Source organism: Erpetoichthys calabaricus, chromosome 2, assembly GCF_900747795.2.
Source record: "Erpetoichthys calabaricus chromosome 2, fErpCal1.3, whole genome shotgun sequence".
Taxonomy (NCBI): Eukaryota; Metazoa; Chordata; class Cladistia; order Polypteriformes; family Polypteridae; genus Erpetoichthys; species Erpetoichthys calabaricus.
Genome location: NC_041395.2, coordinates 242534350 through 242678528, shown reverse-complemented (window position 1 = coordinate 242678528; position 144179 = coordinate 242534350). Strand labels below are relative to the sequence as shown.

The following is a 144179-nucleotide window of genomic DNA, read 5'->3' as shown; positions in this document are numbered from 1 at the left end:
ACACCAGTGAAACAAATATTAACGAGAAAACAAGTATAAATCAGGAAAGAACATCTCAACTGCAAACACAATTAACCAGAATATCAAAATGTCAAGTAAAACCACCAGAACGACTCATTGAGACATGTTGAGGATTAAAGGAACATTTTCAATTAAGAAATGCTGAATTCCTTTAACAGTTGTGCTTTTTATACATAGTTTGAATGTTGGATGTATGCCTGAAATGTTCTGGATAGTTCAGTTGTTTGAAGTGATCAAGAATTAAACGTGTGCATTTACGGAGTGATTTCTCAGGCTTAAAAGCTCGCTTTTTATTAAAAAGGTAAATGCTAACTGTTTTCATTCTGAAGGGCACAAACCACGTTAGATTTCAGCCGTTAAACGCGCAAAAATGTCGGTACACCAGATAAATAAGCGCAACATATTATCAGTTGTATTGTATGCTTACAATACATATAGAAATGTGTTAATCGTTAACTAATAGTATCGGATGGTGTTTTTCGACTCGCGCCTTGATTTAAACGATTGCATGTCTTGGTGGGTTTGCATAGCTTATTGTCAATATCTTTACACCTCTTTTTAAGACTTATTGACTGAAACGGGCTTTCATGAAAAAACTTAGGGCTTTGCTACAAGATACACCCTCCACAAGTTAAGGAAGTAAAAATAACAGGTATATATTTCTGTTTTATTTAAACCTTTTAAGTTCGTATGCATAGCCCCATTTGGCTGTTTAAGTTTTTTTTTTTCTCTTCAGTAATATTTAATCTCCTTAAAGAAAAACAACATATGCATTTTACTTTTTTTGTATCTCTTTAGTAATATTTTAGTGTAAAAGGATAACGAGTATTTAAACCTTTTATGTTACTTTATAAGGTTATTTTACACAATGTTGTAAAATTAATAAGAAAGCTACATATTTTGGCAGCTGCTGCTTTAATTTTCAATGAAATGAAAAAAGCTCTCCAAGAGAAAACCTCAATGAAGAAGAAACAGTTTGCACTATCTAAAAAGGAGAAACCCTCATTTATAAAAGTTTGCTGCAGATGACTTAACTGAAAATAAATGAATAGTTCCTATGTGTATAATACATATTTATCTATTTGACTTATGCCTTTATTCCAGCAACTTTCAACATCTGAGCTACAATTTGTTACATTACTTTTGTTTTTTGCAGCACAGGCAGGTGAAGTGACTTCCTCAGGGTCACACAGTGGTGACAGTACCAGGATTTGAACTGACAAGCTCCGGGTTTGCTTAAATATTACTGAAGAATGAAAAAAAACGAAAACGGGCAAATGGGGCTATGCATACAAATGTCCATCCATCCATTATCCAACCTGCTATATCCTAAATACATGAGCCAATCCCTGCCAACACAGGGCATAAGGCAGGAAACAAACCCCGGGCAAGGTGCCAGCCCACCGCAGGGCGCACACACCCACACACACCCACACACCACAGACAATTTAGAATCGCCAATGCACCTTACCTGCATGTGTTTGGACTGTGGGAGGAAACCAAAGATATGTGTATATGTAGATATGTATATATATGTATATATGTATATGTATATATATATGTTTACATAACCTCTTTAACATACTACTTCTCTGCTGCGAAGCGCGGGTATTTTGCTAGTGTATAATAAACGTGTGTTGGGTGACTTCAACGTGTCCGCCTGTCTGTGTCCAGGCCGACTTCCACAATATATATATATATATATATATATATATATATATATCTATCTATATATATATATATATATATATATATATATATATATATATATATATATATATATATATATATAAAGAATTAACCTTTATTTGTCTGTAGTTGTATACTGTGCATATGGGTATACAGTATATATTGAGTAATGCATTGTTTTATGTGTTAAATAGTATAAGCAAAGCTTAGAAATAATTGCCAATAGAAGGACATGACAGTTACATCAAGAAAGAGATGCATTATGGTATAATATTCATTTTCAGAGTTCTCAAGAGAGTTTCTGCTTTTGTCCATCTGCAAATTCAGTGTGTACTCATTTGTATGGAAGGTTAGGGCAGACTTCATATCATGTACACAGCCTTACACCTAATTTTGTTTATTATTTAATGCTTTGTGAGAAATGCTTTCATTAGAGCTCCTGTGTGGCCTTTGGTGCTCTCCACATGAGTGTTGCATGTGTTTTGTTTGGCCTAATGGACAGTGTATCAAGCTATTGATTCTATCATGTTTATTCCACAACTAGGGAAAAAAAGAACTCTGTCATAAATTGCCTAACAGCTGTCACAGCTCAGTTCATGTATCATACTGGCCCTGTTGCTTGAGGTAGTGCATCGATAAAGGTAGGACATTGGGCCATGGTGGTGCACCATGATCGATTCGTCCTTTACCACAAGTGAGAGCTGATTTCACTTCCTAGTGGTGCAGCACCCGACACCCCTGCTGGCTATCTGAGATCACTGATTAACTCCACTGCTGCACTGACTCCTTTTTCACCAACTGCAGCTGTGATCTTGTCACATGACACCAGGAAAAGAGAAGAGTTTGTGCACCATTGCCAGGAGTTGGAAGTGATTGATGGATTGGCTGTTCACTTGGGGAGAGAGACAGAGAGAGAGCAATAAATAAGTAAAGAAGTAAGGTTAAAGGGCTGCGTTGATAATAATCTGACTGGGCAGAGCATTATTCAAATGAGCAACTTCAGTGCCGGATGCGGGGAGGAGCCTATTCAAAAAAATGAACCCACCACAGTCAAACTGTTACCATTTAGGTGTGGCATGGCAAGCTGTCTTTCTAAGGCTAGCAAGCTAACTAAAAGTGCAATAAAATGAGTAAGAATCGTATTAGGTCACTGCATACTAGAACCATATTTACCTACATTGGTGTCAGAAGCAGGACAAATAGAAGACATATGTTTGACTTGGCAAAGTGCAGAGCACCCTGGAGATATAAAATGGACTTATTGGGCTCTTCAAAGGAGTTGCTGGAGAATTCTGAGGCTAAGATCAGGACCTGGAACATCAGTTACAGCATCAGTAGTGGGAGAAAGACAGGTAAGACACCTCCCCGCCTGAAACTCAACAGAAATTTGCCTTTCTGGTTAAAGTGGCCAGCTTTCATGAGCGATTTACAGTGTGCAGCACACCTGGCATCTTGTCATGATCTATGGGACAAGGAAATAACAGTGGCATACTCAAACATGGCATTGGAGGAAGAAATGGCAAGTACATTACTGAAAATCCATCTAGAAGACCAGGGAAACCCCACCGTGCTGGTAACAGCACTTGAGGGGAGGTTCGGGCAGAATAAGGAATAAGGTTGCAGAGCACAGCCAGAGTACACTCTCCAATAGATACAGAAAGAGTATAAAAAAAAAAACTGGGGGGTATTGGCAGCAGACATCTTATTGCTTACTCACCAGGGATTCAATGAGTTCCAAAAAGATCTGTAAAGCTCTACTAGATATTGGGTCCATGATCACTATAGTTGGAGCAAGGTTGAAGTATGGGGATGAAGTATGGAGCACTGAAGGTCTGGGAGGCATAACGAGAAGCCTGAAGGTTGCAACAGAGGAGTACATTAGTATGTGGGGGAAGAGATGTCTATACAACAGCATTGGGCACCTCCAGGTGAAGCAGGAACTCTTGCTGTGTCTCATGCAGGATCCATGTATCTTGGGAGTGTATTACTTAGTACCACATGGAATAGCCATGAATTCTGAAAAGGAAATACTGTACCTGCATGTAAAAGAGTACCTGCTGTTGGGATCAAGCCATTGCCACAGCCTTCACATTAAGAGCCTCCAGATTCCTATAATGTCCATACCACTAACAAAGACTCCTATCAGGGTAAGGTTATCATCAATAGTAGGAAGATCAGAGGACAGGTCCCTATCAGCAACCACAAGAGCTGTCCACTGCTCTATAGGACTCCTTCCCTCAATGGTCTCCCCAATTTCACTCCCGTGAAACAGGAGCTGCTACAGATTTGTGACTGTGAAGCCAGGATCGGTATGACTTTGTGGCCAAGGATTATTTTATGAAGTGGCCTTGTAACAGCTAACCCCTTTCTCAGACTGGCAACTACACAACCAAGATCTGTGGCCTGGCTAAACTGAGGAATCTAAAGACAACACCAAGCTGTACCTCTTATAAGCAGTTCTTTCCCCCAAGCGACGATTAAACAGCCAATGCAAATCAGAGTGCAAAATTAAGTGCAGATATATTGAAAAGTGATAACTAATATATTATATATATATATATATATATATATATATATATATATATATATATATATATATATATATATATATATATATATATATATACAATTCCCCCCACCAGCCCAAAGACACAAGTGAAAGACACTATATATATCTTATTTATAACAAGCACATGAATATAAAGTAATCAAAACAGTACAAAGCTCTCCCTTGTCCATAAACAATAGATGACTAAACACAGATCAAAAATAAACTGCAATGAATGGGTGAAATAGAATGAGTCCAAAGTTATTAATGTCCTGAATTAAATGAAAAACTGTTCGATATGCTAGGTTTGCTCCTTCCCGAAATAATTCAAAACGATCTCACCGCAGTTGTTGAAATAAATCCAAACCCCGGGGTTTCTCAGCACAGGCTGATGTACTGATGATCTGGACAATGAAAAAAGCAGATGGTAAGGTTGTGCAATGAAAAGTAAATGATGATTTGGTGAAATGGATGCGAAATGGCTCCTCGCTCCTCTCTCCTCTCAATCTCCTTTTCTCCTCTCTCTCCTCACGGGCTCCTCTCTTGATACTTCCCTCTTCTCGTTTAAATAAAAATATCCCGGATGCAATTGTTGTGGTGACAGGAAATGCCAGTATAGGGGTCGCTGCCTCCCTGCATCATCCTTCCCCGTTTGTTTCCCGGGGACAACATTTACATAAACACACAATGGACTAAACGGGACGATGTAAAAAAGATGCAACTCAGCACAAAACACACATTAAATATCTATAATTATGTAGCCTCGCTACAGCCTAAGGCATATATGGCCTAGGCTCAGCACATAACCACCTAAGCTAAGAGGCTTACCAAAACAGATTCTGACATTCTGCAGCACTATAAGACCTGTAGAGTGTCCAAGTTCAGAACTTTAAATTGGAAGTAATAAAGCAGATACTGTATATCAGCTCTTTTAAATGCTCAAGACTCACACTATGCTGCTATATCATCAGAGTGATAGCCTTAAAAAGTAATTTAACAGGACTTTGGTCACCTAGCTGTCTATCTCAGCAGCAAAGCAACAAAAGGACTGGAACCAGTATCTCCCTTCTGTGCTTATTGTTGTTCTTTCCAGGAGTCCACTGACTTCATACCTGCCATGGCTGCACACTTCTGTAAACTTTTTGGGACACCCACATAGATCGACATCAGCATTACTCCAGGGACTTGTATGTGCAGGACTTGGAGCAAAGACTGCAGATTGCCCACAGGCTAGCTCAGACTTTGAGAAAGATGCTAGTAATCTGCCACTACAACCTAGTGACTTGGTGTGGCTGTGCAGTCTACAATGAAAAAGACAACTGTGCCTTAAATTGCCTGTCATGGCCCATTTACCATACTGACGTGGTTATCTGACATAGCGTATCAAGTAAAGGTAGGTTGTCAGGCCACTATGTACATTGTGATTGGTCAACCCCTTACTATCACAATGAATAGTCATCTTCAATCCCCTAGCAGTGCAGTGTCCAACACACTTGCTGCCCATCTTTGGCTTAGCGCTCAACACCCCTGCTGCATTGCTGCCACTTTCACCAACTGCAGCTGAGTCCTTATCAACGGTCATGCAACCACAGCAACAATGAAGATGGCCCAGCGGTTTTAAAGCATTTGAATACCATTGTAGGGAGTTAGAAGTGGTTACTACAGTTGCCACCCACTTGCAAGAGGAACAATGTAACAGTGCTGACTCTAGCAGAGAAATAAGAAGAGCAGTAGCAGTGTCAGGGACTAAAATAATAAAAGTCAGAGCTGCCAGACCATTATTCAAATGAGCAGCTTCAGGACTAGCCACAGGGGGAACCTATAAAAAGGCGAATTCACAACAGCCACACTATTATCACCCTAATAAACTGAGTAAGAGTACATTGAGTAGAACCGCATTTTGTTGCCACACATACATTTATATAAGTGTATGAATTTCTATTGAAAAACAAATTTTAATATAAAGTCATTATTAAAATACCTCACCAAACAAGTAGTTTTAATTTAGAACTTTAGTAAAATATGAGTTAGTAAATGTTGAATTGCAATCATTACATCAACTTAATTGCTATGTGTGCCTCTTTAAAAGTAAATTTGTGGAATCTCTTTCTTTGCTAATGAGTTTAAGCTAATTAGTTTTGTTGTGACAAGTAGCATGGGTATAAATAGCCCTATTTGGTAGAAAACCATTATTTCTGGTTGTAATAGTCTATGATATGACAAGAACATTTCAATTTAGCAAAGAGAAATGACAGTCCTTCATTACTTTTAGAAAAAGAAATTAAGGTCAGTCAATTAAAAATAAATCAAGAACTTCTAAAGTTTCTTGAAGTGCAGCAACATAAACCATCAAGTGCTGAGATGAAACAAGCTCTCATGAATACCGCCGCAAGAAAGGCTGAACAGCAGTCATGAGCATCAGAAATCACCAGTTACTAGCACCTCAAATTACATCCAAGTAAATGTTTCCAGCATTAGACACACCTCAACATCAACTGAGTGAATCTGGTCTTCGTGGTAAAACTGCTGTAAACATTCCACTGTCCTGTATCCTTGAAAACCACAGCTACTTCACCAGGGATAGACAACATTGCTCCCATCGCTGAGGTTCTGGCAGTGCAAAGAACTGACCACACTGGACGGCAGAATTCTATCAGATTCAAGAGACGGACCCAGAGCCTGCTGCAGTTCAAGAGTGAATGGCAACACAGGGAAATGTACTGTAGGTCTTCACTGTGGACCCGTAGCGTGCCACTTCAGGACAAAAGCATACAATACTTTTCAAGGTTAGACAGTCTCGACCTTCTGGATGGACTACTACAACAGAGATGGGAGAACCTGCTTACGGGAGAGTCATTCCTGCAACTGCTGGTCCTTAAGTTATTTGAGGCAGGAACCCCAGTGGACTCTTTTGGATGTGTACATTCCCAGTCTCTTCCCAATTACAGTTGCCATAAATTTCTATGTCCTTGATTCCATTTTGAAGTGGCCAGAGGAATACACAAAATAAAATCATAGAGGTATAAATAGACCTATTTGGAAGAAGACAAGACTGGAAGGAGTAAAATCAGAATAAGAACCTTGCTTGGGCAAAGAAACATGGATAGTGCACATTAGACCAGTGGAAATTTGTCCTTTGATCTGATGAGTCCAAATGTTAGATTTTAGTTTCCAACCACCTGACCATTTGAGATTCATAAAAGAGGATTTCTGCATGTTGAGTTCCCACTATGAAGCACTGGGATAGAGATGTGATTTTGTGATTGCTTTGTGACACTGTTGCCAGTTTAATTTGGAATTGAAGGCACGCTTAGCCAGCATAGCTACCACAACATTGTGTAGTGACATGTAGTTTGAGCTTACTTGGGCCATCATTTGTTTTTTAATTGGGCAATGACCCAAAACAGATTTCTAAACTGTGTAAAAGATATTTGGCAAAGAGGGAGAGTGATAGAGTGGTGCAAAACATGACCTGGTCTCCAACAATTGTATGAGCATCCAATTTTTTTAATTAAATGGTACTATGTAAACATAGAGAAAATAAAGCACACATCATTAACATCATTTACCTTCATCCATCCATTTTCCTAGCCTATTTATCTAGATCAGGGCCATAGGGAAACTGGAGTCTATCCCAGCAAGCTTTAATTCCTGAACAGGGCACCAGTCTATTTTAGGTGAACAAGTACCCCTCACCCCCCCAACACAAACACAAGCACACACTATACCAGTTTAACAACATCAGTCCAACCAAACTACATGTATTAGGAATGTGGGAGGAGACCAGACCACCCAGAGGAAAAAATCTCACTTAGACTCTGGGAGAACATGCAAATTCCAAACAGGGAGTACCTGGGACAATGGACCGTGGTCTCCTTGTTACGAGGCTGCAGCGCTACCACTGTGCCACCTTATATTTTTCATATGAAAGTCACTAAAGGCAGTTGTCCATTTATTTCATTAGCAGGCCATTGCACATAGTCACAATTCTTCAATGTCATGAATTTCTCTGCCTTTGTCTGACATTCTGATATTACTTTTTAAAATATATATCCCTTCATACATACTACTTTCTCCACCTCAAAATATACTGTAGTAATACTTACTGAATTATTTATGTGAATACATACAAAATAGGAGAAGAAGCAAAATGAATATTTCATTACAATGACTGGATTTAATCTAATTTAACATTTTACTACACTTACATAGCAACATATTTATTTACCATTATTACATTTTTAGTCCATTTTTTGCTACTTTCTCCATAAAACTAAATAAAGCATATTTTAAACCAAGTGCTATATTTTAACAGCTGTAACAGAAGCTGCTGAATACTAGTGAAAATGAGCAATGGGACTAAAAGAATCCCTTAAAATAGGTACATGAACATTTTTATTACTGTAATCTATCTTGCAGAAAACTCAGATGTTTACTCGGCAGTGCGAGACCAGACTTAGATTTTACAAGGAGGATTTCCTAACGTGATCTGCTCTTATGAAGTAATGCAGTCAAACGTATTTGCATTATGTTAAAACATTTGTCTGCCTATTTTCTTTAGAATGATTTCAGTTCTTTAATATTTTAGAATGTCAAAATTAACGTTATTTTTGCTTTTCAGAATGGGTGCATTGAAACAAGATGACAGAAATATAAAATTTAGTCTCAAAAAACTTGACATCCTTTGAGCTTCTAAAGTTAAATACTAAATCCTAATCAGGTAAGGGATGCAGTTTTATTAACATACAGATCACCTGGACCATATTGTTTCTTTCTTAAGTAAAATATTGGAAAAGGTGGTCTTTCTGTACTTAAATGAATACTATCTAATGTAGCTTTAAATTGGTTTCAGTCTTATATAGCAGGGACACATTTCTTTTAAACTTGATAATGGTGCATTAGAAACATATACTGTAACATTAAATATGGTGTCCCACAAGCATCAGGTCTAGGTCTGTTACTCTCCTCGCTTTACATGCTCCCTTTAGGCCAGATCATCTCAAAACACAATATAAATTATTACAGTTACACAGCTTTATATATTCATAACCCCGGATGACCCAAAAGCACTAGACTGTCTGTCAGATTGCCTAAAACCCATTATACTGTGACTAAGTTGCAATTTCCTTAATAAAATTAAATTAAAGAAATTCTTAAATTAAATGAAATCTGCTTAAATTAAATAAGGAGAAAACTGATCTTTTGGTTGTTGACTACAATAAAAAAAAATGTAGAAATGTCAAAACATTTGAAAAACTAGAAACAGAAAATTTGAGGTAAGATATTAAAGGAACACTTTTTAATCAGAGTATAGCATCAAGTCAATGAAATCTCTAAGATATTGATCTGGTCAGTTAAGTAGCAGAGGGGGTTGTTAATCAGTTTCAGCTGTTTTGGTGTTAATGAAATTAACAACAGGTGCACTGGAGGGGCAACAATGAGACGACCCCCAAAACAGGAATGGTTAAACAGGTGGAGGCCACTGACATTTTTCCCTCCTCGTATTTTCTGACTATTTTTTCACTAGTTTAGCATTTGGCTATGGTCAGTGTCACTACTGGTAGCATGAGGTGATACCTGGACCCTTCAGAGGTTACACAGGTAGTTCAACTTCTCCAGGATGGCACATCAATACGTGCCATTGCCAGAAGGTTTGCTGTGTCTCCCAACACAATCTCAAGGGCATGGAGGAGGTTCCAGGAGACAGGCAATTACTCTAGGAGAGCTGGACAGGACCGTAGAAGGTCCTTAACCCATGAGAAGGTCCGGTATCTGCTCCTTTGGGCAAGGAGGAACAGGATGAGCACTGCCAGAGCCCTCCGCTGTGTGAATGTCTCTGACCAAACAATCAGAAACAGACTTCATGACGGTGGATCGATTGGCATTTGTCATAAAATATGAGAATTGGCAGGTCCACCACTGGTGCCCTGTGCTTTTCACAGATGAAAGTAGGTTCTCCTGAGCACATGTGACAAACGTGAAAGAGTCTGGAGAAGCCGTGGAGAACATTATGCTGCCTGTAACATCGTTCAGCATGACCGGTTTGGTGGTGGGTCAGTGATGGTCTGCGGAGGCATATCCATGGAGGGACACACAGATCTCTACAGGCTAGACAACAGCACCTTGACTGCCATTAGTTATCGGGATGAAATCCTTGGACCCATTGTCAGATCCTATGCTGGTGCAGTGGGTCCTGGGTTTCTCATGATGCACGACAATGCCTGGCCTCATGTGGCGAAAGTATGCAGGCAGTTCCTGGAGGATGAAAGAACTGATACCATTGAGTGGCTCCCACGCTTGCCTAACCTAAATCCAATAGAACACCTTTGGGACATTATGTTTCAGTCCATCCGACGCAACCACGTTGAACCTCAGACTGTCCAGGAACTCAGTGATGCCCTGGTCCAGATCTGGGAGGAGATCCCCTAGGACACCATCCGTCATGTCATTAGGAGTATGCACTGACATTATCAGGCATACATACAAGCACATGGGGGCCATACAAACTGATTTTGAGTATGATTTTGGGCAAAATGGACTAGCCTGCCACATCATTTTTTCACTTTGATTTTCGGGGTGTCTTTGAATTCAGCCCTCTGTAGGTTGATAATTTTCATTTCCATCAAATGATGTGGCATCCTTTCGTTCCTAACACATTACTCAGTCCATATCAATATAGATATCCAGCATGATATTTTTTTCCCATTGAGATCTGATGTGTTTTCAAAGTGTTTCTTTAATTGTTTTGAGCAGTATACTTTTAAACCTACTCCACTACACTTTATCCATCTCCTCAAAATTTGCCCCATTTATTTCCTTTGGAATTTTGCCTCATCAGCTCAACATTTCATGGTCTTGGTTTTTATATATACACTGTGCCAAAATACCATGACACTTATTATATTATCAGAAGACCCTAGTAATTTGATTACCTGTACCACTACCCACTGAATTTTATACCGATTATTACAGAATATTTAGTCCATATTGGCATTTTTAATATACTTAGTTAAAAAAATTGCTGTTTAAATATACAAATTCTTGTGCTCTGCTATTTGTAGAGCTTTCCTAGGTACTATTTGGATGAATAATGCCCCCCATTACTATAACATCTGCATGTTTGATATTACTGAAAAGTTACTTATTTACACTGTTTACCTGTGTTAGATGGTGTGTAACACACTCCCAATGTCTGGCCTCTGTCCTTACTGTTTTGCAGTCTCATCATTATGTCCTCCTTAAGATGTTTCTCACTGCCTATTTAGAATAACCTTGTATTTATTCCTGTCCCAGGTAAAAGGCTCCCCCCACCTTTTTGATTTTGTCTGTCTAAATAAAGTTTTATTTGTAGTACTGTATATGCATTTCCTTTGGCTGAATGAACCTGGTTTCTGTTCCCACTATAATTTCAGATTTAAATGCTGCTACACAATTCTAATGAACTTGTTTTATTTTTAATACTTATAATGTTAAGGAAAACCATTTTTTATACTTTCTTTATTTTTTGGCGTGTTGCCTGTTGGCTAGTAATGTAAAAATTAATTTTCTAATTCCCTTACATGAACCTTTAAACCTGGCCTGCCCCCATTCGATAGTTTAAGCAGTCCTTGTGTTGAATACACCTTCTCAATACATCAGTGACCCTCCAGTTCAAACATAACCTTTTCTAGTGATACAATCTCATAAAGCTAACAACAAGATTTGAGGCATGACCTCATAATTCTTACTCAGTCTAGCGTGTGTCAGAACTTCAGAAAAGACCACCTTGTCAGTTCTGCTCATCAGCTTAGCATGTAGTTCTTTAAAGTTGTTTTGCAAAACAGACAGCCTACTCTTGTGAATGTCTTTTGTAATAACATGGGCAATGACAGAAGGATTAACCCAAGCTCCGTGCAAATAAATAAATACCAAAATTGAGATATATAATATTTTGAACAAACATTTTTACATCTGCTTTTTGCTCTCAGCTATAAAAGGAAGTTATTGCAACCACTTTCTTTACAGGAGCTGCATTCTGAATTATTATCTGAACATTTACTCTGTCTGATCTAATTATATACTTTATTTAGCTGATGTGTTTATTACAAAGTATGAATTCTACTTCATAAAATGTTACTTGTTTAATAACAATGAATGCATATCTGCTTAATTTTAATTCTGATTTTAAACTGAATACACATCTAAAGGTTAAACAGTCAAGGAAATAATATGATGAATAGAAAAAACAATATTGGATATCTATGACCATAGCTTAAAACTTTATGAATTAAGAAAAATTGAAATATAAGTTATGTATTAGGTTGACAATGCAATCTGAGAAACAGTCACTGTTGAACAAGTTAATCAAAATGTTAATTAAATCCAAAAACAATTCATTACATGTTTGAAGAAAATCAGAAAGTGCAGCGATCCCACAAGATAGCATTTAATCATCACTCCAAATGAACCTACTAGTAATTGAACAGATGTAAATCATTCTTTATTGAGTTGATGGATGTTTATGTAAAGCAGAAATAATTAAAAGCATTTATAAGGCCACTCAAAAATAATATGTAATGATTAAGACACTAAAGCAATTTTAATCCTAGTTGAAAAACACCATCCTGTTGCATAATTCAGTTCAGTTTAATTTATTTCATGACTGAAACTATTGGGAATAGATATTATTAGGATCAATCAATTGCTTCTCATTCTAGCACAATTTCATGTATTCATTTGAAACTTTCGAAGACACTTGAAAACCTATCTATCCATTTCTGAGTCTGCTTAATTCACTTCAAACTTCTTCTGCACTGGAACCTATCTCAGTGACATGGAACACAAGGCAGGAACTAATCCAGGATGGCTCACCAATAGATGTTTTATGAGTAAAGGTAATCAAAAACAAAAGCTTGACCCATACTGGCTAATATTTCAATAACAAAAACTGTGTTGAATTGAAAGGTATAGCTAGAGTGTTGTGTGAGGACACCGACTTGAAATGCTGCCATGATTACAATTAAAATCAATAGTCATCTTTAGCTACTTCTATGTTTACAGCAACTATATATTGTTAATGCCTTATAATTATAATAATAGTTAATAATATACGTTAAAGATGCATACAGCACCACCCCGCTGCCTGTGCTTGCCTGCTTCAGCCTCACTACAAACCAAGAGTGAGGGAGCTACCTACAACCACACGCTCATTCAGGAAGTGGTCCCCTGAGGCAGAGCAGGCTCTGAGAGAATGCTTTGGAACTACGGACTGGGATATCCTGCAGGGATCACATAGTGAGAACATTGAGGAGGATGTTGACTGCACTACTGACTACATCAACTTCTGTATGGACATTGTAGTTCCAGTAAGAACAGTACGCTGCTATGCTAAAAACAAGCCATTACAAGTGACATCAAGGGCCTTTTGAACAAGAAGAAAAGGGCTTTTAAAGGCGGTGATCAGCATGAGCTCAAGCGCGTGCAGAAGGAACTCCGAGTCCAGCTCAGGGTGGCGAAGGAGCAGTACAGGAGAAAGCTGAAGCAGAAGTTGCAGAATAACAGCATGAAGGAAGTGTGGGATGGGATGAAGATCATTACTGGCTGCAGCTCAAAGCGGGGTGCCACCATTGAGAGAGACGTGAAGAGAGCAAACCAAATGAACAACTTCTTTAACAGGTTTGACCACCCTAACCCACTCTCACTCTCACCTCAGAGTACTGCACCCTCCACCCATCCTTCTGCTGATACCAGCGTAGGAGAGACATCCCCACCCACAATTACAGCAGCGCAAGTGATCAGAGAGCTGAGGAAACTTCGTGCCAGCAAAGCAGTGGGTCCAGTGTGCACTGGAGCTGGGGAGTCCTCTACAGCGCATCTTCAACCTGAGCCTGGAACAGGGGAGAGTCCCGAGGCTTTGGAAAATATCTTGTATCACCCCAGTCCCAAAGGTATCACATCCTAGTGAGCTGAATGACTTCCGGCCTGTCGCTCTGACGTCACATGTGATGAAGACCACGGAGAGGCTGCTGCTTCACCACCTGAGGCCACAGGTCCGCCATGCCCTCAACCCTCTGCAGTTCGCATACCAGGAGAAGGTGGGAGTGGAGGATGCCATCATCTACATGCTACACCGATCCCTCTCCCACTTGGACAGAGGCAGTGGTGCTGTAAGAATTATGTTTCTGGACTTCTCTAGCGCCTTCAACACCATTCAACCTCTGCTCCTTAGGGACAAGCTGACAGAGATAGGAGTAGATTCATACCTGGTGGCATGGATCGTGGACTATCTTACAGACAGACCTCAGTATGTGCGTCTCGGGAATTGCAGATCTGACATTACGGTCAGCAACACAGGAGCGCTGCAGTGGACTGTACTTTCTCCGGTCCTGTTCAGCCTATATACATCGGACTTCCAATACAACTTGGAGTCCTGCCACAGGACGTGCAAACGTTCGCTGACAACACTGCTATCGTGGGCTGCATCAGGAGTGGGCAGGAGGAGGAGTATAGAAACCTTATCAAGGACGACTCAAACCACTTACACCTGAACACCAGCAAAACCAAGGTACTGGTGGTGGATTTTAGGAGACCCAGGCCCCTCCTGGACCCTGTGATTATCAGAGGAGACTGTGTGGAGAGGGTACAGACCTATAAATACCTGGGAGTGCAGCTGGATGATAAATTGGACTGGACTGCCAATACTGATTCTCTGTGCAAGAGAGGACAGAGCCGGCTGTACTTCCTTAGAAGACTGGTGTCCTTCAACATCTGCAATAAGATGCTGCAGATGTTCTATCAGATGGTTGTGCCGAGTGCCCTCTTCTATGCGGAGGTGTGCGGGGGAGGCAGCATTAAGAAGAAGGACACCTCACGCCTGGACAAACTGGTGAGGAAGGCAGGCTCTATTGTAGGTGTGGAGCTGGACAGTTTGACATCTGCAGCAGAGCAACGGGCGCTCAGCAAGCTCCTATCAATTATGGAGAATCCACTGCATCCACTAAACAGTATCATGTCCAGTCAGAGGATCAGCTTCAGCGACAGACTGCTGTCGCTGTCCTGCTCCACTGACAGACTGAGGAGATCGTTCCTCCCCCAAACTCTTCAATTCCTCCCGGGGTGGGGTAAACATTAACATTATTCAAAGTTATTGTCTGTTTTTACCTGCATTTTTATTACTCTTTAATTTAATATTGTTTTTGCATCAGTATGCTGCTTCTGGAGTATGTGAATTTCCCCTTGGGATTAATAAAGTATCTATCTATCTATCTATCTATCTATCTATCTATCTATCTATCTATCTATCTATCTATCTATCTATCTATCTATCTATCTATCTATCTATCTATCTATCTATCTATCTATCTATCTATCTGTTGGACTTGCTGAGGATGTTGCTTTGTATTCATAATAGAATTTAATTACTAACCAATTTTAACATTTCATAAAACTAGACCTGCTTAAATCTAAGTAACTCCTTTGTACACTATGTAAAATGTAAAGATAATCAGTTTTTACAGTTTTTAGGGAAAATACACTGTAAATAAAGACTAGTTTTTAGCCACTGTTATAACTGGATCCAAAGATATGATAAGTTTGAAAGGTTCTATCACGTGCACTTGTACCAGTTCACTTTAGCTGACTGACTAAAATGACAAAGCAAGATCTAAATTTATTTACATAGCATATTCAAATCATTTCAACTTATACCAATTGGCACACAAGTAAATGGTACACTAATGTCATACCTATGCCTTTAATGTTATCTAAAGGTCTCAAAATAGGTAACATGTTAGAACTATTTGACACACAAACACATATTTCTTTGATAAGGAGCTTCTTATTTTATAAATTCTTGAAAAATAAAGTATATTCATTTGTAATTATCTGATTATTCCCATGGTTACTGTTTAGGATATGATAGGTACAGAATTTTTTGGTTTCAATGGAAAGAAGCAACTGGAACACAAAAATTCATATAGAAATAATTCAGCTAACACAGGAATTACATTTTGTTTTTCTTTTACTGCTACAACAGTCTATTGAGTTTTATTAGCAAAACAGATACTGTACATTTTTTGTCTCTATATTATTAATTTTATTCAAGATGTATTTATTAATGGTTTTACTTATAATATGTTTGAAAAGATCTTTAGAATTTTGCTTTCAATTTGATTATATATTTTTTGTTGTAAGACTAATATCTGTAAACAACTATTATGCCCTACATTTTGCAGGAAACACTGGCATATTAACCACAATATTATCCATGTAAGAGTCATGGTAAGAACTTGACATATTGACATATGTAGAGTACACAACATGTAATATATGGTGGAGGCTCAGTATAATGTAGTGATTAAGGCCGAACCATTTTACTTGCTAACTATACTGGGTTTTTTCTCAGGGTTCTTTCCACAAGAGTTTAGGTAATGGGAGCATAGAAACAGAACAGAAGTAAGGAATACATCAGGTAAGAGGATTTCTGTTTCTATTAATTAAAATAAACATGTATTTTAATACATTTTGTTACTTGTGGCACTGGAAAGTTGTGACATATTACATGTTGGTTGGACATAAAAGTAAGAATTTCACTTAACTCTGTACTATTACTACTACGAAGGACATTAAAAAAATTCTGCACTTTTTTTAAATTCTCAAATTTTCGACATAGTCACCTTCCTTTGCAATTTTCCCAGTGTTGTACCAAGTTTTTAATGCCATCAGTAAAAATGTTTTTGGTTGAGCACATATCCACTGATGCACCACTGCTTTCCCATCATCGTGGTCATGTCTGTAGCTGGATGTCCATAGCTCTCTGCATCCATCACACTAGTATGGCCATTTTTGAACATTTCAATCCACTCATAGACGACTCTACAAGAGAGAACTTTATCCTCATACTGAGCACACATGTAGAGATGAATTTGTGCTCTCGGCACACCTTATACCCACAATAAGCATATGACAGAACGCTGTTTCTCTTTGGTGCAATTTATAAATTTCGCATCCATCTTCACCACAAGGTGACAACTCTTATACTAAACTGCAAGGGCAGCCAGCTTGCAATACAGAACTAGTCACATGACACTCACAGACAAGACCAATTACTATTCCTCCCATCTTCACCAATTTTCAATGAAAATATAAAAGAGCAGAAACTTTTTGAACATTCCTCGTAAAATGTATAGAAGAATCCAAAGGGGATAACTGCTATTTACACCCATTAGACATGTTCACTCTAGATTCTTTGATTTGGTGATACTGTATAAGCTTTTATCATATTTGCAAATTGGTAATACCTGTCATGTGATGATGATAATGATGATTCAACTTTATTGTCATTGTACAGGTACAAAGAAATGTAGTTATCACATACCCCTTGGGGTCAGAGCACAGGGTCAGCTATTGTACAGCACCCTTGGAGTAATTGCAGGTTAAGGACCTTACTCAAGGGCCCATCAGAGAAGAATCCCTTTTGGAAATAATGGTATTCGAACTGGCAACCTTCCAGATACCAGCGCAGATCCTTAGCCTCAAATATAAGATGATGACTCTGAAATGCTCATGAATTATGGACAACAGCCAGACTTGGTCTAAGAGAACTCTGTACTTGAAATGTTGCAAATCTCTTGGATTTCATCCATTTTTACACCTACCTTTTCCTAAAAATCCAAATAAACAAAAGAAGAGCATTCAAAATAGGGCTCTAAACAATAGGAGACGGCAACATTTCTCTTGGTTAGATATTCTATTTAAATGTAGAAGGATATTAACTTTGAAAGAACAAGCGCCCTTTATAGAATGTTTTGCCACATTTACTATAAATGCCTACATGCACACAAGACTTACTTTAAACATTTTATTACTTTAGTTAGTTAAATAGTACCAGAAAAACAAGACTCATCCAAGTGCTACAAGTCAAGAGCTGAGTGATCCTCACCATGTCAACATATTTTCTCCTTTTAATAATCGCACACCCTTAAATAAAACAAGTTTATATTATCTACAACATTACCATAGCTATTTCTATTGTATGCATTACCATATATTTTGTGCAGATATTTTCAACTGTTCAGATTGCATTTATTTTAGAAATCTAAATAAAATATGCAGCAGAAAACAAGTGCAACTTATAGCATGTACATCACGCTACTTATATCACAGGACTATTTTCTATCATAGATTCCAGTTCCGTGGGATCACTGGAGCACAAGCCCTCTCAAAATTTAAAACCATAAAAATGCCACGCAGCCTACATATACTTATCATGTTTATGACTTTTTAAAATGCTGTGTTGCTTTCTGGCTGAAAAAGTCATCCAATTCAGCTCAAGGGAAGGGCAGCACCTTAATGCATTGAGAATTGCTTTAGAGTTGCATTGAATCGTGTGGTGTCTTGTGATTGCCACACTGCAGATTGTGATGCAGACGTAGTTAGGCTGTGATGTTTAGTTAATGAGGACTTATTGAAACAAATGTAATGTACATTAGTATGGCATAAAGGATGATAATGTTGATAAGTCTGTCATGATATCATATTGCATTTTCATCAGCATAACTCAGATAGACTAAAAAAGATACTGCAGAACGTACAGATTCAGGCAAAAAATAATCTTTTTTACTGCAACAAGGCTTGAAAATCAGGAAAACGGACGTCACTGCAAAGAACAGAAGCAGTCCTCCACTTCAGTTGCACTCTTTCAGCTATATAAGTGACACGCTTGTGGAAGCTGCTTGCAAAACAATGAGAAAGAATGGTGAAGTCCAGTTGGGTACAATTTAATTTACTTATATAGTATACTTTATTAAATCATCAGATAATCTCAAGCAAAAACTATATGTAAATGCATGAGTTTGGGATATCTGAAAACACAACTATCTGAAGATGCCATAAATGTATTTTAAGATATACTGTAAATATATTTCAAGATGTAATGAAATGATACACTGTTGATTTTGAGGTATCCCAAGTACACTTCAGGAAGGCATTTTGAGATAAATGAAATGCAATTCAAGATACCTCTTCAAGATAATGACTTCCTACTCATTTGAGATATCTCAAATGCATTTCAAGATATCTTAAAATACACAGGAAGTCCCATTAAAAGAATTTGAAGTTTTAAATGAAGTGATTTCATTTATTTTAAAATGTATTGAAGATATCTTAGAATGTAAAGGAACATATTTTGAGATATCTGGGAACATGTTTCAGATATCTTAAAAGGTGAGCTGTATTTTATAATATCTGAAATGAACTCTGAGACATCTGTAAATGTTAATTCAGGTGGCCATAATGTTTAGAAGGTTCTCAATGCCATGAAAGTTAATCCTCGGTACACTTGATTAGTTATTTTGAATGTCATTATATTCTGAGGTTAGACTTAATAGCAAAGTTCTGGGGGAAAAAGCATACAGTGGGAAAGTAGCTTAAGATGGCAAACATAAAAATATGCACGTGCAGGAATTTTCCTGCAACATTGAACTCCTTCTTGTGGATAAAATGGATATTGTAGTGTAAATTAGAAGCAGACAAAAGAGGCAGTTAAATATACTACACAGAAACTTTACTGGAATTTATTAAGTTAACGATTCTGTACATAAATACATTTTTATCAGAGAAAAATATATGAAAGCACCGAATTCAGATTTTTCTTCCATCCATCAATCCGTAGTCTAAAATAGCTTTTATCTAATTTAGAGGTTGCAGGGAACTGGAGCCCACCCTGGCAGCATCAAGCCCAGGACCAGAAACAACCTAGTCACTAGTTAATCTGTGATGTATGGACAACATTTTACTATACTGCTGTTTCTAAACACTACGCAAACTTTGTGACTACCATTATGTAACAATCCATATTTCAAGGTCTGTCAATAAAAACAATTCCTTGGTTTTACCCAAACTTTAGCACCTTTCTGTAGTGAATACCATCTCAAGGCATTTAACATGCACAGATCATTTGTATGATTGAACACATTTGTTTTTTCACACAGGTAGGTTGCCCAGAATCACAAGGTGGGTCAGAGATAGAAACCATCTGCTTATCATTAAATTACATTAATTTGATCATAATTATTACCTTTGTATATACAGTATAAGAGGTATATTGATGTAAAATAAAGAGCATCGATTAAAAGTTAGATGCTGCATTCAGACAGGCATTTAGGCTTGCATTGCAGAACCTTCAAATTCTAACCAGTTTAAATGAGGCTAAAGTAGGAGAGCTTAGTGAGTTATACAAGAAGAGAAAGTGTGTTAATACCAATCAACAAAAGGACATGTATGTTACTTTACGTTAATGTTAATTTTGCTATGTGTCATTAAATAAAATAATAAATTCTCGCCAAAAAACTATGAAATGAGAAATCTCAACAGACCAGAGAAATGAAGACTTCCTGTCCCATTCTCACTAAAGAAGAGCAGTAATTACAGACTTAAGTATCATCATGTCACTGCTTTCTATGGGCTTCTCCTTTAATTGTTCTTATTGGACAGTGTAAATAAACCAAGTCTAAAACAGGGCCAGAGTTGTTTTTATTATATTTGACATTCTTTTATTACTTTACCTATTAAGAGGACGTTCCATTTTCATTTTCAATGACTGTTAGTTTGCAGAGGACAAAATTCCTAGGGAGTGAGAGACCCCTGGTGGATGCAATCCAATTTGTTCTCTTGCATGTTATAACTGCTTTTCCCACTTTTAATTATTCTCAAACCATCTCTGATGTACTAATATTAGTAATATTGTATTATATTTTACTGTTTGTAAAAAGGTTTTACTGTAATTACAAAGTCTCCCTGAAATTGTTTCTTTAAATTTATGAGATGTTGTAATTATTAATTTAATATTATTTAATATACAGAACTCAAATCTGGAAGTGGATACTCTCCTGTATCTTGTTGTTCTGTTTTCATAATTAGCGGATATATCTTAGGAAAGTTAAAAAAAATGAAAAACAATCCTCACTCAAAAAGAAGAGAACACATTTGTGTATTTTAGCAGATCAAAAAAATAAAGCATTGTCTCAGGGTTAATCTTGAAAATGAATATATTTTTCTTTCTCATTCAATTTTACCATAAAGTATTCACATTCCACATGAGTAACTGGTTTTTCACGTCCATTGAACACAGTAAACTGTACTTGGGAATAACAGAGAATTCCACGATTCCACTAAAGCCTACACTCAGCAAAAGCTTAGTTCCAACTTCAAAAGAGAAGAAAACTGTGTTAAATGCACAACACAACTGAGGTTCATTAAAAGTAATTCTTAAACAGCTAACCCTGCTGTGAAATCGCCAAAATGTTCAGGAACTTCAACAAACTCCTCAAAATGCATTGAAGTCAATGGGGAAAGAGGAACTGAACTAGTTCTGAGAGGCTAATATTTGGTGTAATATTTTGTGTTACCCAGGGCTGAGGACGTGGACCCATCTGTGCTTGCTGTCCCACTGACTTTCGTAAGAAGACACTGGTGATACCATATCTTAGCCATGTTGCTGTCAATATGAGTCCTATTAATCTTTGTCTCAAGTAAATACCTCCAGATAGACAATGTTTTTAGTGAAAACTTCGAAGCCTTGCCCTCCTGTTGCTGAGGTGTTTCACTTGCACATTGCTGACCCGCAGCGTTTGCTTCCTTTTGATGTTGTGTCTCTTCATCTGTGACATTACCACAACATTGTTGTTGTGACACGTCTTTTGTGGTGAGTTGTATGTAAGAGCCGAAAAAATGTAAAAGTGCATGAATAGCCACATAGTGGCTGTGGTTGCATGTGAGCAGAGCGGATGGTTCCATACACACACGTCTTTTGTTTATATATGTCTAATATATTGTTGTGCTCACAGAGTTCAATTAGACTCACACATTCTATTCTTTGAAGCCGCAGCACTGGGTGCAGTTGGAATGTCTGTTTTGATTTTGATCTCTATGTAGGTGCTTTGCACTTTTTTCTTCCATGAAAAAGATAGAAACACCTTGTAAACAGCAATAAATATTTTATTATTATAATTATTATTAGGGTCATATATGTTTTAATTCTCCTGAAGGGGAGACTCCTTTAGGCTTGTTTTGGATTGTAGCTCTAGCACATTGCTAATTATGTAGCAAATTATCCAATTCAGTGTTGTGTTATCCAGTGGCAGTACTCATAATATTCTCATTACATCAGCTAATGTAACCTTCAACTGAAAAATACATAAAAGTTTTTTTTTTCTTTTCTTTTTTAAAGGCATCCAAGGTGAAAGGCAGGAATGCTGATCAGGGAGTGACATCACGCATGCCCGAAGCAGTTTAGCAATGATCTTACAGTGCACATGCATGAACTCCTGTGATTGGCTGCTACAGCTCTATGGTGTAATGCTGGCCATGCAAAGCATTATTGGATGCTGGCGGAAAAAAAACTGGCACAAGGTGAATTTACAGGAAAATATTTGTTGAACAATGTAACTGGTAAATAAGCATATGTTTAAAACCCTCATAAAGAATATGTATTGAAAAAAATATATAAAAATAATAAAAATAACAAAAATGTTTAAAAGAGCAAAAAGAGTTCACTTAGTGGCAATCCAGAACTGAGAAATCCCAGTACACAATCCAAAAGAATAATCCAAGAACTGTGTGAAAATAATTTAAAACAAAACAAAAAAAAAATCCTGTAAATTCAAGAAGAAAACAATTCTAACACAGAACTCATTCACAACTTCAATGCACCCCTCGTGAACTTCTTCAGGTCTGAGCTAAACATCAGGGCTCAGGAGTGGTCATGGGGGTAACGCCTACAAAACACAAGATATATGAGAGAATAATAATTTACACACAGAAAACCAAAGGTTATAAATTCAATAATTAAAGAAAACATGATCAAAGAAAAAACAATTTTACATAAAGAAAAGTCAAGCCAATATTTTGAACAGAATTAATAACATAAAAAGACATCTGAAAAAAACAAAAAAAAACCAAACAATTAATCAAATTAAATCTAATTTTACTTGTCATGTACAATTAAACACAGTAGAATATGTAGTGAAATACTTAGTTGCTGAACTCAAAGACTATATAAGAAAACAGTAAATATTCAGCTCTATAAATATCATTATGTATGAGATTATTATAAAATAATATTTAATAAAATATTTGATAAATATTTAGTAAAGTAAAAAAACTCAATACAAGAGAATTAACTTCACAGTAGCTCTAGACACTTTTCCCTCATTCAGGATTCAGGTGGACTGTTAAAAAGTGTCTCTTCAGTCTCTCTGAACTGGTCTTCAGGCAGCAGTGGTATTTACCTGACCTCAGCACAGAGAAGAGGCCATTGTTGGGATAGCTGGTATTACTGATAATTTTCTTTGCCCTGGTCCAACATCTCTTAGTGTAGATGTCCTGGAATCTAGAGAGAGCACACCCAGCGATGTGCTCAGCTGACCGTAACTTTATCTGCAGGGCCCTGTGGTCCTGCTTCATTCTGTTTCCAAACCAGGCAGTACTACTTCTCATCAAGATACTTTCGATGGTGGACCTATAGAAATTCTTTAATATCTGGGAGGTCACCCTGAGTCTTCTGAGGTGGTAAAGATATTGTTGTGCTGTCTTTAACAAGGTGCTTGGACCAGGTCAGGTCCTCTGTGATATGGACACTGAGGTATGTGAAACTGTCTACCTTCACACCCCGAGTCCAGTTAATACTGTGGGAGAGTGTAGGTCTTTTGCTGTGTCCTCCCAAAGTTGGCAATAAGCTCCTTTGTTTTGCTGTTTGACAGACTCTCCATTTCATCCAGGTACGCCTGCTTATTGTTACAAAGTATACAAAGTATAGGGGAAGTACTGTAATCGTCCAAACATTAGATTTTGATGAATCTCAGTGTTGTAGACCTCCTTGAGTCTGATTTACTTTCTTGTAGGGAAAGTATTGTAATCGTCCAAAAATTTGATTTTGATGAATCTTGACGTTTTAGACCTCCCCGAGTCCGAAAATACAATTTTTGGAATTATGTCTTTCTGTCTGCCTCTGTGTGTGTATGTAACTATGATAACTTGAGTACACTTTCACTTAGATCAATCAAATTTTGCAACAAGTATTAGGTACAAAACACAGATTTCTATCAACTTTTGAGCTATTTCCGCTAACTGGAAGTGGTACTTTTTTTACTCATGCAGCTGCAGAGTACAATTTATTCAACTTTACTTTTATAATTGTTCAATATATTATTAATTTGATTAGTTGTTGGTGGTTCTTTAATGTACATAATATAAAAATATAATCATTGTCTTGCGGTTTACTCCTCAAATATCCATCCCCATATCTGAGTATACGACAAAGTCTAGGGGAGACCACTCCTGATTTTCTTCTTTATTCAGGAGCTCTTCTCCTTCTCCACGTTGGTCTCACCTTCTGGATGCTGGCAGTACTGCAGTTTTCTCAGAGGTTTCACACAAAACAGTCCTTTTTTGCTAGCATACAATTTATGCTTGCTGGATAGTTGATTAGTTGACTCCCATCTCTAGCAAGATGAATGTGTGATTTTTAAAAGGTCTCTCTTGATTGTGCACATTGTTTTACTTTAGCAAGGTTTAGCCTCTTCAACTTTCTCATTTAACTCTAATACAGAGTTTTCCACTCTTCCACCCCAGCACCAGATTGCCCTTCAGAATAAAAGGGATCACTCTAGCTTTCATTGTGGCTATATCCTAATCGAAAGGGGTCCTGTTATATGGAGCAGAGTTACGGTCAGGCAGACAACAGGAAGAGCAAATAAAGAAAGCAGATCTAGTGCTGGCAATGGGTTATAAAGGAAGGAGTTAAGGTCTTGCCATTGGTCTTTAGGGTGCACGTAATCTCAACCTCTTGGTAGTCAGCTGGTCTATCAAGGTTGCCAACGTTTGAGTTATTGCTCTTTGTTCACTGACCAGATGTTGAAATGGTGCACTGTGGAGAAAACATTACGATCGATCAGTCTAATCAAATAAGCTCTAAAAACTGCATTGTGAAGAGTTCCTTTCGGGGGGAAAAACTGACACTCAAGCTGAAGTTAAGAATGTCTTCTTAAGCGAAGAACTTGTGTGCAATAACAAAGCAAAATGAGGGATACCAGTCTGCCTCGCAATGCTAACCATACAAGCTCATGTTTGGTAGACAACCCTGACTGCCTATAGAGATCACTTTTGGATTACATCCCTAAGGGAGTGTAAGGGAAAAGAAAAAAAAGGGTTCCTGAAACCGCCAGTCTGTTACGCTAGGACATCATAATTTCATTTGAACCACATTATATAATTTCTGGAACTTTGGATGTTATTTAATGGCAGAGATATTGCTAGAATTAACTTTTTATTTCAAAGCCCATTGGTGGGATTGAAATATTTACCAGCTACTATATTTAAATGAACCTAAGTGATAAAAGGAGCTGTTCTTTTAAGACTAATCAGACTTACTATGGAGAGCCTTGCTGCTCACATAGTGAGCCTTCATCAGTGGGTGTAAATAAAGGATGTCTCAGCATTTCATTTACACTGATAACTCTTCTGGTCAGCTTCAGAAGGTCTCGGATCAGAAGCAAAAGGCTTCTTACCTGAACAGTTTAAAGTACCTCAAATACATTTATACACACTGCAAATCAGAAAAAACTAACTGGCATCTTGTTAGAAGAGAATGTAATTCAGGGAGTGAGAGGGAGGAAAGTTGCGGGGAGCCCTGTGCTGACATGAACGCTTCCACAGAGAGAGAGTATGAGGGCAAACATTGTAGACAAAGAAAGACAAGTAGAGTAGCAACACTTGCTGCTTTTGTTAACCATAAGCAGTGACATTATATTAATCACCAGAATGCAGAGGAGAAGCGCTACAGCTACAATCTACTTATGTTAACTTTAAGTTGCATGGCTACGCTGGTTGACTGATTTGAGCACCATCCAGGCTGCAGTCATGTGATCTTAAATCACAGGCTTTTGTTTATCCCACCTGTTACTATCCTGAAGCTGTTACCCATAATCCCTGTTGTGGGGGATCCAGTAAATTTAGTCTTGATGCAAACCTTAAATTACTTGATAACCAAAAATAAGGTGTATAATTAGACCAAGGGATAAAAGCAGACCCTCCACCAGGGGCATCTGTAATAGAAATTTACTTAAAATTAAAACAAAAAATATATCACCAGTTCAGAAAGAAGCATGTCAGTTTTAAATGCTGCTTATTGAACATTTGCTCTCTTGGCAGTAAAGCTGTTTTGGTAAATGATATTATATTAAGTACAAAATCTGATCTGTGTCTTCTCACTGAAACCTGGTTTAGTAAATGTGACACTGTTCCCTTAGCTGAGGCGTCACCAGATGGATACTCGTTCCTTCATAAGTCTAGAGATTCTGGTCGAGGAGGAGGCCTTGGAATAAATCATTGTAACAAAATGCAAATCACGTCTAAAAATTTAGGCGACTTTACATCCTTTGAGGTGTTCATTTTAAATATTAAAACAGATTCCAACACAATTATAGTGCTAGACTACAGATCACCAGGGCCATATTCATTGTTCATGACTGAATTTAGCAACCTTTTATCTGATTTGGCTATAAATTATGATCACTTAGTACTAATGGGAGATTATAATGTACACATTGATGTGGAAACTGACACTTTTAGCAGATGTTTTACTTATTTGTTAAATTCAGTAGGATTTTGTCAGATTGTCAAAGGTCCATAGGTCAATAATCATAACTACATTTTAGATTTAATTATAACTTACAAAGTTGAAATTCAAAATGTAAATATTACTCCATTAAATGAAGTTATTTCCAATCACTACTTAATTACATTTGATTTAGTCCTGCCCTTGCCAATGCACTCACAGATTAAAACAAAGACAGTGCGACATCTAGATTGCAAATTCTGCTTCAAAATTTATAGATACTTTAAGTCGAATGTAAATGTTGAAAACAATTTAGATCAGCTAACATAACATTATAATGTGACCTTGAGAGATGCGCTGGACACAGTGGCTCCCCTTAAAACAAAAGTGATTAAAGCACATAGAAACTCTCCCTGGTTTAATGAAAACACTCGAGCGCTTAAAACAGAGTGTCAAAAACTGGAGCACAGATGGAGAACAACAAAGCTACATGTCTTTCAAATTGCATGGACAGATAGTGTTAATAAATATAAAAAAGCCCTCTTTAAAGCTTGCTCAGAATACTATTCTACATTAATAGATAGCAATAATAAAAATCCTCGGGTACTATTTAGAACTGTGGCTAAATTAACAAATGAAAATTCAGATCAACAGTGCAAAATACCAACAGATATTAGCAGTACAGACTTTATGAACTTCTTCAATGAGAAAATTAAAAATTTAAGATCCCAGAGTACAAACTGCATGCTATCTTAGCAGACCCTGTCTCACATTGCATTCAGCACTTTAGTAATTTTAATCCTGTAACTGAGCAGAAAGTCTTAACTTTAATTTCTAAAATGAAACCCACTACTTGTTCTCTAGATCCAGTGCCAACAAAACTAGTAAAAAGTGCAATGGATATTCTTGCAGTGCCTATTCTAAACATTATCAATAGTTCATTATTGCATGGAACAATACCTGATGCACTAAAAGTGTCAGTCATTAAACCATTACTTAAAAAGTCAGACCTAGACCCACACATAATAAATAAATACTAGAAAAAGTAGTCGCCAATCAGCTTCAGTCACACCTTACGCATTACAATTTATTTGAGAAATTCCAGTCTGGTTTCCGCACTGGGCGTAGTACAGAAACGGCATTAACGTGGGTTGTAAACGAAATTCTGATATCCTCTGATGAAGGAAACTCCACTGTAATTATGTTGTTAGACTTAAGTGCAGCTTTTGACACCACTGACCATTTCTATTTTACTGCACAGGCTAGAAAATGATGTTGGGCTTACAGGCCCTGTGCTCACTTAATTTAATTCTTATTTATCAAATCGATTCCAATATGTACAGAAATGTGCTGACAGTACTCCATCATTATACACAGAAGTGAGATATGGTGTCCTGCAGGGATCAGTGCTGGGAACTTTACTGTTTTCACTTTACATGCTTCCACTGGGATCTATCATTAGGAAACATAAATGTTAATTTTCACTCGTATGCAGATGACACCCAGTTATACCTTTCATTTAGATCAAATGAAGTTTCTCCGATGTTGTCTTTAATTAGTTGTGTTAGTGAATTAAAGGAGTGGATGGATGAGAACTACTTGTCTTTAAACACAGATAAAACAGAGATGTTAATTGTTGGAGGGAATGACGCCGATCACAACAATATTTTGTCATCATTTAACTCAGTTGCAATCACTATTAATTTTACTGAATCAGCCCGCAATCTAGGAGTTATCTTTGACTCTAGCATGTCATTTAAAGGGCATATTACAAAGTTGTCCAAATCACGTTTCTTCCATCTTAAAAATGTTGGGAAATTAATGTGCTTTCTAAATAAACAGGATTCTGAGAAATGAATTCATGCATTTATTTCTAGTAGGATTGACTACTGCAATGTGGTGTTCACTGGATGTTCAAACTGTTCTTTATACAGCCTCCAGTTAATCTAAAATGCTGCTGCAAGAATTATTACAAGAACAAGAAAATACAAACACATAACTCCAGTTCTTAAATTCTTACACTGGCTCCTGGTTAAGTTTTGGGCAGATTTCAAAATCCTCCTTTTAACATATAAAGCATTAAATGGCCAAGGTCTGGCTTACTTATCTGAACTTATCATGACTTACAAACCAGAGCGCACATTAAGATCTCAAGATGCCGGTCTGCTTATGATACCAAAGATTAATAAAATAACAGTGGGAGGTCGAGCTTTTAGTACCAGGGCCCCTAAACTGTGGAATGGTCTGCCTGCTACTATAAGAGATGCCTCTTCAGTCTCAGCTTTTAAATCCTGGCTAGAGCTGCTGATTAGATAGATAGAGAGATAAATAACTGAACAGACTGCATCTCTGTTGTTAGTCATTAGCACTAAAACATAAGTAACATGATAGTTATAATTTGTTACTAACCCTCACCATTTCTGTTTCTCTTCTCGGTACTCAAATGTGGCACTTAGTGCCACGGCCCACCTGCCAAGTTGTTTTGCCTGCCTAAGGTAGTCATCCCTGATGGAGAATTGCAGGAATCATGTGGTAGAGGGGTCCTTTCATCGGATTGGCTGGCCCAGCGCCGTTTCAGCTGTGGAACGGCCAAATGGGGGAGGCAGCTTTATGGCTGAGGTCTCCAGGACTCTAAACAATTCCAAATCATATTACGTGATATCATCTTTGGGCTATACAAAAATAAATTGTATTATGTTGTATGCACCAATGCATTATTTTTTAATGGTGCCGAGGTGCCATACAAGTGTTAACAAGTCACTTTATAAGGGAAAAAGTTTGTCAACTTTGTTTGACTGCTTAGTGGCACGCAATGCTTTATGGGGGTCCCCAATCCCCTAAACCCCCCCGATTGTTGATCATGTGTGTAAATTTCATGGGGGACACATTTACAAGATTTATAAAGGTAAATTGTGCAGAACTGTGCACATGCCAGATTTTATAAATTATTATTATTATTATTTTTTTTTTTTGCATACACATTTTTAGGTTTTTTTGACATACACATATTTTCATACTTACATCCAAGCAAAGTTTTATAAAGGAGACCTCTAGTGTGGAATTTTCCACTTGTGACGCCATGTCGTTCTCAAAAAGTTTTGGATTCGGAAGCATTGTGTGGATTAGGCATACTCAACCTGTATATATTATTTTTTCCTTTTAAGGAATTGAAACTAGAGAAATACAAGTCAGTTGAGCCTTTTCTTTTCGTTCCTTACTTTCTGTAATAGGGACTTCTGAATGAATTTTCTGAATGAAATTTAGGTCTGAATAATAAGAGGCAGTAAAAACTGCACTTCACAGCTGAAAAATGCAGAGTAATTGGTTATAACAAGTGTAGTGCAAAGAATTGTAATAGAAGTACATCCTAAAATTCAAAGGTAGGCTATGGTTATGGTTATGCTACCTTTTCAAAATGGATTAAGATTTGAGTTGGATTAGAATTAGTCAATTAGGTTATATTACTTATTACATTGAGATTTTATGAAGAGACACATTAATATATTGTCCCTTTATTTTTTTGCTCTGCTTCTGCTGTTAAATCTGATGTAACTGCCTTTTCTATTTTATTAATTTGCCATATTATAGTGCCTTGACTGGAGGTTGTCTAGTTATAAAACCTAGTCCCATCTTCTAGAGTACTTCCATATTTTACATGCTCAAAGACAGTGATTCTTAAAATTACTTTCATTCTGAAGGAAATAGAAGAAATGCCAAATATATTTGCAGTTACACGAAACCCAGAAAAACTGCTCTTTTTAAAAGGAATAAGCTCAGACCTTTAGACAAAATACAGTATTAGAGAAAGGGAACCTCCATGAACACACTACAGATTTTAAATCATTAATATCTTTATTCAATGAACAAGGTTATCCAGCATGTCTCTCACTCATGTGGAAAAGCAATTGCCCCCATTGTTTCAGTAACATAGTAATATTCACAACTACAGTAAATACAGTCTGTAATTTGAAATCTGGCTTTCATACCGCTATTGAGAAATTTCAGCCCACTTTTATGGAGCTTCTTTAATTCCGACACACAACATTCTGCCAGGTTTCCAAGTGTGAACTGCTTGTTTCTGGTCTATCCACAAAGTCTTGTTTGTTGTCAGGACATTGACTTGGCCACTGCAAAACTTGAATTTTACTTCAACATATGGTGAGGCTTATATTGCACAGAATTGACTGCAATCAGGTCTGGCTGTGTTCAGTCAGCCGAGTTTAATTATCAATTAACTTTGGTCAGCTATTTGAGTGAGTAAGTATCGAAGCAATTAAATTTTCACATGGGAAATACAGGTGTTGAATAACTTAATTACTTAAATATATTAAGTGTCAATTTTGAGGTCGTGTTTACTCTGATTCACTTTATCTAATATTACATTTTGTATAAAGACTTGAAAGCCAGTCATTGTAACAAATGTACAAAATTAGAGGCAATCAGGGAGGGGGCAAATACTTTATCACATCAGTGTGGTAAAAACACTAAGACATTAATAAACAGAAATGGAAAGTTTTTGATTCTATGCATTTTAATGAGAAAACTGCTAAAAATAAACATTATTGCAAGGGGGGGGGCATTTACTTTGTGTCACTTTTCTTATTATTTCTGCTTCTTAGTTGACCTTGTACTTTCAGCATTATGATGTAAACTGCCACAGATATGTGTTTAATATGCTATAGCTGGCTCTATCTATAATAAGCATCACTAATGGATGCTTATCAGAAATAACAGTACAGTGTTCTAAAATTATGAATATAGTAATGATATACAAATATGTAACAATGAGCTATATTAGGCTTAACAATAAACTCTCATTCCTTTAGAAGTCTTTTTTTTAAATAATATTTAATTTATAGATAAGCTACCAAGCCCAGTCTGCAGGAGAACATGCCTATTTGTGATATGAGGTCTCCACCTGGTGGCTAAAGCAAATATAAACAATTCCTGCAAAAAACAGTTGCTTTAGTTTAAAATACAAATAACCATTTCACCTGTGTGTGTGTGTGTGTGTGCGTGCGTTTTGATATGCAGAAGTGTGTGTGTGTTTGTGCATACAATGAAATTAATAATCAACTTGGTATTAATTATGCTAGCAAACAGAAGTTGCTTACTAAAACTATGGATTTTAGTTAAGGCAGGACACTTTACAGAAAAAAAAACTAATTTACAGTTTAATAATACAAAATACAAAGCCTGATGCATTTTTTTAAAAATAGACTTACTTTATTATTAACTGGGCTTTGTCAATGTAGAGTTTGGACACCTTCCCCATGTTCATGACAGGTTTCTCCTGGTACTCCTTTATCTTCCCATCTCCCACGTGAACATGAGTCCGCAAGGGTGCCGAGTAGTGAACATGTTTGTTTTTTGCCTTGTACATAATTGTTTTGTCCTGTTTTGGAGGAAGTGGGTGGAGAAAATGAATGGATGGACCTTATTATTATTGAAAGGGTCAATTTCAAAATATGTTTGAACTATATTTGCTAATACAGAAAAATCCAAGCTGCCAAACACTGCTCTTTGTAGTCCTATATTTGGCTGCCAGTGGCTCAGGTGTGCTCATCACACCATAAAGAGGCCTTTCTTAATGGCTAATTGCGCAGCAATGCTCCGGGCACAGTGCCATTCACTTCTTCATAACCTAAGCAGTAAACACATTTTAGGCTCCAGTACTGTGCATGATATTCAAGTAATTTTATTTATAGGTAATATTAGAATCACCTTTAAAACACAATGTCACATGGATTTTATTGATTAACCTTCAACATTAATTCATTTTAACAGAAAATTTTAACTTATCCTTCATATTTACTTGAAGTGGAAATTAGTAAAATACTATGTTTAAGCAATTCATCTGAAGTTGCTTACAGCATCATTAATCTGAAAAATATGACAACCACTGAAATGTTTTACAATTTTATTTGTTTATTTTAATAGCAATAGACCAAAACATAGAGGATTTAAGATCATAATGCAACTAAGTATACATGCTGTTCTTTATTAGCAGGTATCCTGAGAAGACGCACTGATACATTATATAACCATGTAACATATACTTTGTTCCCAATCTCTAAAATGCTGATTCTTGATATTTAATTTTCTCCTTTCAAAACAGATAGAAGATCACCACTTTCTTTTAACTCCTAGAAAAACAAGAAAATTAAAATTAAAAATGATCAAGAGTAAGACATAAATACAGTAATTTTCATACATGCAAAAAAAATCTTACCTGAAGAATACAAAATGATTTATTTGCACATTCTAACTGTGCATTGTTAAATTACATATTTTCTAAGTCATATAAGTTTAATGCTTTAGGTTAACAACTGTGCCTTTTTATGCTACACTGAAAACATCTCTTCTAGGGCTGCTCCATGATATACACAAGAACTATCTGTACATCACCACTTTGCTAGTCAAAGGCCAACTCAGGATCTTCTCTTGTCTAGGCTGGACTAATCCAGCTTTAATCAGGAAGGCTCCCTGTAAATGCTGTGTAATCTTTTGAGCTCATCCAGGACTCTTCCACCAGCTTCACACATTCTCTTACATACTCGGTTACTGCATTTAGTACTAAAATTACACAGATTCTTAGACGCACTGTTGATTTGGGGAGGTGACTTTGTGAAAAAAATTCTGAAAGCGTGCACTTTTAGCAAATATCTTGGAATCTGTAAAAGCTACATTGTACATCATTTTTGAAAATCTCCATTCATCCATGTTCTAAACATGTTATCCTTTTCATGGGTGTGGGAAGATTTTACCTGTAAATTTTTTTTGTATAAAACCATTCAGATTACTTATTGCAACAAGCCACTCTGACTGGAAAGTCGCTAGAACTGCTAATCAACTGGAACACCAGGAGCAGTCAATGTTGTATGTATTTAAGTTGACTACATTCTTCTTGAACCAGTAAGACATGGCGTATTTCTCTATTTTCTAATTGTCTGCTACAATTTTTAAAATAACTTTTTAAGACAACATATATTTTACTTACATTACCACTTTTTTCACATACAATATAGCTGAGCACTGCACAGCCATTTAGATCAAGCAGGCTATTATCATTAATGCACTGTACAGAAAGATGTTATGGATATCAAGCCCACCTTGACAACAAAAAGGTTTCTTATGTTATTCTGCTAACCTATTTCACTTATCAGTAGTAAAAGAATTCACAACAAGGTGTGAACATATATGACGAAGACTGTACACATATTGACAATGAACCATACATCTGATCTTCCTACTGTATCTGCCAACTATGAAAGTTCTAGTTACACTGAGTGTGAGGCACCACTTATTCCAAATTAGAGACATTAAAAATGTCAAAAAATGTGTGTTAAAAAGAAATACCATACAGTGGTTCTCTGCTTTACTCTTTTACCTGACTTTCCATTACTATGATCCTGCACTTAACCCATGTCCTAGCACACAGCTAGCTATCTAAATGGCTCACTAATGCACAATAAATGTATCTTTCTCATCTCTCCTTATGTAGTCTTAGTCTCAACAAAGCCACCAGCCTTAAGTGTTCTTTTTTTTGTTTTAAATGCAAGTTTCTTCTCTAGACCCATTGAAAAGTATGTTGTATTCTGCCAAGCTGTTTAATGCACTATTCCTCATCATTACAACTGCTTCAGCCTATTGACCTTTAAACACCTCATGAAGATGCAACTCTTCTCTAAAACTGTTCAAGCTTTCTAAGACAAGCTTTGCTGGACCCCTAATATATCTTTTCTGCTCTCCCCTCAACTTCTTTTCTTTTTTACAGGTTTCTGACCTGCCACTTAGGTTTGATATGAACTGGTAAAGAACATTTCTCACACTTTATATGCATACTGAAAATACTAAAGGTTGTGGATATCATTTGACAGTTAATATAGAAGTGCTGTGCAATGTAGCCACTTTCAGTAAATGTGTATACCCAATAAAAAATATAACGTTGGGAATTTGCTTAGCTATTTTTTTCAGTGCTTAAGTTCTGTAGTGAAGAAGCAGAAAAAAATCAGTATGTAGTTTTTATTGATTTCTAAACAAATTATTATCTCAGTGTAGGTTAGGTACACTTTACTAAAATATTAAAGCTTGTTCATAAATGACAATTTATGTACTTTTATCAGGTAGAATTGCCTGGTGCACAGCTTTATATACATGTCACATAAAGCATTCTGTTTCTAGCACAAGAAGGGAACCCAAACAGCTTACTGATCTGCACAAGCAAACAAATGCTTTGGTGATTTCAGCAGGTTTCAACCCTCTGACCTTGGCTCCAACTATACTAATGGCAGAGTGCTGTGCTGGCTACCCAAAGGCCATTGTGAATGTGTTGTACTGCATCAACTTCTATCCATTGCAGTTACGGTGTATTTTTAATTGGCCTATACTTTTTCAATTTCCCTAGTACATTTGCTTATATATACCGCACATAACAGAAAGCTGGAATAATAATGAAAAAAATAAAATAAAATTAATTACCTTTACTATGTCAAGTCCTCCAATCAATTCACCTTTTACGTAAAGTTGTGGGTATGTTGGCCAGTTGGAGTAAGTCTTTAAACCTTGTCTAACCTGGTAAAAAGAAAGTTAAGTTAAATTTTATTATTGCTATATGCAAAGTGCTAACAATAAAGTGTAACAACAGCTAGAATTGAAACCAATTACCTCTTCATCTTCCAGTATATCAAATGTGTCAAAATTAACCCTGTAAAACAGAGAAATGAAGCAATGAAACATAATTAGTAAATTTTACTATTACAAACTCATTTTAATTGAAACAATAACTTTTTTGATGTATTACATAAAGCTCACATAATCAAAGGGAGCAGAAATGATGTTCTGGATAAATAGATTTTAAATGTGAGGTAAAAGTGGAAATAATGTATTTATTATAAAAAAAAAACAAAAAAAAAAACAGCACCTACTATGATGTGAATAATACTAAAATAGTACTTTCTTGGGCAGCAGATCATTTTATCTTTCATAAAACTGAGGTATGAAGAACTGAAATTTTAAGATGGCTTAAGTAACAGTACAATGAACTACATTACTCCAACAATTTCACAGCACACAGTGCAGTATGGTCTTGGAAGTTACACAACATGCACAGAAAATTGCATTTCAATATATGCTTCATTTGATAATAAATCATTTTGAGAATTCAAGTCAATGTGTCAGCTCTTTAAATTATTAAATGTTTTGAATTCAGAGAAACCATGTGAGGAGTTAAGCATACAGCTTAGAATGTAAAACTTAAATACTTATACTCTCAAATGTAAAATATTTCTTCCATTCATACTCAGAACTAACTAGCTATAATTATATTACTCCATTTAAAAATTGACTTAAAAAAAAAGAAAAAAATGGCTGATCATTCTGCTCTTGTACAGGCATAGCACCAGGTAAAAAGACAAACTGTTTCCATTACTTGGTTTGAAGCTGTAGCACCATGTACAAATATTTACACATTAATAAACTGGCACACAGTGCAATTTAATGCTTTACTATGCAATGGTCAATTAAACATCTCCTCTCCACATTAGTACTAAATAATTGTCACAGTTCATTATACTGATAAGGAATATACACTGAAAAGCAGATGCTTGCAGTGCTGCCTGTTTAAATGAATTTGCCTTTCATTACAATACTTTCCTCAAGAACGGGGACACCACTGCTCAAGGACTGAGTCTGGTAGCAGCATGTAACAGTGTGTTGCTATTGAAATACGTCCTGAGCTTGCTATATAATTAATATTGTTACATTGAATGTTTTTAAATAACATTAAACCAGAACTGTCAGATTATGTTTACATTAACTTTTTAAATCTTGCATTACTACCATTTAAAATTTTACTATATACTTTAGTTTTTACATTCATATGCAACATTTGTTTTTTTGAAACAGTAGAACCCCAATGTAACAATCCCATGTTTAACATTTTCACACATTTTTGAATACTGAGTGGTGGTTTTAAAAAAGGAAAACATTTAAAAAAAAGGAGGAATGTTTGTGTTGTATTTAAATTATATAAATATTTGTATATCAGTAATTTATTGCAGTGACTGTATTAAAAAGTGACAATTTTCAAAAGTGTGCTGTACCTTTATTGTAACAAATAAAAATAAACATTATCAAACACATTTTTCATTTTTCAACTAATCCAGCATTTAAAAATTATATACAGTTAGGTCCATAAATATTTGGACAGAGACAGCTTTTTTCTAATTTTGGTTCTGTACATTACCACAATGAATTTTAAATGAAACAATTCAGTTGCAGTTGAAGTACAGACTTTCAGCTTTAATTCAGTGGGGTGAACAAAACGATTGCATAAAAATGTGAGGCAACTAAAGCATTTTTTGAACACAATCGCTTCATTTCAAAATATTTTTATTTTACTAATTTTCATTGTAATCATTCCATACAAACAGATCAATTTATAACCCAACAAATTTGAAAACAAATCAAACCCCACCCCTGAGAAGGAGAGCTTAGCTAAAGGAAAATTTCTTTAAGCTTTTTAATAAGGCAACATTAGACAAAAGGAGGGGAGAAGTAAATATCTATATAAATAAGAGATGGAGAAAGGAGTTAAATGCAATAATAGTTATTTCTCTTATTCTGAAATAATATTGATTAAATCCTGCCATGTTTTGAAAAAATTTTGTACAGATCCTCTAATTGAAAATTTGATTTTTTCCAATTTCAAATAATATAAAACATCGGTTTCCCACTGACTTATAAGAGGAGAATTAGGATTCTTCCAATTTAACAAAATAAGTCTGCGTGCCAAGAGTGTAGTGAATGCAATCACCGTTTGCTTGTCCTTCTCCAATTCCAGTCCATCTGGAAGGACACCAAACACTGCTGTTAGTGGGTTAGGAGGGATTGTGATACTAAGGCTGTCTGAGAGGCACTTAAAAATTTTTGTCCAAAATGATGTTAGTTTGGTGCAGGCCCAGAACATGTGACCCAGTGAGGCAGGAGCTTGGTTGCAGCGCTCGCAGGTTGGATCCTGGCCTGGAAACATTTTGGACAGTTTTAAGCGAGACAGATGAGCTCGATATATAATTTTTAGTTGAATAATTCTATGCTTTGCGCATATAGAACTCGAGTGAATTCTCTGCTTTGCTACCTTCCACTCCTTTTCTGATATATTGATTAAGAGATCTTCTTCCCAATGTCCTCTTGGATCTTTGAAAGGTAGGGACTCTAATAAGATTTTATATATTGCGGAAATAGTGTTTGTTTCCTCGGAATTGAGCAGTATTTTTTCCAGCATTGTGGAGGGTGCAAGGTGGGGGAAATCGGGCAATTTCTGTTTAACAAAATTTCTAATTTGAAGATAGTAAAAGAAATGTGTAGCTGGGAGGTTAAATTTTGAACGTAATTGTTCAAAAGATGTAAATATGTTGTCTATATAAAGATCTCTGAGCATTTTAATCCCAAAACTTTTCCAGGTATTAAAAACTGGATATACTTGAGAAGGTTGAAAGAGGTGGTTCCCTTGCAGAGGTGCCACTGATAAAAGATTTTCCATCTTAAAATGCTTCCTAATTTGGTTCCATATTCTGAGTGAGTAAAGCACAATTGGGTTATTAGTATATTTGCGATAACTTTCATTTATTGGAGAGCAGAGCAGGGAATATAAAGAAGTACTACAGGATTTTACTTCTATTGCAGACCAAGCCTGTGTATGTGCATTTATTTGTGTCCAGGTTTTTATGGCTTGTATGTTTGCTGCCCAGTAATAAAACTGAAAATTAGGTAAAGCCATGCCACCTTCTGCCTGAGGTCTTTGTAGGGTCGCTCTTCGGATACGTGGGTGTTTTGAGTTCCAAATGAATGAGGTTATTATTGAATCTAACTGTTTAAAAAACGATTTATTGATATATATTGAAATGTTTTGAAATAAAAAGAGAAGTTTAGGAAGGATATTCATCTTAACAGTGTTAATTCTTCCGGCTAGAGTGAGATGAAGGGTTGACCATCTATGCAAGTCTTGCTTAATTTTTTCCATACAGACGCCAAAATTTTGTTGATAAAGAGCTTTATGTTTACTTGTGATATTTACCCCTAGGTATTTAAACTGATCTCCTATGGTAAAAGGTAGGGTGTCTAATTTAATATTATATGCTTGTGAGTTCACTGGAAAGAGTATACTTTTATTCAGATTAATTCTAAGACCAGATATCTTTTGAAATTCTGTTAGTGCTGTTAAAACAGCAGGGACAGTGTTTTCTGGGTCCGATATATATAAGACCATATCATCTGCATATAGAGAAATTTTCTGTTCCAGTCCTTCTCTGACAATCCCCTTTATCTGATAAGAATTTCGGCAGTGAACCGCCAGTGGTTCAATAGCGATTGCAAACAACAGTGGCGACAAGGGACATCCTTGTCTGGTACCACGTTCTAGTTTAAAGTAGTCTGAGCAAATGTTATTAATACAAACTGAAGCTTCTGGACTGGTATACAGTAGTTTGATCCAAGCACAAATATTCGGGCCAAACCCAAATTTCTCCAATGCAGTGAAAAGGTAATTCCATTCGATCATGTCAAATGCCTTTTCTGCGTCTAATGATAGTAATATCTCTGGGGTGTTTGATTTTGCTGGTGAATATATAACATTAAACAAGCGTCGGAGATTTGAAGATAGATGTCGGCCTTTAATAAATCCAGTTTGATCTTGTGATATTACCGAGGGCAGCACTTTCTCCATCCTTCTAGCTAGGATTTTTGAGAGTATCTTAACATCATTATTCAGGAGTGAAATTGGTCTATATGATGCACATTGTAACAAGTCCTTATTTTGTTTAGGAAAGACGGTGATTAATGCTTGTCGAAATGTTTGAGGTAGTATTTGGTGGTCTTTAGCTTCTGTAAATGTTACCAATAAGAGTGGAGCTAGCTGAGTGGAGAATTTCTTATAAAACTCTACGGGGTAACCATCAGGGCCTGATGATTTCCCGCTTTGTAGTGACTTTATAGCGTCTAGTAATTCTGTTAGCGTTAGAGGTTTATCCAGTTCCTCAGCACTTAAAGCATCTATTTGTGGTATTTGTGAATTATCCAGAAATGCATTAGATTGCGTGTTGTCTTCTTTGGGCTCAGTGGAATATAAAGACTTATAGTAATCTCTAAATGTGTGCATTATTTTATTATGGTCGATGATTTCTTCTCCATTCTTGTTGGTGATTACTGGTATTGCATTGTGAACTTCTTGTTTATGAATTTGTTGAGCTAAAAGCTTATTAGCTTTTTCTCCGTGTTCATAGTAATGCTGTCTAGACTTATAAATACAATCGCTTCATTTCAGGGGCTCAAAAGTAATTGGACAATTGACTCAAAGGCTATTTCATGGGCAGGTGTGGGCAAGTCCGGTGTTATGTCATTATCAATTAAGCAGATAAAAGGCCTGGAGTTGATTTGAGGTGTGGTGCTTGAATGTGGAAGATTTTGCTATGAACAGACAATATGCGGTCAAAGGAGCTCTCCATGCAGATGAAAGAAGCCATCCTTAAGCTGCAAAAACAAAAAAAACCCATCCGAGAAATTGCTACAATATTATGAGTGGCAAAATCTACAGTTTGGTTCCTGAGAAAGAAAACAAGCACTGGTGAACTCAGCAACGCAAAGAGACCTGGACGTCCACGGAAGACAACAGTGGTGAATGATCGCAGAATCATTTCCATGGTGAAGAGACACCCCTTCACGACAGCCAACCAAGTGAACAACATTCTCCAGGGGGTAGGCGTATCGATATACAAGTCTACCATAAAGAGAAGACTGCATGAAAGTAAATACAGAGGGGGCACTGCAAGGTGCAAGCCACTCATAAGCCTCAAGAATTGAAAGGCTAGATTGGACTTTGCTAAAGAACATCTAAAAAAGACAGCACAGTTCTGGAAAAACATTCTTTGGACAGATGAAACGTAGATCAACCTCTACCAGAATGATGGCAAGAAAAAAGTATGGAGAAGGCGTGGAACAGCTCATTATCCAAAGCATACCACATCATCTGTAAAACACGGTGGAGGCAGTGTGATGGCTTGGGCGTGCATGGCTGCCAGTGGCACTGGGACACTAGTGTTTATTGATGTTGTGACACAGGACAGAAGCAGCCGAATGAATTCTGAGGTGTTCAGAGACATACTGTCTGCTCAAATCCAGCTAAATGCAGTCAAATTGATTGGGCGGCGTTTCATGATACAGATGGACAATGACCCAAAACATACAGCCAAATCAACCCAGGAATTTATTAAAGCAAAGAAGTGGAAAATTCTTGAATGGCCAAGTCAGTCACCTGATCTTAACCCAATTGAGCATGCATTTCACTTGTTGAAGACTAAACTTCAGACAGAAAGGCCCACAAACAAACAGCAACTGAAAGCCGCTGCAGTAAAGGCCTGGCAGAGCATTAAAAAAGGAGGAAACCCAGCATCTGGTGATGTCCATGAGTTCAAGACTTCAGGCTGTCATTGTCAGCAAAGGGTTTTCAACCAAGTATTAGAAATGAACATTTTATTTCCAGTTATTTAATTTGTCCAATTACTTTTGAGCCCCTGAAATGAAGGGATTGTGTTCAAAAAATACTTTAGTTGCCTCACATTTTTATGCAATTGCTTTGTTCACTCCACTGAATTAAAGCTGAAAGTCTGCACTTCAACTGCATCTGAGTTGTTTCATTTAAAATTCATTGTGGTAATGTACAGAACCAAAATTAGAAAAAAGTTGTCTCTGTCCAAATATTTATGGACCTAACTGTATATTCACTTCTAAAGTGATTATGTAAAGTATGTAAAAAAACTACAGGATATGAAGTTGACAAAAGAAGGTGCATTTTTCGTTGTACTGTTATTTGAAATTAATGATTCCGATTATCATATCAAAGGTAATAATCAATTACAATTTCTTACATAATCGTGCACCACTACTAAAACATTCAATTCACTGCATGCACCGCATACAGTAAATGTGCAGCCTGTAAACCTCAAAGCTGTATGTAATCTGTACGTAATAAGTTAAAGAAAACCATGGTTCAGGTATATTGCTTTTGGTCTAAACTGTCCAAAAGTTTGTAATGGTACAAGATTACAGATTGAAGTGTTACATTCTGATAGTAGCTACCAGTTTTACAGGATGTGCTACATAGTTAAATTATCTTTATACTCAAAATTCCCATTATTCACACTTATTATCTATTTCAGTTCAACAAAATACAGTTTGATGTAAAAACTGTGTTTTTTAGTGATCATCAACAAAAGCCAAGATCAGACTCTAAGAAAAACAGGAATTAATCTATGTCAGGAATGTTTTACTCATGGCAAATCTTATCCAGCACATTCCAGGTGCTCCACTGAACCAATAATATTAACCCCTGGCTAAAGGAAAAAATCGAAACAATTGTATACAGAAAAGTTCCCAATTAGTCTTTTGATACATTCAACTAACCAATGCCACTATAACCAAGGTCCATTGTCTTTGGAAATTTCCTGGATGAGGCTAAGTAACACAACTAGTACAAGTATAGACAGACAGTGAGAAAGTACTTTATCCAAATACTCTAAAATTGCCTTCCATTCTTTTTATTCCTTCAACCTCCAGCTATCCAACTGTTCTCATGTATGATACTTACAAGTTAACTAACATAATTCTGCTGGTTCAGTTTTGTCAGTAATTAGAAAGAATTACTTCTTTTACTTTTTAAAAGTTACTACTTTTAGGATTATTAAAAATGATTATCCTTTTAGGACTAAACAGGCTAAATACTTTTATTACACATTCAGAGTTTGTTTCTTTGAGTTCTAAAATGTTCTCTTCACAGTTTTTAACATTACTATGCAGTTTTATTTAGGAAGGTAGTCAGAACTATATACGGTATTCCAGATGCAGTCTCACTAATGGTTTACAGTCTATCAATTCTGGATTTTAATTAACAGTTTTTGGCCACATACTGCCTATACACTTATTCAGTACATTCTCCCTTTGGGCTTGAATGACTTTTCCTGCTGATGTACCAGTATTGTTTCTTTCTTGTATTTCTGCTGTTCATTTCATCTGCATATAGCATTTGTTGACATAAAAGTTCTTTTTTTAGTGTATGTTTTGACCATCTTCTCAGTTTTTGGGTCATATGCAACTTTCACAGTTTACCTACTGATAAGAATGTATATCATTAACATTTATTAAAAAAAAGGTAACAGTTCTATAACAAATGCCTGAGGAACCCCACTGATTATCTGAACTCTTGGGAAACATTCTCTTCTTATGTGTACTCCTCATGTTTTGCCCAATTAACTACCTTAAGCTCCAGTTTTATATGATACTACCAGTACCGGCAGCTTCTGGAATATTCTCTGGTGTGGAATCAATTCAGAGACTTTTAAGTCTAAAGTATGCCATTACACTTTGGTAATGTATACAACAGCCATGTACCCAAATGCATTGAACTGTTGGCTTCTTAGGATCTTCTGCTACTAATACATAGGCTGTTATTTAGAATAAAGCTGACATACAAGTAGCCTTAATTTGTTCTGGACTACAGACTGCATAACTTGACATGGGGCTGAGGTAAGGCTGACTGACCAGTAATTTCTGGAATTCATTTTGTAATCCTATCTCCAAACTGGACATATAAATCAATTATTTACTATTTGTAAATAACCAAATTCAATACATGTCACAACTGCAGAAATTTCATTATATCCTGAAGTTTAATTAGTATCAATACACCTATGCAGTGAAGCACATTTGACTATTTTAAAACCTTTAAATATAACATTTATTTCTAAGTACCTAGACATTTAGTATGTTTGCTATTTACTAATAATTTTCATTTTTATGGATTTGTTATGTTTGTAATCATTGTATTTAGGTTGTTTGTTAACCACATTTGTTTTCTCTGTTCATGCAAAATATCTATTTTGCACATGAATTAACACGTCCCAGAATTTGCATAATCTATTATGTACAGTACTGCATATTTTTGCTATATTTTTAATATATGGAATTTCAATTTGAAAAAACTAGGCTTGAATGTTTGGTTGGTCCATGTCAAATTCAATGACCAAATCTATGAATGCCTTAGCTTAACCAATATTAGTTTGGTCATCTTTCCTTTAACAATATTTTCAACCTAGATATATATATTTTTTTGATGCACATAGCATTACTCTAACTACTGTGTAGTGCGTCATATCTTTCCTGATAAATCCAGAGCCTCTGACATGATATTCCTCTTCATCATTTTAATTTACCAGTTGACTGCTGTGGAGGATTGCCGGCTTCCCAGTCCGGCCCTCACCCCCAGGCCGCTAGGAGGAGCCCTCCGGACAGCATATTCGTGCCCCGAGTTCCAGCAGGGCCTCATGGACTTTGTAGTGTTGTGACACAGCCCTGCTGGATACCTTGGGGGTCGCCAGGAGTCGCTGTAGGGGGGCTAGTGGGCTCTTGCGTGCCCTATAACCCGGGAGTGCGTCACAGTCACGTGACTGGAGGAAGTGACGTGCTCCCGGGATGAAGAAGAGGACTGTTTGCCCTGACCCGGAAGGAAAACGGACTTGTGGGTTTGGCTTGGAACCACTTCCGGGTCAGGAGCTATAAAAGGACTATGGGAAGCCCAGAATACTGAGCTGAGCTGGGAGGTAGGGTGGCGACGTGTCTGGGTGAGGAGGATTGTTTATTGAGAGAGTTTATTGATTATATGAGTAGTGTGGTGTGTGTAGTGCTTTGTGCACAGTGTAATTATAAAATAAAGAATAGTTATACTTTTACCTCGTGTTCAGAGTGGTACCTGAGGGTTCAAGAGGTGGACAAAAGCCTTAACTGCTACACTGCATTATTAACAAGTTCATACTCCAAGATAATAGTGGTGATAATAGTACTGAAATTATACTTCTAATGGTCAACATTTTAAGGATCAGACATGTTAATATATTGTTTTATTTTTATTTAGATTTTCATTTTGTAGTTTGTCTCCCCTTTTTTTCAACCTCGATGGCAGCCTAGAATAAATATTTGCATATTTCTTTAAAAGATCCTCATCAATAGTATATTTGTTGCATTTTTGTGGATGCACTCTGTATGTTGCATCAGTGAAGGAAATGTTTGTGTTGCAAAGATTTCAAGTGACTGAGAACACTAAAACATTCTTGTTTACATTTTGCCTTTGGCTATACTTTGTGACTACATATTAGTCTCTGAAGCTGCAGCTTCTTTCCTAGTGCTAGAAGGATCTCAGAAAAAGAAAACATCTAATTTGATTTTGGCCTTGATATTATTTCCAAGTTCTACAACACAGAGATGTTCACCTGCCCTTGGCAGTGGCTGATGTACTCTTTGCAAGATGTGTGAAAGTTGAGCTTGATCAGATGTACTGTTTGCAGATAATGAGTTTGAAAACCACACTATCCAGATTTTTTTTTCAGGTTTTCGAGGCACTATTTTAAAATAAGTAGACACAGGTAATGCTATTCTGTTTTTTATGATTTGTGTAGAATAGTAAAAGCTCTGTAAATACATTCTTAGATCAATTCTAACTACAAAAAAATACTAAGCAATACTTGGATCCTAGAACTAATACAATAAAAAACTGCCATGTTTTCACAACTGACCTTTAACTAACTCATACACAGCTTATAATGAACTAAAACAAAATTAAATAAAACAGGTAAAACTAGCACAATAATTGTTTCACCAATGCTTACCTAACTCTTCACTGTTTCTTGCAGTTGCCCTTGAATGCAACATAGATCAGAAATGTACTAATAATCAGAAGTGATCTGAATATGAAATTGAGTATTTTATGATGTGGCTATGTTCAGTGTAAATGTACAGTGTTGTGCTATTGTGAGGAGAAGTTGCAATAAAATGCCAAGTAGTATTTACATGCCATAATCCAAAACAAAAGGTTACTCCTAAAGTAAAGTCAAGCAACACTTTAAGGGGCTAAGGGTGGTCAGATAAGATGTCTATGTATTTATTCATAACTGCTGGCATATTGTTTTTATTTATATATATAAAAAAATGTTTCCAATGTTTTATGTCATAGTATTATGTAGCATGTTTCATCATTTTTTTCTCTATATAAAAACACAAAGTAACACTGTTAACTTAAGTACATTTACAGATGCATTTACAGTATCATGATATCAGTGTTACTGTTGTCAGCTGATATAAAAAGGTAGTTGTACTAATTAGTGCTGGGAAATTAGTAATTATATACTTATGGTAAAAGGACAGAATAAACTGCTTAAGGAAGATAAAACCACAACAACTGTGGAAATTATTCCACTCCCTGCTTTTCTGAAAAAGCAGACAAAAATTTCAAGTCAACCCAAAAATAATTACATCCATATCCATTTTTGCTTTGAAAAGCCATGGGGCATCTGTTCTGTACAATCAAGCAAAAATTATTAAGCAGTGGCAAGCACTGCCACATCCAACTTCTTGAGGTGCAATATATATATATATATATATATATATATATTTTATATTTTATTGATTTTATTGTAATTATTCCACATAAATAGATCTATTTTTAGAAAAAATAGGATTGAAAACAAATCAACCCCCAAGTGGTGCAAAATTAAGTAGGCTAGATCAAGATTAGGAATACAAGAGTTGATATTTGTGTGTGTGTGTGTCTTTATATATTCTACAAATGCATGCATCCAGTGATCAATTTTATCACTGTTACAAATTATACCATGGAATAAAATGCCTTGTAAAGATGAATTCAATTAAAAAAACTGACTGATTTGTGATATGATCAAATCTCTGAAGGCAGTTCAAACATTAAATAAATCAAAGTACCACTATGCCACTCATTGTGCATTCCAAACATATACAATCTAACACTATAAACGCTAGTAGTTACTTACTTTAACATTTAAATATCTGCACTGGAATTACAGTACTTTTCATGACCAAGCACCAGAAAATTTGAATTTAGCAAAGTTACAATTTTTGTTTTTCTATGTTATTTTCTAGCAACTGCAGTGATAAAATAAAAATACTTTTCATAATGTCAGACATGTTTCCTATATCAATTTAATTTATGTAATAGCAAGCATCAGCCAGATTTTTGCTATAAATATGTTCATAAACAGGCCCCCCTTGAACCTTCCAAACCACCTGAAGAAATGTAACAAATCTTTTCTCTACTTTATTAAGATTATCTAGATCAAAAACTCAGATATGTTAAGACACAAAAAAACTGAGGCCAGCTATGAAAAAAAATAGTTACCATGTAGCAGAAGATAAAACCATAGCGTATAATTTCCAAAATCGGTGTTCATGCCTCCCACCTGAAAGCTTAGTTTCATCATTGCTGATATTTGAATTGTCTGTTTATAACTGAAAAAGTTGGTCACTGTGTCATTTTTTTAATGTGCACACAATCAAGGTGTTCCAGTAAATGCAGGACTGAATCATTTACATGTCCTAAAAGCTTTGCCAAACAATCAATTATAATGAAGACAAAATGACACATCCTGGCATGCTGGTACTCCTTTTCATGTTAAATGTAGTAATACTGCAAAAAGTCTACAGCAAAGATCATACAAGTTTTTCACTGATTGACAATTAAACAAATATGAATCTTCTCATTTGTACTTCTGTGTTAGTAGCTTCTTTCAGAAGACCAAGTGAGCTAATCTATTATTTATTTATTTTTTTTACTTTTTACATGAAAAGGGTGCATTTAAATTTTAAATATCTCAAAGCTTGTTCAAGAAGTGGGGGTGATTTCTGTTGAGCAAGCTGGACATCATAAACATGGTGTAACACATGTGTGCATCGGGACCACCTGGAAGGCTCAGGTAAGCCAGTCAACACTGCTCCAAATCAAGAGGGGAGAATGTTGCTAACCATATCTCCGGTTTACTCCTCAGCTCTAACCAACCCCAAGGGGATTATACCAAGCCCTGCACCCAAAGCAACTTCCAAAGCATAGGCCTTCCGGGCCAGAGCTATTTAATCAGGCAACCTACAGAGGGAGGCTGTCACTCTTGGACCTTCTACTTTTGGAGATGGAGCTGTGACTAACGTGTTTTTGCACTGAACAAGTGCTTCAACTTGTTCACTTATTATTATTATTACTGTTGTTGAGCCATCGCGGCTTACTTTCTGGCTTTAAACATGGCTATCTGGCTTGTTACCACAAACCCTTGCACCTTTGTTCTATACATTTTTTTACAATAGTCGATGGTCAATTATTACTGCAAAAAAGTAACAGCTATGTTAATGGACCACTGTACAAAAGTAAGAAATACTTAGATTTATGTTTATTATTTTGTGCATTTTTAATAAGGTAAAATCAGGTGGACGATTTTGATATCTGTTAAACTTCTGAAAACCAATGTCAATGTCAATTTATTTATATAGCACATTTTAAACAACATAGTAATGCTGTGGCCAAAGTGCTTTACAATAATAGAATAAAAGAAAAACAAAATAATTAACATAAAACAAATAGAAATAAAATATATGAACATAAAATAAAATACATAATAAATTGAAGTAATGTTATATAATCACAAGTATTACTGAAGGTCATGGAATGCAAGTGAATAGAAATGAGTCTTTAATCTCGTTTTGAACAGTTCAATTGTAGACGACTCCTTTATGTGATGAGGTAAAGAGTTCCACAGGCGAGGAGCAGCAGCTGCAAAAGCTCTGTCCCGCTTGGTTTTATACTTGGTACGAGGGACAACCAGAGACAGATGACCAGAAGATCTAAGCACTCTGGATGGCTGGTGTAAAACACACAGTTCAGATAAACAGGCAGGAGCAAGCCCATATAAAGATTTAAAAACTAGTAGCAAGATTTTAAAATCAATTCGAAAACTGACAGGCAGCCAGTGTAAAGAAACTAAAATAGGAGAAACAGAGTCATACTTTCTTGCCCCAACCAGAAAGCAAGCGGCAGCATTCTGAACCAACTGTAACCTGCGTATCAGAGATTTATTAATCCCAGAATACAGCGACTTGCAGTAATCGAGGCGAGAAAAAATAAACGCATGAGTTGCTATCTCAAGATCCCTACAAGATAAAAAAGGCTTGATCTTACCTAATAGACGAAGTTGGTAAAAGCAACTCCTGACTACAGAATTTACTTGTTTCTCAAAAGAGAGGTTACTGTCAAAGGTAACACCAAGATTGCGGACTTGAGGTTTGGAAAAGACAGAGAAAGAGCCGAGAAGTCCAACACCCATTTGTGCTTTAGCTGATGGACCCACTATAAGCACCTCTGTTTTATTTTGATTTAGGTCAAGAAAATTATTAGCCATCCAGGATCTTAGTTCAGACAGACAGTTGTGGAGTTGATTTGTTGTACAGTTGCAGACAGGAATATAAACCTGTGTATCATCAGCACTGCAGTGAAAAGAAATGTTAAATTTCCTAAAAATAGATCCAATAGGGTGAAGGTATATAGAGAATAAAATAAGACCCAAAATGGATCCCTCAGGAACACCATATTTAAGAGGAGCAGTAGATGAAGAAGAGGAATTAAAAGTCACTGAAAAGTGTCTACCAGTTAAACATGACCTGAACCTGTTAAGAGCAGCCCCTTTGAGCCCAACAAGATGTTCAAGCCGCATCAGCAATATTTCATTGTCAATGGTGTCAAAGGCAGCAGACAGGTCAAGGAAGACAAGGACTGCCGCATCACCTGAGTCAGTAATAAGAGAGAAGTCATTGAACACTTTCAGGAGTGCCGTTTCAACACTATGATAACGCCTAAAGCCAGATTGGTTGATCTCAGATAAATTATTGGAGTAAAGGTGATCAACCAATTGATTATAAATAATTCTTTCTAGAATTTTAGCCAGAAATGGCAGTTGGGAAATTGGACGAAAATTGGCTAAAACTCCAGGATCTAATTCTGCCTTTTTCAGACGGGGATGGACTGCAGCATGTTTAATAAATGAAGGCACAACCCCCGAACTAATAGAATCATTGATAATGACTAATAAGGGTGAGCCCAACACATCAAAGGCTTCCACTAAGAGACGTGGTGGTACAATATCCTGAGGACTGGGGGCTGGTTTAAGGGTGTCAATAGTTCTTTTTAGCTGTGAAAGTGAGACTAGATCAAATGATTCTAAGACAATGTCATGATTATCAGTAGGAAGTTCATAGCCCGTTTGAACAATGCCACGGCGGACAGTATCGATTTTGCTGACAAAGAATGATAGAAACTGGTCACATGAATGAACAATGCTATTTAATCCCATTGCAGAGTGAGGGTGAATGGCCGCATTAATTGAATTAAATAAGACCCTAGGATTCTTTGAGTGACGGGATACTAAATCGGCAAAAAAGTTTTGTTTTGTTATCTTAACTTCAGCCTGGAAATTGAAAAGAGAAGTCCTGAAAATCTGTTTAGAGACAATCAGTCCATCTTTTTTCCAACGCTGTTCAGCAGTTCGACAGGTGCGGCGCAGTGATCGTGTATTTTCATTTAGCCAGGGAGCAGGTCTACCCTTATTACTGCGTATCTTGGGCGTAGCAATTGAGTCTAAAATCGTTTTACAGGAAGAGTTAAATTTTACGACAGAATCATCGATACCATTATTTTGGTCATGCACATAAAGACTAGAGAAAATGGTTTTAAAATCAGATATAATAGAAGAATTTAAAAAGCGCGAGCAGCGTGGAGTACAGCTATTCGTCGGGACATCAACAGTAATATTCAGATCCATCATTATAGAAAAGTGATCAGTAAAAGAAACATCACATAAATCAATATTATTCACTGAAATATCACGAGTAAGAAAGAGATCAAGGGTGTGACCGAGAGAGTGGGTTGGCATATTAATATGCTGTATAAAATCAAATGAGTCCAATAGTGATAAAAAGTCATTGACCAAAGGTTTCGATTGACAACAAACGTGAATGTTAAAATCACCAACAATAAAAACTTTATCATGAGAGAGGGTGATATCAGCCAAGAGATCAGAGAATTCAGAGATGAAAGTATCATTAATTATAGGAGGTCTATAAACCACGGCAAACAGCAGAGAAGGGGAGCTACACACTTCAAAAAGTTGAAGTTCAAAGCTGCTAAACTTGTAAGGCTCCGACACAAGAACATACTTTTAAAAATAGTGGCAATTCCTCCCCCCACGACGAGTCAGGCGAGGGGAGTTTAAAAATGAATAACCTGATGGAGTCATGTCAGTAAAACAAGAAGAGTCACCATTTAAAATCCAAGTCTCAGTGATGAAGAAGAAATCCAGATTATTTGAGGTAATAAAGTCTTGCAGAATGAAAGTTTTATTAGACACTGATCTCACGTTCAAGAGAGCAGCCTTGATAGAGGTGGAAGAGTCTGTTGCAGGATGAGCACGGGTGAGCGTGCGAAGATTAGCAGTGTTTACTACTCGATTGCAGGCCGAGGGAAAGTGATGCTGTCTTGAAATGGAGAAATTAAATCCAGTGTCCAGCGCCCATGAACCAGTGATGGAGTCCTGAGCAGGAGAAGATGGGTCATAGACGAACCATGTGGATTTAACTCAGGATCTTTTAACTTTTTTAAGTTTAAAAAAGGTAAGTTAGTTTTTTTTTAAAGGTTAGGAAGAAAAAAAAGCTTTCAAGTTTTTAATCATGGTGCATGAGAGTGGTGTGTGTCGCAGGTTGATTAGCACATGTACGTAACAATTTCACTGTACTCTGCACGCAGTAACAAACTGGTTTGTGCATCCCTTGTGGCTGGGTTACTCTCCACACAACAACAATGGCCCTATAAAATTATAAAAAATATAATGGTACATGTCTTGGCTGTAGCAAAATATTACTATTTTGAAATAGTATCTTCAGTAATCCTATATACTGTGAATAGTGCATACAAAACCAGCTTGCAGTACCCTAAGATAGTCCAGCTCTGACCTGGTCATGAAAAAATGACTTAAGTATTTGTAAATATATGCCTGGAGCAAACAGGTATGCAAAGGCCTTAAGGGAAAAATCTCAAGCTGAAGAGAGTAGAAACACTTTACAGTATAAGACAGTATGCAAAATTATACATAGATGCAGAAGGTTAAAATGGATTCTTATTTTGCTTTACCACAAACACCAGGAATCAGAATGAAATTGACTGCTTCTTACCCACATGCTTTTCCAATAAATGCATGAACTTTAAAAGAGCTATTACTCAGACACTAATTACATAAGACAAAGCTATTCCTTTTGCTGCATATTTATTCCCTTGAGTTATATTTAGTGTTATTTTTTTATTTTTTTTTTTAAACATATTTTGTACAATGGCAGGCTGAAACCAGTCAGTGTTTGTAATATCACTGCTGCATTGATGAGTTATTCCCAATATAGTTCTGCTTGTATATACAGAGTGGGAATCAGCAAAGCAGCAAAGTTTCATGGTAGATTTCAGGAACACTAAAAAAATGCAAAGGAAGCAAAACCAAGCCCCCAACACCCCCGAAAAAAAGGAAAAGCAAGATAACAAAAGAAAAATAACCTGTGAAAATAAGGGCTATTGATTATGATATTTGATTCTGTGTAATCTTATTTAAGATTCCTCTCCTGCTGGGACATGATCCTTCTTCCTGGTCTGATATAAATATCTGTTATAAATATATATTGAGAAGTGAGGGAAAGAAACTGTTTTTCACAGATGACTGTATTAACTGTTCATCTGAGTGACAGTACACAGGATTAACCACAAGATGGCAAGATATTAAAAAAAAAGGCACTACCATTTGTAAAATGTTTGAACCGATTAAGTGGTAAAAAAAAAAAAAGAAACTATATATGTACTGAAATGTTTCAAAGCTTAATATAATTTTAATCTCCTTCCCACCATTGTCAATACAATAAACTTTTCCATTTAAATGTTTTATTATTATTTAGTGTTAAATTTAAAAGCTAGCTAATGAAATGCAACTAATTTTGTTTTGTGTAGGTATCTGTGGTACATTATAAGCCTGATAAAGAAATAAAAAAATGATGCCAAAAGTGATTTGATAGTCTAGGCCCAAAATATTTTTTCAAAACAACACATTAAAAACAAAAATAGCTTGTTTCAAAATAGTTTTGATCTTCCTTTCCCATATTGTTACAATTGTATGACAGCTCCACTGTGGTCTATATAAACTTCACTTATGTCCATCATATATAGAACATACATACAAACCTGTTCAAGTATTATTTTTAGATGGTTGCTGGCCATTATTATAAATGGTATATATAAGAGACAGTTTCAAACACTAACAAACAAAAAAAAAAAAAACACACAACAAAAAAGACAAATTCTGTAAAAGAAAATCTGAAACAAAGTCTTACCCAGTCTCATTGATTATTTCCAGTATCTGCCTACTGAAGCCACATTTTGCCATCTAAAACAAAGCACACATTCATGGATACACAGGAAAAAAAATCAATAATTCATAAATCTGCATTTAATGAATGCAAAAAGTAAAAACCACGCTCAGCATAATATCTAAATAAAGCAATTAGACTCAACACATGTTCAAGATTAAGACAGGCAAAATTAATTAACATGCTGTTATTCATTTACAGAGCTACACTGAAAAACAATGTGATAATGGCATGTACAGTATTCTTGGAGGCTTTATCACCTATCATTAAAATTTATTTCTTATAAACGTCTTGTAAAGATTTGCCACTGGCACGATAATATTTCTTTTAATTTATAAAAGCTGTCATTTAAAACAAGTTTTGTAAACTAAAGAAATTTAAAAAATACACAATATCATGAGTACAAAGAGAAGGAAAGCAAACAATGACAAACATACTATACTGTATGTTGAAAATGGATCATTTAAAAATGACCAAATAAAAGTATTAGCAAATTAAAAAAAAACATATACTATAAAGTTAAGTAAGATTTTATTAATTAGCATAAAAAATGAGGTATCCTGGTTCTAAAACACAGAATGTGTGTAGATTATTGTACTGTTTTGAAGTTCCCTGACATGTGTAAACATTATCTACAAACAGGTTTTTGACCTATGTTATTCGAAAATACCAGTTTATTTGAATTACTCTTGCCAATGGCTGCTTAACATGAATATCAAGTGTCTATGTTGTGCTATGCTATTCAAACATGCCATGATATTACTACTACCACTATACATTGAGTTAACCTCTAGCATATACTACATATGTCAACCATGCTGGTAACTCATATATTTAAAATGTGCATGTCCGATAAACTACTCATGATAGTTAGAAGATGTATTACTGTTCCCCGTTTAAAGATTTATTTTATTATCTAACCAAGACAACAGAGGCAATTTGCATACAGATAGTGAGTGTCTTCTCAGCTTCTACCTGATTTTTTTAATACTGTATTTTGATTATTTTTCAGTAGTCAGAGGTACTGTGTTCATTTCTTTTCAACCTTAATTTCTGATATACAAATCTAATATGCAGATGTATGTGTGTTTGTCCATTATACAAATTCATATCAATTAACATACCCAGTCAAATTTTACATAGATTAACCATTTGTACAGGAAAAGATCACAGGCTATGTTATATTCAGAAATTTAGCTGGTGCTCCCACAATGGGCAGTACTGTGTATACTTGCTAGTAATTTATAAACAGCAGTTCTATGATAATTAAGAATTCATGCAAGACTTCAAAATTTAAGATGACTACATATTTAACTGAAAAAAATGCCTGCTTTGGTCAACATTCTCTCTACTGTCAAAACAATGAACTTTTTCAAGAGAAAGTCTTTAGAAAAACTTTCTGAAACATAATCCAATTCTAAGATTCCTGGTTTTATTTCCACAATCTGCAGACCTGTTTCTATTCTTTACAAGGTATTGTTTTTAAACGTCACAGAAATTTCTCTTAGATAAAAATGCAGCATGAAAAAACTAAATGTGACATAAAGGGATGCACTGTGATAGTAGTATGCATCATACTACATGTGTAGTAGTAATTTCATGAAAGGTACTGGTAATCTGAAAGAATTAGAATCGTATTTTGCAAAGAAGACTAAGTACTATTTGTCACACAGTTAGTTTAAAAACAAGGCTCCTAAATAGACATTAGTTGTTCCTTTTCTTGTTTATTTTCTAAACACCTAAGGTACAGTAAATGTTAAGAAATAAAATCCATGTTAAGCTAATGGTAATGTTATAGAGGATTACCCCACACAATAGTGTATTTTTTTTTTTTAGATTGTACTTACTCCATGTGGTTTGCAGTAAATTTTAATTTCATGTTTTCATGCAGAAGGGAGCTAACAAAGTTTATGCTTTAATAGGAGGAGACAGTGACCGATGTTGGACAACAACAAATATTATCAAAACATCGATGAAAAATCTCATATGTTCCTTGAGTTTCATAATCCATGTGAAGTCATCCATTTGTATATTTAAAATGTGCAAAATACATGCATTTTTGCTAAGATATTGTTAAGTTAATACTAAAACAAAAGTAGCCCACACTTTGTAGGCTGCTTGCATTTTACAGGATGAATTGTTTTAATAATGGTTTAGCAAAACATGCACACTGCAACATCTTCGATTCTCTGCATGTCTGCCCCACTAGATTTTATCTTTAACCCAGAGCACAGAATTGAGGTGCTGATCTGTTTAAGGAGGCAGTGAAACATTACACTAAATTTGGTGAGGGCAGTGAAACCAAATGAATTGTGTATTGTGGATGGAAATATTGTGGTTTGAATATACAAATGTACACCAAAGCCATTAAGGATTATAGGACAAACATCTCATAAAGGATATATTACATGTCAAACATATTGAAACTGAGGAATGCCAGTAGGTAAACGTGCTTGTGAATATTACTGTGATTTTTCCACTGGAAACAGTTGTTCTCTGAATCTCAGCAATTTCTCTTTGAATGCTGTTCACACTGTAAACCCTATCATACAAGAACTATATTTACATCATTACTAGGAGTTTTTGGTGCTGTGTGTAAATCACATGCTGATCATGTGTTATAGTACTGTCTTTGACTGTGTATCTTATTGATGTTTTTTACCTTGTGTTCACATTTAAATATATTTCATTTGCATTTTTTGTTTTTTTTATTAATGTGGTAATTACTGAGCATAAGTACAGTATATATGAATTTTAGAAGAGTGATAAACAATACCTTTCACCGCCCCTACATAATAAGCAGGGTGCTAAAAACAACATTATACAAATTGTGACATGCTTTTTAACTGTTACATTTTGAAGATTGCTATGCTATTACAATATATTCTTAATTTGTATAACATTAATTACCTGTATTACAATAAAGGGATACTTTTAACCTTTTCTATAGTATTTCTGCATTAAGGTCAAGTGAGGCCATTACCCCGACACCTCCCACAAGATTCTGCTCTTCGGCAAAAATGAAAAAACATGAAACAATTTTTTAATGTATTGTTTTAACAAACCCAATTTAGTAACTTAGTCATCATTATCACATTATTCAAATTTTCCATGATATCCTCAAAGTAGTTTCTTAACTAAAATATATTTCTTTTCGGAGTACGCAAATTTTTTGTGTGCTTTATTTTGGGTTCCTTGATTAGGCTCACTACTCCAGACATACAATTTGTCATGTATGTGCATAAGATGCCTGAACTTTCCCATGCCATCTTGGGGGCTTGAAGGGGAGAGCCCTTTGGTTGAGCTTTTGCAACGGAATTAATAAAGTTTATGAACTTATACATCTCACTGTTTTGGAGTGGTTATCATTATTATCAGTTCAACTGTTTATATGTAATATAATTTCGCATTTTGCCCACTCAACAAATCTTGGAAATCTGTGAGTATTAATTTGCATTTCTGCTTTTGGTATTGAGTATTTGATGTTGAGATATCTTTTAATTCTGTCCTTTGGTGTTTGTACTGTATGATATGTTGTCAGATCTTCATTTTGTGTGAGTGCTTTTTTAGTGGCACGTGCCAATATCCTAATACACTGTCAAAGGCAATGTATTCCCCTCATATAAGGTTAACTGAAGGCAATCTCCTTCCACAGACACCCTCCAATGCCTAGCTGGACACCTCTGTGTTAAATCTTCAGTTTCCTGCCAATCTGTTACATGGAATAGTATTCATTCCGTAGAAAAACAATAGACTGACATGCTTGTTGAGAAAGCTGTGTCATTTTGGCCATTTTTTTCCAAAGTTTTGTGAAAAGGAGTAACAATGATCCTTTGTATTACATAAGGAGGTGAACCCCTGGGGTCAGTTGATGTGGCATGCAAAACCTCATGTCCTTCTCATCATTTGTGCTGAAGACGTTGTATTTGTTTATGGTTTATTATAAGGATATAATTTCCTGCACAACTTGTAATCCAGAAATAGCCTAAAATAAGGTTTTTTTTTTTGGGTCCGGTGGGTCAAAAAAAAGGTGGGGGTTTCTTTACCAGTGAGTCAGCAGGTTACAAATGAAAAAACTGAAGGGACTTCAAAGCATTTATAAGCAGTTCTTATGAACACAGTAATTGATAAAGGTGCCTGTTTATATTTCTTAATGTTCTGAAGCAAGGGCTCTCACATTCTGCAGTGGGGGCCCAATGTGGCTGCAAGTGTTTGTTTCAACTTATTTCTCCTCTTAATTGGACTCACTTCCCAGTGTCTATGCTTTTTGCATCCATCTAGAAATATAACTATGTTACATTTTTTATTAAATGAAGAAGGATATTGTATATGTTAGATGGGCAACAAATCACCCTCTCTCTGTTTAAAAATTAAAGCTTAATGTTCTAGTTAATTACACACCATTGTTTACTAATAAGCACAAACGTGGGTAACACTCAAGTAGTTGTTCCTTTCAGAGTGATTTATGCAAGTGTTTGCTCTGCTCATCGTTAATTGTCTGTACTCAGACACAATTAACAAAACAAACTCCACAGAAATGGTGAATTAAAAAGAAACCAAGCCTTTAAAGATGCATAAGAAACAGATGTCTCAATTTCCATCAAGTGTAAATCTGCCACTACCTAACTTTTCTAAACCCAAAACAAAAGGAAAAAAAATACATAAAAAGATATCAATTAAAGGTAACAATGACTAACTGACTGGAACAAAACGTGCAGCCACAGCGCTATATTACTGTTATTTAGAAATGATCCCCAAATCTTTTTTAACTATGCATCTTAAGGCCTAGTAAACTAAATAGAATATATACAGTATGTATAGAGAGTAATTCCCACTCACCGTCTTATTACCCTTCATAAACAGCATTACTGGATTTTTATTGATTAATGATTTCAGCCTAATTAAAAAATGAGATATAAAAAAATGTTAAAATATCATGGGGGATTACGGTTTCTCAATTTTGTTTTTGTCTACTTTCCAAAGATATTTTTAAATAATTACCTATGTTCTAAGGTGACTGCTGAGGGGCAGGTCTTTTCTAGTTCTCCTGATTGTGCCAGCTCCTGAACGAAAAAAAAGAATTGCAATTTTAATATAAACTATTAAAAGCAGAACTAAACATTTGTAAATAAGTTGAACTTTTCAGCAAAATGGTGTTGCTTTATATCCAGTCATGAAAAACTCTATTTTCAGCAACACCTGTTTGCTGACTGAGAGACAACCAACTACACTTTTGACACAACAAGTCAGTCACTTATAGATTATGAACAAGTGTTAGCCACTACTAGCCACAGGGAAGCCTCTGGCTAATCCAGCACACCTTTCCCAGCAGAAAGCTATACCATAGACACATAAACTACTTCAGAGAGGAAGCAGAATCACTGAAGAATAAAAACAAGGAAAAGAACAAATAATCAGCAATAGACAAGTCTTAGTTACTAAATCTCCCCTGTCCATACACATACCTTAATAATATCAAGTCCACCAACTAGTTCCCCATTGACATACACTTGAGGATATGTTGGCCAATTGGAAAATGTCTTCAACCCTTGTCGCACCTCATCATCTGACAGAATGTCAAAGCTGCTGAACTGGATATTGTGCTGCTTGAAAATATTCACAATTTGTCTGCTAAAACCTAATGAGAAAAAGAGTAAAATGAATATGACTGAACTAGCAAAACAACTGTAAAGAGTTAGGAAGCATCTGTCTTTTGTGTAGTACAAGCCAAAATTATTAATTCCACACAGCATGAGTTTTAGCTTTACTAGGTAAACCACACAAGAACCGCAAGATTAGGAATGTTTGTGGTTATATTATATTCTCTTTAAACCATCCTATTTGTATTATTGCAAAATAAATTGCAAATCTTTGTTGAAAAGAACAGCATTAAACACAAATGTACAGAACATATAAAACTTGATGTATGAAAAGTTCCTTCACAAAAAGGCACTTATTTAAATTTCACTAAGCTGTTAATTTTCATCATTTAAAATGATCAGAAATATTTTAACTGAAAACCGAAATAATTTAAATGTATATTTCAACCAATGCTGTACAGTTTTAACCCATTAATATGTGATAGATTATATATTTTTTCAGATTAACACTTAATATTTTTGCATAATGTCAAAGATAAAACACTACTTTAAATATACCCTTTGCTGTAAAAATATATTTGCTAAAACTGCTTTCAACTCAAAATCAATAATCAATGACCATGATTAAATGTTCTTTCTTTAATTGCAACCTATCCACCAACAAATATATAAAAACTAATAAATGCAGTATAAAATATACCTTTACTAAATTTCCACAATGAAGAGAAGCTAAAAATATCATTAAATGTATACATATTACCTTTGTGAGGCCACTGCTTTGGTGGTGAATTATGGCCTATGGGGCATCATGCATTTGCTAAAGGCTTTTACTGTTAAATGAGCTTCAGCATGCCGTTGTCTTAATCTATGATGTAAAGTGAAGTGATTTATTTATATTTACTGTGTGTCGATCCTACATATGTACTTTTTTTCATTCTCTAAAGTCAGGTGAAGTGTTAACTTCATGTAGAGCCTGCAGAAAAATACTGATTCTGATGTTTGCCATTCATCTGGGAATTCATTATAAAACAGCTGCAGGCAGGATGCTGATGGTTATTCAGTTGCCAATATATTAACTTGTTTCTATTACACCAGGCAACAACCAGTCCAGCTGCTTTCTTTGGCTGTAGGCAACTATACAAGCAGACAAGAAAGATTGATTGGTGGTGTTTGGTTTTTAAGGGTCAGGGATGCGCACTGCAGACGCTGTGCTTCAGGATAAGCAGCACTGAATCCTTAATTTAAAAAAGTAAATAAGTAAAAATCTGTATTTCATACAGAGTTTAATGTTAGATGATTATTTGTTAAAACATCAATGCAATTAGCACATTTAACTATTTTATTCTATCAGATACAGATCTAAGTAAAACAAAAAATATTAAATCTTTCACCAGTTTTTTGTTTTTCCATTACTAGTACATGTTAAAGTTTACAAAAAAATAAAATCACCTTTCTGATTTATTACATGTGAACACATACAGTGGGCAACTATTAAAATTCAAAATTATAAAACATTCAATGATATCTATAAAAAACGTTAGTGGAACACTCTCTAAATCACAATTTTAAATATGTGATCTAATTCTAAAGACCAAATTATGAACATACATTTTCACAATTGTGTCTGCTATAAATAAAATTTTTAGTAAAAACTGACATGAATATTTTTTATCCATAATATAACTGATTTCTTGACATGCATATCAGTTATACAATACTGTCAACGTGTTACTTGTTACAATTGGTTAAAGCAAAATGAAGTTACCACAGCGGGGCTCTTGAGGAGATCCCTTCATAAAGAGCATGCAAGGTGCAGCATTGATCAGCCTCTTAAGTCGTTCATTTAAATCCTCTTTACTAGATTCCACAGTTCCAACAGGGACAGCACTGCTTGAAGCATGCTGCTTTACTTTCTTGGTGAGTTCAGGAGCATGTGCTCCATCCAGTCTATCAATCTTCTGAGAATTCTATAATATGAGAAAAATGATCACAAAGGCAATAATTAGTCATCATCAGAACACACCATATAAACATATTTTTAATTGATTGTGTTGCACTTATACAGTATTGCTAAGACTCATAATTCAAAAAGTACATTTTGATAAAGCTTTTTTTTTTTTTTTTTTTTTTAAATTGGAAACCATTCAGAACCACATGAAGAAACTATTCTGTATATCGGAATGATAAGACACTGGTTTGCGGAGATGGAGAAATGAGAAGCAGATTCCTTTTTGCCCTTGTAAGCAATGTATACATTATATGATGCATTTTAAAGAATGAAAAGGTGTGCAAAAACAATGCTACCAAAAATTTAACTATAATACCAGCCTAACACATTTGAGTAAGTTATAATCCGAAATATTTAGATACACTTGAGAAACACGTATTTATACCTGAAACACTGAACAGTGCAAAATGGTTCCAATTTGCAGAGACTAAAAGTCAAATACATATTCTGTTATTTAAAAGGATTTGGCAGTCATAAGTAATAACTATGTAAAGAGACTGCGAAAAACTGCAGAAACAACAATATTATATACAAAAAACATCCTCATCTGGGAGAATTGACATACAACATGTCATGTCTCTTTAGAACAAGATGCCATCATTTAAAAGCTACTTCTTTAAGCACTGTTGATGATGCAACAATTTAAAGTATATGCATACTAGTACATATTCCTCAATGATAACTACTGTAAATATTTCTTTACAAATAAAGCTATTGAATTATTTACATGGGATAAATGGCTGAATTTAGAAGCTTTTATTTGTTGTGGAACTGAAGACATACTCATTACTTTTTTAAATACTTACCTTAAAGAAAACAAATGTTGGAACAGAACTGATCTCATATTTCTCAGATACCTCAGGTACAGCCTCTGCTTCAAGCTGTTTAAATAAGAAACACACTCTCAAATATTTGTAGGTGGTTTTTCATTTAAAATTACAGTAACTATTTCCTTTAAAAGTGAGAACATTTTAAAACGAGTTTGCTGATTAATACTTAATGTCCCAATAAAATCTAGCTGTCCACTGCAAGTCACAAAAACGTGTGCCACTTTTAAACAAACAAGTTATAACTTAATGTTTGTAGTTTTTCATACCAAGAATTAAGCAACAGAAAGACTCTGGATTCTGGAAGTGCCTTTGACAGTAACACATTTTACAATCTTCCATAAAGAGACAAAAGAAATGAACAAACTTGAATGAATCAGTACAGAATGTAAAACTAGAATGATTTTTTAACCTTATCTTCCAACATCATGCACAATTTATACAAGTGGAAAAGGCTTCCGAAGAGTACTATGCATCACTGATGAAAAGTAATGTAGTTTTTCAAAAAAAGCATAAAATAAACATGAAATCACATGCTATTTAACAAAACTAAAACAGAAATGAAAAATCTCATATGTAGTGAAATGTGATAGATACACAGATATCTATTTGTCCCATTAAAAAAAAAAAAAATTTTTCTAAGAGCAACAACAATATTTTAACAAACAACTTCTCCTACTGCCCTCAAATCCTAACACACACAAAAAAAAGAAAAATAAGACAAGTCTTCTTACTTGGCTAAACATTGAAAAACAGAAGTCACAGTGGTGCTTTATAAAGGTGAATTGCTATAGATTTGAAGGAACCCCAGTAGTGTTTTTTGACACACGTCTGTGTGCTGGTGCTGCTTGGTGTAATTTGACTATGCCACAAAAACATAGTTACACTGGAAATGCATTTTGCAAGTATGAACTGGATTATTGCAAATTTAGCAAAGTTACCATACAACACTAAAATATTATTCAACAACAACATAAATATATTTAGTCAAATTGTTTTTTTAATAGAGAGGTTTCGGAAAATGCTGAAAAGTTTACATTCGTACATGCGTGCTGATACAGAGCAAGGTGTGTGCAAATAACAATTTCAGCAGAATAACACAAAGGCTCAAAAATGGGCCCATCATTTGTGGATGATGCATCCATCCCAAGGTAAATCGAGTGCTGCTGCTGCATGATGCCAAAGAAAAAAAAGAAAACTGGAAACATCACCTGACAAATAAGAAATGTACTATTATTATTAAAAATATATGAAATAGTAACATAAACAGCTTCAGCTGTTTAAATGCTAAAAAGCATGTGATGTGCTTAAATAACGAGCCTTCAGTCCTGATTTTAATGATGTGTCCAAAAAGTCTTTGCTATTATTGGTAGTTAAAAATCACTCTAGAAGTTTCCTTCTGCTAAAGGTTCTGTCTCTTGTAGTACTTGTATTTTTATTTAGAATTTTAAATCAGGTCTGTATCTCACTATTGCAATATATGCACTGGAGTATGCACATTATTAAAAAATAAAGGTGGGGAGAGATGGAAGAGACTATGCTATTTAGCATTGTGTCAAAAGGATGATTTAAAGATCTTTTAAAAGACAGAAATCAATTGCAAAGTGCTATCAGAAAATACTGTACATATAAAAATGCATCTAAATGCCTTATACCAAGATAAGATGCCACACATTAAGTGTTCATTATGCAGCTTTGAAGACTGAACTTCCTAAGGCAAAGTGTTTGGTACTTTTGTAGAGCTTCATAGTGTTATTTTCAAAGCTATACACTTGAACATGAACACAATGGCTTATTGTAACTAACCAGTAAGAAAATATCCTTTTTTTGAGGTTTAAGAATACATAAGGTGTTTTTTTTTTCCCCACAAACTTAGTTGGCGATACGAATAACCTTTGATGTGTGGTGAGGTAAGTAGGGGGTCCATGGGAGTTTGCTTTTGTTCATGTTTAAAAACAGTAAGCCATGTAGACCACCAGACCCCATGAATGTGTTTGTGTACATGAGAAAAGTCATGCGGCTATGGAGATTCCTTAGGAGGAAATTGGCTAATTGCATTTACCTTATTTACAAGCCGCTAACTTAGCTGTCCCTATCAGGGCTCTGCAGATTGTTTGGTGCACCTATACTCACTGGCGACTAAAGGGCATCTGTGAGCAAGAGGAAGAAGGAGGAAAAAGGATGTGAGGAAGAGAAAGTTAGAGAGACAGAGAGAGAGCAGGATAGGAGAATCGGACCAGTACTGTGATGAGGCAGCTGTCAGGGAAGCACCACGTGGAAGGAAGGGTAAAGGCACTCCGAGAAGTGATCGACTATACCTCATGGACAGGCAAGATATACTGCTATAAAACTGTCACTCTAGTATCATTGCAATTCTAGGCTAGGTAGTTTGCTAGTGTCTGGGAATGAATATGGATATAAAAAAGGTACAAATGCACAATTGCTAATCAATATAAACACATTTCTGAAACAACTAAGAAAGCATAAATTTTGGACAAAATAAATTTCTCTAGTCTATTGTCATTTTTATATAATTCTATGATACTGTATGTACTATAGTGATACCCATTTGTGCAAGCATTGTCTAATTTCATGTCGCAGGTCAAAGGTGTTTTTAGCTTTCTAGTTTATCATTTCAGTTTATTAAAACGTTTTTTTAAAATGGCTAAATAACTATAGAAATTTTATTTTCCTGTTCCGAAATATGTTTCTTTAAACCATTAAAAACCCAGGAAAGTGGCAGAAACTTGGCAAGTCTACCTATTTTCAATTAGATCTTTGAACGTTTTGAAATAGATGTTTCATACTTAGAAAACAATAAAATGGCCATGTGACTTTAACATTTTTTTTAAATAATAGATTTAAGTAATTGTCCATTGGCAATGGAACCCAAGTTCAGCATCTCCTATGCATGCCAAAAAATGAAAAAGTGTATCTGTCATGTCCAGGTTCATTTTATAATTCTAAACAATTTCATTGGTGAAGGCAGCTTGAAAATAATGACTTTCAAAACAGTATTTTAATTGAGATACTATCTACCATAGTATGATCTTAATGTTTTTCTTAACTTTTTGAATGGCTTTATCATGTGTTCACTTTTCCATTATGAATCTCACAGAGCCAGGACCTACTCCCTAATGTACTGGCTGGTTATAAAGCAGGAACCAATCTTGAATGATACACCTGTTCATCATAGGGAAACATATATATATATAAAAACTGGGAGTTTATATACAGCAATTACAATGTGCAACATATTAACATAGAAAATCCATGCAGAGCTGGAATGTAAATGCAAGTCCCCGAGATTATGAGGCAGCACTGATATCTACTTCACTATAACCCTGATGAAAAAGTTGCCAAACTCAAAATGAACAGACAAGATAGGATTCAGTAATACAAAATATTTTATTTATATATTATAAAGCTGATTAAACTATGGATGCCTTCAGATCCATAAAACAGCTTCTGATTTCCAAAAAGGCTGCAATTTAACCAAGCATCTTTTGCAATCTGCCAGAACAAAATGGATTTCTAAAAACACAAAAACAACACAGACCTTTTTCCAAAAAAAATCATTGCATTAATCTATATATAACATGTATTCTCTACTAGTAAATTTATTTTTCTGTACATTTTTCTTTACTTTTTGAAAATTGACTATCACTCTATTTTGAGGTATGCATAACCACAAAAATATACAGTGCATCCAGAAAGTATTCACAGTGCATCACTTTTTCCACATTTTGTTATGTTACAGCCTTATTCCAAAATGGATTAAATTAATTTTTTTCCTCAGAATTCTACACACAACACCCCATAATGACAACGTGAAAAAAGTTTACTTGAGGTTTTTGCAAATTTATTAAAAATAAAAAAAAAACTGAGAAATCACATGTACATAAGTATTCACAGCTTTTGCTCAATACTTTGTCGATGCACCTTTGGCAGCAATTACAGCCTCAAGTCTTTTTGAATATGATGCCACAAGCTTGGCACACCTATCCTTAGCCAGTTTCACCCATTCCTCTTTGCATCACCTCTCAAGCTCCATCAGGTTGGATGGGAAGTGTCGGTGCACAGCCATTTTAAGATCTCTCCAGAGATGTTCAATCGGATTCAAGTCTGGGCTCTGGCTGGGCCACTCAAGGACATTTACAGAGTTGTCCTGAAGCCACTCCTTAGATATCTTGGCTGTGTGCTTAGGGTCGTTGTCCTGCTGAAAGATGAACCGTCGCCCCAGTCTGAGGTCAAGAGCGCTCTGGAGCAGGTTTTCATCCAGGATGTCTCTGTACATTGCTGCAGTCATCTTTCCCTTTATCCTAACTTGTCTCCCAGTTCCTGCTGCTGAAAAACATCCCCACAGCATGATGCTGCCACCACCATGCTTCACTGTAGGGATGGTATTGGCCTGGTGATGAGTGGTGCCTGGTTTCCTCCAAACGTGACGCCTGGCATTCACACCAAAGAGTTCAATCTTTGTCTCATCAGTCCAGAGAATTTTCTTTCTCATGGTCTGAGAGTCCTTCAGGTGCCTTTTGGCAAACTCCAGGCGGGCTGCCATGTGCCTTTTACTAAGGAGTGGCTTCCGTCTGGCCACTCTACCATACAGGCCTGATTGGTGGATTGCTGCAGAGATGGTTGTCCTTCTGGAAGGTTCTCCTCTCTCCACAGAGGACCTCTGACAGAGTGACCATCGGGTTCTTAGTCACCTCCCTGACTAAGGCCCTTCTCCCCCGATCGATCAGTTTAGATGGCCGGCCAGCTCTAGGAAGAGTCCTGGTGGTTTCAAACTTCTTCCACTTACGGATGATGGAGGCCACTGTGCTCATTGGGACCTTCACAGCAGCAGAAATTTTTCTGTAACCTTCCCCAGATTTGTGCCTCGAGACAATCCTGTCTCGGAGGTCTACAGACAATTCCTTTGACTTCATGCTTGGTTTGTGCTCTGACATGAACTGTCAACTGTGGGTGGGACCTTATATAGACAGGTGTGTGCCTTTCCAAATCATGTCCAACCAACTGAATTTACCACAGGTGGACTCCAATTAACCTGCAGAAACATCTCAAGGATGATCAGGGGAAACAGGATGCACCTGAGCTCAATTTTGAGCTTCATGGCAAAGGCTGTGAATACTTATGTACATGTGCTTTCTCAATTTTTTTATTTTTAATAAATTTGCAAAAATCTCAAGTAAACTTTTTTCATGTTGTCATTATGGGGTGTTGTGTGTAGAATTCTGAGAAAAAAATGAATTTAATCCATTTTGGAATAAGGCTGTAACATAACAAAATGTGGAAAAAGTGATGAGCTGTGAATACTTTCCGGATGCACTGTATGTGCTAGGGTGGATAACGCAAGATGAAATGATTTACTGATTAAATGTGACCTCTTTATCAGGTCAAAAGAAACAGTGTTATCAGAAGTACAGAATGCAAGACTCACCCTTACTTTTTATGTAAATCTAATATACCACCTAAATAAAGGAAAGCAGATTCCAAAAATGACAAAGACAATCAATAATGGAACACTTTATTTTTATATTCTGTGACAATAAAGCTTTTTATCCTGGCACCAAAATATTGTCAACACAGGCTGCAACATCTCACAAACATATATTACAACATGTGGAAAAAAATTGGAGAAACACACAAAAACAACAGTTTACATTTAATAGTTGAAAAGACTGATATAAGTACAGCCCTTGAGCAGATGCTGCTTAGCATAAATTGTTGTATTTCCAAATGCAAGTGAGTGGTAAAGTGGTTTGAGTCCTGTTGATTATTTGTTTTATCTTGATGTGGTTTGTGTTTTGCATACCAAAACATATGCAGAATAATTATTATCAACATTACATTACCAAACTCAAAGAGTAAAAAAAAAAATGCTGATTACCTATATAAAATTACCCTTATCACTGAAAATATTGTCCTACAGCTTTAAGAAAAATTTTATCACATTTTTCAGTCTTTCAGACTTGTGTTTTAATATGTGTATTTACTTTATATTATTTTATAATCATCAAGCATAACAACATCCTTTTGATTTCTTTTAATTTTCCACTACCATCTACTGCATTTTGTAATTTCAGATGATTACATTATAAAGCTCTCTTAATAATTCAGAACTATTGCCATTTCTATTTAATCTTCTTCTTTCGGCTGCTCCCGTTAGGGGTTGCTACAGCGGATCATCTTCTTACATACCTTCCTATTTAATATTCATTGTTATTTATTAGTTCACATGTCTGACTTGCTCCTGCAACATTACTATTCTGATAGTTTAAGGGAGTAACCAGAAAAGCCACGTTTGTTCCGTACCATGCCCGAGCTTGATTGACCCATGACCACTCCCCGCAGGCCTGCACTCACACTGTGCTTTAATATTCAACGCATGGGTACGCTATCGTCATCACCATGCGACTTTGTGTAAAGCCAAAACAAGACCTGAAAACAGATTTTCCTTATTTATGAAGTGCTGGATAACTCTCTACATTCTTACAGATTTATTGTGTGTGCAGCGTAGCGCTTTGCTGTTAAACGTGCAGCACGTCCAAGAAGATTTTTACAGAAACTAATAATGTTGAAGGAGGAATTTGAAGGTTTTCTTGCCAACTAAAATTCATGTTCATCTGTAAGGCGAGAATAAAATCCCGTTTTTAACTTGAATGGTATCGAATGAAATGACATAGCATCATTGACATCATCAATTCTATGAGAAAAAAAAGGCTTACAAAATGCAATCCTAAATTACTACTAGTATATTTTTACATACACACACATACTTACTCACAAGCACCAAATAAGGAAGAATAGGCAACCTATTAGCTTTCTTTTATCTAGCAATTAAACAATACCTTGTACTATCTAGCTTATGCCACATAATAGCATTAAACTTCATCTACTATCAGAAAAACTACTTTTTTTAAAAAGAATTTTTTTTGTTTTTGTTAAATGACAATTGTATAACATGTAAACATCCACTCACATATCTGCCTTATTCATTGGTCAAGAATCCTATCTTCAGTTCAAAAACTTAATCCCATGCAAACTGCTTTTTCTATTTATACCTGGCACTGATTTTTCCAGAAGCTTTTATTTAACAATATTTTAACATGCATTTTGCATGATGGCAGCATATGCCTGGATAACTAATATATACACAATGCGCCACAAGTGATGCAACTAATGTTTTTGACATTGCTTGCTGTGGTCCAGCGCTGGTCACTATACAGCACCATTCTATCAAAGTTTATCTCTGTTACCCATGAAAACATTATTTTTTGGTTATCACAAAACATATGGGGTAAGTAATGGTATGGGTCAGCTCCACACTCCTGTGTCACTTTCTGGAGCCTCTTCAAACCGCAACAGTTGATAGTCATAGACCAAGATGAGCTGGGCAAATGACACATACATTCCGCTAGGGGTTGTCGAAACAAGTGTCAGTGCTTTCAGTAAAATCAAACCAAAAACAAAGTGTCCAACAGTGCAATACTCTATCCATTAAATAAATAATCAATAAAATCAGTGAATGTGGAGGTTAAAAAATGCAACAAATAATTCCAATAAAACAAGGTTACAATACAAGGGCGAACAATTACTTTTTGAAAAGCCTTGGTGCTTTCTTCTAAAATCCGATATCTCCCTGGTGTACCCTTTTCAGATTCGACAGCATGAGGAGATGTCAACTAACAGGCGCAGACAACGCTTAATTCACCTTAGGCACCTGTTGCCAGTCCATCAGCATTTACAGGGTGCCACTCCGAGCTTTGTTCCTTGCTCCTTCTCTCCTGCCACAGTCCATGCTCCAAAAATGCTCAGCAAGATCAACCCACAATCCTCTCTTGAGCGTTGCCCACACACTTCTCACCTGGGCCTTACTTTCTTGTACACCTGCTTCCACTCTTTGTTGCACCATCTCCGGTCCTGTTACTGTCGTTTTCTCCATCCTTCTTTTCTTTAACCTCCATTCCTTCCTTTCATTTCTGTTCTTTTTCTGTTCCTATTTCATCTCTGCTGTACAGGCTCCTTTTTTTAACTTTCCTGATTGGGCGCAGGTGTGATATTGTCACTATCTCCGAGGTGTGAATGACATACTTGACTGATTGATTGCCTTTGCACATGTATGCGTGATCAACCAAGCACACAAATCCACCCTGGAGCAAAGCATATTCGTGTACACACACACACCTGATTAGAGTCTACACTTCCCGGGACTGATTATTTATTTAAAAATGCCACTTTGCCACAGACCTCTCATCATAGTGATATACAAAACAGTGGAGTATGCCTTTCAAAAGTAAACAATTTGCATAATATTGACAATATATTTTTATGTTCAGTTTTGTAATTACATAGTAATTTTAATATAGTGAGGCAGAATTGTGTTTTGGCATGTAAATCGCAACATGCACTGCTGGTGTTTCTGTAAATCGAACTACTTAAGTTTTAATGCAAAATAGAAGGAATAAAGGCATCCTTTGAGCTATGCTATTTTAATGAATATTATTTCCAATTGTCACTGAAGTTGCCTGAAGGTTAAAAATGGGAAGGTCTAGATTTTTTAGCTACAGTATCTGCTTATTGAAATGTTTCCATTATGGGGTCCAATTTGACTATTTTATGTATCCACCATAAGAATTAGTGCACTTTAAAAGACAACAGTACAGATTCATATGCACACTGTGTGATTTTGACAGATTTCTGTGCATTTTCTATCTGCATAATATATGGCTTATCATCGAAGAAACCCAAGTAAGTCTAAATTGGCACATTTTTCCAACAAGAATAAAAGTTGTTTACCATTATACAATTTCCTTGTGTTACATAGGATGTCATTTTTGCTTTCTGCTCTTGTATATGAGAACAGCTTCAGTGTTTGTATGCTTTTTTGTCTTTATCTTGCAAAAGAAAATAGGGGTGCAAGCCATTAATTTATGACAAAACTATGTGATGGGTAATTATTTAAATAGATACAGCATGTGGTACACTTCCCTTGTAAATGACACAGCTTAACTGAATCACAAAATTAAACAATTTTAGAATAGGTTTTAGAAACTTTACAGTAAAATGTACACCTGAGGTAGAGTTGAAGCATTATCTATTATAATGGTGTAAAACGATTCTAGTTTTTTTAAACAAATGAACTGAAAAGTTTAAGTCTTCTTATTGACAATTTTCTATATATTTTTCCAGAAATGTTCTAACTGCAGTATCTTACCTGCAGTCAGTGCAATGTCAAAAAAGGTTCAGAGGTTTTTACTTTACAACACATTTCAAAAAATGCCTTTGGGCAGGAAATGAAAATTTTGATGCACTACTGACCCAGTAAATTTTCAATCGTATTTAGCTATGAGATATTGAAATCCATAAATCACTGACCCCAGTTATGTCATGATTACTGCACTTATTTTTTGCCTCTAGCAAATTTTGCTGTTTGCTCTATTGACAAAATCTGTGGACCAGTACATCATAACTGACATGCACAAGCCCTTGCAATTATAAAGCAAATACAAGAAGTTCATGGTAACTTAATGATATTTGCTACATATTTTTGAAACTCTTGTATTTCACATGTATTTACAAGGCATTCAAGTAAATTATGTTAGCTATCATCAGTTCACTTCAACATTAAAGCTTATTTATTGTTAGCCTTTACCCAAATAAAAAAATAATAATGTAGAGAAACAATATAAAACAATAACAAAGCAGACCTTCACAGATCAAAAATCCTCTTTCCAAGCAGCAAAGAAGTTGCCATTTATTGGAAATTATTGGTTGAATACCATCTATAAAACAAGCTGCACAAGTAATAAAATAAGTTAGGGAAAATTGCTAGAAAATTTGGAGAATGTCAATATAGATAATGGGATATATTAAAATGGCCCCATGCTTTGCTATTCAGTAATTGAACAGCTTACTAAAGGTTGTATCTCTTTCCTAAAGAGAATGCATAGGGCTTTATCGCTTACTTGACTTAATCCTAGTTTTTTTTTTTTGCTTTTTTTGTTAGAAGAATAATTAGATAGTAATGACAAACATGGCCAGATTCGGCAACCCAGTGTAAACTTAATTCTTAATTTATTTAATGACTGTAGCAAATAAAAAATGTTTCAAAAATAACATTAAAAACTGTTTAAAAGGATACTAAAATAGTACACAAAATGATTAAGCAGAAGTTGAAAAGGAAAAGGAGCAAGGAAAAAATACGATCGATCAGTCAGTGACCTGTTCTTGTGTTAACATTGAAGACTAATCCAAAATTGCTGGGTGAACACATTTTTAATGGCCAGGTTACCTTGTGGAATTAAAACTAAATAAAATAATTTTTATTGAGGGCACTTTGACCACAGAAAAGCAATTTTGAACTTCACAAAACAGTTGACTTAAGCAACAGTTGCAGCAATAAACATGCAATGTTAGTTCCATACTTACCTTGACAAATGTAACCTGTGAATGCTCTTTTGCTAGCTCTGCTATCACATTGTTCATCTGAGCACATTGTGGAGCCCATGATGCACAAAAATGGACAACCAGAAGCGACCTATGTAAAGACATACAGAAAAAAATCTCCTGAATTTTATTTTTAGAACACTTAAAATATCAGACCTTTAAAAGAACATAGTTAAATAATACATCATCTTTTTCAATTATAGCGCTTTTGCAATTTTACTATAAAAGGCCTCAAAATCTGTTATCTGAAAATCAAGTTATATCTCAAAAATGCTTTACCTGGAACAGCTTCACTTCTATAATTTACACTACATTTAAAATACAAGCCACATGTGGTACAATAAGTGATTTTTGGATACTTTTGGATACTGCCTAACAAAAACAAGTTCAACATTTATTGCTTTGGCATTTTTCATGCAAGACATGTAGTTCAAAGTACTTTACATAAAGATAAAAAAATATAAAAGAATAAATTATTGAATAAAATGAAATAGAAAATGTAATGAGTAAACAAATACAAACCTAAATAATACAGATTTAAAAAACTGCCTTGTTTATGAGGTTATCTACAAGATATATTCAGACAGCTTTGCTGCAGGGGGGGCTAGAATGTTTATGAACCCATTAGAATTTTCTCTTTCTTCACATATATGATCTAAAATATAAGACAATTTTTAGATGAGTTATAAAACTAGATAAAGAGAACCCAATCAAATTACACAGAAACATTATATTTGATTATTTATTGAAAAAAATTACCCAAAGTTACATTTTTGAATGTGAAAAAGCATGTGACTATTTGCTTTCAGGAATTGGTGTGACCCCCTTGTGCAGCAGTTACTTCTGTTAAACATTTCAGCTAACTGTTCATCAGTCCTTCACAACAACTTTGAGGAAGTATTATATTCCATTCCTCCTTGCCGAACTGCTTCAGCTCAGTGATGCTATTGAGCTTCCTTGCATGAACTGTTTGCTTTAGATCCTTTCTATTGGATCAAGGTAAGGAGTTTGGCTCAGTCATTCCAAAATAAAATTTCTTCTATGACTTGTACATTTAGGGTCAATGTCTTGCTGTATGTACCACTTTCTCTTGAGTTTCAGTTCACAGTCGGATATCCTGATACTTTCCTGTAGAATTTACTAGTACAAATCATAATTCTACCAATGATGACAAGCCATCCTGCTTCAGAGGCAGCAGAGCAAACTCAAACCACGCTACTGCCACCAAAATGTGAATTTCCCCTTGGGATTAATAAAGTATCTATCTATCTATCTATCTATCTATCTATCTATCTATCTATCTATCTATCTATCTATCTATCTATCTATCTATCTATCTATCTATCTATCTATCATCATACGTTTCACAGATGGGATTAGGCTATTATGATGGAAAGCAGTGCTTGCTTTTCCCCCAAACATAACACTTGTCCAAAGAACATTCTTACAATAGGCTTTGGGATTATCCACGCACACCAATTTTCCACCACCACTGTAAAAGCTACAACAAAGGCTGATTAGCTGAATGGTCTTTACTAGGCTGTCAGACGTTAGGTTTTCATGCTTTACATTCTACAAATGTCCTGAAAAAAAAAAAAAAAGCATGTACAGGTAACAGTTCTGAAAATCCATTTCTTACCACATCTTATATCTTATGTTGTCATAGTATAAACCAACGTGTTTGTTTATATTTTTTTTTTTGTTCAATTTTATTGAGAAGTACATTGCCAACTTTACCTTATGTTACACTTGATTTTTGTTTAAAGAAAAGTACTGTTTTACCAACAGGCACATTTTAAGTGACATGGCTCTCTGAGTGTACCTGAGGCAGAACTCTATAATTACTGTGCAACAGCATATTTGTCAATGTGCTGCCTGGTTTGCAGTTTATGTTTCCCACCATTCTACAACTGCTGATTCACTTACTGTTTCGATTTCTGTTTCTCTTCTGGATCACCCTGAGCCCGGGATAGCTATAAGTACTCTAAAGCAGAATTCTATGAATTTCAACACTTAAAATTTTACAAAAATAACTCACTGTCTCGTATAGAACATAACAGTCTTTGTAATCTTAAGTGGTATAAGTACTGGCATAGGGGTTCTTATAAAAGCACGTGATATATAAGGCTACCAAATGCATGTCCTCAATTTTAGCAAAATACTGTCAATCTCTGAATAAAATGACTGTTGGGGTTAAAAAAACACTGAAGTGTATATTCTTTTAATTAATATGTTTGCATGGTTACATTGCTTCAGTTGTTACAACATTAAATTTGCATACTCTTAACAATGCACCATTGTTAGTGATATAACTAATGACCAGAATATTGATTGATTGATTGATTTTACATGCTTAACAGAAATTTGACAGCAACCTATGGACTCTGGTATACTGTACATATATTGATACACCTTCCTGAGTAGAATATTATGGGGATGTAGTCTCAACTGATTAAACATCAACATTATTCTTGTAAAAGTGAAAAATGCAACATATATAGAAATGTATTGTAAAAAAAAATATTCTGAAGTATTTATCACACTCTCAAATGTTCTCAAATGCTTTTATGTGTTAGTTTTCTCATTTCTTAACATCTGTTCATTATGCCAAAAAATTGTTTAATGAGGATTTTAACCTCTGAAGTTTAATTTGTTAGCAGTGTTTTGATCTGAAATATTAATTGTGCCATTTAAAGTCAAATACTGCCACATCATGAGTACAAGAGTAAGTTTTAAATGGTAACTTGTGCATACTTACCAAGACATTTAAATATACCTGGCCCTTTAAATAAAGTACTGTTTATTTTTCCCATCCTGCATTCTTACTTCCACCAAATCTCGGGTCTATTAAAACTGATGGTGGTGGGTAACACTTAATCAAGAAAACAGGAGTTACCTATTCATGCTACTACTGATAAAAATCATGCTGTCAACTATAAAAAAAAAATTCTAATACAGGAAAAATCAACTTAATACACTCTTACATCCTTTTTCTCCAACTTTGAATTTATTGCACCATTCTAACAGCTTGACTACTTAATGTGTCTATTGGTTTTAAACATGCCTGACTAGGTAGCACACTGTTGAATACTATATTTTAGCACTACAGTAATCCCTCGCTACTTCGCGGTTCACTTTTCGCGGATTCACGACTTCGCGGATTTTATATGTAAGCATATCTAATAGGGCTGCACGATTAATCTTTTTTTTCTCATGATAACGATATTTATGACCCACGATCAGTTAATAAATATCGTCGCGATTTTACAGTATAAAGACCAAACTGTTTTTTATGGGCTGAGTTTACGGATTGGACTGAGTCACTATGACGTTACTGCGTCTAGATTGCAAGCGCTTTCTGAAGCAGTAGAAGTCAATAGCAGCAATAACAGTCAGTCAGAATAAACATATGATGGCGGAGCAACGCGAGGAAGGTGCAGAAGTGCGATCGTTAGTTCCCAAAAAGGGGTCATACTCAGTTGTCTGGAACTATTTCGGTTTCGAGGAATGTGATGTTGATCAGGTACGAGTCTTGTGCAAACTTTGCTCCTGTTCCGTCCAAACGTCCCAAGGTAACACAACAAACCTCATCAACCACCTTAAAAGCCACCACAAAGTACACTATCAAAAATTTCAACGTCTGAAGGCACAAACAGCAACAACAAAAAATTACCAGCCATCCACAACACAGACAACAATATCAGGGACATTGTTCAACGCAATACCATATCTGCCTAGCTCGCAAAGACACCGGGAAATAACAGAGGCGATCACGTACCATATAGCCAAGGATATGTGTCCAATAACCACCGTGAGCAGTGAGGGGTTTAAAAAAATGATCGCAACACTTGATAAAAGATACAGCATTCCCTCACGCAACCATTTTTCCAATGTTGCGCTGCCCTCGCTGTATGCGAAATGCCGAAAAGAAACAGAAAGAGAAATTCTCAGGCTCAGCCTTGAGTATTTTGCTGCCACGACCGACTTATGGTCAAGCAGAACTGCGGAACCGTATTTGAGCTTGACAGTTCATTTTATTCACAGCGAGTTTGAGATGAAAAGCAAGCTTTTGCAAACTTCGTTTTTCCCAGAAGACCATACAGCAGAGTTTATTGCAGTGGGCCTCAAACAAGCGATGTCCGCTTGGGGCTTGGTGGAAGAAAGACTTGTGTGCATCACAACGGACAACGCAGCTAATATGATTAGGGCAGCATCTGTGAATAACTGTCCGAGGCTACACTGCTTTGGTCACAGACTTCATTAAGCCATCGGTAAGTTGTATGATTTTTTCCCCAGATATATTGAAACAATTTGACAATTTAAAAATATTAATTGTTGTTGTTGTTTTAGTGATATTATAATCAGGGGTGCACATAACTGGTACGCAGGTACGCATGCGTGGCAAAAATGATGAACGCGTAACGTCATTTTGTTACTACAGCGCTTTCGCGTACAAAACAGAAGAGCTCTTGACTGTGACCGTTTTTTGACAGCGTGCGATTAAAATTTCACCTTCACCATTTGTTTTATGTCCTTTCGGTTTAGGTACTGCGTTTATGTTCGAAAAGTGTTTATTCCTCCGACTCAGGACCCTATTCTGCACCGGCGGAAAGCACCATACAAAGTGGTTTCGTTTTGAAATAAAATAATTTTGCGTGTTTTCCGCTTGTGGCAGTGGTAATTTTTAAATGAGGCGCAGCTGTGCGCATTTTCGGCTACTTTAAGACGGCCAAATGACAGTGTGCTCTTCACCAACAGTCTTTAGTCAGTGACGTTATTTATTAAACGATATTTAAGCGCCACGCACTCACATGATATTAGATACGTACTCAAATAGCATTTTATTTTATTTTATTTTGGTTTTATCACAAAAGAACAACTGATTCTTTCATACCATTTTTAATGAAACGCAATACATTTGTTTAATGCATATTACGCTCAAGACGCAACCTTGTGTTCCGTCAAGTTGCACAATGACGATAAAAACCACAAAACCTCAAGGGAGCGATCTGCACTTAAGACCTCGCTGCGGAGTGCGTACCAAACACCAGCTCCTGCTACTCACCTGAGGAACACACTCAAAAAGTTATGTGCACCCCTGATTATAATGACACATTATAATGACAATGAGTCATATGTCTACAGTATAATAATCATCATTTTTATTCTGCTAATCTATCAAATTAGATACATTTAAAAGTTAAAAAATATTTGATTAGTCAAATACTATTATGTTAATGTTTGTGAACCCAGATGAGTTTAGAATAAGTGAGTGTTTATTATTTATTAATAAATGTTTGATAATTGTCTTATGTAGGTGTATATAATTAGTGAAATAAAAAACATTTTTTTTTTATTTCTGATCAAAAGTTGCATAAACAACAAGAGACTTCCTGTGTCTTACTGTTTTTTTTTTTTCTGATCATGTTTATTTCCTGAAGAGAATGCCATGAAGGATCCAAGAATTGACCGGGCTGTGGGGCTCTGTAAAAAGTTGGTGAGCTCCTTCTCTTACAGCTGGAAGCGTAAGAGAGGGTTTTTAGCTGCACAAAAGGAGATGAAACTCCCAGAGCACTCACTGAAAACAGAGTGTCCAACAAGGTGGGGATCACGTCAGGCCATGATAGAGAGAATCATCGAGCAACAAAAGCCCATTGCACATGTCCTGTCCTCTGACAAGAAGTCTCGTCATCTTATCCCAACATGGCAGGACATGGATGTACTAGAGACAATCAACAAATCCTTGCACCCTCTAGTTAATTTTACAGATGCACTGTCTGGCGAGAAGTACGTCAGCGTGTCATTTGTTAAGCCAGTTCTTCATCTTTTCAACGCATCAATCTTGAAAGTTAAGGATGATGATACTGACCTGTCATGAGCAATCAAGTCTAAAATTTTGGAGTACCTAAACGAAAAATACAGTGACCCAGACATCCAAGCTCTATTGGACATGGCATCTACGGTGGATCCACGATTTAAGATGAGATACATGGCTGAGGACAACAAAACAACAATTCAATCCAGACTCAAAGCTGAGATGCAGACTTTGGCAATGATGGTAATAAAAATGAGCTGCACTGAGATCTATATTAGTGTTTTGAGTCTCAATTAGTTAAATTTGTTCTAAATGCCTTTTTCTGTGTTTAGGTGCCACCCCAAGAAACAGCACAAGAGACCAGCGAGGAGGATGCTGAAGCTGGATGTGCCCCAAAGAAAAAGATGACTTTAGGAAGCTACTTTAAAACTGCTGAACAAGCCTTGCCACCTAACAACCAGAAATCCAGTGTAGCCTGTAAGCTGGAATCTTACTTGCAGTCAAGCTACCTGGATAGTGAGGGGGACCCATTAAAATGGTGGAAAGAACATGAAAAGATCTACCCAAGGCTTTCAAAAGTGGCAAAAAAATACTTGTGCATACCAGCCACAAGCTCTCCTTCAGAGAGAGCTTTTAGTTCCGGTGGAAATGTAGTTACTTGCTTGCGGTCTTCCCTAAAGCCCGATCAAGTTGACAGGCTTGTGTTCTTAGCCAAAAATCTGTAACATGTTGTAAAAATTTTTTATTCTTATTTGATTTTATTACAAGTTGATGTAAAAGAGGCAGTTTAATTGTATTTATTTACCACAGCTAAGAAAAACTGTCCATTCTAAACATGTTCGATTTGTTTATTTTTCTTTATTTGTGGCTGTAAAGTGCAATAAGAATACACAAGTGAATAAAAGTTCATTACCAAAGGAATAATCGTCATTATTAATCGTGATAAAAATTTTGAGCAAAATAATCGTGATAATCATTTTTTCTGTTATCGTGCAGCCCTAATATCTAAATACATAACGTGGATTTTTCGCTGCTTCGCGGGTTTCTGCGGACAATGGGTCTTTTTACTTCTGGTATTTGCTTCCTCAGTTGGTTTGCCCAGTTGATTTCATACAAGAGATGCTATTGGCGGATGGCTGAGAAGCTACCCAATCAGAGCACGCAGTTAAGTTCCTGTGTGCTGCTGATTGGCTCTGCGACGGAGTGCTGCATTAACCAGGAAGTCTCATCTCACTCATTCAGCATTAACGTGCTCTTGCTACTGCATTCAGGGGATTATCACCTTCATCATCATCATTTTTACTGCGCAGCATATTCATCACCATCATCACGTCATATATAGCTACGTGTACTTCGCTATACAGTAAGTGTAAACTTATCTACCGATTTCATATTGCTTAGCAGTTGTCCCTGTTATTAATAGAGTAAAGGGTGGGTTGTAAACAATACAGGGAGGGTTTAAAAACGTCCAAATACACATTAAATAATTAAATAAATATAGTGTCCCTACTTCGCGGAAATTCAGTTATCGCGGTCGGCCTTGGAACCTATCTCCCGCGATAAGTGAGGGATTACTGTAATAGAAGTACTAGAAACAATGATAGGTAGCACTTTAAAACAAAAATCATTTTAAGTGAAGCATGATCAGTAAGTCAGTTGTAGGCTCATGATTAAGTGTTACACAGCACTGTACTCTGTACAGGTCAGGTCAAGTTGGGGGACATGCACTGATACAGCATGTTGCTGCACCCACAACACAAGGAAACAGCTCAGATTCCAGTTGGCAACCCCCCGGAAATGACTAGCTATCTGCCACAAACCAAAGTTATGCGGGTGTCTCCTTGGCCTGGTCCAGCTACTTGGGTCCTCAACAATGAGGATCCTGCAAGCCGGATCACCCTCGGCAAATTGAGCCACATGGCGGTAGTGCTGTAACTGACACTCCCTCACAATATTGGTAATGTGTCTCATTCAGGACTCCATGAGCAACTGCTCATTTGACACAAAGTCAAACCAGTGGTACCCAAGGATTATCTAAAGAGACATAGTACCGAAGGAGTTCAATCTTCCTCTCAGGTCACTGGGCAGTGTCAATATCTCACAACCATACAGCAAAACAGGACTTGGACCTTCATCCTTTTGCAAAGATATTGGTAGAGCCACACACACCTTTCCAGTGACCTCATGACACCAATGCTCTCCTAACCCGTCTAATGACTTCATAGGAAGAGTCACCAGAGGTCGACACTCTCTCTGTAGACAGACACACTGCTGATGGCTGTTCCCAAAAGGTCATTAAAGGCCTGGATCTTGGTTTTTATCCAGGACACTCAAGACTCCTCACTCAGTCTCCTAAGAGAACGGATCAGAGCCTCATTTGACTCTGTGAACATCACAGCATCATCGGCAAAGTCAAGAACAGTGAATCTCATTTCACCAAACAGATACCCCAAAGCTGCTGCACCCCACGACCCTGCCCAACATCCAGTCCATACAAGCACTGAACAGAGTAGGAACAAGAATACACTACTGACGCACAGGTTCTACCTCCACTCTGCACAGCACTCATAGTACCAGTGTACAGGCCAGCCAGAATATCCAGCAACTTTTTGGGGATCCCAGGCTGCAAAGAAATATTCATGTAGATGCTCCATGAGAACTCTCAGTGCCAGGATGCGGTCGATGGTAGACTTCTTAGGTGTAACACCAGACTGCTCCCATTGCTGGTAGGGGAGCAAGTGATCACGGATCCTATTAAAGGATGACCCGAGCAAGGACCTTACCTGGCAACTGAGAGCAGTGTTATCCCTCCCTAGTTGCCTCAATACATATGATCACACATCCTTTTCCAGATAGGGACGACAGGTCCTGTTTTGCAGTCAGTTGGGATGACGCCCATCCCCCAAATGGAAGCAAAGATTGCTTGAAATGCCAGAAGGACAGCCTTACCACCAGCCTGGATAAGTTCACCGAGGATACCACAGATCCCTGCAGCCTTCCCTACCCTCAGCTGGTTCACCACCTATGCAATCTTGGCGAGATTGGGTGGTTCACAGCTAATTCGAGGATCAGCCTTACCACTACTGCTTATGCAAGATTATGGCATACTTTTATTTTTGAATGAATAAGCAATTGGTAGGTTTACAAGGTGCCTAATATTCCATTATTAATTCATCTAACAGTTTACTCAGAATTTACCCTGGACACTTTTATATAAATAATCGACCAATACAACTGAGGCAGACAGAAGTTAAATTATAAGGATTTAAAACAAAAACAGATTTTTTGCTTGAAGACTTACTGTTTGACTATCTTCAATATTTTCCTATTTAAACTACACTGCCTGGCCAAAAAAAAAGTCGCCACCTGGATTTAACTAAACTTATTGGATAATTACTGCATGGGCGATTATCTTTCAGCTGGCAACAAGTTATTTAACCCCAACTGGTGCAAAGAGTTGCTTCTCATTTCTTAAACAGTTATGTCGAAAGACACATCTTGTGGTCGTGGAAAAGATGTTAGTCTGTTTGAGAAGGGTCAAATCATTGGCATGCATCAAGCAGAGAAAACATCTAAGGAGATTGCAGAAACTACTAAAATTGCGTTAAGAACTGTCCAACGCATTATTAAAAACTGGGAGGATAGTGGGGACCCATCGTCTTCGAGGAAGAAATGTGGCTGGAAAAAAATCCTGAATGATCGTGATCGGCGATCACTTAAACGTTTGGTGAAATCAAATCGAAGAAAAACAACAGTAGAACTCAGGTCTATGTTTAATAGTGAAAGTAAGAGCATTTCCACCTGAATATACTGAATGACCAGGTTATTTCATCAATGGATTTTTTCTTCCCTGATGGCAGGGGCATATTCCAAGATGACAATGCCAGGATTCATCGGGCTCAAATTGTGAAAGAGTGGTTCAGGGAGCATGAGACATCATTTTCACACATGGATTGGCCACCACAGAGTCCAGACCTTAACCCCATTGAGAATCTTTGGGATGTACTGGAGAAGGCTTTGCGCAGCGGTCAGACTCTACCATCATCAATGCAAGATCTCGGTGAAAAATTAATGCAACACTGGATGAAACAAAATCTTGTGACATTGCAGAAGCTTATCGAAACAATGCCACAGCGAATGCGTGCCGTAATCAAAGTTAAAGGCGGTCCAACGAAATATTAGAGTGTGTGACTTTTTTTTTGGCCAGGCAGTGTATAATACTGGCTCCACTTTAAGGGCAATTCTTAGTAAGAAATTTTGGTGTTTCTTTAATTTTTAAACTCTGCTTGTATATGATCAAGCACATAATAAAGATTATCCTTTGATAAAAATAAAATGCACTGCTCAGGTGCTTTATAGTAATGCTGCTTACAGGCGTGTGTGAAATTACAATGCCAACATTTGCACTGTCCAACATAACAATCAACTTTAATTTATTCCTTTCCTTAAGTACCTTAAACTAAAAACAGTTACTTTCTAAGTGTTGTAATCGTCTAAACTTGCTTTATGCAATAATTTACATATGGTATTGAACAGGGCAATAATTTATAGGACCCTGACACTTTTAGTTAGCAATAAAGTGTAAATCTGCATGATCACATCAGGATTCCCCTTCCTTCTGACTTCACTGACAGTAGTCAACTGGAACTCTAAAAACTAGAATAAAGAAACACTTTAAAAATACAGTAATTATGTGATGTAGATTATGCAGACATAGCTGAAAAAAAAAACTTTCAGATCACAGGGCAAACTGTAGTCCATTACCCTGTGATTCAACTGCTATCATGCATTATGCAGCTTGCTGAATTCATGGATTACTTTAAAAAGGATCCTGTCAATTTATACTGAGGTCATGTACTTTCATTTTAAAATAGTACTGTAAACTACTGTATTCAAAAATGATTTCTGTTAATATGAAGTAAATGTGCACAAGGAAATGCAGCTAATCAGTATTTTTCAATATTAAAGCTTAAACATTGCTGCCAAATGCTAATAAGTTCAAGTCGTATTCATCATTGTGCAAATCTGCTGGTTTTCAATGGTTCCTTTAATTCAATGCAAAAAGCAAATATTTCAAAAGGCAAATATATGCTTAGTTTTGATCTTTTTTTAAATGAAAGCCTTGACATGGAAATGATACATAATCAATTATAACTTACAACTAATGTATGTTAATAGATAGCCCTTTCAACTATATATCCAGCGCTTGTATCCTTTATAGCAGGGGTCCCCAACCACTGGTCCGCGACCCACTACCGGGCCGCAGCCGTCTGACAGCCAGGCCGCGAGAGAACTGCCGGCAACGGAGACTCACTCAGACTTTTCAGAACGCTTGGTGGGCGGGGCTTTGCAGCGGCGCAGAGAGAGGAGAGAGACCGAGGTGAGAGAGTATTACAACAAAGTATTGTTACGGTCCCGACAGTTTCCCCATATGACACAAGTCTATAGAAATCGCGTTACTACGAAGTACATTCAGCAGATGCTTTCATTACAACGAAGTGACCTTGAAATGCCTGAATAAATCATCCACAGAGCAGTTAGATCTGTGGTTGCAGCTCAGATGTGCACGTTTGCACAACGATCCCCAAACAGAAACATTGTAAAAAAAATTCTTTCTTCGAACTTTCCTCATACTGTTTTTTTTTTTGTTGCTGTTTTTGTTTTCTGTCGTTTTCAGTGATACCTTTTTCTTATTGCTTGTCAACATTTGAAAAACATCCATTGGAATTTAACTCATTGTTACCCTCCTATAGAAACAGCAGACACGAAAAAAACGATAACTGTTAATGTTTGTGATGTGCAATCTGTTGGAATGGCAAATGCAAAGCATATGTCTTTGTTATATGCAAAAAAAGAAGAAAAATCTCAGATTGCAAACGTATGCGAACTGCTTAATAACTTAATAATAATAGAAATGTTATGTAAATTGTGTATAAAACTGCCCCCCCCACTCCCCCCCGACCGGTCCGTGGAAAAATTTGCATCTAATAAAGTGGTCCTTGCTGTCAAAAAGGTTGGGGACCACTGCTTTATAGGATCAATAATATGCTGCCTGAGTTGATGATGGTTTGTCTTTTTTGGCACAATTCTAAAGAAATGCGCCTTAAACACAATTTCAGTAGAGATGGTCAGCTTTGAGCATAAGCAGGTGATTCTCAAAGTCTTCTGGACTGAGCTGAACTTTGCCATTATCAAATATATCGTGGATAACCCATGAGCAGCAGTTACTTAATAGCATAAATTCATGTTTCAATTATGACATTTGTTTGACTAAATTCATATGAAAATCTTAACATTCAAATCCGGTGTTGCTCGATTTACATTTTAAAGCTCTGGATTCCATCCACCAATTCCTTCTTATACCCCTCAGCTTTAAAAATAGTGTCATGATAACTGGAAAATGACACACTCGTGATACACTCATAAGTTGCTTTTATCAGGCACAGTTTAGGATGTTATTCATTTTTGCAGTATATACACTGTGTTGGCACATACTATACACTGAAGTGCACAAACAATTTTTCTCATACACTGCATACACATTCATTTAATTGTGAACTTTTATTAAAATGACTAACAGATTTGTGATGTGCTTAATAGTGGTAGGCGCCGCCGTGAGTGGCAGCCTTTCCAGCAGCTCCGTGTACGACTTTATATTTCTACCTTTTTCTTACTATTTGGACATGGATTTTTACACGCCGAGACTTGTCTATTCAGGTAGTCAACTTCAAGCGCTGAAAACAAAGGCCCGTGCTGGTGTGGTTCCCTATTTACCTGACGAGGTAAGAAGGCGGTATCGTGGCAGCAGAGCCGGCGCTAAGCTAAAGGCTAAGTGCGCTAAGCTAAAGGCTAAGTGGCTAGCGAGGAAGTGGCGATACAAGCCTTCAGTGCCTTCTGTGATCCTGAGAAATGTGAACTCACTACCAAATAAGATCGATGAACTGGCTGCCTACAAAGAATGCAGTTTGTTGTGTTTTTGTGAAACATGGCTAATGACTAGCATCCAAGATGCTAACGTGGAGCTACCCGGGTTTAGCACAGTTGGAGCGGATTGAGACGCAAATACCTGCGGGAAGCGGAAAGGAGGAGGACTTGTTCTCTATGTGAATACAAGGTGGTGCAACCCTGGACATGTAAAAGTCAAAATCTCAACTTGCTGCAGGGACATCGAACTGTTGGCCATAAGTCTGCGTCCCTATTACTTGCCCAGAGAGTTTGGACACATCATTGTTGTTATTGTTTACATTCCTCCTCAGGCGGACAAGAAGATAGCGGGTGACATCATCCATGCTGCTGTTGCTAAACTACAAACACAGCACCCCGAGGTGCTTGTGCTAATCGCTGGAGACTTTTAACCATTTGACGCTGGACAAAACATTACCTGCCTTCTCCCAGTATGTGGATTGTAACACCCAGGGAAATAGGACTATTGACCTACTGTATGCAAACGTTAAAGACGCATACAGCGCCACCCCACTGCCTGTGCTTGGGAAAGCAGATAATAACCTGGTTCTGCTTCAGCCTCACTACAAACCAAAAATGAGGGAGCTAACTACAACCACACGCTCATTCAGGAAGTGGTCCCCTGAGGCAGAGCAGGCTCTGAGAGACTGCTTTGGAAGTACGGACTGGGATATCCTGCAGGGATCATATAGTGAGAACATTGAGGAGGTTGTTGACTGCACTACTGACTACATCAACTTCTGTATGGACATTGTAGTTCCAGTAAGAACAGTACGCTGATATGCTAACAACAAGCCATGGATTACAAGTGTCATCAAGGGCCTTTTGAACCAGAAAAAAGGGCTTTTAAAGGCGGTGATCAGCATGAGCTCAAGCGTGTGCAGAAGGAACTCTGAGTCCAGTTCAGGGAGGTGAAGGAGCAGTACAGGAGAAAGCTGGAGCAGAAGTTACAGAATAACAGCATGAAGGAAGTGTGCAATGGGATGAAGATCATCACTGGCTGCAGCTCGAAGCGGGGTGCCACCATCAAGAGAGACGTAGAGAGAACGAACCTGATGAACAACTTCTTTAACAGGTTTGACCACCCTAACCCACTCTCACCTCAGAGTACTGCACCCTCCACCCATCCTTCTGCTGATACCAGCATAGGAGAGCGTTTCCCCCCACCCACAATTACAGCAGCCCAGGTAAGCAGAGAGCTGAGGAGACTTTGGGTCAGCAAAGCAGTGGGCCCGGATGGAGTATCGCCATGACTGCTGAAGGTCCGTGCATTGGAGCTGGGGAGTCCTCTACAGCACATCTTCAACCTGAGCCTGGAACAGGGGACAGTCCCGAGGCTTTGGAAAACATCTTGCATCACCCCAGTCCCAAAGGTATCACGTCCTGGTGAGCTGAATGATTTCCGGCCTGTCGCTCTGACATCACATGTGATGAAGACCATGGAGCGGTTGCTGCTTCACCACCTGAGGCCACAGGTCTGCCACGCCCTCGACCCTCTGCAGTTTGCATACCAGGAGAAGGTGGGAGTGGAGGATGCCATCATCTAAATGCTACACTGATCCCTCTCCCACTTGGACAGAGGCAGTGGTGCTGTAAGAATTATGTTTCTAGACTTCTCTAGTGCCTTCAACACAATCCAACCTCTGCTCCTTAGGGACAAGCTGACAAAGATGGGAGTAGATTCATACCTGGTGGCATGGATCGTGGACTATCTTACAGACAGACCTCAGTATGTGCATATCAGGAACTGCATGTCTGACATTGTGGTCAGCAGCACAGGAGCACCACAGGGGACTGTGCTTTCTCCGGTCCTGTTCAGCCTATATACATCGGTCTTCCGATATAACTCGGAGTCCTGCCACATGGAAAAGTTTGCTGACGACACTGCTATCGTGGGCTGCATCAGGACTTTGTTAAATGGTGCGACTCAAACCACCTACACCTGAACACCAGCAAAACCAAGGAGCTGGTGGTGGATTTTAGGAGGCCCAGGCCCCTTACAGACCCTGTGATTATCAGAGGTGACTGTGTGCAGAGGGTACAGAACTATAAATACCTGGGAGTGCAGCTGGATGATAAATTGGACTGGACTGCCAATACTGATACTCTGTGGAAGAGAGGACAGAGCCGACTATACTTCCATAGAAGGCTGGTGTCCTTTAACAGCTGCAATAAGATGCTGCAGATGTTCTATCAGACGGTTGTGGCGAGCACCCTTTTCTACATGGTGAGGGACACCTCACGCCTGGACAAACTGGTGAGGAAGGCAGACTCTACTGTGGACACAGAGCTGGACAGTTAGCCATCTGTGGCGGAGCGACGGGTGTTGAGCAGGCTCCTGTCAATCATGGAGAATCCACTGCATCCACTGAACAGTATCATCTCCAGACAGAGGAGCAGCTTCAGCGACAGACTGCTGTCACTGTCCTGATCCACTGACAGACACTATGTGACTCTTCAATTCCACCCGGGGGGGGGGGTTAAACATTAACATCATACAATGTTATGGACTGTTATACCTGCCTTGCACTCTCCACCTTGCATTTTATTTATTTATTTTTTTACTTGCACTGTGTTTTTATTGCTCTTTAATTAATGTTGTTTTTTATCAGTATGCTGCTGCTGGAGTATGTGAATTTCCCCTTGGGGATTAATAAAGTATCTATCTATCTTAAAATCATCTAGCCACATACTAACAATAAGGTAACAACTGAAAATTTGACTGGATTTTGAATGTGTGTGTACTGTGCTTTAAGTTTGTTTTTAGAGTCATGTCTCAGTATTGGGCATTTGTACCAATAAGAATAATTTATGTCCACCTCATAAGCCATCTCCTGATCCTACTGTAGAAACTCTTTGATGCTCTCTTCTTGTCATTCTTTACCATGTGTTTCTAAAGTTATGTATGCTCGTTCTTGCATCTTACTTGTCTTTTTCTTTCCAGTTACCTTGCATTTTTAAGGATATTTTTCATATTCTTACTATCACCACAGTTACTTGAATTTATTTATTTTTAAAATGTATCATCTGTGATAAAAAAAAAAAATTGTATTTATTCTAATGTTGTATATTGTTTTCATATGCAAATAAACACAGTGCTAATAAAGAGCTTATCCATAACTTTCTTGGGTGGCCCAAGACTATTGAAAAACACAGTTCACTTTTGGGAAAAATCGTTTTAACAATGTTAATTCTCCCTACTGTACTATACTTAATTTCAATAGAATTTTAAAATAATTGAGTAATTACTTCTGAGCATATGAATGGCTATCGGGCATTTAGATTAACCTGGTCAATAACCGGATGTGCAAGGCTATTCACAGAAAAACACGGTCTTATTCAAATAAATCCTGAACCTTAAAATTCTGCTCGACTCATGCTGAACATTTAGTACATATGAAATAATGGAGTATAGATTAGTAAAACAAAGAATCATGTTATCTGCATAAAAAGAAACTTTCTGTTTAAGTAATTCCATTAGATAAATGTTAACGATAAACAACATATGCAGTCAGTCACAAGTATATATATCACTGAGTAAAATATTTACCCAGCAAAAGTGACCATGTGAAATTTACTGGAAAATAAATAAGTATTTTTAATGAAGATTCCCTTTCATTCACAGTAACATTTGCTGCCGAATCCCATGGTTCTTCCATTACTGATAAAGCACATACACTAAGAGCATGTGGAGAAAAATTGCTTAATCATTCTATTACTGAAAAGAACCAAAAGGATGTGCTTAATTCCTCATACACCCAAATTTAAGTAAAAAAGTTAATATTCCCAGCTAATAAATGATATACAAAGTGTCAAACTGAAGCTAATGTGGTCCTAGAAGCTGGTATACAATTAAAACTGAGCAATGCTTCTCTTAAAAGTATTAAAGTAGTACTCTCTTTTAAAAATTACCAAGCAGTAATATTTAAACAGGCTAGAATTTGTGAGATAACCAACTCTGGCCACAACTGTATCAGTATAGAAGGCAAGATAAACATTGAAAATGCACAAATGTCAAGAGTACATGAATTACAAGGTAACAACATTTTATTAGTGACAGCAAATATTACGTATTACAAGAGAGGAGTAAAAAAAATACAATGTTATGTAAATTAAATGGGCACATACTTCAGTTTCAGTGAAAACGGCCGGATACTGAAACAACCTCAGTCTAAGCTAACATCATGTCTGCACTGAAATACAATGAACTGTAAATTATAAATTTACGCAGTTTAGCACCAGTAGTATACTCAATCTCAAAGATGCTATGGGGCTAAAAACATTAGTACTGAAGATTCATCATCATCATTACCAGTTTAATTGCCATTTTTCTAGCTTTCCCAGATTAGCTAGTTGCCCCCTCTCACACCCAAATGATTACCTCACATTCCATAGAACTGGGGATCCTTTGGTGTGAGACCAGTTCATTTCAGATCATTTGAAACCAACCTCCAAGCAAATCTTCTTTAGCCTCCCTCTTTGCCTTAATCTTGGTGCACCATTTCAACCTATCACTCTCTACTTTTTTGTTTAACATTCCCAAACCACAGGGTCACAACTGTAAGCAACTGAAAAGAAAATACATCGATGTATTCATGATTACCTTCTCATTAACACTCTGGAATAATCCGAAAGGCATTCTCAACGTCTGTTTCTTCTACTCTTTTTTTCCCCTGGCAGCTCAAAGTCCTTATCTAACAGTGCAGAATCCGAGTCATCAACAATATGAAAACTTCCTTAGCAGGGTATTTTTTGATGATGGCAGTGGCAACTCAGTTAATGCTAATGGGGCTTTAAAACCATTGAATAATTATTTCTGAGCACATGAATGGCTACCAGGCAATTGCATAAACCTGGTAAATAACCTGATGTGGAAGACAGTCTTTGCTGCTACTTACAGAATAAAAAGCCTCTTGATGTCAACAGCAACCTTTAAAGTGTTAAGCTAGACTTTACAGTTAGTAACAACACTTGTTGCTGTGCACTTTTGACAAATGTAATTTTATGGATACTTGTTTGTACTTGTTATGAAGGAAAGTATTGTGCTAGGAATAAAACAACTTTTTTCATTTAATAAAACGTTTGCACATTTGTACAAAAATTGCTTTTTAAATTAGAGGTTAATCAAATAATAAAAACAATAATCACCCAATTAACTGAATAGCAAAACATTTGTAAATTACAGCCCTTACTAAAAATAAATACTCCTACACTTACAGAAATTAAAACTCATTGGGACAATGAACAGGACTAGATAACTGCTCTGTATGGGAAAATGATCGCAGACAATACCATGCATAATGCCCATGGCTACAGCTCAAACCTACACTTACTCTCGATGATAATCTGCACTTGAGTGCACTATAATAAGCACATAGGTTGGAAAAGGTATCATTGTCCTTCATTTTGAATGGAGGGCATTAACAGAGGATAACTTTTGCGAACGAATCTGGAGGGCACTGAGGGAAGAAAAAAAAAAAATCAGATATAAAAGATCTGAAACCTGTGACAAAGTGCTGTTCAAATGTATTATGCTGAGTGGAAAGGACCAGGCATTGCCACATGCCAAGAGGGCATAGCAGAAGTTGTCAGACATGGTGGAATAAAGTTGGTATCAAATTAAATCACTTCATTGTCAGGATACGACATCTAAAAACAAATCCCCACACAAGGTGAAAAGCACAGCATACAAGCCAAATTTAATAATTACATAGATACACTCAGAAACAATAGAGAAGACCGGTAACATCAGCACATGCAATGCTCCAGTGCAGACAGTACAAATGAAAAAGAACTGTAAACTCTTTTTAAATTATTAAGTCTCTTTTAAATGAGAGGTGCTGCAAATACTTATAAAGACAATGGAACTTTACATTATGGAGGTTCTTAGTCATGCAGGTAAAGCAAAAGGAAAATGTATACCTGTAATAAGCTTGTATAATGCACAGTATTCTGAACCAGCCAGAGTTCCTAGCAATTCTAGGTCAGTTGTCATGAATCATTGGTTTATTTCATTTTAGCACTTTTGTTTCATTAAGACTTATTGCCATTTATACTAAGGGGTGCCTTATTGGGGAAGTGAATATTTCATGATGATAAAAAAATCAAGGTGGACTTGTACCCTGCTTTATTGAAAATAAAGGAAATAAGCAATGTAGTTCACTGCACCCTCTTCTCTTGACTAATGAAATTAACATTTCAATGTTTCTTGAAACATCATGTTCAATTCTAGTAAAAGCAAATGCTGTTAGAATATACCTGACCATTACCTGTGTTAGTGATAATCATCCTCTAGCTGAAGCAATGAAATCCAGCCTGTTGCCAAGAAACAGCTGCAATTAGAAATCTGCAATATCAAGGGACTCATTCACAGCCAAAAGGTGAACAGGGTGATTTGGTCTTTATAGTCTTCCACCAAAGCACAGCTTGCAAATTATTTAATTAAAAAAAAAACTTCTTGCTGTTGAGGACACAGAAAGAAAGTATACAGCAAATTTAACTTTAATAATTAAAAAAAGGGTGAGGTTAAATCTGTAATAATTCTTTATGTATTTTTCCTATCGCTTGTTCTGCACATTAAAATGTCTTTAATCAACTCTATATATTAAGTATTTGTTATTGTGATGGCAAAGGACTGCTCAAGCGTATTTGGGGAAATTGAAGTTAATATGAGGAGCAACTGGTCTGTGTTGTTGATAGCAATCGCAAAGTGAAAAGATAGCTCAAACATTGGGTAGATGTGATTTTATTTGCTAAATCATTGCTACATGCTAAACCAGTTCAGTTAGTTCTTCTTAACTGAGGGAAGCAGTGGTTCTATTCCAGGATCATTGCATAGTATTGTGCACTTCATCCTATCACAAAGTGCAAGACCAGCACCCTACACCGAAAACATTTTGACTGCTTCTAACCAGTCTCATTCTTCCATTTATCCCTTGAATAGTATGCCATAGGCAAGGTTAGATAGCTAAGACTGATAGATAAATCAAGGGCTTAGCTGAGAACTTACCACCTACTTTACCACCGCTGTTCATTACAAAACTTGAAACTTGACTTAAATCAACTGTGTTAGAACTACATTAAAAGCAATGAATTATATACCAGCATGCAGCTTTTATGATGCAAAAAATATAAATCTTCATATATATCTATCTATATTGTCACAGAAATGCATTTTGGGAGACAGTTTATAGGTTCAAATAGGTACATTTACCCACTGAACCAGGGATTGGCGCTGCCCTCCAACTCCTTCTCCTCTCTCCCTGCAGAACAACCGACAAAGATACAACTTAATCAGCACTTCCGGTCCTCAAACAGCAGCATCACTTCCAGTTCCAGTCCTCAAGACCCCGCCTCCTCCTGATGTCACTTCTGGTTCTGGAATGCCATTCACCAATGACATCACTTTCTGCTACCAACTATACATACAACCATCATTTTGTCATTTTTCTCAGTTCTGTGTTAAACTCGAGTCTGTAAAGACGTTATTAATTTTCAACTGCTCTACCATATATGGGGTGGATTCCCAAATCCTTTACAGTGTTTGTGTCCTTTTTATTTTTATATTATATATATTGTGGTGGATGCCCCTTCATTATATGTTCAGGGGGAGCAGCCATGAACTGTGCAATACCTCCCCCTGGACGCTAGATAGCTGCCCCTATGGGTTGGAGCGGTGCCTCGATTTCCTGCAGAGCTCCATGGGAATGGGAGTTGGGTGCAGCCCTGTTGGGTCTGGCAAGCGCCGCCAGGGGGTACTGCAGCTGGGACTCCTGAGCCTGTATGGGCAGTATATTCACCACACCCGGACTTTAAAAGGGGCCAGCAGCCACCACTCAATGGCCAGAGTCGGGAGGAGGAGGACGAAGCTTGAAGGAGGAGTAGTGGTGCAAATGGAGTGTGTTGTGCTTTATTTGTGTACTGGGGACTGTGTACTGCCTGTGGGACACGGGGAAGACGTGTGCCCACTGGTGAAGAAAAATAAACCGTTTCTTTTATTTATACATGTGCCTCCGGTGTCAGTCTGTGTCGGCGCTGGTGAAGTGTCTATTTCACACTGGCATATTCAGCAGGATTCCTGGCTGTCTGAGAAGCAGGAACCTGCATCCATTTGTGTGTGACAACCCAGCACAGCAGCGCGAGGCACGCACATGGCGCAGGAGCGTGAAGCCGCCCCCGAGACAGCGCACCGAAGCGCGCACACACGGCAGAGAGCCGCAGGAGGACCACCAGGAAGCTGTCTAGGAGGAGTGGAGGATAATACTTTAGTTTATTGATTTGGTGTGCGCTGTGCTTGGGACTGTGTACTGCCTGTGGGACATATGGAAGATGTGCGCCCACAGGTGAAGAAAAACCGTTTCTTTTTTTTTTTTATACATGTGCCTCTGGTGTCAGTCTGTGTCGGGTCGGTGCTGGTGAAGTATCTATTTCACTATATTTTATATATATATATATATATATATATATATATATATATATATATATATACACACACACACACACACACACACACACACACACACACACACACACAAATAAATAAAATGTTGAGGTTATGCAAAAATCCAAAGTAATATGAAAGCACAGGCTACCAACGATAGAGGCGGGATAAAATTTTTTGGTTGGAAGCGCAAAACTTAAATACAACATACAGCTTCAGAAGTTAGAAGATAGAAAATTCTGATTTAGTATTGCTCATTATTCTACTGAAGTTAAGCATGCATACATCATACTCTGGGAACAGCTTTACTGATACAAAAACTACTAAATCAGAGACGTCATATTTGATCCTTAATGGAAGCAGGATCAGGACTTTTTTTGCCCCAGATTAAGAGGTTTGGCCCATGTTGCAGCTTGAATACTGAGGCACAAAGTTTGTTCTGCTATACTTGTGATTCTTACTTACACTGGATATAGGGTTGCGTTGTATATTGATACTTAAAAAGTACCAAAAACCCAATTTTTTAAGCATTACAGTACAAACATTGTTCATTTTCATATCAGAAGTAAATGAAAATCGCTTATTAGCATGATCAGAACTCCTAGAGGGAGCCCCCCTATGTAATACAAGTATTACATTTCACTTGAAATACCAAGTGAACCTATCTTCAAACAACCCCACTGTATGGCAGTGCTGGGAAGTTCAGGTATTTCTGGTCTGAAGAATAAATCAGTCATGAAGCAAAGGTGGTGGGAGTTACCCATTATTTGCTTTGGTACCTGTACTAAGATCTAAATGTTGGTATCGATTATGAAGCAAACCAATTTATTGATGAAACCCCTGACTGTTCTACCACTGCTCCAGTAGAGAGTACATGAAGTTAAGCAAATATGTATTCTGGCAAAGTATATAAAAAAAATCCTGAAATTTGGACAATAATTTTTGCATTTTCTTGTTCATAGCAGGATTTATTCACCTCATATAGGAATTTAAACAGTATGAATGAGCTTTGGGAATATTGCTTGTAAAGACTGTATGGTCATAATTGTTTAGAAATTTCATGACTGTTAAGCATTTGCTTCTAATATAGTGATCCCCCGCCTATCGCGGAAGTTGCGTTCCAGACCCATCAGTGATAGGTGAAAATCCGCGATATAGAAAGACCATATAAATAAACTTTTTTTTTTTTTTTATAGTTTAAGCCTTAAAATACCCCTCCCACATGCTTTAAACACATGTAAACTTATTAAAACACACTTTGTAAACACATATGATATGTAGATGTTGGGCTAAGGATATGAGTAACACCTCTCTATTATAAAACATTTTAACGTCACGCAAGACAAGGCAGTGAGACAGAACAGTGAGAACAGCTGCTGTACAGGCTTTTAAGTGATTGACGGGAGGAGCGACAAGCAGAACAAGCATCTTGGCAGAAGCAGCACAAAGTCCACTTCTCCTTAGCGTGCATTCAGCTTGAAGTGGCAGGAGCATAGTGCACCTCCGGGGAGTGGGGGGTGAGAGGGGTTTAAGCGAAGCCATCGAGACCAGATCATCTCGGACAGACACTTTGACGACACACCCTGCTTACAAACAATTTAAAACAAATTCACTGACATCTAACCTAGCAGTTGTTGGAATGCTTTTGGCAGACAAACTTCAGGTGCTCCCAGCTCTTAAAACAACGACAAGCAGAACTTGCAGCTTGCCAGCAGCAGCTGCAGAAACCCAGCAGATGATCCAAGCACCTCTCTTTAGCGTGCGGTCAGCCCTCACCCCCTCCTCCTCCTCCTCCAGAACGCACAAAGCGAAAAGCAGAACAAGCATCTTGGCAGAAGCAGCACAAAGTCCACTTCTGCTTAGCGTGCGTTCAACCCCTCCATTACTAAGCGATTGGCAGAGACGCGACGTGGCAAAAGGACAGCAGCTGTACAGGTTTTTAAGTGATTGACACATAGTGCGACAAGCACAACACACAGCTGGCCAGCAGCAGCAAGACACCAGCTGAACCGATCGCATCTCTTTAGCGTGCGTTCAGACCCCCACTTCACAACGCAAGCAGAGTTATAAGTGCCGTGAGAAAGAGATATAACCATGCCCGGGGCAGGAAATAAAGGAAATATTGTTTTTACAAAAGTTTTAAAGTAAAAATAAAAATAATGCATATGTAACAATTCCCATGAAAACAACAATCCTAAATTGTTTATCCGATAAACCAAACCTGGGGGTGGGCAAGAGAAGCTAGCAGGGGGCGGAGCCCCCTAGTAATAATAACAGTATTAATAAATCTGCGATGTAGCGGGGGCTTGATAGCTGGACCGCGATATAGCAGGGGATCGCTGTAATCATAAACATGGAAAAGTGACTAGCTGAGCATGTGCCAGTAGTTTAATTATTTCTGTCTGAAAACCATTAATTATTAGCACTTCCAGCAAAACTAAATATCAATTAACACACAACACTCTTAAGTAAAATAAAGTTGTTCTTAGTAATTTACCTTTTTACTTTCTCGTATATGAAGTACAGGGAAAGTATTGTAATTGTCCAAAGATTCAATGTCAAGATTTTGATGAATCTCAATGTTTAAGACTTCCCTGAGTCCGAAAATACTATTTTTGGAATTATGTCTGTATTAAACGCAATAAACTTTAGTACGTTTTCACTTAGGTCAACCAAATTTTGCATACAAGTATTAGGTACAAAATGTAGATTTCTATGAACTTTTCGTCTATTTCCGTTAACCAGAAGTGGTACTTTACCTTTTATTCATGCAGCTGCAAAGTCTGATTTATTCAACTTTCTTTATATATAATACGCTACCGTGGCTGTTCGTTTGTCTGTTCAGGATATTAAATCACCTGTAGCTCGCAAACCGTTTGAACTATCGACCTGAAATTTGGTACACATATACTACGTGACGTCTATTATCCGCTTTCGGGGTGATGATTGACCTCCAAGGTTATTCCTTTTTTTATTTTATTGTAGAATCAACTCTCGGCAGCAGCCAGTAGGGGCGGCCTTGTGGCGCATGCGTACGGCCACTATTCTCATCCTTTCGCCGTCACTTCCCCTACCTCTTTTTTATCTTAAATCCTTCTTGAGACAAGTTGAAGACTTAAGTGCCAGCTTAAATGAAAAATTAAAGAAAATGTACTAAGTAATTTCAACATAAACACTACCTTAACCAGTTTTAATGTGAAGAGATGCCGTCAAAAGATAAGAAGAAGCGGGTTGCTAGGGTGGAGAAAACAAGTGCTGCTCAGGAAGCAGCAAGTGCATCAACCTCTGAGCAAATGAATGGTAAACGTACAGAGAAAGAGTATGAAAAGTATGAATGGTCAAGTCAAGTGTATTCACTGCATGTTATTGTGCAGTGCGCTATTACTGGTACTTTTATAATAACTGCTCAATATATTATTAATTTGATATGATAGGTTGTTGATGGTTCTTTAATGTACATAATATAAAAATATTATCATTGTCTTGCGGTTTACTCCACAAATATACATCCCCATATCTGAGTATACGAGAAAGTCTAGGGGAGACCACTCCCGATTTTTTATTTTTTAATAGTATTCTTAGTGAACTGTACCAAGATAGAGATAATTAAAGAGCAAACACCAATTTACATGGCTGAAAATTCCCAAGAGAACTAAGTACTTCAGTAACAGTAGACACGCAATGGTTTTACTAACCAAAATATTTTAAAATAATGATGAGAGCAACATTATAACCCGTAGAATTTTTGGATTGATGAACCTTCAAAAGTAGAACACTGAAAATAATTACACGTTCAACTAAGACTGGGTTCCAATGGAACAAATGGATTGATTAGGGGGCTATAGTAGACACTGGCTTTTCTTTCAAAGACATAAATGGTATGGTTTTATACATTTAAATAGTAAAAAAGATCTGTGATATTTTCTGATTTGCATGGTACTACAATTCAACCCAACTTGGAATAAATATTATCATCTTCTTCTTAGTCAGACTTAAAATAAATTAAAAAAAACAATAGTGATCATCAATACACAGCCTGTAGTCATTTTGCACAAAAACAAAATCAGGGCGGGATTCCCCAAGAAGGAGCTTGGGCACTCTTCTTAAACTGTTTAAGTATGTTTCCACTAGAAAAACCTTTCACAACAAAAAAACGAGTCAGAACGGCTTTATACAACAAACAAATTTATATAAATTCATGTGTACTGCTGAAAATTCATACTATATTAATAATTATTGACAGTTAAATTGGATAGCAAAAGAGTTCTAGTTATTTTTGTTATATTAATGTTAACATATGTGTATTTTGTTGTTATATTTTGCATGCTGTATAAGGTGATGTCACAACATTACATTTTTTTCTCTTCAAAACTTAAAACTATTGTTTATTTAAGGGGTCAGTTCAATTAACACGCTTTCTGCAGAGTACACACATGCATTTTACAATGGTTAAACAACTGAACAACTACAAACAACGTAGAGATGTAAAAGCATAGGAAAAAAACATGCTACAAAACAGTGACAATTAAGATGTTCTCAGGACATAGTGTTGCCAACACAAATTAAATATGTGATGTTATTTAGTGTTTGCATACAGATACTTTTTGCAGTCTAAGATAATGACAACATAATAATAATAACCTGGATTAACCATTAAGCAAAATAAGCACATGCTTAGGGCACCAAGTTAAAGCAGGCACCAAAGAGGTTTTAAAAAGGTAGGAGAAAATAATCAAGTTATAATTAGGAATAAGTAGGTATTACAGGTAAAATTCCGTTACAACGAACTGCCAGGGACCTAAAAAATATTTCGTTGTAATGAAAATTTCGTAGTAATGAGATTCTGTATTTGTCATTATAGTGCTTTCTTTAACTTGCGTCCAGGTGTTTGCAATCATTTCAATAGCTTCTTTCACGTTAATTTTAATCTCCTCCTGTCTATAAATTATGCTGACAAGAATTTTTCTCAGCATTTCCTTGCAATAATACACTTTCAGGGTGTAAATGATGCCCAAATCCAATGGCAGAGGCACTGCTGTGCAATTGGGTGGGAGGAATTCAAGCCGAACATTATCTAAATGTGGAAGCATGTTGTGGGCAGCACAGTTATCAATCAGAAGCTGAATCATTCTTTTCTTCTTCTTCATATTGTGAGGTTTCTAAACTCTTTTGGGACCCACCTCTCACCCAACGGGACAACACTCCAAAGTGTGTCCTGAAGCGCAATTGCCGTGTCTGTGTAAGATTGCTTGTCAGTTGCAAGGGCAGGGCAACAGCAAGCTCACAGCGCTGCAGTGAAACGCCACAGAAGCAAATCCTAAAAGATCATGGTCATGCTATAGGTCCCTGTCTTGCACCCCAAAACACAAGGCTGAGTCTCAGTACTTTAGCAAAACCAGCTTTATTTAGCTTGAAACAGGAACAGCAGGGTTATTTATTGTAGTGTGATCTACCAATCTATATAAGGAGAGTTGGGATCCGAGAGACTGTGTTTGTGGAGGTTTGGAGAGTTAAGGCGGGTGTTGGAGTCACGTTATCATCTCCCCTCCCATTCACCTCATTTCATTCACTTTATTTCGCTCCGAGCTGAGCTCTGCAGCTGACGCAGTCTTGCCGTTCTTTTTCCTTAGTGTTTAGTCCTTTCTCCTTTACTGATTTACTGTTTAGTAGACGTGCTACTTACTGAATAGTATTTTTTCCTTTAGTGTTTCTACTTAGTGTTTCTTAGTGTTTAGTAGACGCGGTGTGCAAAAGGAGAGTTGGGATCCGAGAGACTGTGTTTGTGGCGGGATGGAGAGTTAAGGGGGGGTGGGGGAGTCACGTGATCATCTCCCCTCCCATTCACCTCATTTCATTCACTTCAATTCGCTCTCCGAGCTGAGCTCCGCAGCTGACACGGTCTTGCCGTTCTTGATTTGCTTTTCATATGGCCAACTATATGTTCCATGCTCAACAGTAAGCTCAGCGCCCAGCTTGGTCATATTGCAACCGGAGGGGTGAACTGACAACATGGTATACAAAGAGATCCTTAACAAATAATTATTGGTATATTTTCCCTCAGTTTATTATTTAAAATTTTAAAGCAGTACTTCGCCGCTGCGAAGCGCGGGTATTTTGCTAGTCTCCTATACACAGACACAGCAGTCAGGCAAGATTGTGACTAGGTTAGTGGCCAAGTAATACTGTTCCCCGTATTTACAATGTTCCTTGCATCACCCATTGAGATCTTTTCTGTTTGCTTCGGCGGAGAGACGCAGCAGAGCTGTGAGCCTGCTGTTGCCCCGGCAATAGATAAACAGTCTTCCACAGGTGCGGTGATCGCACTTCGGGATGCTCTTTGGTGTGTTGTCAAGTTGAGGGAGTTCCCAAGAGAGTTTAGAAACCTCACATTTTCTTGAATGAGTGCCGCATTAATAGGAATGTTTCTTGAACGAGCATCACTGAACCACATGAAAACTGTTTCTTCTATGTTTTCAAATGCAGCAGTTCACATACGTTTGCAACCCGAGACTTTTCTTCTTTTTTTGCTCGGTCTTTCAAGAAAGTTGACAGTGTCGATGGCGAAATTCCGAATTCACTGGCAACGTCTTTTTTCTTTTTGCCAGAATCGAGAGCTGCAAAAATGTAAAGTTTTTCTTTTCTAATATGAACTGTTGTCATTTTTCCTTTCTGCCATTTCTATAGGAGGGTGACACTGAGTTAAATTGCAATGGATGTTTTTCAAATGTTGACGAGCAATAAGCAAAAGGTATCACTGAAAACCACAGAAAACAAAAACAGCAAAAAACAGTACCAGCAAAGTTCAAAGAAAGAATTTGTTTTTTTTACAATGTTTCTGTTTGGAGTTCGTTGTTTACAACTGAGCTGCAACCACTGAACTAACTGCTCTGTGGATGATTCATTCAAGCATTACAAATTCTTTTGGGCACTTCACTGTAATGAAAGTATCTGCTGAATGTATTTCGTAGTAATGACATTTCTACAGACTCGTGTCATATGGGGAAACTGACAGAACCATAAAAATACTTTGTTGTAACGAAAATTTTGGTGTAACGATATTCATTGTAATGGAATCTTTTGATTCATGCATGTTGAAATACTGAATATCTTCAAGGGATGAAAACAATAGAATGGAATACATCTGCACGTAACAAAACAATGACATTTCTTCATTAGAACATATTAAAAATGTGTCCACCAACATTGACTTCTTTAGAAAGAGGATTTTGAAAATTGAAAAGTATGCTTTCAAGATTACTTAATTTCAGTAGTGTGACAAGTGTGAAAACTTTTTTAGTAGGCCAGATTATGTGGATTGTTTCGATTAACTTTTCCTGAAGTAGTATTTGTATGTAGATGTAAATTTTCTTTGATTTGTGTCTCGTGTACTGTACAAGTTTATGTTCACAAAGATGTTTTGAAAGGTAATATTAAAGTCTACTTAGGCTTGCTTGTTTTTGTCAGTGGGGAACCAAAGAAATAGGGGAAGAGTAGCTTCTTTAATTTTTTTACTATATAATTTAGACAGTATATTTATTTTACAAGATTGTCTTAAAAGACATGTGCAATATATGTTTGGTTATTTCTTGTTTAGTAATTATTATTTTGCAAAATAAAGACATTTTGGAAATACTTTAGTTGATTAAGATCATCCTTATGAAAAGAAACATCACAGTAGAATTAACCCACTGTTAACCTATGAAACTGGGCCAAAAGAAGAACCTACACTTTTCAAACTGAATACAGTTTATGTATGTAGATTTTCAATGTGATATATACTGTAACCATGATCATTTTTTATCATGATTTCAAAAATTGTCCCAATCACCCACTCTTAAATTAGGCTTTTACAATTATTATTATTATTATTATTAATAATAGCCTAACAAGAGCACAGCGTCAAGAAAAACTACTGTGCAATAACTATTGTTGTTTGTATTTGGCCCTAGAGGAAACATGTTTAGGGACCCCTAGTGTACAGTATTTTTTTTTTTTTTAAGAGTTCTTCCAAAAAGAAACAAATTTGGAAGAGCCAACAGAGCAGTTACTAATGCATAGGCTTGGCAATATACAGAGTGCCACAATATGAACAGTATTTTTAATGCATCATTTTTAAATAAAACTATTGTGATATATTAATATTAATTTAATCTGGCAACAGGGACATGTGACGTGAGCAGGGTGGGTGGAGTTAGCAAAGCAACTTCAGACAGAGAAACATGGTAGAAAGCACCGCTGTATAGCTGTGGTGTGTGAGGAAATTAGTTTTTACTTTACTTAGTACTAACATGTAATTTTATAAAGCACTTTAAACAAGTATTGTCACAAAGCACCTTTAAAAATTATAACATTACATTAAAAAGAACAAATAATATATAGAGCTTACAAAGCACTACAGTCAGAAGCGCTGGCACACAAGCTGCAGCTGGTTAAACAGCACGGTTTATAACCAGATATAATAGCTTCATTACTAGCAGCCTGTACACTTTGTGAAGTGTTTGTGCAACTTTTTGAGCAGTTTAACTTCATACTTTTCATGTAAGCATGCCTGTATCATCTCCCACTTGTTGTTTGGTTCCTCAGTTTCCCCAGATAAACTCCAGTGTTTCTTCCCCATTGTTACCTTCCCTGCCTGTCCTCCGACAGATTGATTTTGAATCTCTGCCTAGATTATGACTTTTCTAACGGATTATGATTTGGATTTTTTAGCTCAGAGTAAACATCGTGTACGAGAGCACACCATTTCTGTCTCAATTTTACAATTAGCAGTTCATTTTCAGTTCTTATTTTTAACGGTGCAGAGTACGTTAGCTTTTTTTATACTCAGATATATTCTCACTGCCTTGAGTAGGCCACTGCTGTTCATTGATTGCTGCTTAGTGTAGTGGGCATGGTCAGTGATATGGTCAAAATGATGTCACTTGGATCCCTTTATGCTCAGCGGAAAGGCATTATGACTAAAGCCTGTATCCTCCTTAGCAACAATTGCTGAAACAGAGACAGAAGTGGGTAATGCTGTCCACGATAATTTAGTAAAAAAAAAAAAAAAAGTACAAATGTGACATCCATTGTTTGAAAATGGTTCAGACAGAATGATACAGAATTGCAACTTTGAAAGAGGGAAGTAGGAATGAAGACTGGCAACTAGGGGTGGGCGGTATGACCAAAATTCTATATCACGGTATTTTTCTAAATTATCCCGGTTTCACAGTATTCGACGGTATTTTTTTCCCCATGCATGAGTGGATGTTATCCACATTTTCCACTGCAATTACTGGCTAAGAATAACCTATTCCACTGTCAAGAGTATTGTACATTGTACAAAAAAAACATTTTAATGTGCACACAAGTATTAATACAGGTTTGCATTGCCCCATAAAGTGATAGTTTTCAAGGGGGTGGCACTAATGGAGAAGGTATCACATTGCATGACAGATGCAGTCAAAATATAGAACCTTTTTATTGAACAAATTTTGCAAAAACAAACTATAATTTTGACAACATATTTTCAACCATACAAAGAGGCATTTAGACTTAGTAAAATATCCAGAAGTGCTTGTCAAAAATTGTATTGCACCGAATATGTCTTAGAAAAGGAATAAATAGTAAATATTATTTGTAAACCAACTACACTTTCTGTTAATGTTAACAATCTCTGTCCACTGACACGTTAAAGTGACTTTTTAAACAACTTTATCATCATTAAACTGCATAATATTTAAACTAATAAATAATAACAATAAAAAAAATAATAGTATTATTACTGATAGTTGCACTATTACTTCAAGACTTCAAGCCCAGGTGCATTACACAGTATTCACCAAATTAAAATAAAATAAAACAAGTGCAACTTGGTGATGACATCTTTACCAACTGAACCATCATTTAGGCAAACTGCATTAATATGGACCTTGCTTTAAGCTAAGCTATACTGGGAAGAAAAAAAACAAACTATATGTCGAGAACAAAGTCAACATTTCCACTTTATTCTCATAGTTTACTTCATAATTAAAGTAGAATGTCGTAAACTAAACTTCTTCCTAAAATCAATGTTTAATCAATTACTTAATTTACCCCATCATAAATTAATGCAGCACATTAAATGCTTTGTGTTACGTTCCCCTACCCAGTGGTTAATCACTACGCTTCTTAAACTGACTTCCTCCGCACTAAGAGAAGACAGCGATCACCATACAGAATCCATTCACTTCATGATATTCCTGCTTTCTGAAAATGTAGAATGCTAAGATAAATACCTGATATCATTTTCATGATGAAATGCATTAAAGCAGGTATTACACATGCACGGTAGTGAGGCGGTAGTGCTGCTCCCTCGCAGTAAGGGGTCCCCATGTGTATGTTCAGTGTAGAGAACTTTATGGCAGGTGTGACGAGGCTCCAAAAAACTGGATGTATGAATAGCTATCACACAGGTTTAACTTAAATATTGTGTAAATGTTGGGTTTGTGATCTGCTGGTTGGAGACACGAACACAGAATTCAATGCATGTTCTTCTGAGCGGGCTATCTTTATTGCATGCATGCTGTCTCTATCTGACGTACCAAAACCCCAGTTCATATCCTTCCTTTTTCTTTCACCACATAACCAATCACCACACGATAAACGTCTTTGTGAAATTAAAACTAGTTATAAACTTAGCCCACAGAGTGTTCAGAACTTTAAAAATATCTTCGTTATACATGTTTAATTATGCCATCCATTCAGAGTTGCGCCCATCTCTGAACGAGTTGCCAGCACATCGCAGGATGAATACAAGCAAAACATACACTAGCAGGGTCAATATAGCACAACTAAACCCTACATCCTATATGACTTTGAAAGGAAACTGAAGCACCAGAGTAAACCCACCAGAAAAACATGCAAATGCAAGGCAGGCACGCCGCCGTGCACCCATATGATTAACACATGCTTTAATGCATTTCACCATGAAAATTATATTAAGTATTTATCTTAGTATTCTAAATGTTCAGGGAGCAGGAAGATCATGAAGTGAATGTATTCTGTGCAGCAATCGCTGCCGGTGCCTCCTCTTAGTGCAAGAAGAAGTCAGTTTAAGAATCACTTAACACAAAGCATTTAATGTGCTATATAACTTATGACGGGGTTTGAGAAAATCTAGTAAATTAAATATTCATTTTCCGATGAAGTTTAGTTTACGATATTCTATTTTAATGACAAATTACGAGAATAAAGTCAACATGTCGACTTTAATCTTGACATAAACGGCGAGAATAAAGTAGAAATGTCGAGAATAAAGTCAACATGTCGACTTTATTCTCGTCATAAGCGTCAAGATTAAAGTGGAAATGTCGAGAATAAAGTCAACATGTCGTCACACTATTACACAGTACCCAGGTACATTACACTGTATTGAAAACAAATAAAACAAGTACAACTTGGCTTGCAGTATTATCCAGTAGTATAGAAACAGTATTTACACATCTGACCTTTTAAAACTAAAGTATCTCCAGGCGACGGATGTGACTCCTTTTCTTCGGCAAAAGTTCTTCTGTTCATCATGTTCAACTTTATCGCCGGCTTCAGTTTCAGAATGTTCTCTGTCCATTTTCACTGCGCAATATCTATGCTACCCGCTACCTATTTGGTGGTGTAGCAGTGAAAAAGAGCCCTAGTGCAACAAATCTGTGTTTAGCGGTGTACCAGTGAAAAAGGTCCCCACTTGAACAGTTTCCCGCTGCGCCACGTTCCGAACGTCGTTTAGGCAATTTAAACCGGTGTTGCGGTATAAGAAAAATCCATATCATTAAAAAAAATAAACGGTTTTCAGTATGAACCGGTATACCGCCCAGCACTACTGGCAACATATCAAACCTATTCAACCATTTGAAAACAAAGTATGAAGAGTGTATTAAACTTCGCAAGGCCTCTGTTCAAAATGCAGCAAAGCACACTACTGCAAAACAAATCACACTGACCAGTGATGTTTTCTCATTGTAAACTGTATGACAAGACAAACTTCAAATGGAAGGAAGTAACAGCTGCTGTAACATACCACATTGCAAAGGATACGGTTCCTAATGTTACTGTCAAAAAACATGCATTTCAGAAACTACTCAGAATGACTGATCCCAAATATGTCCTTCCCAGTCTGAAATACTTTGCCGAAGAAGTGCTGTCCAATCTATATGATGACGTGAAGGAGAAAATTTTCAATCAGCTTCACAGCATAAACCACTTTTGCACCACATCCATTCTGTGGACTAGTCATACTACACAACTGTACATGAGCCTAACGGTTCAGTTTATTGAGAACTGGGAGATGTAGGACGTACATCTTCAGACAGGCTATCCGCCATATGACCATACAGGAGAAACGACTGCACTGGGGCTCAGAGATGTGCTTAAGCATGGAAATTAGATGATATGCAACAAGTCTGCACTACCACAGACAATGCTGCTAATATGATTAAAGCCACTGATTTGAACAAATGGAAGAGACTACAGGGCTGTTTTTAGCAATCGTTAAGGGGTTTGTGTGTGTAAGGTCACTTGAATGCTTGTTCTTGCCATTGTTTATTTGTTTACAATTCATAGCTTAAAAATAAAAATGTTTCAATATGCTCTTTTCAAGTTTTTTTTAAGTCATTGGGTAACTGATGTTCTATACTATTTGAAATTGGAAAAAATTAAAAATTCTCACTTAGAGTATCTGTTCAAAACTTTTTTTAAATATGGCAAGAATCAAATCTTAAAATAAGCAGTTATATCGTGGTAAAGGACTTTCTACTTTCTTTGTTGTTTTTAAAAATTTGCTCAGGCGGTTGGCTCTCCTCTCTTTCTTTCATGCGGGGGTTGAATTCCGGTTTAAGTTTAACTTGATTGTATGGAATGTTGTTTTCCTCAAATACAATCAATTAAAAGCAAAAAATAAAAACATAGCTTTAAAATAAAAATGTTTCAATATGCTCTTCTTATGTATTTTATGGCAAATCTACTAAAGTAGTTAAAGCACCTACTCCTACACTACCCAAGTACAGTCAGAAAATGATCTTTTTTGCATTAATGCTTACAGTATGTGTCTTGTGATAATGCGTGTATTTTGTCTATGCATGTGCTATTATAAAGTAAATCATATAAAGTTATCACTGTGCAATTACAGTCAAATAATTAAATATAACAACTGCTTGACCTCTGAGTAAAATTGGATAGGAAAAGTATTAATGCATATCATATACCAACATTTGGTCCAAAAATATTCAGGATTTGAACTTTGAGCCATATCATCCAGCCCTACTAATACAAAATATCTGAACAATATATAATGTATATCGACATTTTACAAAATATCAAAATCTCAACATCTCTCAACAGAGGAATGTCTTTCCAAGCATTATCTATACTCTGGTCCTCACGATGTGCCACACAATGCTGTTCTGATAAGTGTAAAATGGACTGCTATAAAAGACTAGCTATGCCTTTTAATTTGCCCTGCATGACTGATGCACCATCTGAGGTAAACATTACCATCTGATTTACCTTTAACTTGTTTTCCCATATAAAACTATTGGACAGCCCCAAAAATAGATAAATTGTCACATGGCAGTTAAGGTTATTATGCCAGAGAACACAGTTTTATAAGTGGTTTCACTTCCACTCAAAAATTTAATACATTTTTTAAAATTTATATGTCAGTTGATTCACTGAGTGTAGTAGGCTGATTTTCTAATTTCATATGACATGCCAGTTTTGATTGTTGATTTTATGTACTATCCAGTATTTTCATGCAATTGGCAACATTATCATGACTAGAAGAATTTATATTCACACCCAGCCCAATGTTATTTATTAAAACTTTTACCTTGTCGTTTTTTTCTGTCTTTATGTTCTTGCTTAGATCCTTTTAATCTTTGTTTTTCCATCAAACTCTAAGACTGATTTTTAGGTTTTGTGACTGAATCCATATTAGATTTCTGGTCCCGTCACTTCATGCTTTCCATTAAGTTCAGTTGTCAAATGATCCAGCTTCCAAACATATTTTGCAGATTACACCATCCATCTCAGAGTAATTAAAATCTTCTCCAAAAAGAACATACTGCTTGGCACTATACGGTAAGTCCATTTTAAGAAAACATTCCCAGGTCAATTATTCTGTTTTAAACCCCTAACACCATTTCTTCCATTTACTACTTGAACTCTCTTCAGATTTTTGCTTAGACATGGTTAAAGTGACAACTGAACAACAATGTAGACTGTTTTATACAGAATAAATTTGTCTGAAACTCATCTAAATTGGGTCAGTAATTGATTTTGCTGAATTAATTTTAATTTAATGATCACACTTTAATTTTATTGGAAAGTCTGGTCTTTTTCTGAGAAACCATGTAAAATCTGTGAGTAATGCTCCTAAAATGTATAAGCAATCATTCACATGCTCAATCAAAAGGGAACATTGGTGCACTTTAACTTAACATGTAAAGCTTGTAGAGTAGTTTAAGCATTCCAAACTTAATGCTAGGGATATCAAAAGAACCAGTACTTTCAGTACCATTCAATATCAGCATTCCAAAAAGATAACTGTACTGCTTTTTTAGAGTATCATAGTATCTGTCTATCTGCAGTACCATATTAGTGCAGTACGTACTGTAATTTGGTACTACACTCATGCGTGACTGAGCATGGACAAAAAGGCAAAGTAATATGCAAGAAAAACATGAATAAAATCTATGCAAAAAATGGCTCATGGTGGTGATAATACAGTATTGCATACACACCAAAAAGAGAAACAGCAGAAATCATGTCTGGAATTAGTTTATCTTCAAGGCAAGGGAATTTCAGTGCTTGGCTGCAGCAATCCTACTTAAAGCTAAAACACAAACACAAGCTTTCGTTATTACCACATTTATCCCATTACGGAGTTAGTTCAGAAATAGCTTAACACGTGCTTTATGAATGCAATGATGTAACTGAACAGATGTGAGTTAAAATTGATAAACATATAGTGTAATGAAGTCGTAAGAGGAAAAAAAAAATGGCATAAAGATTCACTTTTTAATATGGTGTCCAAAACAGATCCTGAAATGAACAGAAGCCTTGCATTCATTCATTCTCCAACCAGTAAGCCCGCGATTCTCGAAAGAATTGCAAATCCAAGAATGGCAATCAGTTTCTGTTCCCTCCGATATCTGGATGGATGAAATGTCATTTAATTAAATAAGCTCATCTGTACTAAAGCGGTTTCATTTTGTGGAGCCGTGATTCCTTTGCCTCTGCTGACACCGACTGCTGGCACAGTGGATTATAGCAAGTTTAGTTTACAGGTTGTGTTGTTAGGGTGCTACCCACTGACTCTGGGAAGCCGCTGGGTTTGACTCTGGGGTGCTGAGGGGCTGTGCGCATGTGCCTCGGTGCGTCCTGCTTCCGGAACGAAAAGAGATGGAGGGTGGGAGCGTCCTGGTAAAGTTTTCATTGAATTAAATATAGATATTTGTCCTAACATTAACCAATTTATTAAAACAAAAATGGAATTGTAATTGTCACATCATGTAAGTCCAAAATGTCTTTGAGTTGTTGCACTTATAAGTAAAACCAATATTGGAGTGGAAAGGTTTAAATGAAGTATTTTGGAAAGTAAACATTCATAAAATGGTAAAAACAAAATAGTTAATCAAATATCTCTTTATAAACAACATTTTGAGTAAAGATGGCTTGCTGTTCTTGAATTAGTTGTCCCTGGTATGGAGTAGTTACAACCTTCACTTTAACGTCACACGAACGCCAAACTCTTGAAAAGGCAACATAAAGTTGTCCATGTGCAAATACAGGCTCAGACAGGTAAATGCCCACTTTGTCCATGGTTTGTCCTTGGGATTTGTTGATGGTCATGACAAATGCAGCCTTAATGGGAAATTGCCATCATTTAAGTTTAAAGGGTAATTCCAGGTCAGAACTTGTGAGGTCAATTCTGGGAATCAAAGCAGTATTGGTAGTATGGGATCTCAATAACATGTTCTGTCATGGTGTTCACGACTAACCGTGTACCGTTGCATAAACCATGTTTAGTATTAAGGTTTCTTAATAGCATGACTATTGTCCCCACTTTAAGGTTAAGATTGTTATGTGGTAATCCAGCCGGGTTAATAGTGTTTAAATATTCTAATGGGAAATGAAGATGCTCAGTTTCGTTGTCAGAATCGATACTGTCAGTACTTAGAAAGACGTGTCTTTCTCCAGGAAGTAATGCAATCATTTATGTGATCAACGTCAATGTTCTTTGGACATAATATAGCTCGGTGCGTCAAATGTGGTATCTGGTCTAATGATACTGATTCACCAAAAACCTCCATTACCAAGTCGTCGCAGATAAAGGCGTGAGTAATTTGAATAATATCTGGGTGAAGCTGAAACACATTGGTAAGGTTTCCATTTCCTAGTTGGTTGGTTCCATCAGGACATAAATGCATGACAATATCGCGGTGAAACGGAGGCTCACCGTCTTTACTTTGAAACACAATTGCCACTTCATTAACGATGGGAACATTGTATCGTCTCGGATCGTGTTCTTTGTCCTTTATTAGCACTAAGGCAATTTTAGTTGGTGCTACATCGTCCGCCTGTGCTTTTGTATTGGCTTCTTTTTCAACCTCATGCAGCATCTTTAGAGAGTTTGCTAATAGATGATTGTTTATGACTTCAGCTACGTTTCTCATTATGAGCTCTGTGCATTGCTTGTTTTCAGGAAGGTTCATTCGTTGATAAACTGTGTCATCTAGATCTAACACGTACATTTGGGCAAATTTGCGTTGGTGATTTAGCTCAGGGTGCACTGTTCCAATCCGATGCAATATTTGTCCACACACGCGAAAGCAGTATGGGCCATTCCCAGGTGGTGGCTTGATATTTACCCCGGTAGATGCAAAAGCAAATGAACTATTGTAGGATCTAATGCATTCCATAAAGCTTTTACTTTCGGGCAGGCTACATTGCTAGTCAAAAGCTTACGTAAATATTCAGGATATTCATCCAAAGCAGGCAGCTTAACTTGACCTTTTTGACAACAACGTGTAAACTCCTCAGTTGTACTGCCAGTTTTTTCTTCAAGGAAGTTAAGTGAATGACAATGACTGCAAATGACAGTCATTAATCCCAATGAATTTTCATGAAAGTGGACTCATTATAGAATGCGTTCTCAGCTAACTGGCGGAATTGTTCAGCGTCTGTCCGTCGTTCCTGTCTTTGGCTTTTTCTTTGTTGGAATACTGAACGACTTTGTAGCCCTTGTGCAGTTTCTTTTTGGATCCGTGCCTCTCTTGCAGTGACTTGAGGTGTTTCGTTTTGGAGCCGTGAGTTCTTTGCTTCTGGTGTTTGTGAAGTGTGTTGTAGGAGCCTCCGTTTATTGTTTTTATCCATGCGGTCTCGTTTTTGTTTCTCTGATAATGAATGACCGTTATGTGATTCAAACATGCCACACAGACTGCTGGCACAGTGGATTAGAGCAAGTTTAGTTTACAGGTTGTGTTGTTTGGGCGCCACCTACTGACTCTGGGGCGCCACGGCGCAGTGCGCATGCACTTCGGTGCGTCCACCGTGCATAAATTAAACTGTGGTTTAGTAATATAGATTACATGTAACTCGTCCACAGATGCGTGTTTAAGCATCCATTTTTTTTTTAACCAGTTTATATAGTTCATGGTTGTAGGTGAAATATTGCATGCACGGCTATGCATATAAGACTGTGCACACTGGTATTGCTAACAACAACTGGTGCAAGTAAAAACTGTACAATTTTTAGCAAAGTGGCATGAAATGCACACAGTAGCATTGAAATAAGCTGTTCCATTTGTTATTACCAAAATAGAATTAATTTTGTTCACAAATCGCTGCAATTATGCCAGTTAGCAGAGCAAGGAAAATGGCCTACTTACAATAATTGCTAAATACAGATATGCAAACACCAAGTTTGTTGCATTTGTCTGGTTTTTGAAGCCAAATTAATGTTCACTAGTATAATCCCTAAAATGTGGTGAAAAGCACGTATTACATGTTGTTGGAAACACTGGTGGTGAATGTAATGTAGTCCACCAGTTACACTGTAGATCCAGTTAATATTCCAATTCTGAAGTGGTACACAAGCTAAGCAATAAAAAAAGTCTTCAGTTATATACACAAAGCTACTTTGAAAAATAGCACAATGAAGTATGTTTTCATAGGAGTTCTGAAACAATGGATGAATTAATATCCTGAAAGACATTTGAATTCAGTAATTCAACAGTGCAGATACAATGTTTGAATTTTTATTTTTAGTACTAAATTTAGGCAGTATTTTTCAGGAGAAAAATGTCAGAGCGCTAATATGGAATGTGCACATGGTGAAATAATTGAAGTAGTCCAGGATGAAATTATCCTTTATAAACCATCCATCCATTATCCAACCCGCTGAATCCGAACACAGGGTCGCGGGGGTCTGCTGGAGCCAATCCCAGCCAACACAGAGCACAAGGCAGGGAACCAATCCTGGGCAGGGTGCCAACACACTGCAGTCCTTTATAAACCTTATGCTGAAATCCCATCAAGATTACAAAATTGCTCCCATCTGTTATTATACTGGGGGGATCCCTAGTATAAAAATCTATATATTTTTATTTCTGCTTATTGCTATAATTACTATGTTACAGTGCCCACTTTTCCATATTTTATGTATCACTTGGCTTTCATTTTCATTTTTGAGATATATACTGTACATCTGTGAGAAAGCATTTGTTGGGTTCTCATGAGACATATTTTAAGAAAGTCTTTGTTTTGAAGGTATTAGCTTATAGTACCAAAATGTTATCTTAAAGTTATAAAACCACTTAAGCGCCACAACTGCTGACCTAATTAACACTAGGACTTCTGAACTGCTGCTCTCTGTAACTTTGAACACTCCAAACATATTCACACTCCAGCAGCATCAGAAAAGGACAACAGCTGGAGCACTGAGAGTACCTCACCTAACTGCTGTCTTCACTTCTGTCATTTTTTTTCATTCCATGGGACTTCTGACAGAGCCTGAAAGATTATACTTGGCTTGTATTACAGACACTAATTATTTGCTTTGTGATTAATTTATATGTTATTGTGCTTATTTTGCTGCTGATGTGGCTTTGCCACAGCACTGGAAACAGACTGGTCACTTCACATTATAATTCATAGTACTGAAAATTTTTCATCCATGGAGAAAACACTCCCTTCTGGAAACAATCAGACAGAATCGTCAGCATGGACTCTATTCTTTTAGAGTTCTCAACCAATCACATATCTTCTACATTTAGACATTTCAGTGTAGCTCAATATTTTTTCCTCAGCTACATCTTATCCGCATTGTACAATTTACTGAAGGCAGGATGAACTTATGTATAGAGAGAACTGAACAGCTAAAGTTTGAATGCAACAAGAATGTGTCGCATTCTGTGGTTGTAAATTAAACATGTTAAAGTGCTTCTGCTGAATTTTTAAAATTACTATGGTAGCAGATTATAGATTCCATTACTAACTGATGATACTATAAATAATAATTTAAGGAAGCTGTAGAATAGACCTGGGAGAACTATGACATATTTTTGGCCAGAGATTATTTATTCTAAAGGACATATTGCCAAATTTCTTTTATTGAATAAATTAATGTTCTTATTATAAGGAACTATGAATTAGCTGATTCAGGGATGACTGGTTTTAGTGATATTTCTATGATGAAAAGTATTAAACAGTCTCTCACTACTCTTCGCAGACCAATATAGTATTTTAATTCGTTAGCCTTTTTATCCAGCATTTACACAATCAGAGTATCCACCGAGAATCCCACAGTGGTCTATGTTTACCTCTTCTGCCCTGTAGCAACAACATTGTTAACTTTTGAGTTCTAGAATGTTATGCATTCCCTTACCTGGTGCAATTTAGTACTTTAGACATGCAGCTGAGGGAATGAAAACTAAATATAAAATTAGGCCAGCAAAGTATAATTCAGTTTTTATTTTTGTTTTGTTTTTTCCTTTATTTTTAATTCTCCAAAATTTCTTATGAAACTAATAAACTTGACAGCTTTTTTTAATTTGGAAAGAAATTTATTCTCGCAAATAAATTCCATGAAATACTGTTATGATACAACAAATATACAGTAACTTAGAAGGTAAGTTCAGTCAAATAAGCACATTTGTAAATATTTAACAGTCACAGTTTTCTGAAACAAAATTAATCCAGTTCATAATTGTGGTGGGCCAGAGCATATCCTAGCTATACTTTGCACAGGGCAAGCAGCAACCCTAGACGTTGCAGCACTCCATCACACAATCCATTCTTGCACAATTTCACACTTAAACTAGAACAAGTGGAAAACCTGAGTATCAAGTGAAAACTCCATGCAGACATAAGGAGAATGTGCCAATTGCACGCAAACAGTGTCCAAGTACAGGATTATAACTAGGATGCTGGATATGTAAGATACTAACTATTGTCTCAATAAGCATTTCAAAAGGTAATTAAGGTTAATAAATATGAAGAGTCCATATAAAAGTACAAATTAAAATGTACAATATAAAATTATTTCTTTAAGCAATATACCCACATTTTATATAAAGTGTGTCTTACTGCTAATTTAGCAATCACCCTTACTCAAAGTGACCTACACAAAAACAAAAGTGTTCAAACAATACACTAGAGGATTTGACATGAAAATACAGTTGACAGTTAACACTTAAATAGTTGACAGGGAACAACATTTTAAAGCCCAATTAACCTTTGGATCCTGACCCCCACATGTCAATGGGTCCCCACTGTACTGCATGACTGCCAATGTTAAGACTCTCCTTTGGATGTGGCACATAAAACAGAATGCATACAAAACCTTAGATCTTCCATCCAAAAAAGGCAGGAAGACACGCAATCAGGTCCAAGCAATTACCGTTAAAATTTACCAAATAAGCATCTTGCTTTCAGACAACAAAACCATTGACCAGTGCCATGCAGTAAATTAGACTAGAAATTGTTTTAATATCAGAAAATTATTTATAAATGCCAAAACAAATCTTGAGTAGGTACACGCTGGCCTGTTCCTATGATGCTCATAAGAAGCTAAAACATTTATTCTGGGATTGATAGAAACAGACTGACTGCCACAATCTGTGCATTAAAGTGTTTGCAGAATAGGTAGCAGAGAAAGAGTAAAAATGGAGGTCATTTACCCACAGGGAGCTAGTACTATTAAAGCAACACTCATCTGGAAGAAAGTTTGTGTCCATCCAGAAAACAAAGTCAGAAGTTCAGAATGATCTTTTACACACAAGTATGTAAAATAATTAATGTTTAGTACAATTGTGAAGACTACTGCTGCTACTCCCTTCCTCCTCATCAGGAGGCTATCAAAAATAATTACAGATCCAAAAGAAAAAAATCCTCAAGCAAGCATGCAACTATGAGGGGGAGTCAAGAAAGTTAGAAAATGGGATTTATTAGAAATTGAGGACAAGACAAAACCTTTTATTCTGCTGGAATCCAGGCACTTCCAGGCAGGTGGTGCTAGTCTTTTGGGAAGGGTTGAGATTGCATCGAGAAATGACTATCAGTTTTGTTAAGATTTGTTCCATTTTCTAATAAATCCCATTTTCTAAATTTAGATTGACTCCCCCTTGTATTTTATGCCTACTGTGAACAAAAACTTGAATGTTCATATAAAGATTTCCACAAGAGGTATTATGGTTACCAACTGAGCTTCTAATTTTGACAACAATGCTTTTTTTTTTTTTTTTTAATAACACATACTTCTCTGTAAATATTCCAATGTGGTTAAAAATGACAAATTCTACGTACACTGTATATGTTCCTGTATGATATATGTAGTGTGCAAGCAGACATTCACATGCTGTTTTCATTAATAATTAATGATTCATACATTTGGGTCAAATCACTTCTATTAAACAAAAACTACACATTTTGGTACACTCTCCATAAAATTTTCACTTTTACTAATGACAAAAAAGAAACACTGACTTTTCATATGAGGACTAAGTATTTATTTTATCCTTGTGTGTCTCTGTAATTTAAAAAGTATCTACAAATTTGCAGCGAAAAATGTTTAAAATAATTCTAAATCAACTGAGCATCTAGTTTTAGAAACTGTTGACCCAAACTCATTTCTCACTGTAGTAATCTATGGTCCTGCAAAATTAATTACATATTGCTTGTTCTGTGTACTATGCTAGGTGATTTTAACATCAATGTGAGCATTAAAGGTGTGCTTATGAATAGTTTTTTTTTTTTGTTTGTAGTGTACTTGACTTTTCAATATATTACTTTTCCACACTGTCCCATGAACATACACATATTGTACATACAACTGGTATTGCTTTACAACATAATTATACAAGGCATACAGAATGGCCTATAACACATTGCTACCTGTGTCTGCTGATAAGTAATGAACAACTATAACTTCCCGGTACATAAAACTGTATACTTCACAAAGCCAGCTAATTCAATACAGAATTGCATCTGTAATGGAATATAACAAGCTATTTATAACATATATAATGTTTGTTTTAAAAACGTAACACATGCAACAGTAAGCACTAAAGTATAAACTATCATTTGTAAGTTAGCACAGAACCAGATTTGGCCTGCTTATTGAACTGTTTATTCAGAGGGGTCAGGCTCAGATCCTGGAGAATCGAAGTGGCTGCAGGTTTTCGCTCCAATCACTTTCTTAATTAGTAAACAAGTACTGCTGCTACTGGAATCTCAGGTCTTATAAGGCAGGGGTATAAAATGTAAGATAACACAAAAGGACTATGTTCTGTTAACAGCAGTAAATGACTAATAATTAAGAAAGTAAATTAGAAAAAGAAAAAAAAAAAAAACTTCCAGCCAGTGCAGCTCTCTTATATCCATGGATTGTATTAAACACAGAAATAATTAATTACAAAAACAAAAAGCAGCTTCTTCACAATAAAGGAATCGTTGCATTAGGCAGTGGGGCAGAATTTTATCTATAAAAAGTAAGATTTAAAATATATATATATATATATATATACTATCTCTGTTACATAAACAAATACTGCATTTATGATAGATTTTTGATCGATTTGACCGAAAACCCTGGAGAGGGAGATACTTAAGTGTTTTTTAGCATTGTTCACAATTGCCATCATACAATGCAACGTAAAGAGATTCGTATCATATGCATCCATTAAAAAAGAAACAACAAAATGGAATAGCTGCCAAGTAGAAGCAGCGATGGGTCTAGAAGATTCTGACCTATTGACAGTTATGAACGGTATGTACATTTTCTTAGTGTTCTTGTTTTTATCTAATCGTTCCATTTTTCATTCCTGCGTCACGAAGAAACTTATGACAGCAGCCGTGAGCGCCAACCAATCGCCGAGTCAGGGCGATTTAAAATTATAAATTAATCAAACAAATAATCTTGTTCTGAAACCTTGAAAAAACATGAAAAACAGAACTCGCCACACTGACGGCGACTGGAAAATCTAACCCAGATCACAGGAATTGTACGGCAACAACGCCATTGAATTTTAGTTATTGAAATGCCGACATCAATGTATTCTAGGTGTACTACTCTGTATTTAGTTCATGATTCCGAAAACAAAACCCTAATGATTAAAGCTTTAATAGCCAAATATATAACTTTTGGACCAGTACGGTAAACAGAAAACATGCATATACTGAGGTCAACTGTATTCTCAAAATGTAAAATAAATACACTACATTTTCAAAGTGAATTTATTATTTTTGTTTCCTGGAATTAACCAGTACACATTTTAGCTTCAATGCGGCTATTCGCCTTATATACTACAGATGCATGACTTATACTTCTCAAATAATATTTCCAATAGCTATTACACATTAAATTTGTTTATTTTTTCTTTCAATACAAAACATACTTGCCGGCCGCCTGTTGTAGTTCTAAAAATTGCTGAATAGATTTCGCTTCCACCAAGTTCGCCATGCTGGGAACAGACCTGAGTAATCGAAGAAAAAAAATCATACGATCCCAGCGTGCATTGGGAAAAGGAGTATGCAATGAGCTTTTCTCGTGAAAGTCAAACTTTAAGAACATGTGGATCACATTAGTTTTTATCGTGTTTTCATTTATAATTAAAAATCATGTATATTTAACATTGCTTGAATATTAAATTACATTTTTAAGTTGACATCTCTTGATCAAATAATACCTTCTCTTTAGAAAATCGTTGGGCAGAAAGACCCAGGGGTGAGTCGTTCGTAGAGCTTGTTTGATTTTACTGGGGTCGTCTGGCTAGTGGTCCTAGCTAGTTGAATCAACTTGTGTAGGTGCAAGACAAGACAAGGACAGGGCAACCGCATTCCTTTTAGGTCTTATTGGCAGGATATGATTTGGTTTCCTCGGTGCAGTTGATTTGGAGTTTGCTGTTATTTAAAATGATTTGCAAAACAGCTGATTTTATTCGGGGATGAAAAAATCTCAAGTGCGAGATAACATGAAGTACGGAAAACGTGCAATCTACAGCTGCTAGGCTGATGTCTTTCGATTCATAACACTCCTTAAGTATGTTGCTGTAGTTGTATTAAATCTGGGTTTTGCACTTGCGAATGTGGCATATTTGTTCTTTCTTTTACTTCAGCTGTCACCGACACCTCCACCAGGGGATTGCTGTGCTTGAGCGGTGCCGAAGCAACGCCTGCTGCCTGGTGCTAGCAAACCGCTACAGCAGCCCCGTTTCGGCTAGCGCTTCTGTCATTTTAACAAAAGCATGAAGTTTGGATCGACAATTCTAATTCTACGAAAAGGCAGTCCTACCAGTATGAGCTAGGAATGACAAACGTCGAACGAGAGACGGAGACATGGCTATTACACTGTGCAAGTGTTTATTTAAGCTTAGTAGTATTAGTAGTAAAAATATTAGTGGTAATAGTACAGTATTCCTGAATCACACTAAAATTTAAATATTGCGTATCGAATAAGTAATTATAAACTAACATTTCACAAAGCAGTTTATAAATATACACATTCATTTTACAATTTGTATACATTCATTTTACAATTTGTGGATGGCTACCGATCCAGGCAGGATCTGGTACGTGGCAGGAACCAATCCTGGACGGTGGGCCAGATCAGCTCATGGCCTAGTTACGTACGTATCATCACACACTAACATGGGGAAATATTACAGTTAACCCAATATGTTTTTTTAATGTGGGAGGAGTACAACAAGGAATACGTATTCCACTAAGACCGTCGATGTACACTCTATTTAGCGAGAGCGATGTTGCTTAAACTTCTCGCATTTACCTCTGTTTTGTACCGTTACGGTATATTGGGAGAACAAACGATGTTTTCAGGGTAAGGTAAAAACACATGATTAAAAATCAACCTTAAGATTTCGGTAACAACTTCATTAAATATTGTAATTTACAATATGATTTCATTTAGCGCTCCTAAAAGCGAAATTAAAACTGTCCGCCAGTCCTTATAATGGCGATTTGACGTATGCGACGTGCTATTACCAGAGAGACGTAGTAACGTATTCTTTCATTGGTTGCTACTGCCGGTGAGCTGCGTGAGCGCGATAATAAGTAGTTCTTAAAGGAACGTGAGTTAAATAATTCTGAGAGTATTAACTTTCACAGAAAAAAAATGAGCGCGATAATAAGTAGTTCTTAAAGGAACGTGAGTTAAATAATTCTGAGAGTATTAACTTTCACAGAAAAAAAAAAGAAGATTGACATACTTGATTTAGAATACTTTAAAGTTATGTCAAAACTGTCAGCTAGCTTTTTCTTCGTTTAGGTAACAAGGAAAGGAAATTATTGAATCTATTTAAATTAGCTTTTCGCTTTCTTTAAATTATCAGTTATTGTTGTTTATATGTTTGCGCTTCAAAATAAAAGACGCCATGAAGTTGAGGAAACGTCGGCAGAGATTAACCAACCAACAGTGAGTACATACAATGTAGAATACTATATTTTTATAACGAGGAAACACGAGATTAATGTGGAATGTTAACTTTTTTTGTCTCTAATTCTCTCAGTTAGAGGTCTACTTTTAAAATGATAAACTTCGTATAATTTATCGTGTAGTCCTTTTGTGACACTGCACTCAATGTTTCATTTAACCTTCTTTTCGTGTGTTCATTAAAACTTAAATAGTTGAATCATTGACCATGATTATACGATTGGCTAGTTTAGTTTAAATCACCCTTACAGCATATTTTAATCGTAGAATAGGTTTCCTTGTGGCTACGAACGGTCTCTTTCATACTTCTCACTCTGTGGTGGTGCACTAATGCAACTAGTTGTAGCCTACCTAATGGCTCCCTATTTTTCTTCGGTTCTGAACTTGGCACCGTGCACGAGGCTTACTTGGAATGGAAACTAATTATAGAATAGCACGTTGGCACAGTTAAAAATATGACGATATCCACCCTTAAGGAGCAAGGCATACCTGCCTTATTTTTGTATCATTGCCTATGTCTGGTCTTTAATTGGCCAGATTTTTGGGTTGTTGGACGTGGGTAATGTTTTAGTAGCCCTAAAATGTTAACACTTCTCGGCAGCTTTTGTTTATTATCATATATGGGACTTTAATGTATCAGACTATTTGGAAAATTAACAACGTCATATTTTAGTCAATACATGTAAGGTACGGTTTTGACAAAGTGATGTGTTAAATATTTGACAGGTACTATTTTCAAGCATGCTCATTGTCCACAGTTTTTAAAAAAAAAAAAAAAAAAAAACACACCAGAAGAATAGCAGACTTGCAAATATTTTGTTAAACCTTATTTTTCCTCTGTCCAACCTGAAATGGGGAAAAGCGGCCGCTGAAATGTGGAGGCATGTCATTTATATCATATTTTAAATAACTAGATAGATACTTTATTAATCCCAAGGGGAAATTCACATACTCCAGCTGCACCTTACTGATACAAGAAACAATATTAAATTAAAGATTGATAATAATGCAGGGAAAAAACAGACAAAATTGAGGCGGAGTAGTGGCTCTGAGGTTAAGGATCTGCGCTGGCATCCAGAAGGTTGCTGGTTCAAATCCCTGTCACTGCCAAAAGAGATCCTACTCTGCTGGGCCCTTGAGCAAGACCCTTAACCTGTAATTGCTCCAGGGGCGCTGTACAATGGCTGACCCTGCGCTCTGACCGCAAGGGGTATGCGAAAACTAACAAATTCCTAACACAAGAAATTGTATAAGGCGAAATAAAGAACAAAAAAAATATATATCTTTGTATAATGGTTAATGTTTAACCCCCCCACCCCCCCGGGTGGAATTGAAGAGTCGCATAGTTTTGGGGAGGAACGATCTTCTCAGTCTATCAGTGGAGCAGGACAGTGACAGCAGCTGTTCTTCTGTCTGGAGATGACACTGTTTAGTGGATGCAGTGGATTTTCCATAATTGATAGGAGCCTGCTGAGCGCTCGTCGCTCTGCCACAGATGTCAAACTGTCCAGCTCCATTCCAACAATAGAGCCTGCCTTCCTCACCAGTTTGTCCAGGCGTGAGGCGTCTTTCTTCTTAATGCTGCCTCCCCAGCACACCACAGCGTAGAAGAGGGTGCTCGCCACAACCGTCTGATAGAACATCTGCAGCATCTTATTGCAGATGTTGAAGGATGCCAGCCTTCTAAGGAAGTATAACCTGCTCTGTCCTTTCTTACACAGAGCATCAGTATTGGCAGTCCAGTCTAATTTATCATCCAGCTGCACTCCCAGGTATTTATAGGTCTGCACCATCTGCACACAGTCACCTCTGTTGATCATGGGGTCCATGAGGGGTCTGGGCCTCCTAAAATCCACCACCAGCTCCTTGGTTTTGCTGGTGTTCAGGTGTAGGTGGTTTGAGTCGCACCATTTAACAAAGTCATTGATTAGGTCCCTATACTCCTCCTCCTGCCCACTCCTGATGCAGCCCACGATAGCAGTGTCATCAGCGAACATTTGCATGTGGCAGGAATCCAAGTTGTATTGGAAGTCTGATGTATATAGGCTGAACAGGACCGGAGAAAGTACAGTCCCCTGTGGCGCTCCTGTGCTGCTGACCACAATGTCAGATGTGCAGTTCCCAAGACGCACATACTGAGGTCTGTCTTTAAGATAGTCTACGATCCATGCCACTAGGTATGAATCTACTCCCATCTCTGTCAGCTTGTCCCTAAGGAGCAGAGGTTGGATTGTGTTGAAGGCGCTAGAGAAGTCTAGAAACATAATTCTTACAGCACCACTGCCTCTGTCCAAGTGGGAGAGGGATCAATGTAGCATATAGATGATGGCATCCTCTGCTCCCACCTTCTCCTGATATGCAAACTGCAGAGGGTCGAGGGCGTGTTGAACCTGTGGTCTCGGGTGGTGAAGCAGCAGCCTCTCCATGGTCTTCATCACATGTGATGTCAGAACAACAGGCCAGAAGTCATTCAGCTCACTAGGACGTGATACCTTTGGGACTGGGGTGATGCAAGATGTTTTCCAAAGCCTCGGGACTCTCCCCTGTTCCAGGCTCAGGTTGAAGATGCGCTGTAGAGGACCCCCCAGCTCCGATGCACAGACCTGCAGCATGAACTATATGAATATATTGTACATGTTTTCTCTAATGTATAGCTTAAAGTTCTAATTTAACAATTTGTTTAATTCCTTTTTCAGAAACGAGTCTGTATTGATTTTGGAAACGCAGGTGGTATTCAGGTTCAGGAATACCCAATGGAAACCTGGGACATGCAAGAAAGTGTTCAAAACATGGCTCATCCGGGCAATATAGTTTCACCAAGTTTCACACTTAATTCTTATCCTTATATGGTATGAATATTTTTCATCCTTCTGAAAGGTTGCTTATTAGTTATCATGCATTTTCAGACCAATTCAAATTTGGATTAAGTTATTAGTGTATTTTAATAAAATAGTCATGGTAATAATTGCTTCATTTTATTTAATGCATTTTTTATGTATTTTGTACAAGTATTGTTAGAGTATTATGATTAGGTTTTTTTAACCCTGACATTCAACTTTAGTTTTGTATTTAAATTTGTGACTCCCCCCCCCCCCCCCCCTCATTTATTACTCGGGTGACTTTTACTCAGTAGGATTTGGTGTTTTCCAGTAAGTTCATCAATTTCAAAATTTATAAGCACTGTTGGAATAATTAAAAATACAACTGATCTGAAATTATTAGATCAGTTGATATGCCATCTCTGTCTTTAAAGACCTAAAGAATGTTAATTGTTTTAAATTTGCTTATGTTCTCTAGTAATTTTTGTGTTCTTGAATGGTTTTTTACATAGACTGGGCCCTGCTCGCTTCGTTTGCTAACCCTACCGGCCTACGCTACGCGCCAGCTACTTTGCGTTTCTGCCACTCGCGTATGTGGATTTCACTTTCACCAAACAACAAATATTTTAATTCCCGCAGATATGCCTCTTCATTGGGAAGGAACATTACTTTTCCCTGATAGCAACACGAATTAGACAATCTATAAGTCTCTGAAATCTGAACAATATATTCGATCTCTTTTTGCTGTTCCGTTATTTCACTGAGTAATAATTTCCGTTTGCGCTAATGCGATCTTTCCTATAATTTTTTTGAGACTTTCAAATTTTAGTACTTTCATTATCTCTGACCTGCTCTGCATGTATACCATGCCAATGTTTTTGACTTCTTTACAATGTTCTATTTTGTCATCTACTCTTTATCTTTTATTTCTGGCCCCGGGCATGGTAAATCTCTTGGCACAAAGTCTTGTCTCGCAGGACATGAAAGTATCTCTCTGAAAAAGTCACATCTCGTCCAAGGCTTGTCTCATCTCAGGATTTTTTTATTATAATAAAGAGATAGGACAGGGCAAAAAGTATTACCAATACTTGAAGCACTGAGAAATTATTGAAGTCTTTTCTGTTTTGGTTTTATTTAGACCTTTTTAAACTACTGCAAGTTGAAAGTTTCAGCCTTTATCAATGTTATTTTATTCCAACCCAGGCCAGTAGAAATTCAAACTCTGGACCTTGTCTCCGATGTCTTGCAGGAGAATCTGTGAGTATTAGTAAAATTTAATGATTTTTTCCCCTCTTCGAATATTGGTTATTCATAGTCATAGTAAACTGTAAAGGAATGTCCATGTATAATTGTTACTGTTGAAGTAATGATGGATCACTGCAAGAATAAGCCTAAAATTCAAGGGCTGTTAATTTCATTTTCTTTACACATACTATACATACTGTAGCAGTGCCTTATCTTTCATTTTTACCTTGTCTACTGTTTTTACTTTTGCTTCATAATAGAAGAGTAATTATTACCCAGTGTTTGGTCTTCAAGATTATTGAATACTTGGAACCAAATACAATCATGTAGTTTTACCATAATTACTGTATATCTGAAAGTTCTCAAGTAATTTGGTTTATATTGTTTTAAAACTTAAAAAAAAAAAATGAGTGAAGTGCGGTGACCCAAATATTTGGTTAATCTGCCTTGTTAAAAGTTGGAACTAAACAAGCTTTACAGACCAACCAGCACAGAGTTAAGGACCTACTGTAGTTAGTTTGGGTTTAGTAAGTCTGAATAAGCTGTTGCTAAGTTTTATGATTATGCTTTTGCGGAGCAAAGGTTAGGGTTAAAAGTTCTTTTTAACAGTGAACTTTGCCTAGTAGTTAGCAGTGTTTTGAGTTTAGAGGTTTATGATGAATAGCTGAAGAGCTTTGAAGTGGGTTTCCAAATGAACAGGAGGACTGAGTAGTGTAATTATTTTGATTTGAAACTAACCATTGTATTTTTGAACAATTATGATGATTTTTTGAGACTGTATTGTAATTTAATTTAATAAAGTTGTGTTAATTGATCTAAGTGATAACAGAGTAACAAACTATAAACATACTTGGCTCTTTTAATTATGTTGCTTAATATGTTTTTATTATGGCATTCCTTATGCTAGTGTTTCTTGCAATGAACTTCACTGTCTTTAACGGCCTATTCTTGCATTGTATGTGAAGGAAATGGGACAGACCCTAGCTCTCCCACATTCTACAATTGGATTATGGTGGTTCATTAAAACGGATGGATGGATGGATATTTCAGTACATACAAGACAAAGATAACATCTTTTTTTTTTTTTATCTGTTTGAAACATGCACAACTCAAGTGAAATAAAATTAGAGTACAGTGATCCCTCGCTATATCGCGCTTCGCCTTTCGTGGCTTCACTCCATCGCGGATTTTATATGTAAGCATATTTAAATATATATCGCGGATTTTTCGCTGCTTCGCGGGTTTCTGCGGACAATGGGTCTTTTAATTTCTGGTACATGCTTCCTCAGTTGGTTTGCCCAGTTGATTTCATACAAGGGACGCTATTGGCAGATGGCTGAGAAGCTACCCAACTTACTTTCTCTCTCTCTCTCTCTCTCTTGCGCTGACGTAGGGGGGTGTGAGCAGGGGGGCTGTGTGCAGCTGCTTCCTGAAGGACATGCTGCACGGTGCTTCGCATACTTAAAAGCTCAAAGGGCACGTATTGATTTTTGACTTTGTTTTTCTGTGGCTCTCTCTCTCTCTCTCTCTTCCTGCTCCTGACAGAGGGGGTATGAGCTGCCGCCTTCAACAGCTTTGTACCGGCGGTGCTTCGCATACTTAAAAGCCAAAAAGCCCTATTGATTTTTTTTTTGACTGCTTGCTTTGCACTCCTTTGAAAAGGAAGATATGTTTGCATTCTTTTAATTGTGAGACAGAACTGTCATCTCTGTCTTGTCATGGAGCACAGTTTAAACTTTTGAAAAAGAGACGAATGTTTGTTTGCAGTGTTTGAATAACGTTCCTGTCTCTCTACAACCTCCTGTGTTTCTGCGCAAATCTGTGACCCAAGCATGACATTCTAAAAATAACCATATAAACATATGGTTTCTACTTCGCGGATTTTCCTATTTCGCGGGTGGCTCTGGAACGCAACCCCCACGATGGAGGAGGGATTACTGTAACTGGAATTTCAGAAATTTATTTTTTTCTTTATTCATAAACCTCCAATAAAGCATAGTTGATCCAGGATTAACAACTTGGTCTGTGCTAAATTGTTCATTTTTTTTGTTATGAGAGTAATTTTCACCAAGATGAGAGTATGTAATTAAGAAGTTATATTTTACCATAATATAAACTTAGATTTAAGTTTGGGTGTAAAAATAACCTGCAGTTCCGATGTTGAGAGAACTATGGATTTCTTTTTTACTTGCATTCCTTGAGACAATGACTATCCTCTAATATTTATTCCAAATCAGAAATTGCAACCAAGTGGTCCCCAATGTCAGACATGTGAAAAAGAAAAAAAAATATGCACATACAAAAAGCGAGTATCATTTAAAACGACCTGTAGTTTTTGTATGAGCAAACTGGACCTGAGTTGCCAGCTTGGTAGTAGTTCATGCTGTAGCCTCTGTGTTGCATATAGTAGGTCTCCTGAGAAAGTTCATTTGCTGCCTAGCCTCTCTCCTCAGAATTTTGAGAGTGCTTTTATCCTTGGAGATGGTGGTCATGACAGATAAAATCAAACATGCAAAGTGCTATATGGTCTGTAAGAAGAGGAAGTTGTACATGAAGACAAGTAATACAGTTCAGAAAGAGCATTGTTCCCACTGTTGGCTTGCGACATAGCAACAGTTCTTTCTAGCAGAAAAAAAAATATGGTCATTAGTATTTTTCTTTGGCCAGATGGAAGTGGGGCAGAGAGACTGAGAGGGGTGGGAGCAGTCCTTCACAATGCTATAGGCCTCACAGATGTAATACTTTATAAAGAGGTCTTTAATGGAGGGCAGAGAGGACCCATTGATGCTTTCTGCTGTGTGCACTATCTTTTGTAAGAACCTATGATCAAAGACGCTGCAGTACCCAAATCAGACAGTGATGCAGCAGGTCATAACACTCTTGATGCAAAGCATAGCATGTAGTGAGAATATTGGGGTGGGGGGGGGGGGTTATTGAGAGGGGTTGATTTATTTTTGGGTTAGGCGTGCCTTCTTCATCTACCAAAGGAAGTGGATACACCACTGTGCCATTTTGGCTCGGGAGGTGGTGTTCATTGACCAAGTAAGATCAGGTGCACACAAAGGAATGTTATGTTCTTGACCAATTTCAATACCGAGCCTTCAATGGGCAGTGGTGTGTGGACACCATGAGCCTTCCTGAAATCAACAATCCTTTCATTTTTTTCTCTTAATGTGGATGGACAGTCCACCAATAATTGTATTTGCATTCTGTAATCTGTCTCATCCCCCTTGCTGAAGAGACTAGCCACTGTGGTGTCCTCCACAAACTTAATGATGATTAATAACAGATGTGGGAAATAGTCTAAAGATATGAAAAGTCAAGTATACCTATCTAAAATCATCCATCCATCCATTTTCCAACCCACTGAATCCGAACACAGGGTCACGGGGGTCTGCTGGAGCCAATCCCAGCCAACACAGGGCACAAGGCAGGGAACCAATCCTGGGCAGGGTGCCAACCCACCGCAGGAAACACACAAACACACCAAGCACACACTAGGGCCAATTTAGAATTGCCAATCCACCTAACCGGCATGTCTTTGGACTGTGGGAGGAAACCGGAGCGCCCGGAGGAAACCCACGCAGACACGGGGAGAACATGCAAACTCCACGCAGGGCGGACCCGGGAAGCGAACCCGGGTCCCCAGATCTCCCAACTGCGAGGCAGCAGCGCTACCCACTGCGCCACCGTGCCGCCTTATCTAAAATCATGCTGGTATTTACTATGTAATGTGATGATAGCAATGCAACAGTATTGAAATCTTGCAGGCTAGAGACATTATTGCAACATAAAGGAAGTACAGTGGAACCTCAGTTCACGAACATAATTCATTCCAAAACTCTGGTCGTAAACCAAAGCAATTTCCCCCATAGGATTGTATGTAAATACAATTAATCCGTTCCAGACCATATGAACTGCATGTAAATATATATATTTTTTTTAAGTTTTTAAGCACAAATATAGTTAAACCATAGAATGCACAGCGTAATAGTAAACTAAATGTAAAAACATTGAATGATACTGAGAGAACCTTGAACAACAGAAAAAACTTAACACTGCAGTAGTTCGCGCTATAGCGCTACCAACCACTGGCTAAAAACACTTTTTTTTTTTTTTTTAATGAGTTTTAAGCACAGGGAAAAAAATGAACATTTGAAAAAATCCGTAATTTAATAAACCACCAAGAAACTACCTTATGCGTCCAGCTCTCTCTTGCGCGCTGCCTGTGTGTGTGCGTCTGTCTCTCTCTCGCAGTGCCTGTGTGTGTGTGTCGCGCTCACTCGTTCTCTCTTGCTCGCTGCACAGGAAATGCACAGGGAGAGACTGAACATGTTCAAACAGAAAGGGAAACTGGCTTGTTCGTATACAGAGTGTGTGGTCGTGAACCGAGGCAAATGTTTGGCGAATGTTTTGGTCGTAAACCGATTTGTACGTGTACCGAGACGTTCGTGAACCGAGGTTCCACTGTATGTTATATCAAATCATACCTTAAATTGATCATTTTTACTTCTTGTTCCAAGAAAGTGCTTGCCATATTGTCTTAAATGACAATTGGTAAAACGTTCTCATGAGGCGACCTAGCTTAAGCATATCCTTGGGGATTTCCTTGTTTCCTTCAAGAGTTTCACCATGGTGTGTGCAATATGGATCTAGTTTATATGGTATGGCGTTGGTAACAGCAGTCATTACATATCAGCAATTTATTGAAGTCTTGATTTATAGTGTTTCCATGCTGGATAGCTGATCACAGTTGATAAGGCAGTGAAGTTTTCTATGAAAGGCATTCAAAGACTTTAAAATCCTGTCTCTGTGATATATGTTATTCAGAACTATTATGTGGACAAAATAATCGAGTGAATTTAAAGCCTTGTAATAGAATTACCATATATGCAATTATAAAATAATAAATTGTGTACAGATTAGGGACATTTTACTTAAAAATCTTTCCAACATGTAATCGCTTCCTTGTTTTTAATTCTTTTTTTCTGTGTCTCAGACATCAAAAAAGCAAGGGCCAGCGATACCTGTAGGTAAGGTACTAGAACACAGTCTGGGACATAAAATAAATAGAATATTAAATTTTATAACTTTATTTTTTGACAAGAACTACTACTTCTACAGAGTTATACTTTGTCATTGTTGAAATGTACAGGAAGTGTATTGTGCAGTGTATTTATGTCACGTGGACACTTGAGCAAGTATAACTGACCATAACTAAATTATTGTCATGTCAGGGGCTCTGTGCATCTGAGAACATATAAGTACTTTAATGCAAATTTACATGCATCTTGCTCTGTTTTATTAAATCACTGCAGAATCTGTATTTCAGTTCTGTTTCACATTCCTAATTAGACAAACAGTACTTCCACGTATTTGTTTAGGCCAGTGGTTATCAGACTTGGTCCTACATGGTATCCACATTTTTGTTACAGTCAACATCTGTTTTTAATTTGACTCCTGACCTAATTAAATAAGCTGTCATTTCCCAGTTTTTGTTTTTTGGAATCAATGTAGAAATTACAAAATAAGTTTGATAACTTTTTATTAGAATGTACCTGGTAGGTGTGTGTGTGTGTTTCCAACATTTTTATGATTTTCATTATGATTTTCCAAGTGTTCGGACTGGCACAGTGGTAGCACTGATGCCTCGCAGTAAGGAGATCATGGGTTCATGCCCTGGGTCCTCCCAGCATGGAGAGCACTTTGAGTAGTGAGAAAAGTGCTACATAAATGTAAAAAATTATCATTATTTTATCCATTATTTACTAGTGAGCTTACTTTAGTGGATGTGACATTGGTAGTTGCCACCATTCAGCCGAGTCCTCTGCTTGTTGTTTGTTGTCATTATTGGGACACAATTAAGAGAGCAAACTACATTGAAAAAGGCAAATAAATATAAAAACAACAAAAGGGAGCTGAGCATTAAAAGCTATAGCAAAAACACAAATGTTTATAAACGTTTTCTAAATGTAAAAATCATGCATCTGTGCTTTTCTGAATAAAGTAAGAGAAGAGGGGAAAAAATTCAGCTGATTAGATCAATTAGAGATAGATAGATATTTACTGATTGTGAAACTGGTTGTGGGGGGGGGGACCTGCAGCCACATGCTGTTCCCAGGACTTCGTTTGAGAATTACTTGTTTAGGTTAATTGTGTCTGAATATAGGCAGGATGTGGAAAACCTCTATTTTTATGTATTATGAAGACTTTTTTTTATGAAATAGAACTAGCTGTTTTACGCAACTTTGGCCAGGAAATTTTCTAAGTCAATGGGCTTCACTTATAGTGTCATTGTTAATCACATGTATTGGCAGTACTCCGGCCTACTATTATTCGTTCGTTTCAGCTGCTTACAGTTGAACAAGCTACGTACATTCCTTGGTGGTTTTGATGTGAAGAAGACTCTGTATTAAAGCAGTATTCAATAATAATACAAAGGTGATTTAACACTAGAATTACCAGAGCCTACGAAAAAACTCATAAACCTGGCCCACCTTAAATACCTTCGCACCTCTCCGTCAGTGTCTTTTGTTTTGTAAATTTGGCGATAAGCCCAAGCAGCCTGCTATACCATCCCCCACCGCTGCAGAACAGGCAAGAAGTTCTTCCAGTTCAAGCCTTGATTAGCTCTGGCCATATGAATGTCCCACTTGCTAGAGCTTTATTAATGACAAACATCAATAAATAAAAAATCTTTGTTTTTTAAATTTCAATTAAATCCATCAAGCCATTTTTGAGATTTTGGGTATTTAGTTTTTCTAGTGTGTGAGGTGTTTTTTTTTTTTTGTAAATCCCCTTAATATTGATAAACTGTATGTCCTTTGTTAGTGGTTACTTACTGCTGTAGATTTAGCATTTTAGCTAAACAGGAAAGTGTTTTTGTTGACGAGTCAGTTAGTCAGTGAACTTTGTCTTTTATATATGTGTTTTTTGTCTGATTTTTAAGTTATGGTAGTCACTAAAATATCCCCATTATTAAATTTTACACTGTATTTGTTTTTGTTTGAGCCTTGTGGAATTTTTAAACACCATTAATGTTTTAAATATTTAGTGTTTTAACTAGTTTATGTATTGATGAATAGTTGAAAGTTTAGACTTTCACAGGCTACTTAAAAAGCATGCTATACTGCCATCGATGGGGGATGCTGGTAGAAAGGTCACATGGTCAAAATGGGAATAAGATATAAGGAAATGGCAAAATAAAAGTCTGAAAAAGGCCTAAAAGGAAGGTCTAAAAACTAACGGAGTAATCAATCCCTATATGCAAACCAGAATTCATCGTCTAAATAAAACACAGTCATTATTGAAATGATCTAATATATGAGTTGAATAATGACAGAGGAAAAACTGATTACTGGTGTCCTTAACAGCCAAAATGCTATCTAAATGTGTGCTTTGTTGAAGGGTAATTTGTATAATCATCCCATTTTTAAGCACAACATACCATTTTGTAAAATGACTAGATTATACTGTAAGTATACCTTGTATGCATTTTATGTAAAAATGTGTATATTTTGTATCGTTTTTACTTCTTCTTTGAGTTGTACACTTTTTTTCCTGTAACATTTTCACATCTCTTATTTGATTTCATTTTAATGAAAAATGTATGACAAAATATTTTTTTTTCTTCATTTCAGGGTCACATTAACCACTTAATGAAGATCTGACTGGTTTCTGGTGTTCATTCATTCACAATGCTGTTGCAGTATTGGCTGTTGGGAGAATCTGTAGTTTGTTTTTTCCATATAAAGTCAATGAAATTAGCTTTTTTTTTTAATATTTTGAAATATTTTGCAACAAGGATATGAAATTAACAGCACCATAAAAAATAACTATAATAACTTGCATTTTTATATATATATAATATATACACACACAATTTATTGTTTGTTTAGAGCCCGATACATTTTTATACATCGGTTTTAATTTTTTATAGAGATGTTTGCAAAAAAGATAATGCATATATGGTGTATGTGCTGGACAGATTGTTTTGACTTTGGGGAAAGAAAAAAAATGTCCACAAGTGTCAAAGACATTTGCTTTTGAAAAACATTGTTTCGTTTAGTAAGGGTGAAGTCATCAGTCAGCAGAATCCACTTTTTTTGTGTGTGTTATTGTTTAAAAACGGCAACATGCTAACCTTGGTTTTCAGATTTATTTCCATTATATAAATGAATATATTGTATATAAAATGTACACTGCAAGATAATGTGCCTTGTGGTTATAAGACCTGTGTTTTTTGGCTATTACTTAACTTACACACTAGATGCAGTGTGTATTAAAAAAAATGTACTCATTAAGTATTTTACACTAAATTCACCTTCAGCTGTGGGTATGCAGTTTTGTTGTTTTGTTTATATAAAAAAAAAAAAAAAACTTCAAATGTGATTGTTGAAAGAGGAAAAGAAGAATGAAAGTAGGGGGTGTGAGCTTATATAAAAAAAGATGCTGTCAAATATATCCACAGCTCGTAGTGCTGCCAAGCACTCAGGAGGCCATCTCCTTAACTTGTGCTGCAATGCCGAACTTGCTGGCTGTGCAGTGCAATGAAGTAATTTTTTTTTTTTTTTTTTTTACCCCCAAGTGCAGAATTTCTATTTTTCCTTGCTTTTCACTTCTGGAATATAACATTAATTGTATACTTGCTAATAAAGCCATTAACTGCAGCATTATACCTAATACATTGATGTAAACAGTTATAAATAAAAGTGCACTTCAGGGTTTAAAATAAAGTGGTAGGCATTCATAAGCAGCACAATTAATAACATAATAAGCTAATGTGATATAAAAGTGGCCTAAACACTGCAGGAATGGTTGGTTGTGTTCAGTACTTATCCCATTTTATATTAAAAAAAAAAAAAGGCAAAGTTTTTGGAGATGAAATTAGTTGTTTTTTTTGTACAGATATTTGACTAACCTTTTGAGTAAGACTTTTTGATATGTAAATACAAAATTTGTTGAGAATATCCATCTTAAATAATCACTAGTTTTAAGCTGGTTTTCTGTGTTTAAATGCCATTTGTAAGTAAATGTGCCAAGTTTTGATTGTTTAATACATTTGCAAATATTATATGAAATATCCCTGCTAAGATAATTATATAACCTCATTTAAAATTATAAGCAATATAACATGTATTTTGTAGTACTAAAACATTTGCTTATTCAGTGTTATATACTTTAATATACAAGGTGGACTTGTGTAAGCAGCTGCAATAAAAGTACACATACCCAGTCTGGTTTAAAAATAATAAGCTCCCTGATGTCAAAGATTATGTTCATTGAATATGTAGATATGTTATTCATTTATATTGATTACATGTATAAAATGAGTCCTTAGTCCCAGACCTTAAGGTAAATCATTTACTCTGGTTTTAACAATAGCGAGATAGATAGTTAATTTGTTTCCAGCAACATAACTTTGGATTGGGTTTTAAATGCACAATGTGGCCATTTTTGAACATTTTGACAGACTAAAAAGAAAAATTGGGACTTTAAAAATCATAATATAAACCCAAGAAATATCTTTATTTTTCCAATTTAAAATTTGAACAAATGTGTAAAAAAAAAAAAAAAAAGTTTTTACGGCTAATATTACATTTTGTGTTTTAAAATATAGACTGTTAATATCTTAATTTAAAATATTTTAATTATGGTTTATGTGACATCTTTGCATATTTTAGAACCTATTTTACATGAATGCTTCGCTAAACTTATTCTATTCTGCTCAATTCATTATGATTATCCTCACTGATGAATAATACTTTGTATTTTCTTGTTTACATAAAATCATAATTAGTAAATTTACTCTGGCTAAGCAGGTTCTGAAAATATGGGTGAGTTTTTTTTTTTTTTTGTGTTTTCTCTTACAGTTGTTATACTTTTTTTCTCTCTGAAATAAATTAACTGGGAATTTAGCTTTAACATTTTAGTGGTTGTAAATTTGGTAAGCGAATATTATTAACAAAAGCTGTAAAATTTAGTTGGTTGTAATTTTTTTTTTTTTTTTACATATTTTTAATCTGGTGTCAAGAAATGTATGAAAAATTGAGATTCAGTGGTGAAAGGGGCCCCTAGAATTCAGTTCGTTTGATAATGGTGAACTTTTCTTCAAAACAGAGCATTTTTTTGACTTGGAAAAACTTGCAGACATTGTAATCATTAAACAGATTTTACCAAACATATGAATTTAAGTTTAAACTGTAATAAATTTACAATATAAGAAGTTTTAAAATTTATTAAAATTGAAATGTATGAAAGTTAAAAATGTATGCATTCATTATATCTAATATACAGTATTGCTTAGGATACAGGCAGTTATGTCATGTTTGAGACCAGTTTTCTGGATCAGTCAAATAAGTGGCTGAATTTGTTTTTGATTATTGTATGGAGTTTTTAAAATGTCTGCAACTTAACATATTATTTAAACCAATGTTTTGTTTTGCTCAGGTTTTTTATTAGAAAGATAATACAATTCTATACTTTTTATATAGTTAAGAGTAACAGGTTTGAGTGTTTTGAAATAAAAGTGACATGAAATTTGTCTTTTTGCCTTCCTTTGTGTATCATGCATTTCAGACGACTTCTACTAATTTATGCTCAGTGGCCCTCACCATTACTTTCCCACATTACAGTCTTTCTCTTTGTATACACAAGACTAAAATGGTGTGATACTTCAGGCAGATCTGTGATGGTATTCTACAGTCACTCTCTTTTCCCCCTCTACTGCAAGTTAGTGCCATTCTGGTCTGCTAGATAGAAGTGAAACACAACAAAGAGAAACTATTATGGTACTTAAACCAAACCTTTAAACAACACAACATAATGCGTTGTATAATGTTATCCAGATCTCACTTTCACCGTGCTTTTGAAACTTTCTCATGTTTTTTCTTGATGTGCAGGGCTGTTGTAAAATATCAGTTTGTTAAATTTTTTTCTCATCTCTCTTGGGGTTAATGTTTTGTTTGTAAGAAATTTGTTTAAATGTCTCTTTCGTTGGGTTTCAATTTTTTTTTTTTTCTTCTTCTTGAGTAAAGTTTATTACTGTATTATAATGTTTATTTACCACATTACCATTTTGTGTTTCCGTTGCTTATGCCTCCCCAGGTTGCAGGGATGCAGCCATGTGTGGCACAACATTTGGCATCATTATAGTGACCTTTTATATACCAGTATGATGCAGCTTGTGTATCTGTGTTTTGGATTAAGATCCATAAAAAAAAAAAAAAATTAACTTTTGGTCTGATTTTCATTTTTATGGTGTTCTGAATCTTGTTCTTTTTGACTGAGTTTGTTTTGCGTTTTGACTACATAGTTCAGTTCATCTTCCTTGTTACAATTCTTTTATTGTTTGTGACTAATTCCCCCAGTCCTGCTACTGTCTTTCTTTCTGTCAACCTCAATTCAGTACAACAGGGAGATGGTAGATTGACTTCCTTTCATGGTTTTCATTGATTATTGGTTGCAAGCAAGAGTGTTTCCATTCACTCACTCGGGTGCCTGTTACATAATAGAATGTAAGCTATTCTAAATTTATATCTCTAGTATTTTGAGTCTTAAGTAGTCAAATTAATTTATAAATGTGCTTTTATGGTGCTGTTAGTTTCTGCTCTCTTCCTGATATTTTTATGTTTATGACAATGAATAGTTTCAGATCTTTTAGACAAGATACTAGATAAATGAAACCAGAGTAAAGATAACGGTTTCTAAATTGCTACATAATATACTAGGCGCCCAACCCGCAGTTGCGGCCTGATAGGCTGCCTCACTTGTGGCCAAAATCATGAAATTCTATAAATATGTAAAAGAAAAATTAATTATTATTTAATCGAGTAAAAATCATGAAATAAGAATAAAATATTTACTCTTACAGATTGGAGTATTCCCGTTAAACTGAGCTCCACTATGCTTGATGAGTATTTATAAGAGAATGGATCGTTTATTTATTAATTTTAACTGACATAGATTAAAAGAAAACTTTTTTTTAAAAAATGACATTTAAATGACAGGAAAATTTACCTTGAAAACTAAAGTGGTACGCAATGGGTCATCGTAAGTCGACCTTCAGCTAACTAAATCACCTAAATACAAACGACTTTCTTGATATTTTAGTTTATAATTTAAAAACTGAATATGAATCTGAAAATCTAACAGCATCACATTAAAGTTCGATAAATTCTGAAAGAAATTATACCAAACAAAGTCAGACAAAATCGTTGCACTTTTAGGCTTAGGAGAAAGAGTAAATTTAAGTAATACAATAAGTACCTGTATGAAAAAGTAATTGCCCTCTTAGTTGCTTGCTTAAGCTACTGGTGAAAGGTAATTGATAATTAGCATTCAATGACCGATCACAGCCAGACCTGATTGCATCCAGCAGTGTTAAATCTAAGTCTCACCATATGCTGATCCCTACTACAAGTATGCAGCACTCACAGTGGGCCTCATATATAACGCCATGTGTAGAATTCACACTAAAACATGGTGCATGGACAAAACCAGATGTCCATATGCACAAAAAAATTCAGATATATAAAACTGCGTTAGCTTAGTTCCACACACTTCCCCTTTCTAAATCCCAATCAATGTGAATTTTAACCCGCATGCACTCGCCTACAGACCCACCCTGACTCCTCCAAGAATTTTGCATATTTGAATATGCAAATCAATATAACTAGCCCCTTCCATTCACTGTTTTTTAAAAGACAATGGCAAAAGCACCTGTAAAGAAGAATTTCAGTGAATGTGAAATGGAGGTTCAGCTGAGTGAACTGGAGGCAAGGAAAAATGCCTTCTGCCTCCCACAAGATATGCACAACCCTGGATGGAATAAATTATTGCATCAGTACTGTGTCCATTAAATGTACCAATCCCCAATTCCTGTCCTTCTGTTTTCTTTCTCCGTATAACCAATTGCCACATATTAAGCGTCTATAATAAATGTAAAACTGTAAGCTTGGAATGCTGATACTTTTAAAGATTTTCATTATGCATGTTTAATTATTCCAACCATCCATCCATGTAGCAATTTCTCGGATGGGTTTTTTCTGTTTTCGCAACTTAAGGATGGCTTCTTTCATCTGCATGGAGAACTCCTTTGACCGCATGTTGTCTGTTCACAGCAAAATCTTCCACATGCAAGCACCACACCTCAAATCAACTCCAGGCCTTAATTGATAATGACATAACGACGGACTTGCCCACACCTGCCCATGAAATAGCCTTTGAGTCGATTGTCCAATTACTTTTGAGCCCCTGAAATGAAGGATTGTGTTTAGAAAAATGCTTCAGTTGCCTCAAATTTTTTGTTCACCCCACTGAATTAAAGCAGAAAGTCTGCACTTCAACTGCATCTGAGTTGTTTCATTTGAAATTCATTGTGGTAATGTACAGAACCAAAATTAGAAAAAAGTTGTCTCTGTACAAATATTTATGGACCTAACTGTAGATTCCACAAAGTAATATCAACTTGAGATTTGATGGTTCAAAAAGTCCTACTCCCTACCTACCACACTAATTTATTCCATGTGTCCATTGAGTTTTGTGCAAAGGAAAAATGTTCTAATGTTTTGTAAAATTTACCTTTTCTTGTTAAAGAAATTATTTTAAAGCAATATCTGGGATTTTCTGTATTAATTTCCATTTGTCATGTAACCTTCTAATCTCCATTTGTTTAAATTGAAAATGTTCAATCTTTCTTCATTCCTCTCAGTCCTGGAATCATTTTTCTCTGGACTTTATATACAGCTGCTATGTCTTTTTTGTAGTATGGAGTACAGTAATCCCTCCTACATCGCGGGGGTTGCGTTCCAGAACCCCCGGCGAAAGGTGAAAATCCGCGAAGTAGAAACCATATGTTCATATGCTTCTTTTTATATATTTTAAGCCCTTATAAACTCTCCCACACTATTATAAACATTTCCCGCACAATTATACAGCATAAACCCTTTGTATTCTCTTAGATATTAGGTAAGATTCGTTGAAATTATGTATGTAAACACAGTTTATATACAGTAAAACCTAAATATTATTTTAAAGATATCGAGCGTCTCCGATATCACATATGTTACAGCCATTATGACAGACAGGCCACTAGCAATAAATACGTACAATGCAAGAAAAATTGTGTACAGTGACTCTAAACTATGTACATGTAATAAGTACTGAACGTAGATAATTAATTATGGTTACTCACCAACAATGACACGACGACTTGTCCGATAACGATGAGTTTAATTTTACTGCACAACAAAGGAGAGCGTTACAGCTCTTCTAAAGGAGCCTCTTCAGGCAACTGTGCAGCACCGCCATCATTCTTCTTCCATCAGTCTTCAATCCAAATCCCTAAAGCAGATTCCATCCAGACTACTGCCTTATCACGTCCACTTGTAACTCGTTTTGCGCCCTGGTTAAAGAACACTGCGGCTGTAGATCTTACATGCTTTTCATCCATCCATCCATTTTCCAACCCGCTGAATCCGAACACAGGGTCACGGGGGTCTGCTGGAGCCAATCCCAGCCAACACAGGGCACAAGGCAGGAAACAATCCTGGGCAGGGTGCCAACCCACCGCAGGACACACACTAGGGCCAATTTAGAATCGCCAATCCACCTAACCTGCATGTCTTTGGACTGTGGGAGGAAACCGGAGCGCCCGGAGGAAACCCACGCAGACACGGGGAGAACATGCAAACTCCACGCAGGGAGGACCCGGGAAGCGAACCCAGGTCCCCAGATCACCCAACTGCGAGGCGGCAGCGCTACCCACTGCGCCACCGTGCCGCCCTATATGCTTTTCCTCCTTTTTAAATAAAAAGAATCATGGACTCATTGATGCCGTAATGGTGTCCTGCAACGGTGTAGCTGTTCCCTTCCTTCAACATATCCAAAACTTTTACCTTTTCTGCAATCATTTGCATCTTCTGTTGGCGCTTGGACACGGCCCCTGAAGCAGGAGCACGTTAATGCTGAATGAGTGAGATGAGACTTCCTGGTTAATGCAGCACTCCATCGCTGAGCCAATCAGCACACAGGAACTTTAACTGTGTGCTCTGATTAGGTAGCTTCTCAGTCATCCGCCAATAGCGTCCCTTGTATGAAATCAACTGGGCAGACCAACGGAGGAAGCATGTACCAGAAGTCAAAAGACCCATTGTCCGCAGAAACCCGCGAAGCAGCGAAAAATCCGAGTTATATATTTAGATATGCTTACATATAAAATCCGCGATAGAGTGAAGCCGCGAAAGTCAAAGCGCAATATAGCAAGGGATTACTGTACAAACCTATACACAATACTGCAGGTGAGAAGAGACTATATAGAAGAGCTACTATGACACAAATCGCTTAAAAACGTGATGCTTGCCATATGAGGAAGGTATCAGAACACATAGTGCATAGCAGCTTGCTGTGTATCGGGCTGCATAGCAGCAGACCAGTGTCAGACTACCTAAACTGACCCTTGTCCACCACCAGTTGGGTAGTGAGCATCAGATCATGGGGCAATGGAAGAAGGTGGCATGGTGTGATGAATCAAATTTTTTTTTTTTTTTAAAGATCATGAGGTATGTGTTACATCTACCTGGGAAAGAGATGTCAGGATAATGCACTGTAGGAAGAAGGCAAGCCAAGGAAGACCGTGTGATTCTCTGGGCAATATTCTGCTGGGAAACCTTGGGTCCTGGCATTCATGTAACTTTGACTCATACAACCTACCTAAAGATTGTTGCAGACCAATTACATACCTTCAGAGTTTTTCCCTGATGGCAAGATAATGCACCCTGCCACACTGCAAAAATTGTTCAGGAATGGTTTGAGGAACACAGTAACAGTTCATAGTATTGAATTTGCCTGCAAACTCTCCAGATTTCAATCCAATCGGCCATCTGATGGATATGCAATTTACAGAGCTTAAACGATCTGCTCCTAACGTCTTGGCCAGATATCACAGGACTTTCATAGGTCTTGTAGAGTTCATGCGTTAGTTATGTCAGAGATTTTTTGGTGGCACAAAGGTGACCTACACAATATTATACAGGTGATCTTGATGTTATGGCTGATCGGTGTATAACTTCACATCCTATTTGCCTTCTTGATCAGTTGTGTACACTGCCTCCATGTATATAGTGATAGTTCTACTGTGATTTCTAGATCATTCTCATAAGGTGTACTTTCAGGTAAGTTCACTGTTTGCAAAAAAGACAGCTATGGAGGGAGCTCAACTAACTACAGCTGCTTACAAACAAAAAGAACTTGTTTTCTTAGGATCTCCTGTTCAGTTCAAAGAAACTTGATTTCTTCTTAGTACATCTTGGTTGTTGTAACTTTGTACCATCACCCACTAACATCAAAATTGAGGTTGTTGTCAACAGCACTTTGAGTTTTTCAATTATTATAACTAGCACTCTCGAGATTTTTTTAAACCACTTAAAAAAACATTGCTAGAGTGTGAACCCCCCCAACCTGCCCCCTATGTAGAAATAATTTGTCATGCCTTTATCATTTCTTGAGTAGAATACGGGTAATGGTCTCCCTTCTCTTAACTATCAAGTGATTAAAAATGCTTCCGCAAGTGTTCTTTCTAACAAGGACAAAACATAATGACTACATCATTTCACAGTGTGCCATACCTCCTGTTATCATTGATAATGATAGCTACCAGTCAGACTATTCTGATCCTCTGACAAACTCATTTTGCAGCTACTGGTGAATGTTCATTTAGCATTGCGGCCTCTGCACTCTGCAACTTTCTCCCTGCATATGTTCATAAAGTTTCATTAGTATACTCATTAAAGTCTTAAAAACATATCTTTTTGCTTTCATTTTAATGTTTTACCTCAAAGTGTATTTGATAACTTGATTCATCTGCAAAAATAGTACTGATCCTGTTTCAGTTATTGTATATTGTTATTTTATGTACACCAGTCTGTCATTCAATTAATCTTTTCTGGACCACCACCACTTGATCAAGGCACCATGCATTCCCTACAATGATGGATTGAAGACCAGATGTCCACATGACCGTCATCATCCAATTCTTCTATGTGAACCCTGAAAACCATGAGGACTGATTTAGATAATTTATGTTAGTTAGAATGCCCAGTGGGGCTGGACGGTCTCATGGCCTCGAAACACCTGTAGATTTTGGGGTTTTTTTTTCTCCAGCCCTGTGGAGTTGTTTTTTTTTTTTCTTTTTTGTTTTTTCTGTCCTCCTGGCCATTGGACCTTACTTATTTCTTTGTTAATTAGTATTACATAATCTCATATTTATATTTTTTTTATAAACTTTTCTTTCTTCATCATGTAAAGCACTTTGAGCTACATCTCTCTATTGTAATAAAAAAATCATGGGAAGAGAGATGAGGTGTGACTTTCTCAGAGACACTTTCATGTCCTGCGAGACAAGACTTTTTGCCAAGAGATTTAACCACGCCTGGGGCCGGAAATAAAAGACAAAAGAGTAAATGACAAAGTAGAACGTCGTAAAGAAATGTTGGCGCAATACACATGCAGAGCACCATCAGGGAAAAGTAGTGTTTCTTCCCAATAAAGAGGCATATCCGTGAGAATTAAAAGTTTTGTTTGGTAAAAGTGAAATCCCACGAGAGAAAATTTCAAGCCCCATGAGACGAGACTTTTTGCAAAGAGATTTGAAGAAGTCCTGTCCACATCGAAAACATTTACAACGACACACACGGTTCAATCATTTCTTATTTGTGTGAACGCTATTGTTAGACACAGTTCGTATAGAGAGAAAGAAATGATATTCACTCACGGGCAGTTATACGTTGCATTCTCACAATGTAACTCCAAACATGGAATCAAAATTCAATGCGATATTGACGAAAAGGTAAAAGCAGAAAGAGATCGAATATATGGACATAGATGATATGACAGAAGTATGTAGATTTGTTTCGCTTTAAACTTTAAGTTGGAGACTTGTAGATCGTTTAATTTGTGTTGGCATCATAGAAAAGTAGTGTTTCTTCTAAATGAAGAGGCCTGTCTGCGAGAATTGAAAGTTTGGTGAAAGTGAAATCCACATACACGATTGGCAGAGATGTGAAGTTACTGGCTCGTAGCTCAGGCAGGGAGGTTGGCGAGCGAAGCCCCCTAGTCATTTTTATGAAAATCTGCAATATAAATAAATGTCGCTGTTGTTAATATGTGCTTAATCATGTAACATATTGAAAGTTTTTCTGTTTTAATTTTTAAATACATGATTATTTGCTTTGTATATCACTTTGTGTAGGTGAACTTTGTGAATAAATGCTGTTGTATAAAATAAAGACCGATTGACTGATTTGTTCCAAAATGCCTCTCTAAGGGAAAAGAAAAAAGCATTTGAAACTGCCTGTTAAGGTAGGACAGCCTGGCTTCATTTTTACCAGCATATTTTGGGTTAGAAAAATGAGATAATACATAAGTTAATTTTGTGCTTTGTTCTGTTATGCCAGTTTACATTCGAGTAGTCATATTTGGCAAGGTTAAGGCTAAAAACTGAGGCTAAGGAACTGTGCGTATCTGGAAGGCTGTCAGTTCGAATCCCATTACTGTGGCAGAAGAGATCTTACTCTGTTAGGCCCTTGAGTAAGGCCCTTAACCTGAAAATTGTTCCAGGGTGCTGTACAATGGATTACCCTGCTCTCTGACACCCAAAGGTCATGTTAAAAGACAATTTCCCCAATGCTGAGTACCAAATACCATAAAAAAACAAATATTTCTAATACCTAGTACTTTTAATATGTTTAACTAGTTTGGGACTTTACACCCTTACTCCAGAAAGACACTACTGAATTATCTAATTTACAGTATTTAAAGGTGATTGGTGAAAATTAAAATTTATTGAAATGTGTTATGTAAATGAAGCTAACTGATAAAAGAAGCTTTTCTGTTAGAGTTTTAAAGTCTGTCATGATGCTTTTAAGAAGGATTATGCGGGCTCCAACTATAGGTGCAAATAAAGGATGGCCATGTTTGAATTTCACAAATAACGACAGCACAAAGTAATTCTTTATTTAGTATTTTATACAACAGCCCCTAAACACTAAAGAATTCCAGCTGTGATTCTTGGACTTTTTTTTATATCATTGTCTTCTCCATTGTGCAGAGGTAGTGTCCTTATGCATTCATGGTCTGTTTCTGGCAAATCAAGCTATTTAATATTTAAGTGGAAGTTTACATTGTCTCTGTTATTGTGTGGTAGTGTAATTAGATTTGTAACAATCAACCATCAGCACTTCTGACAAGTACTACTAAAACACCAAGCTTGAATTCTAGGATGCTAAAAGGAAAACAATGAGCTATACCACCTTTGATTACTAGGTAACAAAGACAAATGCATTTAGAATTTAAATTCAAATCACACACAAATACAGGTACAGGAATAGCTAAACAAAAGAATAGGTTAGAATAAACTAAATAAAAATGATTCTTTTACTTTTAACACTTCCACCAAGCACACAATACAATATAATAAAAAACAGAATAGTCTGTTTTCTTTACGAAATATTATTGATCTCGCCCAACCATCCAACGGAAGTGTTTTACTTCATAACAATGCTGGTTGCTTTTTCTTTTTCTAAAGTCTGAGAACATTCAGTTAGCATAATCTATTTCGATTTAGAATCCACAACCACATTATATTCCTTAATACAAGTCCATAATAAGGTTTACATTACAGGCCTGTTCATAAAGATGGAGGATATGTCTCCTCCTCCCCAGTGGCTTCCTTTTTTCCAGTTCTTTTTTTTTTTTTCTCTTCTTTTTTCTTCTACCCTCCACAAGATGGTAGCCTTTCTGTAACACTTTGCTTCACAATAAAAGTCCTGTCTGTCTTCCTATTACAGTACATAATTCTGTCTTTTCAAAATAAAAGCTTATCAACGAATTTCGGATTATGTAACACTCAAACCCTTCTAACTGAAAAATTATAGCTTACTGGGGCTTTGTCACAGATTCTCTCAAAACAATGTGTTTTAAAGTCAATCTAAAGAAAATACAAGAAAAAAAAAGGAATCATGATTTGGCCTCCACCCAAAAAAAGAGCAACTCTAACAGAGAGCCCACCCTAACATAGTTCTTTATATATCATAAAACAGTTAATGGTGTAAGAGAGTACTTTTTAAAAATTATATTAATGATTTCTTACCAAATATTGGAAAAAAAATGTAAACAGACCCTCTTTAGTACCATGTTGATTTTTTTCAGTTTAAGATAATATAGAATATTCTTTCCCCACTGTGCCACAGAAGGAGGACTGGAATTCTTCCAGCTGACCAAAGTAAGTCTACATTCTAGTTGCGGGTTTATAGGATATGAAAACGTATTTCTCATTACACAATTTATTGTCATCTAGCACTATGCCAGATAATGCTGTTAATGCATTAGTAGTGATTTTAAATCCAAGGCTCTCCGTGAAATATGTAGTAATATTTGCACAAAATTAATGTTATTCTAGGGAATTTATGGCCTAATGATGTTGGTGCTAGATGACAACGTTCACAAGGTTGGGTCACTGCATCTTGACCTGCATACATTTTGAACAGAGTTTGATTTCTAAATTTTAAACTAGTACTCATTTAGAAAAAAAGCTGAAATAGTTGCACCTTTACAATTTTGGGGCTATGCTGTAGCTCATTATCTGTGCTGTTTATATTATACTGCTTTTCCTTCTTCAGCATTGTCAAATATTAGTATAATTGTTAAGCATATTCTTTATTCAACAATATATGAAGAAGTAAAGGAAAAATGTTTCAAATGGTATGGACCATTACGGCTGTAAAAATTCCCACTAAGGACATTTATATTCACCCTTGAATATTTTTCACACATTTTGTGCAATTTACCCATTTTGT

The 144179-nt window shown here is 36.5% G+C and overlaps 3 protein-coding genes across 3 annotated transcripts; 2 read left to right on the top strand and 1 right to left on the bottom strand.

Annotated features, from left to right (window-relative positions):
- Positions 1 to 31691: 31691 nt before the first annotated feature.
- Positions 31692 to 117344, bottom strand: glrx3 (glutaredoxin 3). The gene is made up of 11 exons (XM_028795317.2): positions 117213 to 117344; positions 72068 to 72176; positions 61610 to 61684; positions 60561 to 60762; positions 58661 to 58833; positions 58197 to 58258; positions 58035 to 58092; positions 53160 to 53212; positions 35517 to 35556; positions 35331 to 35423; positions 31692 to 32995 (listed from the first exon to the last, which is right to left on the bottom strand). Exons 1-11 carry the CDS (start codon positions 117314 to 117316, stop codon positions 32945 to 32947), a joined length of 1020 nt encoding a protein of 339 aa, XP_028651150.2. The 5' UTR covers positions 117317 to 117344; the 3' UTR covers positions 31692 to 32944.
- On the top strand, positions 76359 to 78709 carry LOC127526706 (E3 SUMO-protein ligase ZBED1-like). Its single transcript, XM_051922993.1, has 2 exons — positions 76359 to 78143; positions 78233 to 78709. Exons 1-2 carry the CDS (start codon positions 78036 to 78038, stop codon positions 78623 to 78625), a joined length of 501 nt encoding a protein of 166 aa, XP_051778953.1. The 5' UTR covers positions 76359 to 78035; the 3' UTR covers positions 78626 to 78709.
- Positions 117345 to 118208: 864 nt separating the features above from the next.
- si:ch211-221j21.3 (uncharacterized) lies at positions 118209 to 133870 on the top strand. The gene is made up of 4 exons (XM_051922994.1): positions 118209 to 119245; positions 121960 to 122112; positions 123286 to 123339; positions 130968 to 133870. Exons 1-4 carry the CDS (start codon positions 119177 to 119179, stop codon positions 130995 to 130997), a joined length of 306 nt encoding a protein of 101 aa, XP_051778954.1. The 5' UTR covers positions 118209 to 119176; the 3' UTR covers positions 130998 to 133870.
- Positions 133871 to 144179: the final 10309 nt, after the last annotated feature.

Excerpts from the sequence above, each read along its gene's own strand:
- si:ch211-221j21.3 (XM_051922994.1), top strand. The coding sequence starts at position 119,177 with ATGTTTGCGCTTCAAAATAAAAGACGCCATGAAGTTGAGGAAACGTCG. Across the intron at positions 119,246-121,959 it reads CAGAGATTAACCAACCAACA|AAACGAGTCTGTATTGATTT; the intron begins GTGAGTACATAC and ends TTCCTTTTTCAG. Across the intron at positions 123,340-130,967 it reads GATGTCTTGCAGGAGAATCT|GGTCACATTAACCACTTAAT; the intron begins GTGAGTATTAGT and ends TCTTCATTTCAG.
- glrx3 (XM_028795317.2), bottom strand. The coding sequence starts at position 117,316 with ATGATTTTTTTTCTTCGATTACTCAGGTCTGTTCCCAGCATGGCGAAC. Across the intron at positions 60,763-61,609 it reads CAACATTTGTTTTCTTTAAG|AATTCTCAGAAGATTGATAG; the intron begins GTAAGTATTTAA and ends CTCATATTATAG. Across the intron at positions 35,424-35,516 it reads ATATACTGGAAGATGAAGAG|GTTAGACAAGGTTTAAAGAC; the intron begins GTAATTGGTTTC and ends TCTTTTTACCAG.
- LOC127526706 (XM_051922993.1), top strand. The coding sequence starts at position 78,036 with ATGGCATCTACGGTGGATCCACGATTTAAGATGAGATACATGGCTGAG. Across the intron at positions 78,144-78,232 it reads TGCAGACTTTGGCAATGATG|GTGCCACCCCAAGAAACAGC; the intron begins GTAATAAAAATG and ends TTCTGTGTTTAG.